The sequence below is a fragment of the Oculina patagonica genome, chromosome 9, assembly GCF_052425735.1.
Source record: "Oculina patagonica isolate OP01 chromosome 9, crgOcupat, whole genome shotgun sequence".
Taxonomy (NCBI): domain Eukaryota; kingdom Metazoa; phylum Cnidaria; class Anthozoa; order Scleractinia; family Oculinidae; genus Oculina; species Oculina patagonica.
The window spans coordinates 12,661,855-12,798,343 of NC_135766.1; the positions used below are offsets into that span (position 1 = coordinate 12,661,855).

At 39.1% G+C, this 136,489-nt stretch overlaps 6 protein-coding genes and 1 long non-coding RNA gene across 11 annotated transcripts; 4 read left to right on the top strand and 3 right to left on the bottom strand.

The window, feature by feature from the left end:
• Positions 1-23,460: 23,460 nt before the first annotated feature.
• LOC144666199 (uncharacterized) lies at positions 23,461-60,816 on the bottom strand. Of its 5 annotated transcripts, none has more exons than XM_078527575.1 (9): positions 49,278-49,401; positions 49,027-49,087; positions 48,510-48,573; positions 43,166-43,233; positions 39,496-39,562; positions 39,088-39,139; positions 33,795-38,182; positions 30,654-30,702; positions 23,461-25,476 (listed from the first exon to the last, which is right to left on the bottom strand). In XM_078527575.1, exons 7-9 carry the CDS (start codon positions 38,141-38,143, stop codon positions 24,793-24,795), a joined length of 5,082 nt encoding a protein of 1,693 aa, XP_078383701.1. In that variant the 5' UTR covers positions 38,144-38,182; positions 39,088-39,139; positions 39,496-39,562; positions 43,166-43,233; positions 48,510-48,573; positions 49,027-49,087; positions 49,278-49,401; the 3' UTR covers positions 23,461-24,792. The 5 variants fall into 5 exon arrangements, with proteins under 5 accessions (XP_078383701.1, XP_078383702.1, XP_078383703.1 ...); XM_078527576.1 differs by having other exon boundaries at positions 39,083-39,139; XM_078527577.1 differs by lacking the exon at positions 39,088-39,139.
• On the bottom strand, positions 60,686-72,044 carry LOC144666214 (uncharacterized). Its single transcript, XM_078527607.1, has 5 exons — positions 71,951-72,044; positions 68,772-68,829; positions 66,166-66,226; positions 65,607-65,658; positions 60,686-65,140 (listed from the first exon to the last, which is right to left on the bottom strand). The coding sequence occupies exon 5, from the start codon at positions 65,099-65,101 to the stop codon at positions 60,686-60,688; it is 4,416 nt and encodes a 1,471-aa protein (XP_078383733.1). The 5' UTR covers positions 65,102-65,140; positions 65,607-65,658; positions 66,166-66,226; positions 68,772-68,829; positions 71,951-72,044.
• Positions 72,045-78,039: 5,995 nt separating this feature from the next.
• On the top strand, positions 78,040-82,974 carry LOC144666193 (putative N-acetyltransferase camello). Its single transcript, XM_078527555.1, has 2 exons — positions 78,040-78,321; positions 81,067-82,974. Exon 2 carries the CDS (start codon positions 81,070-81,072, stop codon positions 81,784-81,786), a length of 717 nt encoding a protein of 238 aa, XP_078383681.1. The 5' UTR covers positions 78,040-78,321; positions 81,067-81,069; the 3' UTR covers positions 81,787-82,974.
• A 1,335-nt stretch (positions 82,975-84,309) lies between these two features.
• On the top strand, positions 84,310-87,937 carry LOC144666269 (putative N-acetyltransferase family 8 member 5). The gene is made up of 2 exons (XM_078527684.1): positions 84,310-84,537; positions 86,812-87,937. The coding sequence occupies exon 2, from the start codon at positions 86,822-86,824 to the stop codon at positions 87,524-87,526; it is 705 nt and encodes a 234-aa protein (XP_078383810.1). The 5' UTR covers positions 84,310-84,537; positions 86,812-86,821; the 3' UTR covers positions 87,527-87,937.
• A 6,304-nt stretch (positions 87,938-94,241) lies between these two features.
• On the top strand, positions 94,242-96,407 carry LOC144666561 (holothin acyltransferase-like). The gene has a single exon (XM_078527977.1). It carries the CDS (start codon positions 94,319-94,321, stop codon positions 95,354-95,356), a length of 1,038 nt encoding a protein of 345 aa, XP_078384103.1. The 5' UTR covers positions 94,242-94,318; the 3' UTR covers positions 95,357-96,407.
• A 33,587-nt stretch (positions 96,408-129,994) lies between these two features.
• On the top strand, positions 129,995-130,999 carry LOC144665497 (uncharacterized). The gene is made up of 2 exons (XR_013572968.1): positions 129,995-130,129; positions 130,926-130,999. It is a non-coding gene; the product is annotated as an uncharacterized LOC144665497 (long non-coding RNA).
• Positions 131,000-132,405: 1,406 nt separating this feature from the next.
• On the bottom strand, positions 132,406-133,514 carry LOC144666295 (melatonin receptor type 1B-like). Its single transcript, XM_078527700.1, has one exon. It carries the CDS (start codon positions 133,480-133,482, stop codon positions 132,406-132,408), a length of 1,077 nt encoding a protein of 358 aa, XP_078383826.1. The 5' UTR covers positions 133,483-133,514.
• Positions 133,515-136,489: the final 2,975 nt, after the last annotated feature.

The window sequence follows — 136,489 nt, forward strand, 5'->3', positions numbered from 1 at the left end:
TTAACCATTGCTATTGGTTGGTGGAGTGCAGATAATTTTTCAGAGTTGTATTTTGCAACTTCTTCATTGCTATAATAAAGTCTTATTACATTGCTAAATTCAGCAATGTTGTTCGCCATTGATGATTGTCGAGTTAAGAGAAGTCTCCAGTCATTTTCATTGCAGTCTCCTGTGCGTAATCGGTTTAGTAAATCTCTAAATATAGTTTGTGTTGGGGCTGAGCCTTGTACTCTCTGGTTTAAAGTCAGTTTGACAACAGTTTTAAACATGAAATAAGCCAAATGGCCTTGTTCTTGTAAAGCATTAGAAGGGTTTGAGTGGTAAAGAGGCTTATCTGCCACAGGTGGTAATTGGGCAGGATCACCGACTAGTATAATTGATTTACTACCAAACAGTTGATCAGTTAATCCAGTAACTTGCCGGCATCGTTTGTCAACCCAGGCAAACATTTTTTGGCCAAGCATAGAGTATTCATGAATTAAAATATAACTGATTTCTTTAAGGGCGTTTTGTAGTCTTACAAGGCTTTGTCCAGTCAAGTCTTTGTTGCCTTTTGGACCAACAGGAAGTTTCAACAGTGAGTGGATAGTGCATCCACGTATGCTATATGCAGCCTTGTCAGTTGTGGCAGTCACAGCACAGGAGTGTTGAAGTAGGTTTTTAACAGCATTAATAAGATAGCTTTTTCCTGTACCACCACCACCTATAATTATAAGCAATAATGGATCCTTTGGATAGGGCTGTTCGGAATGTACCTTAATTATATCGTAGGCACGTTTCTGCATCTCACTAAAAGTAGTGAGATCAATATTTTGTTGTCGCACAGTTCTTGGAGTTAATGCTTCCTTATTGGTTTTTAACCATGAAGACATTTCTCTTATTTGACTCTCTTGATATTTAAGTCTGTCATTTTGCCAGTTATAACCCGAGTTAACAATTTGTTGTGATTGTTCAGCTGTAACAAATGATCCAGGAACAAGATCTGCTAAAAGCATCCACTCTTCACGTTGAGGAAGTTCTTGTGCTGTTTGTTCGGTATCTGTGTCATTTTCATTGTAATTCTGAACAGTGTCTAATCTCTCATGCCAGTCAGGGACATGTTCTTTAGCATATGGTGTTTCTAGAAATTCTTTCCATTTAGTGATATAGATTTCATCAGAACTTGGTTGATTGTCCCAAGCATTGTCTTGTGTTGTCTGCCAGGGTTTATATCTAAGTAACTGGTATTTGCAGTAAAGGGGAAAATTTGGCCCTTTGTTATTTGAAGAATAAACTGGAAAAACTCTAGGAACAGCATTTTGTGCCTGAGCTGTTAGTTTACTGTTAACAAGTTTGTACTTTGTAGCAAAAGTAATAAAATTTAAAGTCATTATATCTGGAATACTGTCAGCATATATAGTACGGTTAGCATAAACATCCAGTAGGGAACTGTTTGTTGCGACATCCTCATTAGCAGAATTTGCTTTGATTTTGCGAGAACCATCTAAGCTAATTGGTATGACATTAAATGAGGAGCTGACCAGTTTTAGTGATAACAAATGATGCATAGTCTCTTGAGCAGAAAAGTCCCTCTGACCAAGTGACTTCATTATAACTTTTTTAATAAGTTTTGTGGGACTGCTATTACTATTACAGTTACGAACAATGGAGTTGAATGCAGTCTTCAAAACGGTGGATCGTGGCTCTCCTTTTGATGCATATTTTGTAAGGTATTCAAGACATGCATGATAGTCAATGACTACCTGAATGTCACAGTTAGCCCTCCAACCTTGCAGTTGTACACGCTGGTGATTATTAAGTCTGGGGTCATTTCTCTTGGTTATAACCTTGACTTTGTATTGGCAGTTTTTATCTTTTGAATGAATGGGTTCAAATTCAAGCTTTGTATTCATGGAAGGTTCAAATGGAAAGTTAAATCTACATTTTAGGTCCGATTCACTTTGCCTTTTTCTAAGACAGTAATTTGAACTACAGTGAGTGTGTCTTTGGACGGTATTCAGTAAGTCAACATAATCACTATCAGAGTCTTGAATGTCCTTGTGATGTCTCTGACAAGGATGAACTGATGGTTTTATCCAAGTACCATTATCTGGTGGGTCTGGGTTGTATGTAGACAACAACCAGTCTACATATTGGCAAACTAACTGTGAAGCTTTTTTACCATCAAGTATTTGTTGATTGAGTTCTGGCAAATCTGCGGGGTCTGCATTATTAAGTGCGATCTCAGCTAAATAGCCTTCGAGTGCTTTTTCTGATAGTTTGCATAGCCCTGGGTCATTTTTTAATTTAGCAACACCATGACAGTGAATACTTCCTCTAGCTTGGTATTCAAATCTGTACCAGTGCCACTCAGCTTCTAATGAGTTATACAACCAGTGCTTAATAAAATTCTCTAAGCGCTGGGTGAAAAACCAATCAGTAATGTGAGGATTGTTTATGACATTCTGACGTCTGTTCTCAGCTGTGTTATTGCTATCACTAGAAAAAAGTGCATGTAACTCAGGCCAATGCATATCAGCTGATGAAAAGGTGAAAAAAAATGTTGGAGGCCCTACATGATTAATAATTGCCTTTAAATCTTCCCTAGCTTTGAACCAGTAAGCATTTGATCCAGATATGTTGGCAAGATATCGTGATATTTTAGAAAGAAATACATGTGCACTATTATTGGCCACCATCTGCTGAAGCTCTTCTGTTGTGAGATGTGCTTCTCCTGGATTCTGTTTAAGGAATATTCCTGTTTGCTGTAAAATGCGTTTTCTCTCAATCATATTAAAAGCCCAATAAGCAAATCTAGGGTGTGAGGCAAAGCGATAGATCCAGCGACCATCTTTCTTTTCTGCGTATTTTAAAAGATGTTTAATTCTTTCAATAAGTTGCACCTCTTGGTAAAGAGATGGGTTTGTAGGGTCACCTTTACCATCCGGAAATAATGTTGGGAAAGCCAATGTTGCTAGAAAAGGAGTGGTGTACTCATTTATTGGCTCACTATCTACTGTTGGCCAAGGCATAGCTTCACTATAACGTTTAGAAGACAATTGCTGCTGAATAGCCTGAATTTCTTGCTGTTCACATTGGGGAATGGGAAGAAAGCTATTCATTTCAGTTTGTTCATTATAAACAATGTCCTCTGCATTTTGAGGGCCCAAATCAGCTTCTAAATTATGACTATCAGCATCTTCTCTTTCAACTGATATAAGATCATGTGGAATGCCATGCACAGGCAAACAGTTCAAGGAATACTGATTAAGTTCAACATCTTTATAATGCGGATTGTTATTAATTAGCCACAGCAATGCATCGGCTACCTTTTGTCGTCTAACTGATACATCTTTAAAGTTGTTGTCTTTTCCTTTCATCTTAACAACTATAACTGATAAATCTTTTGCATATCTTGGCAAAGAAAGAGCTAGTTCTTCTACATGTTGGGGCAAATTAATGCAGTGGCCTGAGTAGCCTCTTTGTCCACCAGGTTTTATATACACTGTCATTATAGGAAGTGCACGTGCAATGAGCATTTCTTCTACTTGGGTAAGTCCTTGTAGTTCACAAGGAACTTGAGAAGGAATCATGTTGTTTTCATTGGAAAACTTTTGTGGTCGTTTCTTATCACGGATACATCTCAAACAACGAAACTCAGAAGTTCTGTCTGTATCTGAGCTAGATCTTAAAGGCCATCCTTCCAGGCAAACTATGCACTGTTTAATTGAATACTTATTAGACTCATGAAATAAATCAATATTTTTTAGTACCTGTTTTTGTTCAATAATTGGTAAATCAAAATTGTTCTGGATGGTATTGTGATGTTGTGTAGATTTATGCTTTTTGCAGTAAGCATTTCTCCTTTTTTCAAGCCTCTCCGTTTTTTCATCAATGCTTTCTTCAGCCTTTCGCTTGGCATCATTATTTCTTAGTTTTGCTAGCCTTTTGTGTCTATCCTGATCTGTTTCTTCAGCCCTTCGCTTGGCATCATTGTGTCTTACTTTTGCTAGTCTTTTGTGTCTATCTTGATCTGTTTCTTCAGCCCTTCGCTTAGCATTATTTTGACGTAAATTGGTCAATCTTTTTTGCCTTGCATCATTTGTCTGTGTAGATCTACGATTTCTTCTTTCCTTAAGTTGTTCTGTCTTTTGGTCTTCAGACTGTGATAACTTGCTCTTTAAGTATGCTAACCTATTCTTGTTTAGACCATTAATATTTTTGTACGGCACAGTTGAAACATAGTGTAACTCATTGATATATCCGATGAATATTACCCTAGGCCGTTGGTCGTGAGATACGGGAGTAATAATTGTTCCTTCAGGTTTATTAATATCTGACTCAGTGATATGAATCACACAGTTATTAGCATTAGCCACTGCCTGGATAATTATATTATCACACCATGTGCCTGGGTTTGACATTTGCTGCACATAGTTTGCCCAACTATTGTTAGAAATGCTTTCAACATAAAATTCTGGATGTTTATTTAAATGGGTTATTCCGGACATCCGGATTTCAAAGTGCAAATGTGCAGTTCCATAGAGTTGATGTGAAACTGATTTAAAAAAACAGTCACCACTCCCACCAACATCATGTGGCATTAAGCTGATGTGTGAAAGCCTATCAGTTAGAATAGTCCATGGCAAGTTGCCACTAACATTGTTTGAGTCATCAGGAAGTACACCTCCTTTTAAAGTTGAGCTAGTTGCTGAAGACTAAAAGAACTCTGACATTGTTGCTGACATAAGGGGATATGTTTGATTGCAAATGTAACACTTGCACCTTGTTTTGTTTTTTGGTTTCTTCAAAAAAAAACACATATTTACCAAAATAGTGTTCATTGTTATACCACAGGTTCCAATATTTGTAATTGTTGCACAAAAAACTAATACACGAGGTGTTTGGAACACTTTTCCTAAGTAAATTTTGAACTCTACGTCTAGATCTTTCTTTGTAAAAGTTTAAGAACTTTACGAACAGGAATTGAAGATGGTTCTTGATCTCTTTTTCGTTTCGGATTTGTTTTTATTGCAGATTGAACTTTTTCAAAATGTTTTACCGCCATATCACTGTTCTCAATGCACCCTGGCCATGCAAAGATGCAATTTGTATTACCACAATCAAGGGGGATAATTTATCGAGGCCTTACAGGAAGGTTGTGTACGACTTTCAGTACTGAATTTTACATTCATTTGATTGCCTGACTTGAAGACTGCTCCGATTTTGTTAGGTATAAACTTATCGGCTTTTGTAGATGACAACTGACCATCACAGATTGGTTGGAGTCTGTTATCACCAGATGACAGGATTAAGTGACCAAAATGGCAACTTGATAACTTTGTTTTACAACCACAAATCATGGCCATTTGCCGAGCTACACAAGTTTTCTGACCACAAATCATGGTCATATTTTGCCGAGCTTCACAACTCGATAAGTCAGTTTTCTGACCACAAATCATGGCCACATTTTGCCGAGCTACACAACTCGGTGAGGTAGTTTTCTGACCACAAATCATGGCCACATTTTGCCGAGCTTCACAACTCGGTAAGGTAGTTTTCTGACCACAAATCATGGCCATATTTTGCCGAGCTACATAACTCGGTGGGTTAAGGTTGTACATTTTTCGCTGAGAAATCAAGGCCACCGAAGTGAAACTACACAGTTCGTCTTTTAATTTATTCGGCATGAAGTAGCATTGGTTTGTCGTCAAAAAGAAACGGGTAAACAACACGCCGCCGAAGTGCACCTCTGTGCTCGCACCAAAAGTCGTACACACTTCGTGAAGACATCGATAAATCTTAGCTGCATGGTTTTTTAAAGCCATTTATTCTAACTTCAGACTACAAAGACACGACTTACCTGCTAACAGTCCTCAATTTAAACAATCAGGTCGACAAATCTCCAAACAGCGAAACAGCAAACCTCCAAACAGCGAAACAACCTGCACAAACCTCCAAACAGCGAAACATGGCACGGAGTTGACGTCATTCGCCCCAGAAAAATTTTCTGGGGCGGCCAAATTGATGACCATACAAAGATAGCCCAAAAAACTCGACTACAAACGGATTAGGACAGCGTTCTCCTTCGTCGAACGCAACAATTATTGGATTCGGTTTTCGCATGATAGCGATAATTATCAAGGCCTCAGTTTCTGTTATCCGCCTCAGCCTTCGGCTTCGGCAGATAACAGAAACTTTGGCCTTGATAATTATCGCTATCATGCTCAACCTCATCCAATAATTGTTAATTTTTATTCAACAGATGCGCGCGCTGCCCATATATGGTCAAAATGTTAACGATATCTGCCATCCGTACATAACAGATATCCTGCGATATTCGTAGGTTGCGAAGCTTCGTCCGAAATCTTGTAAAGCGCTGCATAGTACAATATTCTCACTACCTACAATACACATGAATATAACAATGAGATCACACAGCGGTCAAACGCAGCGCGCGTGCGCAGTTTCTGTGCAATTGCCGCCAAAATCTCCATACAAAGTCTTAAATTTTCCGCAAACTTTCGCTTTAAAGCCAAAAGTTAACGCCGTCCCTGGAAAGTTAAGGTTTATACGCCGCTTATGGATTGGAAATTTCATAATTCATCTTCACTGAGTGTCCCAGCTTGAACTGTTCTTTCACCGTACTATTTCTTTAACAATTTCTTACAAAAGTTTGCCCGCTTTCAAGTCGAAAGTTCGAGGCGGCCAAGACCGGATGTGACGTCAACTTTTGCGTTTGACCGCTGTGTGCAATGAGATATGGAAGGGTGAAAATCACACAGCGGTCAAACGCAGCGCGCGTGCGCAGTTACTGTGCAATTCCCGCCAAACTTATCCATACAAAGTCTTAAATTTTCCGAAAACTTTCGCTTTAAACCCAAAAGTTAACGCCGTTCCTGGAAAGTTAAGGTTTATACGCCGCTTATGGATTGGAAATTTGATAATTCATCTCCACTGAGTGTCCCAGCTTGAACTGTTCTTTCACCGTACCATTTCTTTAACAATTTCCTACAAAAGTTTGCACACTTTCGAGTCAAATTCTTAGAAAAGTTCGAAGCCGCGAAAACCGGACGTGACGTCAATTTTTGCGTTTGACCGCTGTGAAGGTGAAAATGGTCCCTGTCCACAGGAGTGGACAGCGGTATACTCACATGCATTGAAGGTAGTGCACCGCGTCATGGCCAGGGGCGTGGGTGGGTGGGTCGCTGTCTTTACTCTGAGATGTTGTTTGACAAATGTACACAATACAAAGAAAGGCGGTAATATATACAACGCTAAGGATTGTGGGATATCTATTGTTATGGAAATATTCTTGTTTTATTTCCGGTACTGAGAATAGTACAATATTCTCACTACCTACAATACACATGAATATAACAATGAGATATGGAAGGGTGAAAATGGTCCCCAAATCCACCAGCTTGACCGCTAAACAGTCATAACTCCAAAGAAGACCGGCCTAAATCCAGTCTATTCTCCCATTCTCCAAAGAAAAAGGTTAACGTGGAAAGGCTGGAGTAAAACGCCTAATGCTTTCGCACTGTTAATAAAAAGCACCAATATCCTGAGCAACAGGGAGCTGTCATTCCTCCATTAAGTAGCCACATATCCATGGTTACCCAATAGGAGACCCTGGAATGCAAAACTTGAAAGCATGGTGTCGGATAAAAAGTACATGAGCAAACTAGGAGGTAGCATCCTTCGCTTCCTCTACAATAGAAAAAATAAATGGGAGGAAATGAAACACACCGAAAAAAAAAAAGAAAAAGTAAAGAAGGAAAGAAGAAACCACGGATACTATGGCCACAAATCATGGTCATATTTTGCCGAGCTTCACAACTCGATAAGTCAGTTTTCTGACCACAAATCATGGCCACATTTTGCCGAGCTACACAACTCGGTGAGGTAGTTTTCTGACCACAAATCATGGCCACATTTTGCCGAGCTTCACAACTCGGTAAGGTAGTTTTCTGACCACAAATCATGGCCATATTTTGCCGAGCTACATAACTCGGTGGGTTAAGGTTGTACATTTTTCGCTGAGAAATCAAGGCCACCGAAGTGAAACTACACAGTTCGTCTTTTAATTTATTCGGCATGAAGTAGCATTGGTTTGTCGTCAAAAAGAAACGGGTAAACAACACGCCGCCGAAGTGCACCTCTGTGCTCGCACCAAAAGTCGTACACACTTCGTGAAGACATCGATAAATCTTAGCTGCATGGTTTTTTAAAGCCATTTATTCTAACTTCAGACTACAAAGACACGACTTACCTGCTAACAGTCCTCAATTTAAACAATCAGGTCGACAAATCTCCAAACAGCGAAACAGCAAACCTCCAAACAGCGAAACAACCTGCACAAACCTCCAAACAGCGAAACATGGCACGGAGTTGACGTCATTCGCCCCAGAAAAATTTTCTGGGGCGGCCAAATTGATGACCATACAAAGATAGCCCAAAAAACTCGACTACAAACGGATTAGGACAGCGTTCTCCTTCGTCGAACGCAACAATTATTGGATTCGGTTTTCGCATGATAGCGATAATTATCAAGGCCTCAGTTTCTGTTATCCGCCTCAGCCTTCGGCTTCGGCAGATAACAGAAACTTTGGCCTTGATAATTATCGCTATCATGCTCAACCTCATCCAATAATTGTTAATTTTTATTCAACAGATGCGCGCGCTGCCCATATATGGTCAAAATGTTAACGATATCTGCCATCCGTACATAACAGATATCCTGCGATATTCGTAGGTTGCGAAGCTTCGTCCGAAATCTTGTAAAGCGCTGCATAGTACAATATTCTCACTACCTACAATACACATGAATATAACAATGAGATCACACAGCGGTCAAACGCAGCGCGCGTGCGCAGTTTCTGTGCAATTGCCGCCAAAATCTCCATACAAAGTCTTAAATTTTCCGCAAACTTTCGCTTTAAAGCCAAAAGTTAACGCCGTCCCTGGAAAGTTAAGGTTTATACGCCGCTTATGGATTGGAAATTTCATAATTCATCTTCACTGAGTGTCCCAGCTTGAACTGTTCTTTCACCGTACTATTTCTTTAACAATTTCTTACAAAAGTTTGCCCGCTTTCAAGTCGAAAGTTCGAGGCGGCCAAGACCGGATGTGACGTCAACTTTTGCGTTTGACCGCTGTGTGCAATGAGATATGGAAGGGTGAAAATCACACAGCGGTCAAACGCAGCGCGCGTGCGCAGTTACTGTGCAATTCCCGCCAAACTTATCCATACAAAGTCTTAAATTTTCCGAAAACTTTCGCTTTAAACCCAAAAGTTAACGCCGTTCCTGGAAAGTTAAGGTTTATACGCCGCTTATGGATTGGAAATTTGGTAATTCATCTCCACTGAGTGTCCCAGCTTGAACTGTTCTTTCACCGTACCATTTCTTTAACAATTTCCTACAAAAGTTTGCACACTTTCGAGTCAAATTCTTAGAAAAGTTCGAAGCCGCGAAAACCGGACGTGACGTCAATTTTTGCGTTTGACCGCTGTGAAGGTGAAAATGGTCCCTGTCCACAGGAGTGGACAGCGGTATACTCACATGCATTGAAGGTAGTGCACCGCGTCATGGCCAGGGGCGTGGGTGGGTGGGTCGCTGTCTTTACTCTGAGATGTTGTTTGACAAATGTACACAATACAAAGAAAGGCGGTAATATATACAACGCTAAGGATTGTGGGATATCTATTGTTATGGAAATATTCTTGTTTTATTTCCGGTACTGAGAATAGTACAATATTCTCACTACCTACAATACACATGAATATAACAATGAGATATGGAAGGGTGAAAATGGTCCCCAAATCCACCAGCTTGACCGCTAAACAGTCATAACTCCAAAGAAGACCGGCCTAAATCCAGTCTATTCTCCCATTCTCCAAAGAAAAAGGTTAACGTGGAAAGGCTGGAGTAAAACGCCTAATGCTTTCGCACTGTTAATAAAAAGCACCAATATCCTGAGCAACAGGGAGCTGTCATTCCTCCATTAAGTAGCCACATATCCATGGTTACCCAATAGGAGACCCTGGAATGCAAAACTTGAAAGCATGGTGTCGGATAAAAAGTACATGAGCAAACTAGGAGGTAGCATCCTTCGCTTCCTCTACAATAGAAAAAATAAATGGGAGGAAATGAAACACACCGAAAAAAAAAAGAAAAAGTAAAGAAGGAAAGAAGAAACCACGGATACTATGGCCACAAATCATGGTCATATTTTGCCGAGCTTCACAACTCGATAAGTCAGTTTTCTGACCACAAATCATGGCCACATTTTGCCGAGCTACACAACTCGGTGAGGTAGTTTTCTGACCACAAATCATGGCCACATTTTGCCGAGCTTCACAACTCGGTAAGGTAGTTTTCTGACCACAAATCATGGCCATATTTTGCCGAGCTACATAACTCGGTGGGTTAAGGTTGTACATTTTTCGCTGAGAAATCAAGGCCACCGAAGTGAAACTACACAGTTCGTCTTTTAATTTATTCGGCATGAAGTAGCATTGGTTTGTCGTCAAAAAGAAACGGGTAAACAACACGCCGCCGAAGTGCACCTCTGTGCTCGCACCAAAAGTCGTACACACTTCGTGAAGACATCGATAAATCTTAGCTGCATGGTTTTTTAAAGCCATTTATTCTAACTTCAGACTACAAAGACACGACTTACCTGCTAACAGTCCTCAATTTAAACAATCAGGTCGACAAATCTCCAAACAGCGAAACAGCAAACCTCCAAACAGCGAAACAACCTGCACAAACCTCCAAACAGCGAAACATGGCACGGAGTTGACGTCATTCGCCCCAGAAAAATTTTCTGGGGCGGCCAAATTGATGACCATACAAAGATAGCCCAAAAAACTCGACTACAAACGGATTAGGACAGCGTTCTCCTTCGTCGAACGCAACAATTATTGGATTCGGTTTTCGCATGATAGCGATAATTATCAAGGCCTCAGTTTCTGTTATCCGCCTCAGCCTTCGGCTTCGGCAGATAACAGAAACTTTGGCCTTGATAATTATCGCTATCATGCTCAACCTCATCCAATAATTGTTAATTTTTATTCAACAGATGCGCGCGCTGCCCATATATGGTCAAAATGTTAACGATATCTGCCATCCGTACATAACAGATATCCTGCGATATTCGTAGGTTGCGAAGCTTCGTCCGAAATCTTGTAAAGCGCTGCATAGTACAATATTCTCACTACCTACAATACACATGAATATAACAATGAGATCACACAGCGGTCAAACGCAGCGCGCGTGCGCAGTTTCTGTGCAATTGCCGCCAAAATCTCCATACAAAGTCTTAAATTTTCCGCAAACTTTCGCTTTAAAGCCAAAAGTTAACGCCGTCCCTGGAAAGTTAAGGTTTATACGCCGCTTATGGATTGGAAATTTCATAATTCATCTTCACTGAGTGTCCCAGCTTGAACTGTTCTTTCACCGTACTATTTCTTTAACAATTTCTTACAAAAGTTTGCCCGCTTTCAAGTCGAAAGTTCGAGGCGGCCAAGACCGGATGTGACGTCAACTTTTGCGTTTGACCGCTGTGTGCAATGAGATATGGAAGGGTGAAAATCACACAGCGGTCAAACGCAGCGCGCGTGCGCAGTTACTGTGCAATTCCCGCCAAACTTATCCATACAAAGTCTTAAATTTTCCGAAAACTTTCGCTTTAAACCCAAAAGTTAACGCCGTTCCTGGAAAGTTAAGGTTTATACGCCGCTTATGGATTGGAAATTTGATAATTCATCTCCACTGAGTGTCCCAGCTTGAACTGTTCTTTCACCGTACCATTTCTTTAACAATTTCCTACAAAAGTTTGCACACTTTCGAGTCAAATTCTTAGAAAAGTTCGAAGCCGCGAAAACCGGACGTGACGTCAATTTTTGCGTTTGACCGCTGTGAAGGTGAAAATGGTCCCTGTCCACAGGAGTGGACAGCGGTATACTCACATGCATTGAAGGTAGTGCACCGCGTCATGGCCAGGGGCGTGGGTGGGTGGGTCGCTGTCTTTACTCTGAGATGTTGTTTGACAAATGTACACAATACAAAGAAAGGCGGTAATATATACAACGCTAAGGATTGTGGGATATCTATTGTTATGGAAATATTCTTGTTTTATTTCCGGTACTGAGAATAGTACAATATTCTCACTACCTACAATACACATGAATATAACAATGAGATATGGAAGGGTGAAAATGGTCCCCAAATCCACCAGCTTGACCGCTAAACAGTCATAACTCCAAAGAAGACCGGCCTAAATCCAGTCTATTCTCCCATTCTCCAAAGAAAAAGGTTAACGTGGAAAGGCTGGAGTAAAACGCCTAATGCTTTCGCACTGTTAATAAAAAGCACCAATATCCTGAGCAACAGGGAGCTGTCATTCCTCCATTAAGTAGCCACATATCCATGGTTACCCAATAGGAGACCCTGGAATGCAAAACTTGAAAGCATGGTGTCGGATAAAAAGTACATGAGCAAACTAGGAGGTAGCATCCTTCGCTTCCTCTACAATAGAAAAAATAAATGGGAGGAAATGAAACACACCGAAAAAAAAAAAGAAAAAGTAAAGAAGGAAAGAAGAAACCACGGATACTATGGCCACCAGAAAAGGAGGAATGACAGCCTGACCCAGATAAACCGGGAGGAGAATTTTACCCCTGTTTCAAGCCACATTCAACCTAAACTGGTACCAAAAGAAAAAACGACAAATAGAAAGGAAGACAAAAAACAAAGTAGCCCGAAAAGCGCAGAACTGTTGCTGCAACGCGAGATCATTGCGGCCTGTAAAGCTAGACCCACGGAATTGGTCTTACTTTTCCCTTTAAATTTTTTAAATTTTTTTATAAAACGCTTCAACGCCCAAATTAGCCTGGCCATGTAAAGAAAGAAAAACAAAAACATCCAGTCGCCATTGACAAACGCCAGTTATCGGCGTGTAAATATATTCAAAGTACAGCCCCAAATGGCTAAAAGACACAAAAGGCTTCTAATTCGAGGTGCTACAAATTAAGAATACACCGCCGGAGCGGAAAACGCAAAGAAAAACGTTGACTTTTAAAAACAACGCCATACGTGTATCTAAATATTGAAGCGACCAAAATTACCATTCAACATTGGCGGCAGAAAGAACCGACTAATACACATATTAAACATTTGAAAGGACCTTGCGAAAAAACTTTCGCCCAAGAGCATATAATACATTATGCTAGTTACAAAATCCCTCACGCATATATCCTTCCATTTACAAAACAGAAGAGCGGTAAAAGCCGTCCACACAGATATTCTTCCATTTTAAAAACTGAAGTACCACTCACGCGCATATTTTGTCATTTCCAGTGCTGTGGCCGAGCCACTAACGCACATATTCTTCCATTTCCATAACTCTTGTGCGGTGGCTGAACCACTCACACACATATTCTTCCATTTTCATAACTCTTGTGCGGTGGCCGAGCCACTCACGCACATATTCTTCCATTTTCATAACTCTTGTGCGGTGGCTGAACCACTCACACACATATTCTTCCATTTTCATAACTCTTGTGCGGTGGCCGAGCCACTCACGCACATATTCTTCCATTTTCATAATTCTTGTGCGGTGGCCGAACCACTCACGCACATATTCTTCCATTTTCATAACTCTTGTGCGGTGGCCGAGCCACTCACGCACATATTCTTCCATTTTCATAACTGTTGTGCGGTGGCCGAACCACTCACGCACTTCAGTCACAAGCACCAAGCCTATCTCAGTGCACATGTAAAACCATGCATGAAATACAAAACCGGAACGAATGACTGAACAACAACTCAAGAAAGTAAGACAAATTACCTCAAGAAATGGAGCAACGTGTGCAGCGCCAGGATTTTCTATGGGTGGAGCTTTAATCAGCGGCTGGAAAGTCTGGCACATTCTGCAAAAGCTTTTCTCTTCGAACTTCGGTTAGACGCACATGTATGAGTGCTGAATAAGCGGCGGAGGCAATGACGCGTGCACAACGGAGCCAAAATATCGCTGTCTTTACTCTGAGATGTTGTTTGACAAATGTACACAATACAAAGAAAGGCGGTAATATATACAACGCTAAGGATTGTGGGATATCTATTGTTATGGAAATATTCTTGTTTTATTTCCGGTACTGAGAATAGTTACAGTTTTTCTATGTGCAAAATGTGTTTCGTTGACAATTTGTTGAATAATAAAACAATTATCCTGCTCAATCTTGCGGAATATCGTCTGATTTTAGCCATCTCGGCCTACGGCCTCGTCGGCTAAGTCAGGCGATATTCCGCGCGGTTTCGCAGGATAACTGTTGAACTATCCACCTCCGAGCAAAGCGCGCGAGAAAATTGTAATCTTTGAAGCGGAAAAAGAAATAAACGCGAATTTCAAAATCTCGCGTTAATTTAAGTCGCGTTAATTTCAAATACCTTAATTTACAAAAGCGTTAATTAACAAATAAAGAAGCCTAAGCCATGTTTTATACTGTCATAAAACACGACGGGCATTTGAGAACACGAGGGAAATGTAGAAAACATGAGCCGCAGGCGAATGTTTTCTACATTTCTCGAGTGTTCTCAAATGCCCGGAGTGTTTTATGACAGTATAAAACATGGCTTAGGCTTCTTTCTTTGCTTTATGATATAGATTTTAGACACCGCGAGTGAAAAGTTTAATTAAAAATATGTACAACAAGAGCGAGTAAACAAAGATGAAAAGCAGAAAATAGTTTACGGGAAGACCAGAAAACTGACACAATTTCATTCAGTATTCGACGTAAAATAAGGCTAAGCATTTCAGGTAAGTTTGTTACCTTTTAATCTTGATCTTGTCTTTTTGAACTTCGATAAACTTCACCGACTGCACCGAGTGCAATTTCGTCTCAGCATAATATAGTAGTCTCGATGACATCCGTCCCTTGCTTCGTTCAACTTGAACAAGGCGTATAATTTCCAGAAAAGCTATTGCTTCGGATATTCCCGTAAACCTTAATTGTTGTCATAATCAAGTTCCAGCATGAATAGACGATTTAAGAGGAGATTGTCGAAGAAAATCTTCAAAAGAAAACTCTCTCGCTCGCTTTCCTTGCGAGTTTCATTCAACTCAAGCAGTGGACACCGCGCCACAATTTTTCCCGCCTCACTTCGTTTACATCAAAATGAAATGTCCAGTGGATTTATACTTAAAAAGGAATTTAATAAAACAATTATTCCATTCGCCCTTGTTGGATATGAATGGTTATAGCCAACGAACAGTCAACGACGCGCGAAGCACTCGAGGTAAGCTGACGAAAAACAATAAAACATGATTTTTCTATGTTTTATTTAACAATTAGAATATAGCCGCTGTATACGCGCGATGGAATTCTAGCGGGCATTATTTTTAATAGAACATAGCTGAAAACTATAGAAGCCCGGTACCCCGGATGTGCGAATTGTTTGTCGAATTTCGCGCGACTTCGTCGACTTCGCCTCTATTCTCTTGTTTTGTTGTCTAAATGATGCTTTAAAGCAGCAAGTTTTTATCAGAAACGTTTTACCTGCTTAAATGGAAATGAGACAGTGCCAAAGGAAGCGACAGATGAAGAAAGAATCGTTGAAATTTGTTGTTTTTCTTTGGAGTTGTGTACGCCACCATTTTGCCGTGAACTGCCCGAAATTGATTGGAAATTATTTAGCAAAACAAGCCGGACTCTCGAAACGCTTTGAGGTAAGAAACGTTTTTTAGCTACAATCTGAAGACAGAACACTCCACTTTTGTTCTTTTTAAATCGAAATAAGAGGCGAATTTGAAAAACTTGCTGCGAAACGAACGCATGAAAATTTTTCATTTGAATGAAATTGAAGTAGGCTTAACCAAACTTGAATGCGTAAATATTTCAACTAGATTTGTCGGCTTTGTGAGAATCTTTTGGAATTTGGAGAAAGGACTATATAAATAGGAAATATGAATGAAATGGTATCTTGGTTTATTTATAAAGAAGCCGCCAATGAAAAGAATAAACAAAACTTTCACTTTTACCAATGTTGCGTGCGTTTGTAAATGCCGTGAGCGGCCGCGAGTCTTGTAAGTTCTGTGCTCTTTTTAATGCTATATTCTAAACCCACTAGAAGATGGTTTTCCTATGTCCTATAAGAAAATAATGCACTTTTGAGGTCTAGAAAAGCAGCTGAATGCCCTCGCCTGACGGCTCGGGCATCCACTAGCAGCTTTTTTAGACCTCAAGCGTGCATTATTTTCTTATAGAACATGGAAAACCATCTTCTAGTAGGTAAATAGATTTCATTTTGCCGTGCGTCTGTTCAGTATTAGTATAAATCTACTAGCGTTCTATCACGAATGCTGTTCTCTGATTGGCTACGCTACTCACCTTCTATTCTGTTGTAGAAGGTGAGTAGCGAAACAGCGTGCGGTTGTCAACAGAATGGTCGCCGCTTTTTCGCTTTTAAATTGACCGTAAAGAAGGACTTGGATTATTTACTATTCCGGGCGATGTTGGAGAAGATAAAGACTGTACCGAAATATGTAATGAAGATTTTACACGGTAAGAAAAGCAATTAATATTCATTTACGCTCTTAAAAGCGGGCGAATCTATAATTTCATAACATTCAGAGATGCGTTTCACCGAGACATTTTGTGGAAATAAAGTTTAAAATGTCTTTGCGAACTAACACAGTTTCATCGTTCCATCAAGGAGCAGTAAAAGAAAGGCTTAACAGATTCGACCTGCAAGTTTTTTTATGCATCAATAAGACTTTAATAAAACAACAAAATTGAATGCGAATTCAAGGTTGCGGGCGAATCGTTCAACTTTTCATAAATTTCTTATCGTTCAAGTTTCCTACATATAAAACAACTTGACTTCCAAAGGGCCTTTGTAAGTCAGTCTTTCTTTAAATTGTCATTTCACAATGAAAATCCGGCTTTTAGTTCAATTTCGAGCAAACGACGGTTTAAATAAATCGTGAATGAAATGCAAAGGCGCCGCGACAGAAGCTAAACAGTGCAATGTGGTTTCTTCCTTGCGAACAACTCGCTTAACCTTTTTTTGATCTTTTACGTTTTCGAATTTTAAAAAAAACTTGACTTCCAAGGGCCCTTGTACGCCAGTACATCTTTCAATCGTCATTTTACAATAAAAAACTTGGCTTTTCCTTCCGTTTCGGGCATATAACGGTTTCAATAAATCGTGAATGAAATGCAAACGCGCACACAGAAGCCAATGCAATGTGGTGAAGTTGTCAATTATCCGCGTGTTGTGTTACTTATTTATTTACTTATTTACTTATTTACTTATTTACTTATTTACGAGAACCTGTCTTGTTGTTAAGTTTTGAACGTCTAGTAGATTTATACTAAAACAATTAGATTATTCGCTCTCGATTTCTATGTGTGATAGTTGATTCGGGCTTCGCCCTCATCAACTATCACACGGTATTCATAGAAATCTCGAGCTCATAATCTAATTGTTAAATAGATCACAGATGACGTCAAAATGTGGTATGAACAGAAAAGTGGCCCACGAGGCGCTAGCCGAGTGGGTCACTGATGTTCATACCACATTTTGACGTCTTCTGTGATCTATTACTGAACAGACGCACGGCAAAATGAAATCTATTTGTTTTATATAATAACACGACTTCACCACACTTCTGTGTGAGCAATGCTGCCGTACCGATGAGCTAAGTTGTTTTGATTTCACTATTAAGTTTTCGTTAACACGAAGCATTGTTAATCCGATTGAATAAACAGAAAAATGGTCAATTGAAAGTCAATGAAAAAACTAACCTTTATTCCGATTTGGAAAGTTGTTCAAATCTGTAAGCATTAACCGAAGCGTTCAACCACAATTCCTTTGTTTTCCGTGGCGTCGTCCAACTGTACAACATCGGTCAAACTTTCTTGCAGATTTCGGATAATTTCTCAAATAATTAACTGTCTTCTTCAAGCTTGTTTCGCCCAGTTAAATGCTTCGAAAGGTGAACGATGCTTGGCGTATTGTTTCTCACTGAAGATTTGTAATTAAGCTGAACTTTTTTGCTTTGTTGTGGCCCCGCAAGTTTGAAAAAACTTTGCCGACAACTCTGATTTGGACTATGAACTCTGATCACGCGCGCGAGTCACACCACCGCGTGACGTCATCCATGTGTCTGTACTCTGATAGATCATAAGTAAGAACCAATCAAAATGCGCGTAGAATTCAGGTTATTATATAATTAACAAATAGATTTCATTTTGCCGTGCGTCTGTTCAGTAATAGATCACAGATGACGTCAAAATGTGGTATGAACAAAGAAGTGGCCCACGAGGCGCTAGCCGAGTGGGTCACTGATGTTCATACCACATTTTGACGTCTTCTGTGATCTATTACTGAACAGACGCACGGCAAAATGAAATCTATTTGTTTTATATAATAACACAAGACTTCACCACACTTCTGTGTGAGCAATGCTGCCGTACCGATGAGCTAAGTTGTTTTGATTTCACTATTAAGTTTTCGTTAACACGAAGCATTGTTAATCCGATTAAATAAACAGAAAAATGGTCAATTGAAAGTCAATGAAAAAACTAACCTTTATTCCGATTTGGAAAGTTGTTCAAATCTGTAAGCATTAACCGAAGCGTTCAACCACAATTCCTTTGTTTTCCGTGGCGTCGTCCAACTGTACAACATCGGTCAAATTTTCATACAGATTTCGGATAATTTCTCAAATAATTAACTGTCTTCTTCAAGCTTGTTTCGCCCAGTTAAATGCTTCGAAAGGTGAACGATGCTTGGCGTATTGTTTCTCACTGAAGATTTGTAATTAAGCTGAACTTTTTTGCTTTGTTGTGGCCCCGCAAGTTTGAAAAAACTTTGCCGACAACTCTGATTTGGACTATGAACTCTGATCACGCGCGCGAGTCACACCACCGCGTGACGTCATCCATGTGTCTGTACTCTGATAGATAATAAGTAAGAACCAATCAAAATGCGCGTAGAATTCAGGTTATTATATAAACTCTGATAAAACATAGGTTTTTAGCCAATCAGAGCGCGCGTAGACTCCTATCTATATTATAATTTCGTATAATAAGGTAGTAAAAAATCATTCTTTCGGGCTATATTATCTCACTGTTTTAGTATATAAAGTGGTGTCGGTGGCCACCAATTCACCTCCTCTTCGGTGAATAGTTAACTATAGAGAGTAACCACCGGGGATATAACGGGTTTCGACATACCGGGGTTCGCAGGTTATCAGCCTTGATAGGTTTAAAAATTGATATCTAAAGAAATGTCACATAAAAATCAATATAAAGAAGACTAAAATCACTGTTTTTTACAAAAGTGGCAAAATAATTCATCAAATTTAGTAAACAGCGTGTCAACACAAATAACGAATTCTTACATCTATTTTGGGATAGCTTTTACTGCTTCGGGCTCCTTTCTATTGGTCCAAGGCCTGGCAAAACGAGGAAACATGTATCCGGAGACATGTTTCCATAATTGTTTTCTCCTCTTGCCATTGTTTAATGCCGCGCGGAGAGACGGAATGTTTCTGCAGTATATATAATAATAAGGAAAGCCTCGAGCCATGCGGCCCATACTGCCGGAGCATATCCCGGTTTCAATACCATCAAGCGGCTAGGAATATTTCTATTCCCCCCTGGATGGGGATGCTAGTCCATCGCAGGGTACCACCGAGCATGATTTCGCCAGCACCTGGGTGGAGAGAGGCACTGTAAAAGTTGAGTGTCTTGCCCAAGAACACAACACAGCGACCCCGGCCAGGGCTCGAACCTGGACCGTTCGATCCGGAGTCCGGCGCGCTTACCATTAGGCCTTCTGCTGTGTAGCAGAAGCAAATTTTGCTTCTTGGAAGCAAAAATTGACGCTGGAAACAATACTTATGTAATGTTTCTGTAAACATGTTTCCTCGTTTTGCCAGACCTTTAAGCTACAAGGTCTTTGCATAGCTTTTTATCGGAGATATTAAAACATCTACAATAGCGCTTCTGTTAAACAATCTTCGAGCTTTTTTTTATTCTCTCAGAAAACTCAAAAGCCATTTTTGACACTATAGGTTCTAGGAATATCAAGAAGTGTTCAATCACAATAAGAAACCAAATAAAGAGCGCACGGGTGCCTAACTGGCGATCCTTTTTATTGGGCATTCAGGGTTCGCCAAATTTAGGATATTCCGGATCATAGGCGTTCAGTTATATTTAAAAGGTAATTGGATTCCCAGCCGTTTACACACGTCGATAATCCGGAAACACCCTTAAATAACGTACAACTCTTTGGGTTTGGGCCTTCGGAAACGTATGGAAATTCTTAGAAAGTTAGCGATTAGTGAGGTTATACTACACACTAAGTAAAGATGGGAAACGGTGAATACACAAATAAGATTAAGTTTATTTCGCTTGGATGGCTACCAAAGTCTACCTGAGACAATTTAGCTGATTTAAATTTTAACTTGTTTCGTTTTTTACACTTTAAAAAAAAGTGTTCGCAATACTTGCACAATAAATCTAAAATACACACTCGCTTCTTCAGCAAGAAAATCACATATATTACGATACAATGATATTGACTACAGAAAGAAAATACTTCATGTAAACTAAAAAATCCGTAACTGATTCCTTATCTTAGCGTTACTTTATTCAGTCTTTCTTTGTTACAAAAAAATCTAACTACCAATACTACTTAATTTTTACATGACTCGATATTTCTTATCTATTTTATCAGCCGTTACTTACGGTTGAGTTGTTATAGCTCCCTTCGGAAAACGATTTAAAAAATCGCAAAAACTGCATCACACAAATAATTCGCATGATATACGCTATATTGAAATATTCATAAAAAAAAAACACGCTTAATTGAGATAAAAAATCTACCTTTTCTAACGAAGTGTTGCAAGATATGAACTATTTTTACACAAAAAATAAACGGGCTCTGTACTGTTACCCATTTAGCAAATGTGACTGTTCGTTTTGTTAGTAATTTGTTATTCACTTTTCAAGCCTACAAACAGAACAAATTGTTCTAAGAAAAAAACACACAACATGTCCAAGCCGATAGTGTATGATGTTGTTAAAGTTAACTCAATTCTTGGACCCTACTCTAATTTAACTAAAACTTCATAGCTGAAAAAAGAAACAAATTATTAGAAAAATAACAAAAAAATCAATGAAACATACCCTAATTGGTATAGTTTGTAAGGAAAACTAAATGATCCCACACGGAAATTAATCTTCCGTTAAAGGAGAAGTTCACTCCAGAATGGCCATTTATTTTCTTTACGCCAATAAAAAGTTTATACAAAGATATGTTATTCACCAAAATTTCAGCCTCCAACGTGCGCGATAACCCTACGAAATCTTTCTTTGAAGTAGCCCAAAACTTGACAACTGAACGCCGCCATCTTGGAGCTGGTAATGTAGGCGTGACGTCAAAGAGCTCAGCCTGAAGTTTGGCGGGGAAATTTAAATACTCGAAACTCCTTATTTCTTTGTATTGGCTTTTGTTTGTCAAAATGCCTATTTGTGCAGCACCATTTTGCTTACACAGAGCTTCCAACTTTCACCGTCTTTCGATATTTAAAAGAACAATTGCTCAAAAGCGGACAAAACTATTTGTGTGTTCCGAAAACTATGTGAAAGACTGCTTCAAAGTAGATCAGAGATGCAGTCTCCTGCGTGGAAATACCCACAAAAGATAGAAAAAGCCAGACGCAATATAAACCATTTTTTAAGAAATCTTCTTCTGTAACTCCCTTCAAACGACATGCAAGCGAAAGGAGGCGGAAGAATAAGGAAAGAATGGAGGTTAGCCATTTTGCTTACTGTGTTTTCTCAAATCAAACACCTCCAGCGTTTATTTAAAACTTGGCGGGGTCCGGTGTTTATTAACGAAGTGCAATTTTGTTATTTTTTTTCAGTCTCGAGAACCACGATTTTTCTCGCCGTCCCGGCCGACAAACTGCTCTTGGGTCTCCGAGGATGATTTTTACCAAAGTAACAGTATTCATACGGCACGTGCATGTTGCAAACAAGATTTGTTACAAACCGAACTGCAGAACATAAACAACCAATGAGTCCATAAACGGCAATGTCGCCAACGTCCTCCGCAGTTATAAACGTTCACTCTTATTAAACAACAGTGCGTCAGTCATGACAACACGAACGCGCATATTTCTGTTTCATTTTGCTTACAGCATCCATCCTAGTTATTTTACGCCGGACTTTCCTTGAACATTATAAAAAAATTACCAAAGAAGCAAACCGTACCAGTTTGTCGTAGCAGTGGGGCGCGGGTCACCGATTAAACTCCGGCTTCGTATTAATAAACGTCGGGTCAAAAATGCTAACTTTTAAATAAACACCGGGGACGTTTGATCGAGGTCCCGGCGTTTATTTGCGGTCGAGCAAACAAGTAAATATATTCTCTTAAATAGCACCGTGCTATTTAAGAGAATATATTTACTTGTTTGCTCGACCGCAAATAAACGCCGGGACCTCGATCAAACGTCCCCGGTGTTTATTTAAAAGTTAGCATTTTTGACCCGACGTTTATTAATACGAAGCCGGAGTTTAATCGGTGACCCGCGTTTACTCGAGCAAATACGGCGACGGCAAATAATTACAGCATGAACAAAAATTGACTTAAATTGGCAACAACACTTCTCAGAATAGAAATAACAAAACAGGCTAAGTTGTTAAAAATTTTGGATGCAATGACTGGGTTGTACATGTAAATAAATAAAGAATGAGAAAAAGACAGAGAAAAAGATGCAAACAAGTAATAAGTTAAGTTAAAATTTTGCTTGATCTAAAATGAAATAATTGAAACATTTCTAGCTCAGTCAGTCAACTACAAAAATGACATAAAGTTCACTTTGGGAGTTGCGATCTTATATTTGATCAAGAAGAGTTTCTCTGGTTGATTAAAAGTCCTCCGTGAAATCAACTAAAAAGTGAAATAACATAAACACATCGTTGGTTGGTATTGCGTCTGGCTATTTCTTTTTTTGTGCGTGGGTATTTTCACGTAGGAGACTGTATCTGTGATCTTCTTCAAAGCAGTCTCCCGTATAGCTTTCGAAACGCACAAATATTTGTGTTCGCTTTGGCAGTAATTTTTCGTCGCTACCCATTCTTATTGAGTAATTTTTCTTTTAGATATTGAAAGACGGCGAAATGATTTTTGTATCTCAATTGTATTTTGACAAACAAACGCCACTACAAAGAAACAAGGAGTTTCGACTATTTCAATTTTCCCGCTAAACTTCAGGCTGAGCTCTTTGACGTCACGCATACATTACCAGGCTCCAATATGGCGGCGTTCAGTTGTCGAGTTTTGGGCTACTTCAAAGAAAGATTTCGTAGGGTTATAGCGCACGTTGGAGGCTGAAATTTTGGTGAATAACATATCTTTGTATAAACTTTTTATTGGCGTAAAGAAAATAAATGGCCATTCTGGAGTGAACTTCTCCTTTAAACGACTTCAAGCAATTACTTTCTCGGATATAAACCTGATTGAAGAATAGTTGACCCATGAAAAACATAAACCATGAACGACGCGACCCATAAGTTTACTGGGAAATCGGAAAAATAACCGTCGTCTGTGACAGAATAAACATGATAATGAGAAGACAGGTTGCATAAATAATGCTTATAAAGCTCTCAGAAAGAAAGAAAATATCTTGATTATATTGATTACCAAGCTTACCAAGGCTGTCTACACAGAATACCATTGGGTCATATTGTTATGGTTTCTTTTTGTCACTGGGTCAACGTTTCTTCAATTAGGTGTATACAGCAAATTGACTCCAAACGATTTTGAAGATATTGCAAGAAATCTGAAGTTTACTGCGTCGCGCTTTTTTCCACGAGAAATTTTACACGAAATGCTGTTGCTATGTGAATATAAAATTCCTTAAAAGATTAGTTCATTGCACAGTACAAAAAGATTAAAGCTGATTTCCAGTCCATACTGCGCAGACTCGGGGTTTGTTTTCGTTTTTGTTTTGAATTCGTTGAAACGTTACACTTCGGTGACAGCATATATGAAGTTTTTTAGTCCGCCATCACAGTTCGTTACGTTCAAGAATTTCCGATGAGCTGAAACGTCGGTTTGAAATAGCGTCAAGGTTCCTCCCCCCCTCGGACATGGTAAAAAAGAATAACCTGGAACAATATTAATATTTATAAAAAAAGAAACTAAAAATTCTTAACCGTTAAATTGTACAATGGTCAGAATTCAAAGTTAAAATGCAAAATGATTAACTGGGGAGCGCCGCTTTTGGGCTTGCCTAAATCTATATATTATTTGTTCTGCAAGGATATCTGGCGTTAATTATGAAGAAAAAGGTGAGTTTGTCGCGGAATTTTTAGTTTTGTTTGTAAACATATTTCCTTCGTGTGGGCTCACATAAACATTGCAGCCGAGATTGCGCAGAACGGACTGGAATTCATCTTTAAGTTTTGTCGATTGGATGACGACAAAATAAAGTCTTTTTGTTAAACTTTGAATCTTGTTTCAACCCTGGTCTTCTTAGAAAAAAACGGCGTCTTACACAGTAAAGAATGCAGCTCAATGCAAAATGAATCCATATTTACATGGTAAAAATTAATTGAAAAAAACCCGTTGGATATTTATTTTGTTCAAAAACCATGGTTAGTTAGCCTCCAGGAAACGGCACAGTTTGCTGAGTTCTAACCTGGTATACGTCTACCGTGCTTCTTGATGATCGATCTCCACTGAATTTCCCATAACAATTTTTCTGAGTTTCTATAACAACTTTCTACAAAAGTTTGCAGCACAATTTCGAGTCACGATTGACCGCTGTGAAGCAAACGGGATTTCCCGAAGGCTCATAAGTAGCATCACCACCACAAGCACCATCATAATTATCAACATCATCATCAACGTCGTTGTCATCGTCATCACCATCATCCAAATCATCATCGTCATCACCATCATCACCATGATCATGATCATTTTCGTAACCATCATCATTATCAACATCATCATCATCATCGTCGTCGTCGTCATCATCATCATCACTAAGATGGAACAAGGCATGGGCTCGGGCTCGAGCACCATCACCATCATCGTCATCTTCATCATCACTAAGATGGAACAAGGCATGGGCTCGGGCCTGAGCTCGAGCACCATCATCATCATCATCATCATCATCATCATCATCATCGTCGTTGTTGTCATCGTCATCAACATCAAAATCATTACCATCACCATTACCATCATCATGATCATAATTGTCATCATCATCGTCGTCGTTGTTGTCTTCATCGTCATCATCATCATCACTAGAATAAAACAAGCCATAGGCTCGGGCTCGCTCTTGGGCTTGGGCTCGGGCTCGGGCTAGGGCTCGGGCTCGCTCTTGGGCTCGGGCTCCGGCTAGGGCTCGGGCTAGGACTGGGTCTCGGTATCTTCTTCTTTTCCTCGCTACACAGGAACACACCTGATTAACAAGACACGCATCAAATACATTGCAGCACACTTTCGAGTCACGATTGACCGCTGTGAAGCAAACGGGATTTCCCGAAGGCTCATAAGTAGCATCACCACCACAAGCACCATCATCATTATCAACATCATCATCAACGTCGTTGTCATCGTCATCACCATCATCCAAATCATCATCGTCATCACCATCATCACCATGATCATGATCATTTTCGTAACCATCATCATTATCAACATCATCATCATCATCGTCGTCGTCGTCATCATCATCATCACTAAGATGGAACAAGGCATGGGCTCGGGCTCGAGCACCATCACCATCATCGTCATCTTCATCATCACTAAGATGGAACAAGGCATGGGCTCGGGCCTGAGCTCGAGCACCATCATCATCATCATCATCATCATCATCATCATCGTCGTCGTTGTTGTCATCGTCATCAACATCAAAATCATTACCATCACCATTACCATCATCATGATCATAATTGTCATCATCATCGTCGTCGTTGTTGTCTTCATCGTCATCATCATCATCACTAGAATAAAACAAGCCATAGGCTCGGGCTCGCTCTTGGGCTTGGGCTCGGGCTCGGGCTAGGGCTCGGGCTCCGGCTAGGGCTCGGGCTCGAGCTCGGGCTAGGACTGGGTCTCGGTATCTTCTTCTTTCCATCGCTACACAGGAACACATCTGATTAACAAGACACGCATCAAATACATTACACGAGGAAGTCATCAAAATGGTGTAAAATAATAAAAATCTCACAACTTGCCAGCCAACCATCGCGGCTTTAGCCAGCGGGTTCATCATATGCACATATGCATATGTGCATATACCGCATATGTGCATATACTGCATATACCGAACGCCAGCGGTAAAAAAAATAATACATGCCACCGGGCACTATGTATTATGGCATGATTAATGCATTTTTAAATTTGAGTGCCTTTATACAGATATTGGATATTTTCTCACAATTCTAGTTCTAAAGATTCTGAGGTTGCTTTTAGATTAAGGTGTGCTGAATCTTATAAATATGCAAAACAGAAAATGTTCATGTTTATCCAAGTTACCCTTGACGATGCTCCTCAACAATAGCTCTTGTTTTGTGAAGTATATTCTATCACATGTTGTTCTTGTAATCACAGCATACAATATCAGCGGCTCTCCTGCTTGTGTATAAAATCGTTTTCAAAAACCATTTGTCGTAATCTGTTTCACCGTAAAACCCGTTCGTCTCATCGTACGGTAAGCTTTGATTTTTTTCTTTGCAAAACTTTTTTTGCAGGTCGGTGATACGAGTGTATTTTGGTGTAAGTGTAAACGGCATAGTAGCCTTATGCTCAACACCACTAAGAGGAGCAAAGAGGATGAGTGAGTAAACGGCATAGCGACGTCCAGCCGATTGCAAATACTGTGTTGACGTGTGCAAAATAATAGTTGTGTTTCAACACCTTGTATAACTGCCAAATACGGCAACAACACCGGCAAGTAACTTTATAGACGCACGCCTTCAAGTTGTAAACCTTTACTTTAGACCAAGAGAAAAATTACGGATGCATTACAAGACAAATCGATGGTTCAGCGTGGTTAAAACTGAAACAGAATACGAGTAACAGAAATTACATTATAAACTAAACTGAAAACAACACAAACTGAAACCTAAACAAGACGCCTAAAGCTTAAAGCTTAAAACCGGGCGGTCAATGTTTAACTATTTGATTTGGCAAGTGCAGCATAAACTTTTAAATATCATTTAACTGAGTAACACATATGTCTGTGGTTTGTTTTTCCATGCTAAGACAAATTCCTGCTTAGGCTTTTTAATCTTTATTTTGTTCTAAATATTGAGTAACATTGGTATTTTTAGATTTTCGTTTTTACCTTAGTATAATGGAAGATTATCTGAATAGCGCTATATTATTATTATTATTATTATTATTATTATTATTATTATTGTTGTTGTTATTTTTACTTTTCCTTGCTATTCACCTTCGAATCTCTCCCCTTCTATCCCCCCCCCCCATCCGCTGCAGTCTTTGACTCTACTCGTTCCTGTGACACACTAACCGAGGTTTCCTAAGTTATGCAGTTTCCGTGAGTTGTAGGTAGTGTGTCAAAATGTCCTTCATCGCATTAGCTGCTTTTATTAACATGCCTTGATAAATGACTGATCAGGTTGAAAACGTTTGGTGCGTTCCTAATCTTGAACAAGTGAACTCAAATCAGTCAAATGCCATTTTTATTTATCTCCGACCGAAACAAACAAACAATTTAAAGGAATTCGTTAAAAACATAGAAGCGATAAAGGTTTTTTTTTTATTTAAAAAAAATGTATCACACCAAAACTTGACAAAATGGAAAGGGATTTGAAAAAATTAGAAAGCTTTTAAGCTTTCAAACACGCGAGATCCTCAAGTCAAACCGATTTTTCGATCGAAAAACCTGCCTACATGCTGTATTTGCATTTTGGTACGCAGTCACGCAAACGCCAGTTCTTGCTTGCGTGATTCATTGCAGGTAATTTCTCCATCGCGGTTCCGACGGAAACTCAAAACCCTTGAATGAAAAACAAAAAAACATTTTTTTTCCGCTAAAAAGAACTAGCGTAGCAACCAGAAAATTACAATATTGGCTCCTGGTCGAATAAAACGAGTCACATAAATATCAAGAAAAAATAATTCGAAACACAATTTCAAAAGAAAATGCATTAGATCACGCGTATCAGATAACGCCACACGGTGTACCCTAAATCTAATAGGTGCTGTTCGTTTTCAAACATCAAGAATGAAAAAAATATATTCAAAACAAAATTACAAAAGAAAATATTTTGCGTATCAGATAACAGATGCTGTTCGTTTTAAAATCCTAACAATACCAACTAAATGTTAAAAAACCGATTCAAGATGAGGGCAAGAAACATATGCATTTCAATGGCATTACAATTTTGAATACTTAAGGCTGGTTCTCATATGATCGCCCCGATCGTCTCTGTCGCTTCTGTCGTTTGCAAAGTCTGACGTGATTGGAGCAAGCGAACTTTTTGAAGCGACAGAAGCGACAGAGACGATCGGGACGATCATATGAGAACCAGGCTTTAAAAGCCGTGAAACTTGCATGCCGTGATAAAGTTGAATTAAATATCCGCGCCAAAAGGCAAGTTTTCATTTTGCCGGCAATTATTTCACTCGATGGCTAAAACCGATCCTTTAAAAAATTCTATTCAAGTGTAGAAATAATTATATTATTACTTTACTTTCCATTTTGTTTTCTGGACTCTTAAGTAAAGTTTTTACATCCACAACCAAAATTAGGTTATTTGGTGTGCAAACATTCAATTCGTATGTGACACACGACTTTGTCGGCCCAACTGTACACGGATGAAAATGGAAAAAATGGACAAAATTCTTGCCAAATGGAAAACATCTTCAAAGTGAAGTCTGGCCCAAAAAGCCGTTTCAAAAAGCAGAAGTTTGCTACAAGAACATTGCGTGACTGACGTAATGTTTTTCATTTACAAAAAGTTGCTTGGGCCTGTCAAATTGAATCACGGGTAAGTTTAGTCGAACGCTTGAATAACACAAAAAGATATATTTCACGCTTAACAGAAATCAGGGCATAAGATAAAATTTTAAACAGGAGAGTGATCTAAAAGCTCCTGCTAAGTAAACATCAAAAGTGCGTGATTTGAATCCTGGCCAAGAAAGCGGCCGAGTGAACTACTTAGACAAACAAGGTAAATATGTGTATCAAAAACATCACACGGATAAATAGATGTTGTTCGTTTAAAACCAAACTAAACGCGAAGTGAAAGAAACATGAAAAAGTTTCAGATGAATTTTTATTCAAGATGGTGTCAAGAAACATTTTGAAAGCCATAAAGATTTAGAAAATTTCAAAACCGTGAAATTTTGCATGCCGTGGCAAAATTTAATTATGTAATTACCCGCACCAAGACTTCATTTTGGAGATAATTTGTTTTACTTACTTTGGCTTTACGGATTCTTTCAAAAATTCCATCACAGTTCGTAAAAGTACTACACATGACCATTTTGTTTTCTGAAGTCTTGAGAAGTGTGAGAGAAGAAGAAGAATATTTTGCTGTGCAAACATTCAATCGTCTTTGATACGCGACCTTGCCGGCTCAACTGTGCACACATGAAAATGAACACAATTCTTGAAAGCATCTTCAAAGAATTCCGGTTCAAAAATACTTTAGCTTCCAGCTGTTTTTGTAAAAACAGTTATGCGTGAAGCTCCCTGCAAACACATTTCGTGACTGACGTTACCGTATTCAATTAAAAAAAATTGGGCCTATCAAAACAATCACCGGTTTCGGACTCCAGTACTCCCTTGAGTCAAACGCTTGAATAACACAAAAATATATATTTCACGTTTAACAGAAATCAGGGTATTAGTTAATTTTAAATTGGGAAGTGATTTAATGGCTCTTGCCGAGTAAATATCAAAGGTGCGTGAAATGAATCCTGGCCAAGGAAGCGGCCGAGCAGGTCTGGAACGATTTACCGACACGAAAAAAGTCCGGGCGATTTATGAACCGGGCCGGCCCAGTCTCCGCCCGGTTAATAAACAAACTACAGAAACGTACATTTGTTACGGTGCCGGGGAAACAACAATAACTGAAAATAACACTGAACTCCTTTGGCAAACTGCGAACGCGATCAATACTAGCTTCACTGACGATATATTACGTTTTAAACTTTTAAACGGATACAATAACTGACTCACTAAGCGAGGAAAACATAACATAAGTGCTGACATGCCAGCATACCACATGCAAACGAAACACAATAAAATTAACTACAATGAAATATACAAAGAGATATACAAGAGGCGTTAATGATCCTACACCTTGTGTTATGGAATCCGAGTGTTTCGTCCCCTGTACAGTCGTGACGGTCGCTTAATGTGAAAACACCGCTGATTGAAACATAAATTTACTACTTTGCAGGTCATGAAATACAGTTTTCGATCCCAGGCCTTCAGCCGTTTCCCCCCACCACACCTACAGATTGACTGCTTTGCAAGTTGTGAGATCGTAGTTTCTCGGTCGCAGATTAAACCGCGAGGCTTTTTCTCTTCCAATTTTCCCACAGCCCCTGTATAAACCGGTATCAACAATCACAAAACTTTACTCGGGAATAACAAACCTCTTCGTTTTCATCTTGTACTTTCTGGTGATCTCCGGTGTTGAGCGCCCTGTAAAACAGATAACAAAGTTGTTAAAGAAGAAAGTTTTTTCTATGTACACCGCCTGCTACTTCTGGAATTATCTTACACTCTGTCCTATGATTATATTGTTGCTTAATAATTGACCTGAAGTACTGATTTGGTAACACGGGTGACAAACGCTAATAATAAATACAATCCACAAACAAATTAAAAGGTGGTGGACGACACAGAGAGGAACTTACAAACAGGCCAAGAGAATACGTTCTGACCAGAGTTAGTAGAACGTTAGATACACCAAAATATATATTACAGTATTATTCGTTTGATTCTGGGTTTGAAGAATAAGCACTTCAAAACCAGTTGCTGAGGCAACTGTAATAAAAACAAGATTGACTCGCACAAGTACTACTGAGACCTCAATATATATATGTTATTTGCCGGCCGGGAGGTCCGTATTGGGAAAAACTATGCCCGAGGTCTTGAGTACTGCCCGAGGCCGCAGGCCGTGCTCAAGACCGAGGGTACAGTTTTTCCCAATACGGACCGACCTAGGCCGGCAAAAAACGTTTTTATTTTTTTCCTACTTCAATTTGTTTGGAAAAGAAACCGAGAAAAAATGCGTCGCAAAATCTTTGTTTGTATACGCGCGGATTTGATTTTAATGTTGGGTCCGACTCGATCGACGAGCAAGGAGTGAATAATTCTGTTTGCTATTTATTTCGGAATAAAATAGCTTCGTTTAAAATTAACCACTCAAGAACAGTTCAGCATATTTAATTTACACTGCTTATTATCAAGAAAAGCAGAAAAATCATAAATATAGCACACATAAGGCACAAAACTTAACACATTTAAATCGATTTCGGCTTCCCGAACAATTGCCGATAAATGTTTTGAAAAGTCTTGAAAGAAACTTTACTCGTAGGGTGTGTTGAATCCGATTTCTCTTGACTCAAAAATACTCTTTGACTGAAAAGCAGTTTTATAAGCTATATATTCACACAAGTATTGAACAAATAAATAATCTCTGCAATGATTCCTAGCAAAATTTTATTCTGATAAACAGTGCCAAACTGAATAAAATGCGTAGTGTCTACGTACGGCACAATTTTGTGATAACTAATTTATCCGTTTTTAATAAAAGAATCTCATTTCCATGAATGATGGCAAATAGTGCTCTGTTTTTAGCGAAAAGTGACGGATAAACAAGGCAGTTTAACTCTTAGAGGAAGTCTAAAAACCGGTGAAGTTTACCGCAATGGCGTGAAAATCATAGCGAAATGCATGCACAAACAACGGCAAACTACGAACGGTAAACTACAACTCAATTTTGTTGAGAAATAAATAAATAAATACTCGCCTTTCGAAGAACTTTGAGGCCTTTAATTCCACTGCTTTTTAGTCCTTTCAAATTTACAACGGCTGGTGAACAGCTATTTCGATTTTGGAAAGCAAAACTTTCATGTGTTCGTTCGACTCGCGCTGCAAACTGAATTCGCGCGGGGATGCATCCCGTTCCGTTGACCGCGGTCAAGATTGGATAATTCCGCCCGCTCCCGGAACCAATCAGATTGCAGGATTCGGTTCATCTTGCCCGCTCGCGCGCTGAGAAAAAAAATAAATGACATTATTAAATTTTCAGCCACGGATATTGCATTTCTAGCATTCTGATTGGTTCACTCAATCCCGGTTGTCAGCTCGTATACCTTAGTTTGACCTTATTTGGAAAATGATTGCGTTACTTTTGCCAAGCTAAAATTTTTCTACGGGAAGCGACAGTTCCATCGGAAAAAGCTGAAAAACAGCAAATTTGGCGAACTTTACGAACAAGAAATAATCAGCGGTGCCTCCCACAACCACAGAAATGCCATAGTAAAATTAACTACGCAAAACAAAAGGATTGATGCGAAAAGTTTAATTAATAATACTTGTAAACACACAACAAGAGCGAGTCAATAGAAAAGCAGCAAATAATTTACGAAAGAACGGCAAACTGACACAGTTTCATTCAGTGTACGTCATAAAACTAGGCTCAGCACTTCCGTAAAGTTTGTTACCTTTCAATCTTGGTTTTGTCCTTTTATACTTCAACAAACCTGTTCCACTTTAAGCTGAATTTCGCTTCAAATAATATAGCAGTCTTGATGACAGCCGTGGAGCCGTAAAGAAGTACAATGTAAACACTTGCTTCGTTCGACTTACACAAGACTTGTAGTTTCCAGAAAAGCTTTTGCTTCGGATCTTCTCGTAAATCTTAACTGTTGTCACAATTTCCAGGATATTTAGACGACTTTAGAGGGGATTGTTCGAGGAAAATGTTGGAAAGAAAACTCTCTGGCTCGCTTTCCTCGTATGTTTCATTCAACTCAAGAAGTGAACACCGCGCCAGAAATTTTCGCGCCTCCTCATACTATCACTTCGTTTACATCAAAATGAAATGTCCAGTCGATTTAAACTTGAGAAGAATTTAATAAAACAATTATTCCATTCGCCCTTGTTGGATACGAGTCGTTATAGCCAACTCGGCGCTTCGCGCCTCGTTGGCTATTTACCACCTCGTATCCAACGCGGGCTCATGGAATAATTGTTAAATACACGTGACTTTCAGCCGATGTTATATCACACATATCAAGAGTTAATGTCAAACGCCAACATAAGTTGTATGTGGCCTACATCTTTTGTAACAAACAGAACAGAAAAAATATCAGACAAGCGCTTTTTCATGTGTATTTTTTTAACTGCTATTCTTTGAAATCTCGCGGGTCTTTTGGTGTTGCGCTCAAATATTCCAAAGACAGTAAACAATATTCGACTAAAACACAATTGCTAACCAACAATTGTTTTCCACACCACCAGGTAATACCCAAAATTACACACAACATTCTACTTCGATCAACTATACAGTAATAAAACACTACAGGTTTCATAGACGTTGTATTGGTATCCACCAAGAAAATGTATCGCGAACTTTAGACAGGCATGTAACGTGTGTTTTTAACAGGAGCTTGAAGTAAAACTAAAATAATCCTAGTTAGTGAAATATGTCAGATTCAATGAAAAATGTGTTCTTAAATGTTACATTCGACTTAGGAAATTTCTACTGTTTGTTAATAACTGACCTTTTGCTCTTCCTGCTGTCTTTATCTTGTGGCAACCGCACCTGGATAAGTTTGAGTCCGTGTTTAGAGTCACTTTGGCCAATGGCGAGGAGACGCTTACAAGGACAGGCTGCTAAACAATTCACTTCATTTTCCAGATCGATTACACTCAGTAGGTCACCAGACTTGACGTTAAACAGCTGAAGATAATAACCTTCAACGGTAGCCTTGGAGCTGATAACACATTCCTCGTCACTGACAAATGAACAATCATGAATCCAAAAGAACTTACGTAAAACGTGCAGCGTTTTACCTGAAAGTGCCTCAAGTACGTACACGCAGTCACGTGACCAAATTACAACAAACTGTTCGTAAAGAGAAAAAAACCCAAGTGGAATGCACGAGAAATGGAGATTCTTTTTCCAAAGTGTAGTTTTGCCATCCCACAACTTAAGTGAGCCGTCGAAGTCGTACGTCAACAGCTGACATTTACTGTTGCATGTAACCAAACCGGATCCATTTCCTCTTATTCGGAATGTTGACAGAATCTCTCCGCTAGTAGAATCCAAAATGGTCACTTTGTTATTTGCTTCACACGCCACTCGTTTTCCCGATATGGGGATAATCTTTGTGATTCCGAACAAGTTGGTCCAACTTCGGACGCACTTAGATAATTCAAAATTCCACAGCTCAAGAGAACCACTTTCTGTTGTTAATAAAACACCTTCTTCCACAGCTACAAGATTGAGGTTGTATGTTTGACTGCTTTTCTGTCTTATGAGCTTCATACTTGAAACATCCCAAGCGCTTACTGTTGGTCTGAACGCATCATCGACAACATAAACAGTCTCGCCACCCAAAGAAAGTACAATGTCTTTGATACTAGTAAGTGTAGTTTCTCTGTCAGTTTTCCGTAGCTCGTCAAGGTTCAACATGACTATGAAACTACCTTTAACCCTTAATAAAGTTTGCTCATTTAACACAAAATCAAATGTCTGATCACCATAGGAAATAGGATCTCCTAACAAAAATCCAGCCTCGGTATGCGATTCACATTTCCAGGGCACATAGGATTCACAGTCGTTTAATGTACAGCTGGGAGGTTCCGCCATATTGATTTTTAAACAAAAGATTCTTCGATTTCCTAAAAGCAAAAAACCCGTACTTTCGTTGTGCATGCAAAAAAGAGACCGACAGTCAGGTGAAAACTTTATCATTCCACATACTTCTGGGATGACCGTTTCTGTCAGTGTTGTAAAACCATCCATCGCATCAACGATAGAAATGGAACCCGTGGAATGAGAAATTGCCAGCAGCCTTCCATCTCGTGACCACGCAAACGACAAAACAACTTCATTTCTTGTGGTACGAGTAATCTCTGAACCATTCTTCAGACTCCACATAATAATGCATTTAGCATCGTCAGGGCAATCAGTAAGCATCTTGGTCTTGTCTCCTGAAATTGAGCAGACTGTGAACCTGCAGTTGCTTTCAGGAAAAAGTTGTTTCAGTTCTCCGTCAAATGTATAGACATGGCTAAGGACTCCTGGTAAGACAACGTCTGCAGTAGGATGAAAAACGACTGAGCGGTAAAATGACAAGACAGGTGAGAATGGCGAAATTCTAGGTACTCCTATGATCAATATATCCTGAGAGAAATGTTTCATTACCACAACAGGACGTGTCCATACTAGCTTGCCAGTATGGAGTGACCACAACTGAATCGTTCCGTCGTCACATTCACACACCATGTAGTCTAACTGCGGTGAAACATCAAAATAAGCCACTGCAGACGAACATTGAAAACGGGCTAGAACGCTTCCCTGCTGCATCTGCTTGTGCAAGAACTCCATATATGGTATTTCAGGATATTTGTTCTGCAACAGGTTTGATGCCACAGAGGATAGTACTGTTCCTCCCTCATTCAGCACGGTTTGGAAAAACACGTGAGGATGATTTGTAATTGTATTGAAGTACTTTCTAAGCAGGATAGTTAAGGTGTTCAACAAAGCTTTACTATCTTCAGACAATGATTGAGAAATTTCGTGGCTTTGAAGCCATAAAATGTCTTCAGCTGCTAATGAATCGTTTATACATAGCTTAGCATACAAAAGCTCTAAATCTACCACGTATGTTTGTACACATTCCTCCAGGCTTCGTGATCTCATATTCTTGTCTAACAGTAACATGTGCCGTACACCATGATGCAGTGCATACTTCTCATTGGAGCCGAACTGTGTGTGAGGAACACCTTTCTGTTTCATATCATCAAGTTCATCAGAACAGAGGCTTGCAAGAATACGATGGCCTTCTTTCTCATCCACGGTAAAGTCGTGCTCTCCATAACACGATGTGTCCGTCAACCAATCATAAACAGACTTGTGAAAGACGTGTAGACAGTCATCACGAATGGGAAGAAGAGAGGACACACTTCCGATAGCTTTAAGTACTTTACGCCTTGCAACTGGTGAGCTTGCACTAGGAATCAAAATTTGAGAAGCGAGGTCAATTGGCAAGGGCTCCCGTGATGCAGTAACAGTACAAAGCAAACTCAGAAAATTTTCTTCCTTCACACCAAGCTCCTTCATAAGTTCATTCTCTAGTCGTTTAAAATAGGAACAGTACACTGAAGAAATTGCTAAAGGTGAGCTGCCACCAAGATCTCCTTGGTCCAGAATTGATACATTCTCCTCAATATACGAAACAAGGAAGTACGCGTACAACATGAGTCCTTCAGACTTTTCTACAAGCTTTTCCACAATGGCACCTTTATTTCCTGGTTTCATTAGTTTTTGCGTCCTATTTTTAAGGAACCGCTTGATGTCTTGCACATTCTCTTCTTCATTTGGTTCGAGCACAAATGGATTCAACTGTTTTAATGCCTCTACAATGTTTCTCTCTGGTCGGGTCGTACATAGAAATCGAATCCAACATGGAAGCTTGCAGAAGTGGTTAGCAATAACATCGAGCAGCTCATTCCGTTCTTGGTAGTCACTCTCATCAAGGCCATCTATCACCATGAGCATGTTCCTTCCCGGGTCAGCTACAGTGCTCAGAGGTTCTTTAAACAGCAGAGAAAACAGTTCCTCCACACCCATGTTGTTGAGATCTTTACCCAGATTTCTTGGCAGCTGTTTCACAAGAGCTTGTTTGTACTCTGGCAGGGCATGAAACAAATGACAGGCTAAGGACTGAAGCATCAGCTGAGGATTTCGGTAACGTGAGTTATTATGCTGACAAAAGTGGCTTCCTGACAGTCTACCAGTTTCTTGCATTCTTTTGCAAACGACGGCAGAAATCACTGATTTTCCCATTCCAGCATTTGCAGTGATCACCACCACGCGGTTTTGAGAGTTTCTGTCATCTAACCAGTTTTGAACTTTGTTAAACACCCACTCACGTGTGCCTTCTTGAAATCGTCCCGCGTGATACTCAATGTCTCCTTTGAACTCTGACTTAGCAAGGTTCTTTAGGACTTCTTCTTCCCTGTCTACATATCTTTGTTCTTTAAAGCTATCAACTGTTTGCTTTACCGCCTGCAAGGTTTCGAAATGCTTTTCTTGGGTCTTCACCACACCTTCGAAAATTCCCTGTGTTTTGGTTTGGGTCTGACGTACTCCCTTGAGAGTTTCTTGTATGTCGGTCTCAGTCTGATGTACTTCATCCAGTTTTGCCTTGCTATCTTTAATGGTTTTGCGATCTTCTAACTGGGTCTGAAGCACTTTGCCAACGTCTTGCTGTGTTTCAGTCTGACACTGACGCAGTTCCTTCAGCCGTGATTTGATATCCTCTTCGCTATCAGCCCAGTCAATTAACACGTCAAGATAATCTTCCTCCCCACAATGCTCTGCCTTCAATCTATCAATTTCTGCCTGATTCAAACCAAGAGCAACAAGAACAGCACTTATTTCCTGCCACAGAGAAGTGAAACTTGGTGTATCAACACCAGTGGTCGACACATGACCATACAACTCATTGCGGAAAAACTTAATGCGAGCAAGGTTTGCCTCAGGAGATGTGTCACTTTGGGGCGGCTTAGAGTGCCATCCTGAGGGAGGAGGGGATAGTCCACAAATGTTGGTGAGGAGGAGGAACAGAAGAGTGATGTCAAATGTGTTAGAGTCTGGTGCAGCTCCACCAGGTGGGAACAGTTGGTCCCACTGAGCTGTACGCAAGACTCTTTTTCTTAAGAGATTGTTCAGAGTTAGATAGTTTGCATTGAGATCAGCAGACAGGTTTGCAGGAGGATGATAACTATCGAAAACATTTCTTAGAACCGTTGTTCCGCCATCAATAAGAAGTCTGCTGAGCTTGGCTCCATTTGTTTTCTCTACAGAGCTGGCCAGGGGTGAAGGTGCAGCAGCTGCCATCTTAATCCAGTGCAGAAAGGTTCAGTCCTCCAACTGTACCTAAGTGTAGGAAGAAAATGATATTTTGTTTCCTTTTCACATTCATTGATGAATATAACCGAATTAAAGTAATTGTACTTTTGATGCAGGAAGTATGTCCTACAATAACTGCTGATTTAGCAAGACAGACCCAGGGTCCAATATCTTTATTATTCAATGATAAAAGTTTGTATATGTAATTTTGAGGTTGTCATGTAAGCTTGGGAGCAAAGCAGGTATTATTAATAATAATAATTTAATAATTTATCACCGGGCTCAAAATTACCATCTTTATTATTTACTACACACTTGATGAATTCGACATTGCTGATCCTAAGCAGTATACAGGACGCGTGTCAACCTAGTATATGGCCCAGCTCACCACGAGTCTCTCTAAGTTCAGTTGGTTAGAGCGTCCAACCGGTATCTGGAAGGCCATGAGTTTGATTCTCGTCGGGGACTCGGAATATTTCTTTGTCCAAATTATTGCCCGTGTCATTGTTGAAAAATACATATTTTTTAAAGCAAGTTTTCATTTCAATTTTAAATCCTGAGTAAACGGTTAACATGTCATTTCTCTTCCAGACTCTCACATGGAGTCTCAGCATATGTACTCAGGCATTTATTTTCTTTTCATGTTTGTAGGCAATCTACTCGTCACAGAGATGTAAGTTCTCTATTGATATCAGGGTTCTCATTAGAAGGCGGGTCCTGGGTACCATTACCAGGATACATAAGAGTCAGTACCCGGCAAACTTGAACATAAGGAAATTTGCTTCACTGTGTTCTGTTTTGCCTGCCTACTCCCTCTTTGGTGCCTTTCTACTTACAAACTTAATAAAATCCCTGGATTACTTGGCAGCATGCAAACCTACATGTATGTTAATTATCATCTTATTCTACACACAAAGTTATAAATACCTTACCACTGTTCCCCAGGAAACCAAGTTATCAGGTCGTCACTGTTCTTTTCTGCATCTGGAAACATTTAAGATGTAATGATGAATGTGCCATACAATTAAAAAACTTATTTGTAGCCCCAGACAAAATTTTGGCTTGCTGATTGGCTTGGCTTGTTCATGTTGCCTTTTATTCCCTTACTTCTATATCTCCCTTAAAATACATCTGTAGGTACTTTTATTCTTGCACTGTGGAATGTGCTGACTGGCTATAATGATCTATTTTTAGACAGCATCTACATGTACAGGTACAGTTTGAAGTTTTTATCATTTTTTTAACAAATAATAATAATTATTGGAAAATCACTGACATAGTAGAAATTTATTTGCTAGTTTAATAATTGTATTTTGAAAAGTGTTGTGGCTAGAACTTACCTGAGATCTTGCTGACTTGGATTTTAAACATGTGCCAAAGCAGTTTGACTCATTTCTGAATTAGTTTCTACAAAATTAATACAAAATGTGCATCACATCAGGTTACAGACTGATTAACTTAAAGCTATTTGTTATACAGTCAAACCTACATTGATGGATACCTTCTGTATGTGGACACCTCTGGTTAGCAGACACTTTGCCATGGTCTCAGCCACATACAAACTACAACAGGTACATGTATATTCCAGCTAGCGGTTATCATAGCCTTAGGTATACTGTACCCCAGGTTATACTCTGGGATATTGAAGCATGCGGTACATAGGGCATTCACCATACTATACAACCCTGATGACTTGTAAGTGTTAACTATATCTTGAAATAAACACTTTTCATAGACCCTTTGCATAAATGGAATCTACATTTGAAGAACAATACATATAACAATACATAAGCCTCACGTTTGCATAAAAAATCTTTTTTTCTAAAAACAAGGCTAAGGATGAATGTAGTATTGTTATTCAAGCTCAGGCGCCATGCAATTATGCAAAGTGTCTATTATTTTCCACCAGGGTACAAATTTCTTGCAGGTTAAGTATACCCAGGTATACAGTCTATTTCCTATTTCCATTTAAGACTTTTCATACATTCAGGAATACCATAGCAGAGTAAATCAATATCCAAACCACTCATTTTTCAGGTGGTTGACTGGCCCCTTCATCAAGTGATGGTGATCAGAGCTATTGCCAAACCCTATTACATTCCTTGTCTGAAGTAGTGCAAAAATTGAGAACCAGCCATCACCTTCTTCAAGTAACTTAGCAGCCTGGCACTGTATGTCTGACGTCAAAGAGCTCAACCTGAAGTTTTGCAGGAAGTATAAACATTGTTTAAATACTTGACACTCCTTGTTAATTTTGTATTTGCTTGTTTTCCAAAATCTCTCTGTGCAGCACCATTTTGCACGCACTTAGCTCCAAGTCAGAAAGTAAAAGTTGAGCTCTTTGACATCACACATACATTGCCAGGCTGCTAACTAACTCCAAGATGACCTCGGCCAGGATTTAATAGAGTTTAAATACTCATTGGAAGATGAACGTTTGGTGGTAACATATCTTTGAATTACTTTTTTGTTGGGATAAAAAAATGCCATTTTAAAAATTATGAACTTCCCCTTTCAAAATTCAAGGGTCTGAGAAATTGAAAGGTCTATTAATCCTCTGGAGGTGGGCTTATTTGTTTTTGAGAGCTTTTGAAAAAAGGAGATGTGGTGTGTCAATAAGAAAACAAGCTTGAAAATATCTTTGTTCTTGTTCAAATTATTGTCGTGATTAACCATGTAGGGAGGGGGGCTAAACAGAGAGGGGAGTTTTGAACTTCCAGAGGGGAGCTTATGAGATGGGGGCCCTTAAAGAGGGGGGTCTTTATTGAGAGGAGGGGGCTTAATAGAAGGGGGTCATTAGAAAACAAACTTCCAGAGGGGGCTTATTAAAAAAGGGAACCTTAAAGAGGGGGCTTTATAGAGAGGAGGGGCCTTAATAGGGGTCATTAGAAAACTTGAACTTCCAGAGGGGAGCTTATGACATGGGGCCCTTAAAGGGGGGCTCATTAGAGGACGTTCTTATAGAGAGGATGGGGCCTTAATAGAGGGGGGTCATTACAAAACTTGAACTTCCAGAGAAATCTTAGAGGGGGTCCCTTAAAGAGGGGGGCTTTATAGAGAGGAGAGGGTTTAATAGAGGGGGGTCATTACAAAACTTGAACTTCCAGAGGGGGCTTATTAGAAGGGACCCTTAAAGAGGGGGGCTTTATAGAGAGGAGAGGGCTCAATAGAGAGGGGGGGGGGGGTGGCATTAGAAAACTTGAACTTCCAGAGGGGGCTTATTAGAGGTGACCCTTAAAGAGGGGGCTTTATAGAGAGGAGGGGGCTTATTAGAGGGGGCTCTTATAGAGAGGAGGGGTCTTCTTAAAAAACTTGAACTTCCAGATGGGGGCCTATTAGAGAAGAAGCCCTCAAAGAAGGGGGTCTTTATAGACAGGATGGGGGCTTGGAGGAGGTCATTACAAAACTAACAGAGGGGGACTTATTAGACGGGGACCTTACAGAGGGGGAAGGGCTAATAAAGAGGAGGGTAGCCTTAATACAAAGGGGGTCATTAAAACAAATTGAACTTCAAGAGAGTGGGACTTATTAGAGGGGGGCCCTTAAAGAGGGGGGTTAATAGAGAGGGGGTTGGCTTAATAGAGAGGGGGTCATTTAAAAATAATGATTTCCAGAAGGGGGGCCTTAAAGGGGGGGGGGGCTCTTTAAAGAGAGGATGGGGGCTTTATAGAGGGGGGCTTATTAGAAGGGGGCCTTAAAGGGAGGGGGACTAATAGCAAGAGGGGTTGAATTAAGAGAGGGGGTCATAAAAAGTTGAACTTCAAGAGGGGGGCCCTTAAAGAGGGGGGCTTTATAGTGAGGGGGTTAAAAAAAATTTAAAAATTGAACTTCCAGAGGAAGGCTTATGAGAAAAGGACCCTTGAAGAGGTGGGAAGGGGGTCAATAAAAAAATTGAACATCCAGCGAGATTATCAGAGGAGGCCCTAAAAGAGGGGGGCTTATTAGTGAAGGACCCTTTAAAGAGGGGGCTTATTAGTGAAGGAATGTAAAAGAGGGGGGCTTATTAGATAGGATGGAGGGGCTTAATAGAGAGGGGGTCATTTAAAACAAATGAACTTCCAGAGGGATTATTAGAGGAGCCCTTAAAGAGGGGGGTGTTATAGAGAGGGGTGGACTTGATAGAGAGGGGATCTTCCAGAGGGGGACCGTTAAAGAGGGGGGCTTAATGTACTTCCTGTGATAGGGGGTTATAAGAGGGGCTTTTAAAGTGGGGGACTTTAAAAAGTATACGGTAACACAACTTATTCCCAGCACATTCTTATTCTAGCATGTTCAATGACTTTGTCCACCAGATGGCAAAAAAAAAATTATAGCAACATTCACAATAAGCAGATTGAATGCTTGCTCCTCCAGTCTGATGAGCAAGTATAAATCCTGGCATGGCTTGATGTAAACTGACAAATATGTAAATTTCAAGACTTGAGGAATTTTGCCTAATGTGATAATTGTCCCAGAAAATATCCAAATCCACTCCACAGAAGGTCACTGAAAAATTCGAAGGGGTGGAGGGTCTCAAAGGAACAAAGTTTCTACAGGGGTGGGGAAGTTCAGACCAATTAGTGGGGGAGGTGTTTATTTAAAAAATGGACGTGACATAGAATCTTGTCCTGTTGATTGACATATTTGTGTCTTCTGGCACTTCACAGCCTTCACAAAGTTCACTGCCTTAAAATTCACAAATTGCAAGAATTCTGGATAGAGATCGGAATGATGGGTAGTGAGCAGTGAAATAAAATCACTTCGAACCAAAGAACATCACTGTTGATAAAAATAACTTTCAAATGCGGTTCTAGAGTTGCTTTGTAAGTGTTTTTTTTACTACGGAATTCCCAGAATATAGTGGCACATTGGGACTGCGGCACTTATTGGGGGTGGCATTTATCAACTGTTTTGTCACAAAATGGGACGCTTAAACGAGGGGCCACTTATGCAGGGGCCGCACTTATTTAAGTAAATACAGTAGTTTAATTCATTATATCATTAGGTTTTAAAAAAATGTTCACAATGTACCTGTTATTAAAAGAACGTTACACAAGACATTCGTCACATCCTGATCCTCAGGTTCAACAACTTGGCACCTGTACAGATGATTGCAACACTCAGAATTAAATGTGTATAAAGGGTCAACCTCTGCTCTTAGGGCAAGTTGACATTGAGTTGTTTAAATAATGCCTATATTAACTAGTGAGTAACGATACGTTAAGTGTAGTGCGACCATGTGTATTTTGTATAGAATTATCTTTTAAAAATGTTGTGAAATAAAAGAAACTACAGGAATGTGAATTCTAGAAATGAGTTATGTTTAATGTGAATTATTGTTTTTCAATCCGGTCAGTGTAAAATGCAGACTGCAGACCAGGGGTAAAAATTATACAGACCGAGGGTAAAGTAACGAAATATGAGTCACAAAGCCATTTTTCCCTGCCGGCTAGCTGCTCCAAATTTCAAAGAAATGTACGCCAGACAACGCTTTGCATGAGCTATCATGAAAATTAAGTGGTGATAAATGTCATACAAAATAGATAATTTGATCGAAAGCTATCAAAATTAATTAACTTTTTGATACGTTTAAAAACCCGATTTAACTCATTTAACTGGACGGTTTAAGGATAATTTAGAAAAATAATTCTCTTTTATACCATGCCGACACAGCAAGGTCGCGTTCAGCGATCAAATTACTCCACCGCAACAGCTCTTTCAAGTGTTTTTAACTGGCGCAGATTAAACGCTTCCGCAGTAAAGTTATAAATAATGACTTTGCTTCACTAACCGTTGTAATAAATTAAAATACTATATAAAAAAATAAAAGGTACAACACTTTTATGTTTATAGCGAGCGGTTAACTTGCTTGCTTGCATTGCGAATTGCAGACGATCGAGGATTTCGTGACACGTCCGGCTGCCACACAAGGAGGGATAAACAAATTAGTTTGTGTGCGTAAAAAAATAATTTCCGAAAGGGCACAGCCTGAAACAGCTGAAAGGGCTGTTAACCGTTCAGTTTCATCCAGTTTACTGGTGATGAAGACTTGAAGTCTCACAAGGTCAAGTCCGTATTAAAAGTAAAAAATTGAACACATTTTGTGTCGGCATATAAACATTTTAATACCGCCAGTCCATTCACGTGTTTGCTCATGCGAAACGTAATCTGACATACATTTTTTTGAACTTTGGAGTCGGCGGAAGGCTTTGTGACTCGTATTTCATTACTTTACCGTCTGTCTGCATTTTTCTCCCGGTCTGCAGTCTTTATTTTACCCTCAATCGGCATTTTAGTCTTTGTTTTACACTAACCGCTCAGAAAACTCATGAACGATGTGAAAACATGTTGACATCGTCGGGCACGTACGAACACGCCAAATAAGGAATATGGAATTATTGAACGCATGTTTCGCTGCACCAAATATGGATTAATTTAATTAAAATCATACGCACAGGAACATTTGTTCACGTGCTAAATGCCAAATATAGCTCGAGAACAATACAAGCGCCCGCGAATTTTAGGAGTATATAACGCAATTGCTAGTCAGCGTCAAAGAAATCTTTCCTCACCAACATTAGAGTTGCTCCGGATCCAGCGAACTGCGCTGGTGCTTGTTCGCTGTCGCAACTACTTAAATTAATGTCCATGTTGCATGATTGCGTATAATTAAACAAATAGAAAACACGCACAAGTTAACGTGTAATGTGGGGGGACTTCCGTGTGGTTGGCGTGACAAGCAACTTGAAGTTGAATGACTTTTTAATGGTCTTATTTATCCCAAGCACCACACGCCAAGATCAAGTGAAAAAAAGTATTTAATTACAACCATACTGTGAAGGGAAAAGATTATAGCTTTTAAGTTTCTCACATGGTGCCATTTTATAATTTACAGTCAAAGTACTGATCAGCACATGCCGCCTAGAATTCCGAAATAGTTTTGATCTGTCAAAAATTAACCAATCAAATTGGTTAATTTTTGACAGATTCACATGTTCACGGTTGGATGATATACAAATTCATATTTAAAATAAATTTGAATGTTTGAAAGGAATAATGCCATTCGTTCGCCGTTAATCAAAACTATTCTGGCATTCTAGGCGGCACAAGCTGAGTATTTTGACTGTAATATATATGAATGACATCAATGTGTTGGGCACCAAATTGTTTCACACAAAGAACCTCTGCTTTCAAATAATAGCGGCAACGCACTGATGGCAAAACATCCAAAAGTACAAAAGTACAAAAACTGACAAATCATTGAAGGCCTGGTATTCAAATGAAACAAAATAAAAATACCGGTATAAAAAAATAAAACAAATCCACAACTTTTAACCAAAATGGTTTAATAGGCTGTGGTAAACTTATCTTGGCATAAACTGTTTTATAGTCGAGGTTCCCTTAAAATAATTTATGTATTAAATGCAAGTTATGCAACCCTTAAAAGTGCATAGAATATCCCACAAGTCACTTGAGTTTTCTCGGTTTAGTCATACAAGCCTTAATCATATTTAGGAGAGTGTGTACGTATACTGAGAAAATACAAGTGACAGCTAAGTGGGATATTCCATATTATTACAGTAAGGGCACTCGAACCATGAACGCCATGGCTTTATTTTCGCTTTATTTGTACTTTATTTTCGCTTTATTTGTACTTTATTTTCACTTATTTTGTAGTAATTGTTTACATTTTTCAAGAACTAGCCAATCACAGCTGCAAGTCAAAGAAACAGTCGAGACATTTTTTCAACATTATTTTCAAACTGGCGCGTGTTTTTACACAACGGCGGTACATTAATCCAGAATTTTCCGCGGTATGCTTCTTACAATATACAGCGGGATATTCAACCAGTGAAACTATCATAATGGCGGTTTCTGACGGAAATATTTCTTCCTTATTCAATAATTGCAAGGACAAGAAACAAATGAAAAGCAAGCTATTTAATATTTATTTCGACGGTAAACGTCAAACAACATTTCGTACACAACGTAACCGTACGATTAGATTTATACTGTTTAAATCTGCTTTGTAATGGAAATCATCAGAGAGATGAGTTATACATATCACTCAGTACAGTTTAGTACTTAAAGTATGAGTCTGGCAAATCATATGCCGGCTTCCAATATAATACTCACGCGTTTTCGGCTTACAGCCTGTAGACGGAAAGAAGGCTTCGATGTCTTTGGATTTCACCCGGGGATTTCACATAGGCTACAGCGAACATGGCCTAAGCCGGCCTCTAGTACTTCCGAATTATGTCGAGAGACGTTCCAGTTTAAGACCTAAAGATCGATACTTAAACCATAAGTGAACCTCTGAAGGTTTCAGTTCGGAAGAGTCTCGATGTAGCCATCTTCATTTAACAGCAACAGTCGTGTTTTCCCACGATGGGGCTATAAATAGCTTGCGTGCAAGAGATTCATGTGGAGATAAGCTGTCAATCATACGGAAAAACCGTTGTTCGACTCGCGGCTGTGATTGGTTAGTTCTGGAAAAATGTCAAACATAACTACAAAATAAGTGAAAATAAAGTACAAATAAAGTGAAAATAAAGCCGTGGCTTTCATGGTTCGAGTGTCCGCACTGTAAAAGCTAGCAATGGTATATTGCAATTCCTGAGTTTTGATTGTTTGACAGACAATGGTATATGAGCTCATATACCATTGACCACAAAAATGGTAGCTGATACGCGTCAACGAAAACAACTGGGGAGCTCAATTATTGCAATTCTTAGGGTGTTTTTAATAAAATAATTATTCCACTCGCACTTGTTGGATATGAGATCGTTATAGCCAACTGGGCGCTACGCACCTTAATTGCTGGATATCTAAAATCTTATATCCAACACGCGCTTGTAAGTAATTGTTAAATATACAATAGCTTTCCAGTATTCTGATTGGCTGTATTTTCTATGGCAATTGGTATAAATAATAACAGTTAATGTCTGAAAAAATGAACAGTTGGCTGAGAAGGAAAGCTACGAGGGTAGCCATTAAATTTTGAGGAAAATCTCCAATTGTATTTATTTTTACAACACTCTTTGCTGCCGGTAACTAGGAAACAACTCTACAGTGATATATTCATGGCGTAACTGCAAGTATTTCTGTTGAGGCTTGTATCAAGCTCTGGCTGAGCTCTACATCATGTTTGATTCCCTGGGGCGGATCCAGGGGTGGTTCGGGTGGTTTGGTCGAACCCCCTAGACTGAAAAAAAAAAAACACTTTAACACGTGCGGTTTCTGACGAAAAACCATAAGTGAGCGAAACAAAATGCCAGTCTAAAATTCGTTTTATATAAGCGCTTCCTTTTTTATTTGTCTACTTGGTAAAATAACAGGGTCGTTATTCACTCTCCTAGCGCCCAAAGTGGTCGTTTTCGGAAATGACTTAATTAGGGTCCCGCTCTTTCCGAACATCCACCTGTTGTTGCAAATTTCATGTACAATTCCAGTAACAGCTGATAACGAGCGCTCAAACAGCACTTTAAAACTAGTCAAGCTAGGGCTACACGCGGACCACGATGACAACCGAGAGACTCTCTGGCCTGACTTTAATGAGTATTCATTATGAAATTAAGCCTGTCGATTACGATGCTAATTAGTTCAGAAATTAGCCGAACACAACAACCTCGTAGAATGTTACTCGTTGATGCCATTTTTGAGGAATCTTAAGCGTGACTTTTAAGAACACATTAAATAGCGAAGACAAATATATTACTGACAGTGATTTTAGTTTCATTTTCTAGGAGTCAGTTGATCTCGATTATTGTAACGTAGTCCTTGTTTAATAAAATACCTTTAAAAAGAGATGGTTTGTTAAGGTAAAAACCGTCCACAATAATCCCTCAAAACGCTGGAAATCGCATTTCCGAGGACTATTAAATTTAAAAATTTCCCGGGGATGCATGCCCCGGCCCCCCTAGATGGGACCGCCTTCGGCGGCCCATTTGTCACTTATGTCCAGAATTGAACGCAGGTATGGTTTAATGAGTCACTTCATGTTTGACTGTGTTATTTGACAATTCCATATTACTTCATATTTGACAGATTTTGGTGTATTTTGGTGAACTTTTATTAATGAGGACACTTTGTGATGCCAGTGTTATGAGGAACGTGCATCTCATTTGCGTTCAATCCTGGACATATCTGCCATTTGTTAGAACCCCCTTTTCGAAATCCTGGATCCGCCCCAGATTCCACACTGGTTTAACTTAAGTTTAACAATTGTTTGATGTGCTATACAAGTAAAAAGAAATTCAACCTGATAAAGCAACTTCATGCGGCTCAATAATTAATTGCCCACGTCTGATCATGAATAAAGTCAGATTGTTTTAGTTGATAATCATGCCACAATAAGTTAACTAAAAATTCTTACCAGCAATTCAAAAGAAGTGCTTGGAAATCACATTATGAGTTTTGAATTCCACAGCTTCAGGGACCTGCATAATTAACATATTTATGTATTTTACAATTTTATAATAAATATACTGATTATCAAATTGAAACAAATCGATATATTTTTTAAATTCTTAAGCTTCGGAGTTATTGCACAAACAGAAGAATTATATCCCAGCTTACAAGTTTGAAGACAAATGAAAACTATAAAATACTATTCGTCCCCCTCATCCCTCCCCCCCCCCCCCCGCCTCCTTTCCCCCAATCAAGAATCTCGGCTGTATACCGTGACACTACAGACGATGTAAATCATGATAGGAAAGACGACTGCAACAAAAGAAAAGGACGAACAGAAAAAGCTATCAGGATCCTGAATAATCCTTGACTATAATCACTAAAACGGACGGGAAACGGATCATTTAGGTATAAAGAACCGGGGGACGCAGTTTCAGAAAATTCAACTCAAGCTTAATTCCTACATTTTCTAAAGTACTCACCTGAAATAGGAATAAATCGGTGAGAAATCACATCTTGACTTTGAATCCCACGGCTTGGGGCCTGTATAGATGACAAAAACGTTCGTAAATGACAAAAGTTCCGTTCAAAATATGAAATGCACAACTGATCGATGAATGCGAAATGAAAGCGGAAGTGATTTCACCGCAGTAACAGATCAATGAGTCATTAAAATGTAAAATTATGCATTCCTGCTGTTAGAAAGAGTACAATTGATTGTTTGTGAACTAACCTTGCTGAAAAAAGGCTGGATTTTCCTCACATTTTACCGAGGAGATCTAAGAGAAATGCTTCCGCACAGCTACAGTCACACCTCAAAGAAACCCGAGCTCAATGAGATCTGGAACAGTCCCAAAAATGTCCCAGAAGCCCCAGCGCATACAATTTGCTGGAACGGCTCTTTATCAGGACTTGGGAACTGTGAACTGTAGACTTGGGAACTGTGGTCAAATGAACATGCAGTGCGGCCTGATTTTATAAAGTCTGGAACAGCATCAATTGTGGCTATCAGTTGTACTGTAAGATGTTTAGGTGGAGTCTAGTGGGCACTCCATCCCGTGAAGGAATAAGTAAAAATAAGGTAGGTTGGGAGCCACCCACGGGATAACCCGCGAAAGCAGACGGATTTCAGGTTGTACATGTTGGCACTGCCCGCAATGGCTCAAAATTAAGAATCCTCCCCATCCCCTTGTCGCCTGGCCTTTGGTAAGCTACTTTATGTAAACCTGACATTTCGGGTCGTTGCATAAGAGATGTTCAAATACAACTGAAAGCAAGGGAGCGAGGACGAATATGCTGCCGGTATACGTAGGAGCTGGCGACAGCTCTAATCAGCCAAAAATAAAAATACAAAGACAAGAACTGCAAGGCTGATACTACGTAGAAATGAAAACAACTTAACGAGACAACGACATGATAGAGTCCAAACTGAAAGTTAAAAATGAAAACTCTGGACAGCTGTTTCGATCGGGTCTGGTCAGCAGAGTGTATGTCGAACAGAACTCTGCTGACGAGACCCAATCAGGTCGAAACAGCTGTCCAGAGTTTGCATTTTTAACTTTCAGTGTGAACTCTATCATGTCGTTGTCCCGTTCTACGTAGTATCAGCTTTGCAGTTCTTGTCTTTGTATCTAATAGGACAAGGCAGTGTTTTGTATGGTTCTTTCAAAGTCTGTCCGAAATTAATAGCACCACTACTACTTCCCACGGCAGAATTTAGAAATAGATGTTATGCTATTTTAGTTCGAATTCGTTTTTTATATCGTAAAACGTTCGCTAAGGACAACAAATGTCTTGAAACAAATCATGATTTGTAGCTTCATTGGCCAAATGCAGTGAAATGTCTGCTGAAATGTTGTTTTTGTTGCTGTTGAATAACCAAGTTATTTCGTTATCAGAAAGCTCAAAGAGATTGCGTGACACAGCTGCGCGTTTAAGTTAAGAGCGGGCTTTGCTTTATAAGGGGCGTGCAGTCCATTATTACGTCATGAATGCAAAAGTTCGACACAGAGCCAGATAGGGTTTACAACGAATAAGCTGCGTTGAAATTTAGACCGCTGATTTTTTATAAAACCAAACCAAACACTGCATCAAGAGTGACTCGCTACGGCTACTATTCAGAAAAGGAAAAATTTTACTGTTCTTTTTTTGTGCAAGTCACTTGCATGTTGTTTTTGCATTTTTGCGTATAAAATTTGCCATAATCTCTTGCTGTTTCTGCTAGCTTCTTCACTGGACATGTTACGAATTTTCTTTTCAACAGATATCAGCTGTTACCAAAGAGAATTTATTTCAAGGAGATCAAACAGAAAACTGCACCAAGTCAGGTACGTAATAGAAAAGAGATAGCAGAGTTTGTTTACCAGGTCGCCGGGATTTCCATTCAGTTGAGAGACTTACATTTTTCGGTACCGGAGAAAGGGAAGATTTTTTGCAGCTACCTTTTCGTTTTTTGCTGAAGTCACGTGTCATTCATTACTCCTCAGTACCACCCTGTTAACATTTCAGTGCGGATCGTGGAGTCACCAAAACACCTAACCTCTGAGACCTCAGCCTAATCTCCTCCCGGCCACTCTTCGTACTTCGTACATGCTATAAGCTCATTTATTCTCGCATGGGATAGATAGAGGGCAAAAAGTGTTCTCAAACTCGTTAATAATTCATGACGTTATAAGCCAACCAGAGCGCCCCATTCGGGTCAGGTGGATGAGTTGGAAACTCAATGAAACACCAGTTGAAAATCACTAGTGTTTCATCACGTTTTCATCACTAGTGTTTCATCACGTTTTCATCACTAGTGAAAAAATTGTTCTTAATCTGCATATTCATATATTACTCAAACACAGCTTTACATGAATCATTAATTTTTAATAAACAATGACCAGGAAAAACATTTCAAATTACAAACTGACAAGCCTAAGTCATTTGAAATTAAAGTTTACAGTACATTTCTTAAAGTCGCCAAAACAGACTGGCATAGTATCCATATCCACATTCTGAGAAACTTTTTCTACCTTCCGTGACACGGACTCACTGCTGGAATCGACACTAATTGTCGCACTTACTGTGCAATGCATACTCTTTAAAAACTCCACCAACCTCGAGTATTGGAACATTGACACTTCGCACTCGTTGCCAATCCTCAAAAATCCCTATTGCCCACTTATTTTTATATCTGGTAGACTTCGGTACTGCTCTCTCTACGCAAAGTTCTTCTTCCTCGATTGTTTTCGGGGAGCGAAACCTTCCTTCGGCCATGGCAAAAACAATATGTAAATCCCTTCAAGTTCACAACGCTTTTAGAATACAAATTTGGTGCAACGCGAAACTATTGGATAATTAAAAACAAAAGCTCACAAATACAATGAATGCCGACTGAATACAACAAATCACACATACAAGGCATTTTAAAGAAAAATGGGAAAAAATACGACACTGCATAATTTTGTATTGTTTCTTTAGAGAAGTCATTTCAAAAACTCGTGCATCGTGTTTCATCACGATTTCCAAACACTCGAAAACAGATGAAAGCACTCGGCCGAAGAGGCCTCGTGCTTTCATCTGTTTTCTCGTGTTTGGAAATCGTGATGAAACACTCGCACTCGTTTTTGAAATAGTACTTAAACAGCAAGTTTGGAGTCCATCAATTCATTTGCCGAAGCATTTGTTTGAGTTCAACTAAAAGAGTTGTAGTAATGGCCCATCAAAGTATACGAGCTGGAAAATGCTGGATTAAAAAATAGGGTGTGAGGTGGTTGGTTACGGTTAAAAGTCTTCCAGTATTATGGTTATTGTTTTCGTTTGTAACTCGGTATATCTTTCGTTTTAATCGCGAGCTAAATTTTAATCCGTGTTTAAAAACACCTTCAGTGTTCAATGTGTTCTAGCTTTTGTTTGTTTTTGTTTTACAACCTCCGGGTTCGAACGCCCTGGCCGAGGTTATTGCGTTGTACGTATTTGGAACAAAATCTTTGCTTTCATATTGTCTCTCTCAGCCAAGATGTATAAAATGGGTAACTGCGAATTTAATGGGTATCGCTGCGATTGACTAGCAGCCAAGAACTTAAACAATTAGGCATTTTTCAGGCGTTCTTTTCGCTACTACTTTATTTGTAAGTTGGGTGCATAACTGTGATGACCTTTCGTGTATTAAATCTTTTTTTCCCTCAGTTTAAATGTATCATGATGATATACTGAGAAATTATTCCATGAGCCGAGTTGGCTATAACTATCTCATATCCAACAAGCGCGAATGGAATACATGTTTTATTAAAAACTCCCAAACAATTGCAATATCTGAGCTCCCCAGTTGTTTTCGTTGACATGTATCGGCTATCATATTTATGGCGGCAAAATATATGAAAAGAAAATTAAATGGAAATAAATTGGCTAAGGTGTCGGTCAGCCATAGTTGACGGTATACCACAGGCATACCAAGTAAAGATGGCAACAGTGAGAAGAACTAAGATCAAGTTTATATTACTTGGATGACAATCAGTCTACCTGAGACAACTTAGCTGAGTTAAATTTTATTTTTAAATTTTAACTCCTTTCGTTTTTTTAAGTGTTCTCATCACTACCACAATAAACTAAATTACAGACTCTAATTATCGGAGACATCAGCAGAAAGTCAAATATCTTACAATAAAATGTAAACTGAAAAATCCGTAACAGATTACTTATCTTAGCGTTTCTATTTTCAATTTATCTTTCTTAGTACAAAAACGTTACTGCCAATACTTCTTTTAAACGTATTTAATGCTTTACTTTACTCAATACTGATAGCGCATTGCCGTTTTGGTAGACGTTTTATATCAAATGCGATGTTTAAAATGCATTCAATACATCGATATTCTCATGATATACGATACGCTAGATTAAATATTTACACAAAACCTTGCTAAGTTAAGCTAAAATGTTAAAATATTTACTATAATAATGTACTGCAAATTTTGAATTATTTTTTTTTACAAAAAAAAAACTGGCTCTTGACTGCTATCTCTAAAACAATTTAAAAACAAAAACTATACTACTTTATTTTGTGTTCCCTTTTTGAAGCCTCAAAACATGGGAACATTGTTCTGAGTCGTGAACAAAACTTGTTTAAGCGTATGTTGTTGTTCGAGTTATACTCGGCACTGAATATTTACAAATAATCTCTGGACTCTAGCCTTATTTAACTGACCCCGGTACATTCATTTTTGAAAAAAAAAATTCAAGCTAGCTACCTAATATTCTCAAATTTACACATTATAAAATATTTAGCACATACACTTACACTTACACCGAAAAACCCAGTGAATTGCTGCGACAATCAATCTTCGAAAACCAAATTCAAGAAATGACTTTCTTGGATACAATTTTAAGTCAAAAAAGATAAGTTCCAACACATTGTGCTTGCAACTTTTTTTTCTAATTTATTCTGAAGTTATTTTGAAAAACGTCTCAAAGCAAATTATTATTCATTCAAAATACTTCTTCATTTCTGATTGGTTTACAATCCCTGGCTAATTCAAGCTAACCGGCCAGCACAGACCAAATTTTAAAAGAAGACGTTTCTATTATTGGACGATTGACGTCACGTAACAGCGGCTTTGATAGTTCAGAGCTGGAAAGCGCGAAAATGGTCGCCAGGTTTGAAAATAACGACGAAAATTTTCCAAATTATTAGATGATAAAGATAGCGAAACACAAAAAGAGCTTCAGACTTCAGAGGGAAGTCACTGGATTTTTAAAGTTTATCTACAGACGGAAAACATCCAAAATACAGCATAAACGGAGGAATTGGTCACGGTTTTGCGAAAAATCTACGCCAAAATGAGAACCATTTAATATATGCATTTTTTTAGAACTCCTGGAAATATTTTGAATGAATAATTATTATAAAACAATTATTGAATTCAGCTTTCGTATGAAATGACGAATAAATTATTATTATGCAGATCTCGGACGGTAATAATTGCTAAATATTTGCTGTTTCACGAAAATGAAGTTATTTGTACAACACCAGTATATTCTATTTTGTCGTTAGTCTGTTCAGTTCCAAGGCACATTTACGTTCCAAAAAAAAGGGGGCGCGGAAAAGTCTGGACACGACCAAAAGTACATCAGCAAAAGAATTATGAGCTTCTGACACGACTTGATTTCAACTTCCGGTGCTCGTGCTACCGTCCTCTTGTTTTGCGTCGCAACAAGAACGCGACAGGATTGTAGACTGTGTACACGAGCAGCTTTCAGTATGGCTCGGTTTCTTTGCTCATCTACTGTCTCATGGTCAACATTTTTGTTGTTAGGCCATCCCCCTTTTTTCGTCTATCGTCGTATGTGTTTTCTGATTTTGAGTCGGTCGGTCGAAATAAAAAAACAAAAAAAAAGTGGATAAGGAGTCTGAAACTAGGAGGCCCGGTACCTCAGCATAAAATCCGTGGAGCCTGGAAACAAATCACGGTCACAGCCTGCGAGAGTCCGATGAAGGAAAGAAAAATCGACGTCGTGGTTAAACTCAAACGAGAACAGCGTAAAAAGGATGAACCATCATTTAAAATAATGGGTCATTGCCTTCATTACCTTCTGTATAATTTTTGTTGAAAAAAGGGGATGGCCTTACTTCGTTTAGACGTCATCTGAGCATCTAGAACTGAACAGACGCACGGCAAACTTGAGTCTATTTTGTTTTGAGACAGCAGAGCTCTTGCTACAAAAGATCAGCGTCTTACATTGTAAAGAATTCTGCAATATAAATCGCTAACATTGTTTATAACAAAAGAAAAACCCCCGTAAGACATTTCTCCTGTGTAAGAACAAGGCAAGTCAGCCCTCCAGGACACAACGCGGCTTGCTACTTTGATCGAGAAGCGTGAGGTTCGCGCGTGTTACTCGCTCGTTACACGCATTCACCGCTAGGACCGCAAACAGCATTCCCTGCAGGCTCATAAGTCGAGTCATGTATCAGTCGTTATCACACCACGCTTCACCAGACAGGAACACACCTGACAAAAGATACACACATCAAACGCATTACACAAGGATCGAAATAGTATAAAGATATCTCACAACTTGCAAAGTAACAACCGTGGCTTCAGCAATCACCGGCGCACGCGCACAATCAAACCGGAACCAGGATTTTCTGATTCCGGTTTTAGATAACCCCAGAGTCGTTGAGTTTTCCGACCGCTGGTCAAGGGGAACGCAGGCTCTGGCGACGAGATTGAAATCGGCCCAGAAACCTCACCGGAAACAAAGAAAACAAACGAATGAAGTGAGGTAAGTTGTTTTTTTTTCCAAAACTTGCACGTATTTTTAAGTTTTAGAATTCAATCGTTTCTTCTCATTCAAATCCTTATATTTCGACTGTTATGTAACTCGATAAGTAACATGGTTGGACGCTCATCGAAGTAAGGCTACCTGCGTTTGTACATTGTTAATTCACAAAGCGCCGACATTTAAGATAGGGTGAAGCTAGCCTGTTGGCTGGCAGGACCGCAATCGCACTCGTATGTTTAAAATGTGCAATAGAAAAGCAATTCAGGCCGAAGCACTTTCAAAATGAAATAGAAGACAATTTCTCTTGTCATAAAATCGAAGCTCATCGAGCAACTAAAAACTAGGGAGCTTTCTAAAGTAGACCGCAAATTCGTTTATTTAACAATGACTGAAAATTGCAGCAATTTTCTGATATGAAATGTTAGAATATAGGTGATGTCGAAATGTGCATAAAATTACAAGTAAGTGAGAGCAGAGAGCATTTTGGAGGGTCTTTATCCGAAAAATTTCCCTTGGGGAGAATATCACCTGCAGCTGGCCCCACTGGAAGCGGTCAGATTTGCCAAGCCTACAGCTGGTAAAAAAGTTGGCTACGCCCCTCAAAGAAGCGTGTCTTAAGCTACTACATGTGATTTTGTCCCTATTACATGTCCTCGCTACACTTCTTCGCCACCTGTCCCCTAGTATGAATAGAATGTAATTTTTGTCGCTGCTACAAGTCGCTGCGACAAGTCAAAGTCTTTGCAACACGACCCCTCGCATACAGGCACCTTTAACGCTGAACAAAAGGTTTAATTAGCAGCACAGCAACTTCCACAAGCATTAAATATGGTTATTGTGGTACAGTTTCAAGCCGTTCTCTTCAAAACTAAAACGTGAATTGACCAAAATCAGGTTCTTGAATTGAGAACCACAAAGAGGAAATATTTTTTTTTAATCGAAGTTGTCTTTGGTTTATGTTTTTTGAAGTCAGTTCCATTCCATTATATTTTTGCAATCACAATATGCCTTGTGAATACACTCTTTTTGTTATGTTGTTAAAACGTTTTCAAAGACCACGTGCTGTGTCGTGCTAAATCTGGCGATCTCATCGTACGGTAAACCTTGCAGTTTTTTTTGTTCAGATTTTCTTTCAGTCTGTGATATGCGACTTCCAGTAAACCTTAAGATGAGACCTCGAAGCGAAGCAGGGGGATTGTAAACATTTTTCTGATGTGTACGACTCAAATTCAAGGGTTGTGTTTCAACACCTTGTGTTATGGCATTCGAGTGTTTCGCTCCCTTTACAGTCGTCACGGTGGCCCATTGTGGGAACGCCGCTGATTAAAATATAAACTGACTGCTTTGCAAGTTGTGAGATCAAAGTTTCTCACTTCCAGGCCTTGAAGCTTTCTTTCCTCAGACTACTCTCCCCATCCCTCCCCTCCCCCCGTACCATGTATATTTTAACCGGTATCAATGATCACAAAACTTTGTTTGGGAATAACAAACCTCTTTGTCTCCAACTTGTACTTTCTTGTGATCTCCGGTGTTTAGCGCACTGTATAAAAGATAACAAAGTTAAGGTGGTACATATGGCTGAAGCGCAAAAAAAAAAAATTCTCGCAGTTTGGCTTATATTGTAGCTTTTGTGAGGTTATGTTGTTATTTTCGGAGTAGAGGCTCGCTGTCCGCTTTTTTTTAGAGAAAGTGAAGATTGAAATTCGTTGTTAGGTCCGCCATTTTGAGCCGCCATTTTGAAATTTTGCGTGTTTACTCGCTTCCGGTCTCGCGAACTGCAGGATGCCATCGAAGCTACAGCAAAGCAACAGGCATTAAAGGCACATTAAAATCTAAAACAACCAGCTATAACAACAGCGAATTCCAATATATTCTCTCATAATACTTTAATATCTCAAAGGTGAAGCTAAATGTCTAAACAACCCGTGCCGGGACATGGACACAATCACACAACGAAAAGCGTACCGCGATCAGCAAATAAAAGCTGACAAGTCAATTGAGAAATGTAAGTTTAGACCAGTTTATCTTGCAACTACTTACATGACCATTTCGGCGAAACTAATTCCACCTTTATAAGAGTATTTTCATACGTATTAACCGCCCGATCAATCTGGTTTCATTATGAATATCCCCGGCCGATCCACAACTGAATGTCTTTGTTGGAAAATAAACTTGCGATGTTTTCTCGACATGGGCTTTTAAGCTATAATCGAACGTCGATTAGGCCACAACAGCAAAGAATAAACTTCACGTATTACACGAAAAAACGGTTCCGAAACATCTTTGAACTCATTCCAGCGAATGAAGCATTCGAACCAGCCAGAATACTTTTCATCTTGTCGCGATCGTTCGTACGAAAATTATACGGACGTCCAACTCCTTTTGTGCGTGCTATAAACACAAGAGAACGCCACTGTTGTCGCAGGATATTTCGCTTATCCTTCACAGTCTATTTCCACCGAAAAAATTACAAGTCTAAGATTATAAGCTGTATAACAGCAGAACTTGAATCTCCACGGCGTAGCGTCTAAATACCCTTGCGTGTACACTCGATATGTTTACTCGAACACGCGCGATGCTATGCGTAATGGCAAGTGCGCATTGTTACCGCTGACAAAAGGATCGCAGTGCCATTGTTTATGGCGGTTGCTAGGGTCTCTCCTTTTGTTTCTTTTGTTTTTTACCCTTTGCCTCTGTCAAAAGAGTCACGTGCGAACATCATAGAAAATGAGTTTCACCAACAGGTCCATTTCATGCATACTCATTATCGCATGTAGACTCGAAGGGAGACAGGGTGGTATGAAGAGTGCCCGACTGAGAGCAGTCCGACAACCATGGCCCCGGGTTGTTTTGGGCCGACCCAAGTGCCCCCCATGCAGGCGCGCGAACTCCCCAGGAGGGAGGGAGGAGAAACCAGTCCCAGCCTAGGCTCAGCCCGGGAGATACGTTTTTCCTTCCGCAAAGCGCAGGCCCCGCCAGACCCCCACACCCAATGCGAGGGACGAAGTCCACCCAAAAGGAACGCAGACAGCGACCACACGACCGCCGAACACCAAAGAGACCGACGACGAGGAACAAAGACCCAAAAGGGACAGGACGCGCGACGGCATACTGTGAATGTTTCCATATGGAAAGTGTTGACATATTTACGCCAAGCACCACTAGCTGAAAGCCGGCTCGCCGACCTACTAGACGAAGAGAAAAGTGGCCATTTTCTTGTTCGAGAAAATGACCATACCATGATACGCTTTAAATGTTAGACTTTCGACGCAAAAAACTAACTTACCTATTCCCGACCTATCCAAATCTATATTAAGCAGAGAAAAGGCCAGCGAAGTTGTGCAACGATGATCAAACTCACCCGAAAAACCGCTCGCATCACAACAATCTTCCGCCATGTTGGAAATTGATCAAAATAATGCATTGCGGTCTAGTGCGCACACCACCTGGTTTCTTTCGAGGACACGTAGCACGCTCGAAATACGTCATTTTCTTCGTTTCTTCCACGTAATACGTGTCCCAGAAGCCAATGCAGCATGGACAACCGAAAACAAACATGGCGGACAAGAATTGTGCAAACGAAGCCACAAAAACAGGTAAAATTCGACGGATTCTCAGCATGTGTGAGACGAAAATAGAAATATTTTCCATGCGTTTTATTGAATTCTTGTGAAATTTGGCAGAGTTAATACACACAAATAAGGCTAAGTTCCCTGACTTAGTCTGACTTAGCCGACATTTTTCGTTGCATCCGATCGATATTATGCCCGATTATGGTATGCCACGTGACTGGTTTAGAGATGGTCGATTATTTTCCGTAGGAATAACAACTGGATGTCGGCTAAGTCACAGAAGAATTAATGAAGATGAAGTATTCAACATGACACGAGCATGGGACAAAGAACAATTCTGAGTCCCCGACGGGAATCGAACCCATGGCCTCCCAGATACCGGTTGGGCGCTCTAACCAACTGAGCTACGCCGAGACTCGTTGTGAGCTGGGCCATTTTACTAGGTTGATAAGTGACACGCGTCCTGCATACTGCTAAGATCAGCAATGTCGAATTCATCAAGTTTGTAGTAAATAATAAAGGTGGTAAATTTTAAGCTCGGTAATAAATAATGAAGATGAAGTATTCAACATGACACGAGCATGGGACAAAGAAAAATTCTGAGTCCCCGACGGGAATCGAACCCATGGCCTCCCAGATACCGGTTGGGCGCTCTGAATTGTTTTTATACAGGCATTTGATGGTAAAAAGAAGAAAGCTATTCAAAGAAAAGAGATGGAGAAAATAAAGTAATTATTATTTTGAGTGACATTTTAAGGTGTCAATTTTCACACCTTTATGACCGGAAATCGAAAATTTTGAATTCAAATTTGGATTCTACGGTTAAAATTACTATAGAATAGTGAATTTAGGGATTTCAACAAAGTTAATAAAATATCTTAAAATGGGCTCTTTTTAGTTTCTATGTACGCCGCATGTTACTTCTGAATTACCCTACACTCCATCCTATGATTATTGCTTAACAATTAATTTAACACTAATTTAAATAACAGGGGAGACAAACGTTCTCAAATCCAAAGAAAATGAGGGATTAGTGAAAAGGTGGTTCGCTCAATTTCAAGCAAGTTAAAGGGGGAGAGTCATCATATTTATGATTCAAATATTTAACATTTTCAATAACACAAGTACTTCGTCGCAAAAAACTCTACATGATACTACTGAGGCCTTTATATTTAGTAGTTGTAGCATAAAAGAGCTAGCTGCAGTGTCTCTGACTCTAGCTAATTCAATGTATCAGATTCAGTAAAGAGTGTGTTCAAAAACGTTGTACTTGACTAATGAAATGTCTTATTTGATTGTTAACAACTCACCTTTTGCTCTTCCTGCTGTCTTTATCTTGTGGCAACCGCACCTTGATAAGTTTGAATCCGTGTTTAGAGTCACTTTGGCCAATGGCGAGGAGACATCTACGAGGACAGGCTGCTAAACAATTCGCTTTAACAGAAAGGTTGACTACACTCAACAAGTCACCAGACTTGACGTTAAAAAGTCCAAGACAATAATCTCCTGAGATGATCCTGTAGCTGATAACACATTCCTCTTCACTGATAAATTTACAGGCAAAATACAAATAGCTTTTGCATAAAATGTGTAGTGTTTCCCCTGAAATTGCATCAAGGACGTGCACTTCTCTGGGGAAAATCCAAGCCTCCACAGAGTAAATTACGACAAAGTGTTCGGAAATAGAGGTCATCCCCCCTGGAAACTTAAAAGGACTCTTTTTTCTCCAGAGCGTTGTTTTACCATCCGACATCTGAAGTGACTCGGAGCTGTAGGTTAACAGCTTACATTTATTGTTACATGTAACAAAACATTCATTATGACTTATTCGGAAGGTCGACACAATCTCTCCGCTAGTAGTATCCAAGATGATCACTTTGTTCTCTTTCTCACACGCCACTCGTTCTTCTGATATGGGGATCATCTTTGAGATTTCGTTGATATTGGTCCAATTTCGGATGCACTGCGACAATTCAAAACTCCACAGCTCAAGATTACCACTGCTTGTTGTCAATAAAACACCTTCCTTCACAGCTACAACAAGATTGCGGTTGTCTGTTTCACTAGTTTTCTGTGCTATGAGCTTCATACTTGAAACATCCCAAGCGCTTACTGCTGGTCCGGCCACATCGCCGACAACATAAACAGTCTCGCCACACAAAGAAAATACAATGTCACTGATTCTGGTAAGTGTAGCCTCTCTGTCAATTTCACGCAGTTCACTAACATTCAACATGTCTATGAACCTACCATAAGAATTACCCCTCAATATAGTATGCTTATTTAACACGAAATCAAATGCCGAATCACCAGACGAAATAGGATCTCCTAACAAAAATCCAGGCTCACTGTGTGATTCAAATTCCCAGGGCACGTAGAATTTACAATCATACAACGTACAGCTGGGAAGTTCCGCCATATTAATATTCAAATGAAAAATGTTTTGCTCTCCCAAATGAGCTTGTTTATTCACACAAAAAAGAGACCGACAGTCAGGTGAGAACTTTATCATTCCACATGGTTCTGGGATGGCCGATTCTGCTAGCGTTTTAAAACCATCCATCGCATCAACGATAGAAATGGAACCCGTGGAATGAGAAATTGCCAGCAGTTTTCCATCTCGTGACCACGCAAATGACAAAACAGCTTCATTTCTTCTCGTACGAGTAATCTCTGAGCCATCCTTCAGACTCCACATAATAATGCATGTAGCATCGCCAGGGCAATCAGTGAGCATCTTGGTCTTGTCTCCTGAAATTGAGCAAACTGTGAATCTACAGTTGCTTTCTGGAAAAAGTGGTTTTAGATCTCCATCAAAGGTATAGGCATGGCTAAGGACTCCAGGTAAGACAACGTCTGCAGTAGGATGAAAAACAACTGAGCGGTAAAATGACCAGACACGTGATGAGGATTGTAATTTTCTAAGTGCGCCATACTGTGTGAAGCAACGTTTCTTTACAATCACCGGACGTTCCCATACTAGCTTGCCAGTAAGGAGTGACCACAGCTGAATCGTTCCGTCTTTACATTCACACACCATGTAGTCTAACTGCAGTGAAACATCCAAACAGGCCATTTGAGACGAACATTGAAAACGGGCTAGAACAGCTCCCTGCTCCGTCTGCTTGTGTACCAATTCCATATATGGTATTTCAGGATATTTGTTCTGCAACAGGTTCGATGCTACAGACGATAGTACTGTTCCTCCATTATTCAGCAAGGTTTCGAAAAATACATGAGGATGATTTGTAATTACGTTGAAGTACTTTCTCAACAGGGAAGTTAAGGTGTTCAACAAAGCTTTGCTACCTTCAGACAGTACTTGAGAAATTTCACGGCTTTGAAGCCATAAAATGTCTTTAGCTGCTAATGAATCGTTAATACAGAGTTTAGCATACAAAAGCTCTAAATCAATCACGTATGTTTGTACACATTCTTCCAGGCTCTGTGATCTCATATTCTCGTCTAACAGTAACATGTGTCGTGCACCATGATGTAGCGCATACTTCTTAGTGGAGCTAAACTGTATGTCAAGTACACCTTTCTGTTTCAGATCATCAAGTTCATCCTTACAAAGGCGTGCAAGTATGCGGTGGCCTTCTTTCTCGTCAACGGTGAAGTCATGCTCTCCATAACACGTTGTGTCTGTCAACCAATCATTAACAGACTTGTGAAAGACGTGTAGAGAGCCATCACGAATGGGAAGAAGAGAGGAGACACTGCCAATAGCTTTTAGTACTTTACGCCTTGCAACTGGCGACTTAGCACTAGGTACCAAAACTTTAGAAACAAAGCCAACTGGCAAGGGCTCCCGTGAGGCAGTAACAGCACAAAGCAAATTAAGAAAATTTTCTTCCTCGACGGCAAGCTCCTTCACAAGTTCATTCTCTAGTCGTTTAAAATAGGAATAGTAGACTGAAGAAATGGCTAATGGTAAGCTGCCATCACGATCCCCTTGGTCCAGAACTGACAGATTCTCTTTGATAAATGAAACAAGGAAGCAAGCATACAACATGAGTCCTTCAGACTTTTCTACAAGCTTTTCTACAATGGTGTCTTTTTTTCCTTCTCTAATTAGATATTGCGTACTCTTTTCAAGGAATAGCTTGATGTCTTGCTCGTTTTCTTCTTCATTTGGTTCCAGCTGAAATGGTTTCAATTGTTTTAATGCCTCTGCAATGTTTCTTTCTGGTCGGGTCGTACATAGAAATCGAATCCAATGTGGAAGCTTGCAAAAGTGGTTAGCAATTACATCTAGCAGTTTATTCCGTTCTTGGTACTCACTCTCATCGACGCCATCTATCACCATGAGCATGTTTCTTCCAGGGTCAGCTACCGTGCTTAGAGGTTCTCTAAACAGCAGTGCAAACAGCTCCTCCACACCCATGTTGTTGAGATCTTTACCAAGATTTCTTGACAGCTGTTCCACAAGAGCTTGTTTGTACTCTGGCAGGGCATGGCACAAGTGACAGGCCAAGGACTGAAGCATCAGTTGAGGATTTCGGTAACGTGCGTTATTATGCTGACAAAAGTGGCTTCCTGACAGTCTACCAGCTTCTTGCATTCTTTTGCAAATTACGGCAGCAATAACTGACTTCCCCATTCCAGCATTTGCACTAATCACCATCACACGGTTTTGAGAGGTTCTGTCATCTAACCAGTTTTGAACTTTGTTAAAAACCCACTCACGTGTGCCTTCTTGAAATCGTCCCACGTGGTAATCAATATCTCCTTTGAACTCTGTCTTAGCAAGGTTCCGTAGGACTTCTTCTTCCCTGTCGTCATCACTTTTCCCTTTCAAGCTATCAACTGTCAGCTTTACCGCCTGCAGAGTTTCGAAATGCTCTTCTTGGGTCTTCACCACACCCTCGACAATTTTTTGTGTTTTGGTCTGGGACTGATGTACTTCTTCCAGCTTTGCCTGGTTAGCCTGAAGGGTTTTTCGTGCTTCTTGCTGGGTCTGATGTGCTTGCTCAACAGATTCTTGTATGTTGGTCTGGGTCTGATGTACTTCATCTAGTTTTGACTTGCTATCCTCAAGGGTTTTGCGATCTGCCAGCTGGGTCTGAAGTACTTTCCCAACATCTTGTTGTGTTTCGGTCTGACACTGAAGCAGTTCCTTCAGCTGTGATTTGATATCCTCTTCACTATCAGCCCAGTCAAGTAACACGTCAAGATAATATTTCTCCCCACAATGCTCTGCCTTCAATCTATCAATTTCTGCCTGATTCAAACCAAGAGCAACAAGAACAGCACTAATTTCCTGCCACAGAGAAGTGAAAATTGGTGTATCAACACCAGTAGTAGTTACATGGCCATACAAATCATTGCGGAAAAACTTAATGCGAGCAAGGTTTGCCTCACGAGAGGTATCACTTGGGGGTGGTTGATTGTGCCAGCCGAAGAGGGGAGGGGATAGTCCACAAATGTTGGCAAGAAGGAGGAAAAGAAGAGTTATGTCAAATGTGTTAGAGTCTGGTGCAGCTCCATCTGGTGGGAACAGTTGGTCCCACTGAGCCCTACGCAAGACTCTTTTCTTTAAGAGATTGTCAAGAGTTGCATAGTTTGCATTGAGATTAGCAGCCAGGTTTGCAGGAGGATGATAACTATCAAAAACATTTTTTAGAACCGTTGTTCCACCATCAATAAGAAGTCTGCTGAGCTTGGCTCCATTTGTTTTCTCTACAGAGCTGGCCAGGAGTGAAGGTGCAGCAGCTGCCATCTTAATCCAATGTAGAAAGGTTCAGTCCTCTAACTGTACCTTTGTGAAGGAACAAAATTATATTTTGTTTTCTTTTTACAATTTATTGTTGAATATAAAGAAATTAAGATAGCTATACTTCTGATAGACGATCCACCTTAAAGCACTGAAATAAGGTGAAGTGACGATAATTCCTATCTCAGCAAGACAGACCTAGAGTTTAATATCCTTACTAATTAAGAAATGGCTGCACATTAAGGTAGTCCTGCAAGTTTGGGAACACAGCAAGTAAGTTTTCATTTCCATTAGAAATCATGATAGTCTGTTTATTCAAAGAGTAATTTATCCTCTGGTCTCTCGCATGGAGTGTCTGCACTTGTGCTCAGGCATCACTTTTCTTGTCATAATTCTGCATGCTACTGACCACAGAGAAGTTAGTTTTGTATTGAGGACTTGATGACATACAGAACTAAATGTTTGTTAACAATCATTTTAATTTATTCTACATACAAAGTTGAAACCTTACCACTGTTTCCCAGAAAGCCAAATTATCAACTCTTTACTGTTCCATTTTGCATCTGGTGAGATTAAAAAGATGTTTACTAAATTTCATATGAGTTAATTACGGTACAATGAATGTACCGTACAACTATGAGGAAAATTTCACTCCCCTACCGCAAAACTATGCCTTTTCATAAGGTCTGAATTACCACGATTGAGTTATGAAAGGGAGAATATTAAGTTTTAGATGCAGCGTATTTTCAAAGATTATTACAATGCCCACTGCCAAAGTGGTCAGCAATTATAGCAAAATTAATTCTAAAGATGTGCTCAACTTGCTTAGCTTGGCTTTTTCTTACTGTATTTATTCCATTTGCACTTCAAATTTTCTAGTACAGCTGTTTGTGTTATTTGTAATTTCTGTACGGTGGATGTGCTGACTTGCTTAGATCTATATTTAGACAACATGCATCTAGAATGAAGTCTTGATTTTATAGGTTATTTGTTCTAAAAACATGGAAAATCACTGCCATGGTAATAATGCTGGTATGAGTGTTCGTAAGTCTTCAGTGCCCATAACTTACCTGAGATCTTGCTAACTTGTATTTTTAACATCTGTGAAAGCAGCTTGGCTCATTTACGATTCTAAAAATACAAAAGGTACTTCATATAAGGTTACAGTCTGATCCCCAATGTTTTAAATATACAGGACTTGGAGTGTTTTTTTTTCAAATGAGGGAGATTTCCATTCAGCAAATGCCGCCATGTTCACTAGCCTGGATGGCAAAGGTGGCATGGCTTAGTAGCCAAGCCTTGAGATGCTATATTCACTGCCTAGTGCGGTGAATTTAGTGTCATAAACCGAGCTTCTTGACCAATCAGAGTGACCCATTCTTGAATTCACCTCTGGAAATTATACTAATTTTGGAGATATTAAGTTTATGGCAGAAAGAGCCTGAAGCCAAGAATGTTGCCATGGTTACAACATAATATGAGCCATCCTGTATCTTCTGTGATGTAAATTTCAGGTGCCAAGATTGAAGAACACCGCTCTAATATTTCTAGAGATACATGCACTCTTACTCTTTATCTTTTTGCTGACCAATAATTTATGATCACTTGCACACCTCATTTGCCTTATACAAACACTAATATCTCTAAAGCGAAAAAAAAGATATTTCAAAAAGGAAAGTGCCATTATATTCTTCTTTATTTTGAAAAGCCTTCAGTTAACAGTCAAAACAAGGGTGAATTAATGAATTCATTACCGGTAAATGATGGAATTTTGATTTCATTCTTTGCTTCAATATTCTATTCTTGAATATTCGAATATTAAATGAATGTTTAATGGGCAGTTCCAGAAAATATCCATACACCACGACGGACGGCTTTTTGGAATTCCGAGGGCAAGGGGGGGGGGGGGGTTCTTTGAACTGGAATTCCGAGGGCATGGGGGGATACTTACGATTGGAATTCCAAAGGCATGGGGGAGTTCCAGATCTTGGATTTCCAGAGGAGACAGACAAAAGTGTGTTCCTTCAAATGCTAATTTTGTCGATTACTCATTTGTAAATAAAGCACGAACTGACGACCACGTCGCAGAAGCAGGATACAAGAAGATACAAGACAAGTATCGATCGATCAGGCGTGTGTTTGCGTTCATTTACAAAAGAAAACCAATAAAATGTGGGTTGTACATCAAGCTCCAGAGGCTTTAACGTTGATGAATGTCTTCATTCACTCTTTTTTCTTGTCAAAGCGGATCCACAACATATTCAGCACATTCAGTGGAGCGCGAAACTATTTTGCCACGCTTCGAGACGCCATTTTGAAGCACGTGGGATTGGGAGCGACTGCTGACCCCGAACGCTCAAATTCGAGATGGCGGATATGTCAGTGCACTCGATCGTATTATCTTCCGAAAGTACACACGTACATAACACGATATTGTTATTTTAATGTTCTGTACCAGTTTGGGGCAATGTAAAGTTAATGTAGGTTGTATCTGTTGAACAAGAGTAAGGAGAAAACTCTTATTTTTTTTTTTTTACATTTTCATCCCAGCCTCTGTTACAGATCGAGTCATTTGAAATAATTTGATGTAAAATACGCCAAATTGGGCATATTTGCGAACCCTGCCGGGAATTGTAAAGGACTTAAAGAAAAAAGAAAAAAATCCGAACGGGAGGGGGGGTTAAGGATTATGGAATTCCGAGGGCATGGGGGGGTAACGCATTTTGGAATTTCCGAAGGCAAGGGGGGGTTAAAATATTGAAGCCGTCCGTCGTGGTGTATGGATATTTTCTGGAATTGCCCAATCAGCGGATTGATTCAAAACTAGAATGTTGATTTCATAATTCCTGCTTCAGAACTTAAAAAGGGTCCCTTATTTGCATACAATGAGTCAACAAGCAAGTGCACCAAAATGACTTGCCTCTCTCCAAGGTTTTATCATATAGGGTTGAATAAAGGCAAGCAAAGAACAAAATGATGAGAAAACACGTCACGCGTGACATTTGACGATTGCCAAAATTATGCTAATTCTGGCCAACGTCCCATGTGCATGTCGCATGAGGCCAGATAACAATCCAATCAACATTCAAGTTTTGAAATGAGTGATGAACACAAATCAGAGAAAAGAAAGAAGAAATGAAATAATCTATTAATGACATCATTATTAATCACCGTTGATAGGAATGCTTGAGCTGTTTACTGTAAAACAAGCAGCGATTTATTATTTTTTACTTCAATTTGCCTAATATTTTAAATTGCTCAATAAATACCGGTATCCATATCCAAATCCTACAGAAAATCACTGGAGGGGTGGGGGATATCAAAAGAATGAAGCTAAACTGGAATTTTCTGGAGGGGTGGGAAGGTTGAAACCAAAAAGCCTTCCACTGGGGAGGAATGGATAAAATTATTCTCTGCAATATTGTTCATCACAAATACCAAAGAAATTAAATTTCATTATTGTGGTAACTAAAGTAGACTGTTAATGTTTTCATCCATCCCCAACTCCAACAGCAATGTGCGGTGACTCAAGAGCCTTATATAAACCACAGTAAGTTGACTCCCTGCTTGGGTACATGAGTTCATAGAATAATGGAATGTCGGTGAAACCCGGAAAACCACAGAAGATTCCCAAGATACCCCAGAACACTGAAAAATGATACAAATATAAATGTACCTGTTATTAAAAGAACCTATAACTCACATCCTTATCCTCAGTTTCAACAGCTTGGGACCTGTACAGAATGATTACAACACTCAGGATTAGCAGATGCCATTAAATTAAATAATTAATTAAATGTTTTTATAATAGTTGATTTATTTATCAATTAGTGCCGGCTACAACACAATTTTTTTTAAGTTCCTGCACAGAGGACACAAACGCTGTATTAGTTATTCATAATTTTAAAATAAAAATGTTCTTATTTACCTGCGTTCCTATGTTTTTTTTTTACCACTTTTGGGGACGATTTGAATCAGAGCGAAGGCGGTTTATGTGGCAAGTTTTAACAGTAATCGATCTATCGCAATGTCAATGCGATGCGCCTCAAGTTTCAGTTGTTATTAACTTTTAAAGTTACTAACACAATTAGATCTGAAAAGCCTTGAGACGAGTCTCAAAATCTGAGACGAGAACCAGGGTAAGACATTGTAAAATATTAAAATGTGATCTCTGGTTAAAAATATGATTAAAAAACGAGCTTTCGACTACCAGTCTGTAGTCTTAATTTGACAAGTAATTCATTACTTGTCAAAGACTACAGACTGGTAGTCGAAAGCTCGTTTTTACCGAATGGTAACGAAGGTGTAGTGATCATTTTCGAAGTCACGTGTTTCCCTCACGGATCACTCACTCACTAGATCACTCCATTCTGATATTAAACCGCAATTAACTTATGCATTTAACAGTAAACGTGCTGACAGAAAGGTTCTTTAAAACGCCATTCAGCACATGTCAATCAAAACCAAATTATTCTCCAACCTTGTTCCCAGGGTCTCCCTCTTCCAGGGAACAAGGTTGAATTTTTACAAAACAAATCGAAAGAGGATCAGTTACACATATCCCCTGATCCGGTGATAAAAGATAATAGAATTCGCCGTACCAAGCCTCAGAGCATACGCTATCAATGACCCATTCAGGTAAGAAAACATGCAAAGGCAAATGAAGTGAGATTGTGACATTACTGATGGCAGCTATAAGCTACACGCAGTTACGCTCGCCATCTGACGTGTTTAAGTAAATACGACATTCATGGCATGTTTTTGTTCGCGTCACGTCATCTCGTGTCAACGTCACCCGTTTTTCATCTTTTTGAGTCGAGCAGAAACGCACATCTTTCTCTCAAATTTTATTCGCTGCTCAAAATAACGCTATACGTGCTGACAGAAAGGTAACATATTCACAAAACAAATTAACTTAATGCTAAAAAGTTGAATATTTTTTGTGGTGAAAAAATAGAATTCGTGCTACGAAACCTGAAAGCACGCACCATCAATGTCGCAGCTTCCATGAAAAATAAAACATTCAAACGCAAACAAAGTGAGATTGTTTAACATTATTGGACGCTTATTTGAAAAAAAAAGCTACCAATAACCCATTGACGCAAGAAAACATTAAAAGGCAAATTAAGTGAGATTGTGATATTATTGATAGCAGCCATAAGCTATATGCAGTTACGCTTAAATTATTATAAATTTTTATTACGCTTGCCACGTGACATGTTTTAGTTAACACGACATCCACAGCAGCACGTTTTTGTTTCGTGTCATGACATCTTGTGTCACGTTAGTAATGAACGTTAGTAATAAAGTGAGATTGCGTTATACCATTGGACGCTAATTTGGATAATTTGGAAAAAATGCGAAGGTCGGCACTTCATCGAATTACCATGAGGTTGCTCGAAGAGCCTTTGATTTAATCATATTTTTAACCAGAGATCACATTTTAATATTTTACAACACCATTAGGGTCGCGCAGGACCCTAGCAATCATTATGCATGTATTTATTGAAAGAGTATGCACGAACTGCGATGACTGAAGCCGACAACAAACAAAATATTCATGAGAATGTTTTTCTTAAAGTTCTTTGTACAAGTAAAAGGACAATCATAATGTAATTCCATATCCCCGATAAATTTTACAGGAATCAATGTCCAAAATGAAGCGAGTTAAAGCTTCCTACAAGATAGCACCCCGTCAAGGAATTTGGCTAATGAATTTATTAATGAGCAAGGGTCCTGTGCGACCTCAACTATTAACTCTCCTCGCGGGGAGTTTCGTGTTTCAATTTTTTTACCCGGTCAATACAAAATGCAGACTGCAGACTGGGTACAAAATGCAGACTGGCATTTGAAACTGTTTTACTCGTCTGATACGTTACGTGATAACATTTCATTTTACAGTCAACTCTCGTTATAGCGGACACGCTCGGGGTGTCGTTTAATGTCTCTTATAGTGAGAGTCCGTAATAGCAGGAGTCATTTCCAGTCAAACCTCTTTTTCCGGAGATCTGAATTTGTCCGAAATAGTGAGTGTCTGTAATAGCGGGGTGCCCGCAAGAGAGCTGACTGTATAACTTAACAGCTGTCACGCAATCCCTTTTTGATGTCATATTCCACGAAAACTCGAAGGGAATGATCTTGCTCCATTGCTTGAAATATACTTTTTTAATGCGCAACATAAAATAACAACACTCGTTACAAAATGATACCGAGAAACCAGCAGACACATGACCTTCATTGCATGTGGTCGCTTTCTTTGTCTCGTCACCGGTTCGTCTGCATTTTGTACTGACCGATTTCCATTTGTGATTCCGTGACTGACCGTTTGTTTACATTTGTTGTGGTTTTATCGCATCGGATCATGATGACCACACAATGAAATCATTCACCCTTTAAATGAACATTGTTTTGGCCTCAGTCTGCATTTCATTTTGAAAACGAATATTTTGGTCTTAAGCTTGTCAAATGTCAGTCTGCATTTTGTACCAAGTCTGCAGTCTGGAATTTGTACCTAGCCGGCATTTTGTACCCAGTCTGCAGTCTGCAATCTGCAGTCTGCATTAATTTTGTACTGACTGATTCTTCACCTTGTTTTTCAAAGAAATGTTTGATTCCTCGCATGAACAAAATAATATTTCACGTATGATTCCACACATAACATTTGATTCTTTAAATATGCTGCATTCACACGCTTGATTCTTCAGCTGATTTCTGTGGAATCATGCACGTTTGATTCAACGGTCGATATTGAAACAGTTGTAAAATCAATTGTGGAATAGATCGATTTATTCATCAGGAAAATTACCTGTGTATCCTGCTGTTAGAAGGAGTAAAATTGATTGTTTGTGAACTAACCTTGCTGTAAAATAGCTGGATTTCCCTCGACTTTTATCGAAGATGTCGAAGTGAATGCTTCGACACAGCTACAGTGAGCCCACCTCGAAGTGGCTGTTGGTAAAACCCGTGACGGTCAAAAATCCGTGACGGTCAAATTTGGTAAAACACGTGACGGCTATGTGCGTGATGGATCCGTCACATACAGTAAACACCCGCGTGTAAGAACCTAGTGGTTTAAGAACCTGCTGGCAGAAATTTGCCATTTTAATACCCCAAAATATAAGAACCTGTTTAGCCAAGCAAATTTCAGCAGGTTCTTATATGTGGGTTATAGAAAATTTTTATGAACATTTTTAACAGAACATCCCAAACTGTATTTACAAATAAAGAAAAGACAGATTCACATAGACTGTAATTGTCTTCTTTGGACCTTGCATGAGGCCTGAAGCAATACAGTTATGAATAAATGCTGTATAATGAAGGACCAAACCCATTTTTTTTCTTCTCGTACAATCAAAAACTATGGCTCCTCCTTAGAAATTAAGAACCTTATTAAGAACCTACTTAGCCTAAATTACCAATATTAAACTACCCCCAAATACAAGAACCTATTTTGCCAAACTTAGAAAATTGTAGGTTCTTACACGCGGGTGTTTACTGTATCCGTGACAGATAGATCCTTAAAGATATAAGACAAATCTTAGCCTGCGTAGCTGGCGGTATCGTTGGGTATTATAAAAGCGTATTAAAGCGCCCACCACCAAGCGGCGAAGCCGCGACAAAAAATAAAAGAGGAGTAATAACCCCCCGGGGGGGGGACTCCTTTATGAAACGGACGGGGATGCTCGTCGGATTTTAAAAAGAACCCCTAAAAGAGACCAATCTGGGTGTGGCTCAAGCTTTTCTTGAGCCCTAAAAGATACCAGAAAACTAAGAATAGAATTTATATTTGTATATTTCTTCGTTTGTAACCCTAAAAGAGACCATTATGACCCATTATGCCTAAAAATATTGGCATTTTGCCCGGAAAACCCTAAGCGAGACCAAATATCCGAAATTTACAACCCTAAGCGAGACGACGAGCATCCCCGTCACTTAGTGAAATCCGTGACGACTTGAAGTTCCGTGCGGGTTTTAGCAGAGTCTTAAGACGTATTATAAATACTCATAGACTCATCTAAGAAATAATCTGAGCTGAATTCATCTCCCAATTGCAAAACACGGAGTCAGGACTTGGGAACTGTGGAGTGATGTACATAAAGTAGAACCCCGGTAACTCGAACTCACTTGATCAAAATTTCGGTCAAATTTACCCCGATAACTCGAATTCTGGTTCTTGCAACTCGCCACGGTTGTCCATTGATTAGAGCAACGAGCAGATCACGTATTTACATGTAACAGCCATTCGCCACTCTTATCAAAAGTATATATGATCGTACGCGTGTTAGAGTTTCTGAGGAGATAAGTTCAATTTGCACTGTACTGAAGTGCTGAAAATCAGAAAACTATCAATTATTAACTTGGCAAATTAAATATTCAATCGACCCCGATAACTCGAAACCCCGCTAACTCGAACTGTTTTTCGTTTCCCTTCAGAGTGCGAGTAACAGGGGTTCTACTATACAGTGCAGTTTGAAACAGCATCAATAATTGTACTGTTAGATGTCATGGTGGTGTATGGCGGGTACTCCATGCATCCCGTGGAGGGAAGAGAGGATGGGTGTGGGGGAGGGGGAGGGGGGAAGAGGAGTTGAGAGCCAGATAACCTGCGATCGCTGACGGATTTCTGGTTTACTATAAGAAGATTCAGAGAATGTCCAAAATGCAACCTTTGTGATAGCATAGTAACTATGGTGATAGTAACTGTTCTTAATAGTTCTCAGACGAATTAGAAATTTCCTATCATACTGTTTATTTTTTTTTCGGATCAACGACTCTAAAAAATGGACTCGAGGGTGGAGGGGACTCCTAGAATTCCTGCTTATCGGGTAGTAAATTTAATGCTCCGAAAATTACCGCACTCCTTTTTTTTTCGGATTGAGCAACCTTTTGCTATCAGAGGGTTGCAGCTTTCGGAGAAAGGAGGGGGGGGGGGGGGAGGGAAGTCGCTACTGTGGGATACCCAAAACCCCAAAACGTGGGCATGTGTAGGCTGATCCAACGTAGTCGAGAATCACATGAGGCACCTCGCAACTTGCAAATCAGTGACGCAGGTTGAAGACATTTGCAAGTTTTAGAGGGCGTGCCACACGCACGTTGGCAATATTGTTGCAAATTATGGCAAATAAATTCTTATATTGGAAACACTTGCGAGCGAACTAAGGGCTCCGATCGGCTCATTTTACCAAAATTGCGTTGTTGCAATACCGTAGAATTCCGGTTATAAGCCCTGGGCTTATACAACTTCGTAACGGTTTTTGGGTGGGGTTATAAGGGGGGGGGGTTTTTTTGGGGAGGGGGAAAAAGGGGAAAGAAAAAAAATTTTTTAAACGACCCGGGGGGGTGTATGAAATAATTTTTTTTTTTAAAAAAAAAAAAAAAAAAAAAATTTTTTTTTTTTATTTTTTTTCCGTGGGGGGGGGGGTGGGGGGGGGGTTTTTTTTTTTTTTTTTTTTTTTTTTTTGTCTTTCGCGGGGGGGGGGGGGGGGGGGGGGGAAAAAAAATTATGTGTTGTCTTGCAACGTTGTAAAAATGAGTAGAGGACATGTAAAGGATAGTTCTACTTTTCTTGCAACTTCAATAGCAACCCAACATTGCATTTTGTACAATTAGGATACACAAAAAAACTAATGTTTGAAGCTTGCTACCTGACATTTCTGTAAACACGACGGTTAGAACATGAAGTAATTTACCCTGAGATCTGGGAACACGCTTTAACTTCTCTTATTATTTTATTATTTAAATAGCAAGCTCTGAAAGATCTGAAGAACAAAATCTTAATGACGCGGGATAACTATTTGATTCCCCTAAAATATAAGTGGGGCTTAAGGAGGCTCACAACGGGTTCTAGCACTTTCTTGCTCTTTGAGAGATCAGTAGTACTGCAAATCTTTATTAGATGCTGCTACAATAATGATATCAAACAAATGTCCAATCCGTGCTTACTGAACAAGTTGGAGTCATTTTCATGACGTCACTGATAACCATAGCAACGATATGACCTGTTAAAAATACGCTTAATGTTCCCTTTAGGCGCTTATAACTCAAAAGCTTAAAGGCAAAACTTTTTGCAAAGTTAAAAAAACTCTCCAGAGCGGTTTCAGAGCCACCATAAATTTCCGAAAATTTATATCTTTACATGCTGATCATTACTCGGTAATAAAATATGAAAAGTGCTGTAAACCGTTGTGAGCCTCCTTAATTAAAGGAACTGTCGGCACAGATTTTAAGCTAAAGCCTATTAAATTTAGACATAAAAAAATGGCCATTTATTGAGTAAAATATAAAAATAATAAAACAACTCTGAGACAGAGAGGAACATTTCAGTAGCACAGCAAATGTAAACGAAAGTACGGATTGACAAAAAGTGAAAAAAATAACAGATTGCGATATGGGTTTTTGAAAAACAGCTTTTTATTATTTGATAATATTTGAGATATATTTGTTTGTACGCGAAGCTACGGCACAGAAGTAATTTCTTCGGTAGTATCGTTTTGGCAAAACTTAATAACACAGATTAAACTTAACCGTGGCAGATAGTAGATACAAATTAAAGATTCAGTATGACGCCATTTTGCTGGAACAAAAGCTCAATGTATCCCCTTAAGAAGGCGTCTCCTTAATAGAGGTATCCCAAAGCTGCAAAAACATGATTCTTCTAAGAAATAAGGATCAAAAATGTAGAACAGTAAAAAAATGGAAAACGTACCAAAAGAAAAATGTTTGACTTAGCCAAGTTCAAGGGAAGTATAACCGAACCATTTATCAAAACATGCATTAGGAGGGTCCTTCGTGACCATGTACACGTGTTTAAACGAGGTTCTCTTCCCAAGCCTTTCGCCCAGTTGAGTGGCCTTCTCTGTGGGAGTGTCTATAGAGATCACTAAAGGAGATCCCTCTTGAGAAATAAACTCTTCAAACACTGCTTTTAACAGCTTCTCTGCAATCGGCTCGGAATATGCAAAGAGCGGTCCTATCTTGTAACCTTCTTCTTTGACAAACATTTGTCGCGCAACCGTATAACCAACAATAGAATTTTCACTGTTAATGGCCACACGAGCGTGACTGCCTTTCGCTCTAAGCCATTTCGACAAGAACGCGTGGCGTTCAAAGCCAAATACAGTGGTATCGTATCTGTAAAGCGCTTCCAGATAGTTTACTCGCGGTTGATTTTACTTATTTTCGTATAAAATAGTGTGTGTTTTTCTTTCTTAAGTTCGTTCCTCACTGTAGCTTGCAATAGTTGAAATTTAATTTTCAGTCATTTTACTATAACCAAACTCCTATCCCTATAAGACGGACACCTCTCTAAGACAGACAACGGGCACTTTGAAATCATTAACAGACACTTGAGATTTTTTTTATCATCACGGTTTTATTTGTGGAGATAATACTTATTCCAAACTTCGTATCGCCCTAAAGCAAAGTTAGTCAGCGCCCAAAGGATACGTGTATACCAAGCTACTAACCAAAAACAGTGACGTTTTAACGAATTACTTCTCTGCTTACCGTGTATGGACAATATAAGAGGTCGTTTTCTACTTACAGTATTACAGTTTGTAAAAGCTCTCAATTTTTGCTTCAACAAGCAGTGTTGCCGTTTAGCAAAGGTTTGTTGCATTGTGCAAAGGTTTAGCTTTATTATCTAAGAATTACTGGTGTCATTACGTTACCTCGACTTCCTACAGAGCGGACACCTCTCTAAGACAGACAGTTGCGGCCGGTCCCGAAGGTGTCCGTCTTAGAGAAAGTTGACTGTATTCAGATTTTTCTTCATCGTTTATGCTGCAGCTAATATTTAGCTTGTGTCAGTACTTATACTTTAACACTTCAGTTTCGCTTATATTCTTATATTTAATTTACTCGATTGCTGACGGTTCTCTTCGCGTACCCAAGGCTAAAATTTGCGTAAGAACGAAATCTATTTTTCCATTTTCTCTTCAGGGCAAATATACTGTATGCACTAAGTGAATAATCATCCTTTATACAAATCTAACTTGGAACCAACACTGTCATCAAGTGAACATGCACATATCGTTTGGAAGGGAATTTACCGAAGGACCACTATGTTTTAAAAATTTTAAAACTAAGAACATGTTTTAAAAACATTTTCTGGCTCAAGTTGTCGAAAAAATAAGAAAAGAACGCTCAGCTGTCAACCTCGACTAAAAATTTGAGTGTACACTTGGAGGCTCTCAGCCTGCGAATACAGCCCTCTCTCTTCGCTCCCGGCCAGTTTGGCGTTTCGTGTTGGGTTTTGGAGGGACCGGGGGGGGGGGGGTACTCCCAAAGGAGGAGTGGCCGCCAAGCTCAAACCCTGACCCATTAAGGAAAAGAAAGCGAAAATTGATACCCTTTTGAAGGCCCAAAACCGAAAAAAGACACCCTATCAAGGGAAGGAGAGCGTTCCGTGACGGCAACCGCGCACGGCAAGACACAATCTTAATCGCTTACTTACCTGACAATTCTTTGAACCTTTTTTCGTTAGCTGGGCGTATTAGCAGAAGACCCATCTAAGGATCGCACGGAACACATTGCCAAAAGGAGCAAAATGATACCCTATTTAAGGACCGAGAACCTCAAAAACCATACCCACGGGCGGCACATACCAATAGGCCACATATATATGAGTGTACCCCACCCCCCCCCCCCCCGGGTGGAGGGAAGAGAGGCGGCCCTATTCGCACACAAAAATTTTCAGCCGAGATTGAGCGTTCTTAGTTTTTCGACAAACATGTTTTTTCTAAAACATGTTCTTAGTTTGAAACGCTGTTTGCACTCATAACGCGGTCCTTCCCCATCTTGGAGGGTGAAAACACCCTATCTACAGACTACCACGTTTTTGCCTCGCGCGGGCCCTCGCGCGCAGTTTCCGACGGTTGACGCGACACGCAGTTTCATTGTCTTCTTTGAGCCCACGCTGTCTCGTCTGCGGTTTATCAAAAAGTAAACACAATATCCTGCCGGGCGAGCAGAAGATTTATTTTGTCCGCCTACTCTGCTGAAGACCTTTTGAGAAAACGGAAACTGCAACTTATCAGCCTGGTTTTCATCTTAGCTTTGCGTCAAGCTTTAAAAAGCTTTGTCTCGAAATTGGTTGTCTGCAGTCGAAGTGTTTTGCGTACGTTGCCAGGGTGGTGAGAACCTTCGATGCTCGCGGACTGTACTGTCAACGTTGCGGAACGGAGGCGATCATAATTTTGACGCTTCGATATTTCTTCATTTGAACAGTGAGTACAATCTTCCTCGCTTTTAATTTTGCTATGTAGATTCTAAAATTCCTCTGAAGGGAATTTTCGAGAGAAAAGAGAAGGAGAGTCGTCCATCTTGTTGATAGACGATTCGTTCGCCATTGAACTGTACAAATTGCGCAATTCAAAGTACACACAAACATGTACATTGAACGGCCTTTTATTTTTTGATAGATCGAGTTGTTAGTTTCGAATCGCAAAATCATTTTGCTTTTGTTGCACTTCAACCGTTGCCGATAAGTGGAGAAACGGCCACTTATAGATGCAAACGAAATACAGCCATAAACAATTTGCTTCGCATTGTCGTGTGGGAAGCAAGCTAGCCTTGAACAGATCCCGTGATTTTTGCGTGTGCGATTAAGCTTTTTACTCCTTATCTTATTTTTCGACAGTGACTTAAATCTTTCCGTTTTGTAAGGTTGGTGCTTTAACGTTAAGTTTAATAAGAACAAAACCGCATGCAGGCCTCGTTTTTCAAGACAAAAGGCAAAACAAGAAGTCATTGTTATGTGTGCATTAATTAGACAAGGTCAGACACGATTAGCATCAGTGAAGAGTTTTAGCGTGTTTGTGCCTATATTTAGCGGATTTCCACGTCATTTGAACCTATTTAGGATGTGATGCTATCAGAGTTTCCTTACACAATTGGAGTTTCCTTACACAAAATACATTTTTAAAATTCCATGTAAAGATATGATTGTGTTTCAAGCTGAAAATTGAAAACAATATGCTAGCAGTATTTAATGAATGACCGCCCTTTCAACTGCGGAAATGTTAAACAAAACCTTTTGTCCTGTTTCTTTCACTGTTATCAATGGTGTCTAGAAAGCATGTGTTGTCTCTGGCCATGGGTGTCACTAGTAAGAGTGGGCAGGGGCATGTGGATAGAGGGATATTTTATTGTTGTCTTGCATTAGGGAACAACTGTGATCACGCAGGCTTTTGTAGGAAAAATAAAAAGAGTTTTGACATATATATATATCCCGGTAGAAAATCAAAAATGAAGATCAGATATGATCTGGCATGATTCCATAGCACATACATGCATGGAATGTTTATCCATGGATGAAATTTCACTTCATACAGCTAAAGACAGGAACAAATTTCGCCACAGGAATAGAACAGATATTTTAAACTGATCAGTTACAGGCAAATGCTGATGACACGGTAGCTTAAGGATCTTTTTACCCAACATGGAATAAAATCACTCCTAAAAATATAGCATATTAGGCTGTTTTATGTGGCTTCCTATTGCACCAATCTGACTTCCAGGGTTGTCAAAGTGAGTTTTTGAGTAGCAGGCCATTCCATCCAAATAGTAGGGGGCTACTCGAAACACTCAGAACTTTGAGGTATATAACACACCCTCAGAAATGACCTACTAATATTCAGAGTAGCTGGTGCAGTATTCGGAATAGCTGGTGAAATGCGCCGGTTGCCGGCTTATTTTGACAACCCTCAGTGACTTCACACACTTGCAATGTCCTTATTGGTAGTATATCTTTTGAAACTAACTTGCACTGAGGTTTAATAACTATATATAAAGAGATTTCTGGAAAGTGTTGTGATTTATTTAACTTTCTAATAATAACAGTGATTGATTTGAGTGTCTATTTTTTTTTATGTATGTCACATTATAAGCTTGGCTAATTGGAGTAAACACGTACAATGGCATCTCCTCTGATCTTCATTCATAGCTTTAGTGTTCAGAATTTCTGAGCGATTTTTTGTCGAAGCAAGAGTATTACTACTCATCTTGATTTGGAAATCTAATTTACATTTACTTTCTACCGCTATACATGTGAAACCGGTCGTCTAAGACCTCGTCAGTTGTTCGCCATACAAAATTGAATATAAACATAATTATGTCATGGAACAACTGACGAGGGGGGAAATCGCATATGTAAATTGTGTAGAAAGTAATGTATTAGATTTCCAAATCAAGATGGTGTTCAGAATTATATTCTATTTATCCTTTATTAATCCATGATCAGCTTAGTCAAGAGTTCAAATTATCCTGTATTTTTAACCTTGAGTCAGTCTGACTTGGAATTTATTACAAGTTGATTGTGTTGTTCACTAATTTGAGCTTAAAATACTCTTTGCTTGAATTTTTTACTAAAAACTCAGTGTAGTATTTCCACTGGTTGCCAAGAACAGTAACATGCTGAAAATTAACTTTCTCCTCAATCCTGCCAAATATAAACCCCAGAAAAATAAGCCCCCTTTTCACCCCCACCCCCACCCACCCCCCCCCCAAAAAAAAAAAAAAAAAAAAAAACTTCCACTGCACCTTTAAACCCTGGACAAAACTTTGATTGAACCACAGCTCATATTAATTGATATTTGTATAGACAAAATACATTTTTGAAAATTTGCGAGCCCTTTATTCTAAAGGTTGTTTTTTTTTTTAGGTTCTTCAAGCATGCTCAGAAACCTGTAATTGTGAAAATAAGCCTACCTGCTGAAAGAGATGTTGAAAAAATATATAAATATATAGCAAAGACTGTACTCATTTTGGACAGAAAAAGGCTAAAAGGCCATCATGGGTTAGCCATAGGGGGGAGGGGGGCTGGGCCTTTTTTGGATTTGAGTGATACAGCATTACATTAGTCAACTAATTATGGTTGGTCAGACGCATGTTGTATTCCACAGAGAGAAATTAACCACTAACTTGTGTTGCACTTTACCAAAATAACACAGTTTTGATGCCTCTCTCAACAGAATATGTTTACTGTCAATGACAGTAAAGGTTCAGTCCAAGCTGTGATGTATAAGCCAAGCAGGGAAGGGGTGCAAATTCGCTCCTACCGCGATTCAGATTATGTGGAATGCCGAGAGATATTTACTGAAGGCATGCAGCAACTCATTAGCCTCGTCACTCGTGTCGTCTTTCCAAAATTCTTGTGGTACACTGCTCTGGCTACAATCTTTGCTATTGCCGCATCTGTTAAGTGGTCTGTTTGGATCTTTATTGCCAGTGTTTTCATGTCTGTAGTTCTGTTGGCCCTTTTGTATGTTAATATCTACATTGAATGCTGGAACTTCATTAATGACTGCCTTAAAACAGATTTACTGGACATTGATAAGTCATACATGTCGAACAAAGGTTGTCACATGTGGGTGGCTGAGTGGAATGGTAAAGTCGTCGGAATGGTTGGACTCATTCATCATGAAAACCACAAGCCCGGTGTGGCAGAGTTACAGAGAATGTCTGTGTCGACAACTTGTCGCAAAATGGGAATTGCTAGGAAACTCCTCAGTGAGCTGCTTGAGCATGCCAGAGAAGAGGGACTCAAGAAAATAGTTTTGACAACCACCAGTGCGCAAGGCCCAGCCATTGGGCTGTATAAGAAGCATGGCTTCAAACTTGTGGACGTATTCCCATACCCTCAGAAGATTCTCCAAGATCTTGAATTCTGGTCATTTGACCTTCAGCTCTAGATATGATATTGTGCAGTTCCAGAAAATGTCCATACCCACCCCGGCCCATGGAAGGTCACATTTGGAAATACCTTTTGAGGGGGTGGGGGAATCTCAAAAGCCAATATTTTTAAAGGAAACTATGGGGCTAAACTGGAATTCCCAGAGGGTTGGGGGAATTCAAACCGTAAAACCTTCCATGGAAGGGGTATGGATTTCTTGATCTTCCTTAGATTTGTACTGATCGTTCAGTGAAACAATTGCACTTGTAGCCTCTTATTTTTGGAACTCCTGCTTTCTCTAGTGAATTTTTGTTTCTTTTGGAGGGGTATCAAATGGTCTTTGCGAGCATTTGCGAGCATGCGAGCACAGCGTTTTTCTTTGCGAGCACGAGCATTGACAAACATTAGCCTTGCGAGCAACGAGCACTTTTCAAAAACCTACCTCTACTAAAAACCGAGCATGCGAGCACTTGTAAAAATGTGCGAGCACGAGCAAACGGGCACCCACTAAAATTTTGCGAGCATTGCGATCGAGCACTGCAACATTTTTACGGACCATTCTTGACTCCTTTTTGGGTCATCCACAAACATACATGATACATCAACGCACTATTTTAAAGGTCGAAATAAAGGCAGCACCAGCCTGACGGACCTTGATGTTAAAGGGACTGTACATGTCACAAGAAGTCTTCCAAGTTTTTGTGTTAACTATGCTATCTAGAACGGTGAGGGTGCACTCACTGTTCATTAAAATAGCCCTTGAACCATGAAAGAAAGGCATAAAACTGTTCTCCAAGATGTGGAAAAAAAAACAGAATCAATGGTTTTTATGTGATCTTTGCTCAATTTATACTGTCAACCTTAAAAAGGTCAGCTCCACTTTTTCAAGTTTTTGGTACTTCATTGCTAGTATCTGCCTGTACCCACAGCAATTTTTAACAATTTTGATGACTAGTACAGTGTGTTTAAGCAAGATCAGGCCACTATTAGTAGATTTCCAATTGATATAACACCTGAATTGGATTTTCAAGAAGCACTTAATCTTGGTGACCCTGCCCCTTTAATAATTACAAATCAGAAAAAAATTAATAAATGTAAAAATTCTATGTACATACTGTATAAAAAGAGAACATTATGCTAAATATATTAACTACAAATTATATCAATTACATTTACATCTGACAAATTGTGATTCCAATGTATTGCCTGACCAGCTGTCTGGCAAGTTTATTGTGTTGATATGGGGGGGGGGGGGGGGGGAGGGGAGTCTGAACCTTCTGCCTCCTGTATACCTTTTATCTGGCTTCCTGTACCTTTTACTGTAACTCTGCTTCTTGTCCCTTTTATAATGGTGCCCTCCTCTTTGTCCCATATCAATACATATCTATTGTGAAATAAAACGAAATGTTGCACAATTTTACTTGTTTTCTCCTGTTACCATGACCTTGGGAATGTCGCTTAGGGACGGACCATTATTTTTTTGGAGGGGGGGGGGGATGAAAAATATTGAAAAAAATTGTTTGCAGAGCCTGGAAAGACAAAATAAATTGTTTGCAAACACGATATGTATAACAAAAAATAGTAAGAATTTCGAAAAAAAATGTTTGCAAAGGTGCATAAACTAAAAAAAAAAGGTTTGCAGAGGAAAATTTTTCATCCCCCCCCCCTCCAAGAAAATAATGGTCCGTCCCTTACTGCTCTCTTCTTCTGCCTCCTGCACTTTCTTCACACTTTTTTCCTGGTCTCCCTCCCCCTTTCCCCACCACTGATATGGTAAAATCTCTTGTGGGGGATCTGCATAATTTTCACTTGACTGACTTGATTGTCAACTGATATTCGGAATTCATTAAAGACCCATTTTCACCCAAAATGCATTGGGCCCCATGAGATTTGTTCTATCGTCTTTTCCCAAACTTTATCATTTTATAGCATTCTTGTAGTATTTTGTATAACTTTATATAGGCTGTAAAAGTATATATTTGTAATTTTTACCATTTGAAGTGCAAGAGCTTTTACCATGCACATCTGTCATCAGTAAAGGCAGAACGCCTTAGAGAATCTGTGTTAAGTCTCCGGAGAGAGAGGAAGGCTCGTTTGTCAGGCAATTGACTATTACAATTGACACAGATTGCTTGTTATTTCAGTGTTGGGGTGACTCAAAACCGCCAGCTATACACAGGCTAATGGTCTACAAATTCTGGCTTAATAAATTATAATTAAAAGGCACGTACTGCCGGATTAGCTACGCAGACGCTCTTTGCGCTCATCGCGTGTTCCCATTACCATACCCTCTTCACCCTCCAGGGAGGAGCCTCCACGATCGAGGAATCCTATATCTACCTTTATAATAGGCTCCGTTTTTCTAGCCGCTTTTCATAAAAAGTACCAAGTTTTTCACGGTTTCGCGCGCTTTCCCGCGCGCTTTCCGACCGGCGACGTGCATGCCCACTTTAAATTGAGCCCACGCTGTCTCGTCTGCGGTTTATCAAAGTAAACACAATATCCAGGAGCCGGGCACAAGTATTCAATTTATCCGCTTACTTTGAAGTCTTTTTACTGAAAACGGAAACTGCGAATTTATAAGGCTGGTTGATCTCAGCTCTGTGTCAAGCTTAAAATAGCTTTTTCTCAAAGTTGGTTCTGCACAGCAGTCTTACATCGCCAGGGAAGTGAAAACCTTCGATGCTCGCGCCGGAAAGACGCTGCGGGGCAGTTTGAACTTCACAGGTCATTAGACGCTCTGATATTTCTTCACTTCAACACTTGCACAGTGAGTACGCTATCTTCGTTGCTAATAATCTTGCTTATTTGGCTCTGAAATGATTTGAAGAGTGTTTCAAGAAGTGGAAAGTCCGTGTTGTTGATAGCTAGACGACTCGCTAAAGACGGTCTCAATGGGGTGGTGGCTTTTACAGTTAACGGTTAAAATTTTGGCTTTTTTACGGCTAACGGTTAATTTATTTCCATAACGGTTAACAGAAGTAAAAAGTTAATTTTCATTGTTTTAAAAAATAAAAAATTAATTTCCATTATTGAAAAACATATTTTAGGTCTCAAGGCCATTCTGGGACGATGAAATGAACTAGTTTGGTTTATTTATAATTACTGACCAATTTTTTACGGTTAACATATGTTACGGCTAACGGTTAAAATTTTCCAATTTTTATGCCTAACGGCTAAATTTTTGGCCCTTTTACGGCTAACGGTTAACCCCATTGAGACCCTCGCTAAACTGTACAAATTCAAGGTACATGTACATGCATTAACATTTGCCCGGGGGGGACTCCTATATGAAACGGACGGGGATGCTCGTCGGAAATTTTGAAAAGAACCCCTAAAAGAGACCAATCTGGGTGTAGCTCAAGCTTTTCTTGACCCCTAAGAGATACCAGAAAACCAGGGCTGTCATTAAGGGCCGTAACCCGTAACACCTGTTACGGCTGAGCTCACATAATGTTACGGGTGAAAATGTTGATTGGTGTTACATTACACTTGCATACAGAATGAAATGCTACGGGTGATAACTTCAATGCTACGGCTGCATAAAAACTTAATGACAGCCCTGAAAACTAAGAATAACTAAGACTAAGAATAGAATTTATGTGCGAGACCAAAAATCCGAAATTTACACCCCTAAGCGAGACAACGAGCATCCCCATCACTTTCATATGCGAGTTCCCCCCCCCCCCCCCCCCCCGGGCGAATTTGTACATTGCACCGTAATTCCCGGCGTATCCAATCGAACAAAATCAAACCAAAAATCAATCGAGCACCAATAGTTCGATTGGGTTTGGTAATCGAACAAAATCGAACATTTGTTTTGCTGTGAGTTCGATTTTCGAATCAAGCGAACACAATCAAACTTCTGTATAGGCTCTCTCAGAAAATGAATCCATGAACCTGAAAGTCACGTTGAGCAAATTATTATAAAAGGTAAAGTCTGCGTTCAAGTCAAGTGGCCCATACTGCTGGGTTTTATCCTAATTTCTATAGCATTAAGCGACTAGGAGTATTTCTAGCCCCCTCCCTTCCCCCCTGGATGGGATGCTCCACCCAGGGGAGGAGCATCCCATCTTGTGTAAGAAAGTGTCTTACACAAGAACAGAACTCAATTAACCCAGCCAGGGCTCGAACCTAGACCACTTCATCCGGATTTTCAGTTCACTAACGGTTAGGTTAGCTGCACCTCTGATGTTTAGATAACCCATGGCTTATTTTCAACATTTTACGGAATAGCTGTCAACTTAACTGAGGCCATGCACTTCAATCATGCATCAGTGACAAAATCAGGTGTTCAGCAAACAAGAGTGGGGAGAGTTGGGTCATGTATTCACTACAGCAACTTACTGTATGTGATTAAAGGAGATATATCTCACGGTATTTTAAATCATTTTTTGATTATTTTCAAACTGAAGGAAACCTCAAGTTAATTGTTTTCTAATGTCGAAAAACACCAACAGAGTAATGAGAAACCAAAAATAATCAAGGATAGTTTCGACTGACGAAGATTAAGACGGACTAGAAACAACAAACGTGAAAAAACTTGCCAATTTTTTCAAGTTGCTTTGTCTGTGATGTAGCTGACCTTTAAGGCTGGGGGTGCATGTGTTATTCCACAGAGACAAGTTAGGGCCTCTCTTTCCATGAGAGTTTTCGTCCCGGGATGAATTCATCTCGGTGTCTGGTCATTTGCTTGTTGCTGTATACATGATGATACATGATTTCGTCCCGGGATGAACTCATCCCAGGACGATTTCATCCCTGTCCTTAGCACTGGGATGATGTTTACGCCATGTAAACAGTCTTTCCGGGATGAAATATAATGTAATGTAAGACCGGGCGAGATGAATTCAACTCGGGCGGGACGACTTACGTCCCAGCATCCTGGGATGAACACGCTCATGTAAAATGAATTTTTTTTCATCCTGGGACAAAATTCATCCCGGTATGAAACTCATCTCAGCTCTCATGTAAAGAGGTCCTTAGCCGCTAACCAGTGCTATACTTTACAAAATTAACACAGTTTTGTTGCCTCTCCCAATAGAATAACAATTATGTTCAATGCCAGTGACAGTAAAGGTGCAGTCCAAGCTGTAATTCATAAGCCAAGCAAGGAAGAGGTGCAAATCCGTTCCTATCGTGATTCAGATTATGTGGAATGCCGAGAGATATTTGCAGAAGGCATGCAGCAACTCGTCAACCCCATTACCCATGTGATCTTTCCTAAATTACTGTGGTACATTGCTATGGCAACCATTTTTGCCATTGTGGCATCTGTTAAGTGGTCTGAGTGGATCTTTATTGCCAGTATTTTCATGTCTGTAGTTCTGTTGGCCTTTTTGTATGTCAGAATCTACATTGGGTGCTGGAAGTTCATTAATGACTGCCATAAAACAGATTTGCTGGACATAGATAAGTCATACATGTCCAAGAAAGGTTGTCATATGTGGGTGGCTGAGTGGAATGGTAGAGTCGTTGGAATGGTTGGACTCATTCGCCATGAAAACCATGAGCCAGGCATGGCAGAGCTACAGAGAATGTCTGTGACAACAACTTGTCGTAAAATGGGAGTTGCGTGGAAACTTCTCAAGGAACTTGTCAAGTATGCCAGAGAAGAGAGACTTGAGAAAATAGTCTTGAAAACCAGCACTGCACAAAGCCCAGCCATTGGGCTGTACAAGAAGTTTGGCTTCAAACTTGTTGATGTACAGAAGATGTTTCAGGATTTGAAAGGCTTGACATTTGAACTTCAGCTCTAGATTTGGGGGGTACTCCCTTTAATGGCCTATACGGGGAGGGTCCGCCCGAAAGGGGTACCTTTTTCAGGCTTCAGGTATATAAAAGGGTAGGGATTTCACAAGTTTAGGTGTACAAAAGGGTATGGAAATCTGTCCTTTAGGTTTTTTGAAAGAGATTTAAATTATAATATTTCGAACAGATGCAATTTATGGCTGTATTATTTCAATTTATTAAGCGCTACTTGAAAATGACAAGAAAATGTCATGTTTTAAGTCTGTACCATGACGTTCAGGTATATCAAAGGAGTAGTACCTTTTTCATTAAAAGGTATACGAAAGGGGTACAATTTTTGGCAAAATGGTATATAGAAGGGTAAGGGGTAAGAGCTCGGGGCGGAGCCTTCCCGTACAAAACTTTTTTGGGTACCCCCCCCCCCCCGGATTTGAACTGGTTGAGGGCTGGCAGTTTTCACAGCTTCACTGGAATCCCAATTTCTTGATTTCCCTCTGATTTGGACTTCATCAGTTTAACAATGAATTTAAACTTTTTAGGGACCGTTCATTTTTTATGGGGTAGGGGGGGGGGGGGCTGGTGGGATTTGATAGATAGTCACTGTTATATATAATGGCCCCCCTTTTTCAACGAAAATTTTTACCTGGCCCCCCCTCGAAATCCAAATTTTTTTCGGTGACCCCCCCCCCCCCAAAAAAAAAAAAAAAACAATACTCAAGTGAAATTAAAATATATTGAGCCTTGTGACTAAAGAATGTATCAGTGTACAAAAATCACATCCCCAAATAGCTGGCATTACCTCAACTGTTTATTGTGGATGCCATCTGTTAGTATGGGTTGTCTGCATTTGTAACCAATAAGCTTTTGGGTTAAGTTAATGATGTTTGGTACATAACAAAGTAGGGGGGTCCGGGGGTATGCTCCCGTGGGAAAATTTGAATTTTCAGAACCTCAGGAATGTTATTTTGGGCATTCTGGCAAGCTTTTTTACTCTTACAGAAGCCTCTTTACAACACTTAAAAGTATAATTATTTCTAGTGACCCCCCTTACAGTCCATATTTTTTTGGCTGACCCCCCTTTGAAGCCAATATTTTTGGGATGGCCCCCCCTCAAATCCCACCAGCCCCCCTATCTCATAAAAAATGAACCGTCCCTTAGAGCCCGGGTTTTTTAAAATTCCTGCTTTCTGTCATCAATTTTTGTTTCTCTTCACTTGGAGATATGAAATTGCTATTCCACTGTATTGCCCAGCCAGCCGGCTGGCAAAGTTATTGTGTTGATCTGGAAAAACCTCTTGTGGGAAATCCACATCTGACTTGACTTACTTCACTGCCCCGTGATTGCCAAAAATTTTGAAAGGAACTTATTAATTTGGCAGGCAATTGACTAAATGACACAAATTCTTTTTTACTCCTAGGGTATATATACAAATTCTGGCCAAAACAAAATTCAAAGGCACTGACTGAGAAATTCTTAAACTCTAAAAGCAGTTCCAAGCTACAAAGTAAACGGTGCCTGGAATAAAGCCCCAAGTGACTTCTGATAAATAGCTAGATTCTCCTTTCAATTTTCCCTCTGTATGCTTGTAAATCAAAGGGAGAATTTCATATTATATCAAGAGTCACCTCACCGTTCATGTGCCTTATTCATGTACCCCTTTAATTTAAATCTGTAAAAATGCATGAGGATCACCCCTGTCATTTCTTTATGGGAGCCCCCATCCCACCCCTTTGCACCCCACACCTAATCATTCCCAGTCCTCAATAGATCTGGGAACGAGATGACCCCACACCCAGGGGGTGAGAGGGGGGTATTCCACTGTGTTCAATATATTTGACCAGTTCCGGATCTCCCTAGGTGCAAAGTTCTGTGGGAAAAAAAAATATATATATATATATTTTAACTTTAACAGAAGTCAAAAACCAACTTCGTCCAGGCTGGCTTAATTATCAATATGCTGATATTATGTAAAAATTAGTTAAGTTCGAACAACAAAATTCTTCCCTTTGATGGCAATAAGCACTTATAATTAGTAAAGTTGTATATAAAAACCTCAGTTGTTATAAGCTGGGAATAATAGATAGAAGAATAATATTCTACAGATAGAATAATAGATAGAAGAATAATATTCTATGACAAATTTATCTGTATCACTGCAATGTACATGTTGATTCTTTTAAAACCATTAATTTTGGTTGCCTGAGAAATGTATTAGCATAACCATGTTGTCTAGGGGACTAAGGTTTTAGAACCAAAGATGGACTAGATTATGCGATAAGATAACTACTGATATTACTCATCCCCTTCACGAACTGCTTCCACCCCAGAGATCAAGGCGCCTTAGGAAAAGGGGACATCCATATATTCTGCCACGTGTCAGAACTGAACATCACAAACGCTGTTTTGTGAACAGATGCCATTTCAATTTTATCTAATTGTTTTTCAAACTTTTGTAATAGTTTGTAGTTTTTATAGTAGTAAAGTTATATGAAGTTGTAAGTCCAAACGTATGATTCTGGGCGTGTTAATCCTTTGCATTTATTCATACTAAAGAATTCTAAATGTATAATAACAATAATTATTACTGAAAAATGGAGTGATTTTCACTTATGTCAACGTCATCATTTGCATATAATTTTTACAATTTTACTGAACTTAGTGATTGTGCCACTTCCTCGACCACTCTGAAGTAAAACCAAAACCAATTATGGCACACGTTTTCCCGCACTTTGACCCGGCTTCATGCGTTTACTCTGAGTTTTGATTGGTTCACCGGATTCTCTGTGGCTTTTTTGATTGGTCAGGGTGATAGAGCAGTTTTCAATTGAGTGTCGTAAAACCAAAACCAAAGTTATTACTCTGGCCAATCACAAAACACAGACAATCCAGTGAACCAATCAAAACTCGAAGCAAATACAAGTAGCTGACGCGAAGCGCGGGAAAACGTGCGCGAGCGAGTAACGATTGGTTTTGGTTTTAGTTCTGATTGGTCGAGAAAGTAGCGCGAGATTTTTAAACCAATCACTGAGTGTAGTAATGCAAAACCAAAGCAAACACAAATTACTTTCGACACTCAAGTGAAAACCGCTCTAAATACTTTGGTTTTGGTTTTGGACACTCGATTGAAAATCGCCAAATCATCGTCATCATCATCTTTGGTGAATGTACCATAACATAATGTCTTGATGCAGAGATCAGTAGCTAATGTACATAATTGATAATTAATTTTATGATAAATAATGGCTATAAACGTGCATTGGTTATTTCATTTCTAAGAAATGTTTCAATTATACAAGAGTTCATTAAACAAGAATGCTTGAGAAAATTCCTAGAGAGTTGCCTCAGGGAGGATGTTAACAGCTAGAAACAAACCATGCATTCTTAGCCCTTCTAAATTATGCCAAACAGCCGTCAAATCGAATGCGTCTCTCTGGCTATCAAAGTCTTAAAACTAATTTTCACGAGGTCTATGGCGGCTGAGGAAATCCGAACATTTTTCGGGCGCCATTTCTCAGTTCCAGACCTCTTATCAACTGATCGCGTATTTAAAATTCAAAACGGCTGCTACACAAAAACAAAAAGCAAAATTAATTACGTACAATGTTATAATTAATTATTCCAGGAGCGCGCGTTGGATATAACTATCTCATACAGTAAAAACCCGCGTATAAGAACCTGCTTTTTTAGAGTTTGGCAAAACAGGTTCTTATATTTTGGGGTACTTACTGGCATTTTTTTAGCTTCCCTGTGCAATTCTTGATCTCTAAAGACATCCTTTTTGATAAAATACAGTTATTGTATTATAAATAAAATAGTTTAACCCCACATATAAGAACCTTTTGGGGTATTAAGGAAGCAAATTTCTGCCAGGAGGTTCTTAATTTCTAGGTTCTTATACGCGGGTTTTTACTGTATCTAACAAACGCGAGTGGAACTGTTTTATTAATAATACACAATTAATCAACGAGCGCGTGTTGGATATGAAATGGTAGATAGTCATAGAGCATGAAAGAGGCGCGCAGCGCCGAATGAGTTCGCTCATTAGCCAACTCGGCAGCGCGAGCGGTGGTTGTTGGGAAGGGATATCTCCCTTCGCACCGCTTTCCTCGATACTACTAGCATTTCACCCAGCGATCGCGAGCGACTGGGACGAGGCAGGTAATAGATATTATTAAAAACTAGCAATGGTATATTGCAATTCCTCCGTTTAGATAAGTTGACAGCCAATGGTATAAATTATGAGCTCATATACCATAGACCACAAATATGGTAGCCGATACGCGTCAACGAAAACAGCTGAGGAGCTAAAATATTGCAATTGTTTGGGCGTTTTTAATAAAACAATTATTTCACTTGTTGGATATGAGTTCGTTATATTAGCCAACTCTTTGACTATCTACCATGTCATATCCAACGCGCGCTCGTTAAATAATTGTTAGGGCCTGTTCACAAGCAGGGAGGGTAACCGTAGTGCTAGGGTTACCCTCCCACATTTCTTCTTTTTTTCATCGACATGTTTACAAGGCATTCCGTTATTTTATAGTTCTAAGTGCATCTGTTGTGTAAATAATTTCTAGTGTTGCCATCTTTGACTTAACTACGTCAAAACGAAAAGCTCAAAAAGCGGAATTCGAGCGGCGTGCGCCAAAAAAAAAATCAACCTTTTAATCGATAGATACTTTCATTTTCTCGCAAATAGATAATCGTTAACAAAAGTGATCTATTAGGAAAAGGTAGGGGTCACCGACCGTTTAAGAAAGCAAACTGCAAGCGAAGTTAACACAACGGCTATCCACCCTACCTGTGCTTAGATAGTTTCCTCAGCGCGCGCGCTCGATGCATGTACGTGACGTTGCGACATGCGTAGGGCTTTCCACAAGTTGTTTGGCAACTTTTTGGCAACTTTTTTCCCTTCGAGCAACTTTTTTCCTCTCGAGCAACTTGTTGCATTTTGAGCAATTTCCAGACCGAAGATCTCCGAAGATTATCCTAGTGCTCTTCAAAGGCAATACGAACGTTTACGGAGATTTACGAAGTTTGCCGAACATTTCGAGGAACATCAGAAGACGTTTCAACTTTCGGCTCATTCTGCATTAAAACATTTCAAAACTCGTCATCAAACATTACGTCCTCAATATCTTCACGATTTTTCTCAGTAAAAGAAATCCTTGTTATTTAACAAATTTTCCCCTCAGTATATGTTATTTAGATACTTCTTTGGCTGGAAAATTGCATAAAACTGCTTAGAAATTTTTTCTTCAAAGAAAAATAGGCATATATTTAGAGAAATTCTCTTTGTTAGAAGCAGCGTTTTGGGGTTTTTTGGAGCAACTTTCGAGCAACTTTTATTATCAGAAGCAACTTTTTGGGATTTTTGGAGCAACTTTTGAGCAATCTTTTGAGAAATTATGGGCAACTTTTTGGGAAATCTCGAGCAACTTGTGGAAAGCTCTAGACATGCGCCGTAAGGATGCGCACAAACAATTAGCGCGAAAGTATCTTAATGGAGGACGACTTTCTTATTTTAGATAGATAGATAGATAGATAGATAGATAGATAGATAGATAGATAGATAGATAGATAGATAGATAGATAGAAAGATAGTTTATTCATATTTTTACATGAAAGTCTAAAACTGAATTGCGTAACAATTTACAAAGAGATCAATTATTAAAAATACAACTATTAAAATCTATTATAATTATATTTAAAATTTGCCATAGAAGGATAAAAGCTATGTTTAATACGATTGGTTCGAGCCTTATATGCTTGAAAATGACGTTGACTTCTTAAGTTGTGACCGTCCACGCACTCGTGCAGGTTCCCACGCGGATATCCAGGTGATAGCAAAGGTGATAGCCATCTATTTTAATATAACAGTAGAAGAATCCCGATTTCTCAAATCTCCCGGGGAAACGAAAATTGCTTCGAGAAATGGGAGGTTGGAGACTCAATTGGGGTAAATTTCAGTCGCTGGTGCATTGTGGGAGATTGAAGGAAAGACATCAAGGAATTCATTTTATTAATATTGTTTGTGATTCTGAGAAACTAGAAGTAGTTTAATAATCCAAGGGGAATGAAAATTGGCTCGAGGTATCGGGAGTTTCGAGAAACCGACTGTTCGAAAATTTGGAATTCTACGGTATGCATGTAAATTTCAGCTCTAGGCTATGTAATATTCGCTTTAGTTTACATTGTTTACTCTAGATAATGGCGTCATGACAACACTGAATCGTTGAGCAAATCTTTCCTTAATTTTCGCATGTCTTTGCTTTAGCAAATCTCTTTTGATTTAAAATTATGCTTCAGATCCTTTGATTAATTATTACATTACGAGTTACTTTTAAACTTGTATCGATCTTGCCAAACTTTTTCAAGCGGACTCAACTTACTAAGTTCCCTTAGAGTTGCAGTTTGCCTCAGGGGAGGGTAATTAAAAGCAAGAAGCGAACCGCGTATCATCTTATGATCAGTACTTAGAAATCACGACAAAAAAAGAACAGCCATCAAATCGAACTGTATCTCGTCTTTGACTCAACTGTAGTCTGGAACAAATAATTTACGGTGTCTGGCACGGCCGAAAATCCGAACATTTAAAAGTGCGTCATTTCCAAAGGTTTTTAGTTCTAGCTGACGACGTATAAAAAATTCAAGATAGACACCACAAGATAACAAAAGGAAACTAGTCAAAACAAAACACAACAACGGAGAACATTTTAATAGATTCACATTATCCATCTCCGGTTTAATGCGAGAGCTCCCTGTGTTGTGTTGAGTTGTGCACTTTCTCGAAGAGTAAATGTCATTTTTCGCTTCTTTTCGCGGCTTTGCTGCCTGCCGATCGATCCGTCGTGGTTTCAGATTCACTTATGGGCGTCACACACAAGAAAAAGAAAGAGTTTTCACGAAGTCTGCCAAACCCTATACGAGCGTATCGGCTATGGAAGAGTTCAAAATTCGCCTTATCAAGACAGAAGAGGAGTTCGAAAGCGTCATAATAAACGCGATGGTCAAGGAAGGCTGGCGGCCGGGTCTGAAAGATGCCGAATGCTTTCTGGCCTGTGATCCAATTTCGGCGTTCGTTGGCGAGCTGAACGGGAAACCTATATGTTGTATAACCGTGACTAAATACGGTAACAGCCTTGCTTTCGGTGGTTGCTTTTACGTGAGTAAGGAATACAGAGGAAAAGGGTATGGAAGGAAAATTTATGACGCCGCTTATGCAAGTGCTAAGTCGTCTCGCAGCATTGGAACATCGGGGTTGCTCGAGTTGGAAGAACTGTACAAACGTAAAGGGTTTCACAGTCTGTTTTATGGCGCACACCTCCTCTTTCACCTTCCAACTGCTTTATCCTGCTTATCTAAAGCATTGGAGAGATCTCCCGTAAAAATCAAATGCATCGAAGATGTGAATCTGGAAGCGCTCCTCGCATACGACACCAAAGTATTTGGCTTCAAACGTCACGCGTTCTTGTCAAAATGGTTTCGCGTGACAGGCAGTCACGCACGTGTGGCCATCAACAGTGAAGGTTCTATCGTGGGATACACGGTTGCCCGACCAACGTTTGTCAAAGAAGAAGGTTACAAGATTGGGCCGCTCTTTGCAGATTCCGAGCCAATTGCAGAGAAGTTGTTGAAAGCAGTGTTTGAAGAGCTTCTTCAACAAGGGGGACCTCCGCCAGTGGTCTCTATCGACACCCCTACAGAGAGGGCCACCGAATTGGGAGAAAGGCTGCAAGGAAAGAAGTTGTTTGAACACGTGTACATGGTCACGAATGACCCCCCTGATGCATGCTTTGATAAGTGGTTTGGACACACCACAACTCAGCTTAGTTAAGTCAAACTTATCTCTATCTAGAGTCTAAGAAGACTGACTTTTTAAAGAAGCTATGTCACGGAGATTTCGCAGATTTTTGGTCTAAACTGTTCTGAAATTAGTGGTAGCAGGCAACTTTACCCATGACAACATTATCTTCAAATATCAAGAAAATATGCCTCATAAGCTACAATCATTCCTTTTTCTCTAAGTGGAAAGCAAAAGAAAATTAACGAGGAAAATTCTCTTTTGTTCGCTTCCTTTCCGCTCGTTTTTTTTTTCTATCAAGAATCCGCTGCCATCAGTTTTATGAGGCATAACCAAATTTTTAGAGCATTTAAAGTTCGCGCCATAGATATAAGCTGAATTAACTCCAACAATTGTAGTCTGCGAGTTCGGGTCTTCTAAGGTATGAATAAAAAGTTAAGCGAGGTTTCATGTTCAAACCCTTGGTTCACGTCTTCACAAGTATCAATAAAAAGTTAAACGATTCGTTTTCAAAGCGTGGGTTCGGGTCTTCACAAGAATCCATAATAAGTTAAGCAAGGTTTCATGTTCAAAACGTTGTTCAATTTCGCGTCCTCACAAATATGAATAATAAGTTAAGCAAGGATAAAAAGGTAGGTGCGAACTCGGTTGGGAGCGAAACCTTCATCATCCATATTGACAAATATAACTCTTAAAAGATTACAAAATTATTTCAGTGTTTCTGAAATATGTTAGCGTACTAACTTTATACGTTAGCGAAACGACCTACAGCTCATTAGCGAATCGAATCCACTCGCAGGCGAAACGACCGCAATTCGATTTAGGTATTGGCCCCTGCTCTACTGAGGTTGTTGCTATTTTCAAAGGTTTTGACTCTAAGTAAGAGTACCAGCTCGCTTGCGGCTGGGAGTTTGAATCATGTAATTGTAAAATTAAAAAGGGAAAAACACTCCGATGATACAAAGAACAAAATGAACACCTTTGTTTGAAGCCGCAAGTAAAAATTGATTGAAATATATATTGAGTGGCAAACTCTTGCGTCCTACACACATGTTCTGCTTACGAAGTTAAGGGACCTGGTGTTAGTGACAGAGTAATTAAGGGCGCTAAAAAAACTTTCCATTTTTCCAGATTGGCTAAACACTGTTTAACCGAAATTCGGTGTTATTTTTGTGTCAAAATATCGACAAACTGGGGACGAAAACATTTTATCTTCATGCCGGAACTCATATTTTGTCCCGACTCATGATTATTCCATGAGCGCGCAGCTCAACTGTGAATTAAAACAAGAAACTGAAACTCATCTATTAAAACAAAGCCTTGAAAGGCAAAATAATTGCACATTTTTAGCATGCATTATTTTTTTTTTGAAACACGCCAGTCTTTTCAAACACTGTCACATCATCCAGATGCAATTATTTTCATGTTAAAACGCACGGTAAGTTACTCCGAAGGAATGCTTTTTCTTAAATTTATAAGCATTCTCGGAGAATCCAATATTATGTAAAGTATAAACATAAAACAAAAGAGTTTCATAACAGTTTCTTTCAGTCCTACCATCTCGACCAATTTTCCTCAGTAATCCCGTCATAACCATTGATTTCATTAAAATATCGGCTAATATAATAATTATCCCGATCTTAGATCTTTTCTTGCACCTCTTTCTGTAAGCAAAGTAGAAGCTCCATAAAACGGCGCTCTTTTGAAAAAAACTTAATACAAGTCCATCAGTCCTGACTTCATACGCACAGGGATGTTTCAGGATTTTCACGGCGCGCGGTACTCGATCTCATTTTCTTCGCGGTAATGTAGTTTTGTCTTTAGAACCTTTGTTGACACGGTTATCATATTATTGTAACCGTTAAGTATATATATATATGCCTTATGCCCTCTCTCCGGAGCGGCCTTCTCCCACTGTTTTCCTTTCATATGCAAGAACTCTCTTCTTGGTATAATTTCGGCAAACAGTCTAAATCAGGCTCCGCCACTCCTGTCTACAGTTGATGGGAGACTGCCATCCGTTAACGACATCTCTACGTTTTAAGCGCGTTTTTACAAGCTAAAGTGTCCTTGTAACGGAGCTTCGGTCGACCAACTGTACGAGAACCACAAGCAAGTTCACCATACATCAGTTGTTTGGGTGCTGATTTCAGTTATACTGTGACCATACTTGCTGTCTCAGTAGAAATATATGGGTTTGTAACTGAATGAGAATATTTTAGGACCTAAAATTCCGAATGATTCAGATGATTGTAAATAAGATAGTTAATATTGCTTGCGAAGCATTTTAATTGTTGTGTGAGCGATCGATGGATAATTTAGAGTACGCTGGGCGGCAAGAGGTTTTCTTTGTTAAAATTGGCAACAACTGCGTAGCATCTTGTACGAGATGAAATGTTATTGATGCTAAAAGTTTCGGTACAATTTTACCGGCGTTTCGGCAATACTGCCTTCATCAGGGTGAGCAAAACCTGATGAAGGCAGTATTGCCGAAACGTTGGTAAAATTGTACCGAAACTTTTAGCGTCAATAGCACTTTTAATTATGTTATTCCAAGAGGTTTTCTTTCTTCTTTCGAAGTTCTCTTTATCGCGGCTCTGTTGGCCTGCTCTGGGACCAGGGTAAATTGAGAACTATTTCTTGGCATTTCGTTTTCTGTTTTCATCCTTCATAATGACTTGAAAAGTTTCCACTAGTAAGCAGCAAGGATTCTCATACCATGAGCTTGGGAAAACTGTAATAAATGCTTCTAATATCACCGGCCGGCCTGTAATCTAGTCTGAGTACCTAAAACAGGCTACTCTCTTTCTTACTCGATGATGTTGAAGCCAGGAGGATTTAAAACGTTGTAAAAACAATTTCTTGTCAAAATTGAAATGGGAATATAAGTGGGCGAGGACTAAGTCTGCGAATAAAAGTCTGCTAAGCCGTGGTTGCTTAAACTCCCCATTTCCCGAACAGCGGTTCCTTATCATGGATTCCGCTGTATTTTTTTAACTACCACATAGAAACAGGTGATCCAAAGGACTTTTTTATCATTTTTAGTTTCCACATATCCGCCTTGACGGTAAAAGATTAAAAGTATAAACCGGTAAAGTATAATCCTAATATTTCTGAACATAAACGGAAGTTGTATATTAATTCGTGAATGAAAAGAAAAATTATTTTAACTTCGCATGTTAACGCAATTAGATTTCCGCTAAACATATTTCCCGCAAGTCAGGTTTGTTTAAATCTGACAACGGGTGATCCAAATGTGTTTAACAACTAACTAGTCGAATTTCTTGATCCACTCTTTAGGAAGGCTTTAGTAAAACTCGACTTATAGGATTATTCATAACGATAATAAACTGCGTACGTAGCGCCTTGAAGTAAACATATTAGAGCAGAGGAATATAATACTCAGGGCTCCCTAAGATATCGTTATTATCAGGTTCCGCCTCTTATCTCAAACGAAGATTTGTATCGATCTGTATCGATATATAAACAGTTTTGCCGAACAAGAACGAGCAACATTTTAAGATTCTTCTAGTTAGGGTTTTATTAGAATTTTGTTAATTTGATTTTCACATGAAAACCAGTGTCTCGCCGCACACTTTTCGATCAAAAGTATTATCAACTTGCCTTAACCCTAAAGAACTTCGCGCTTTCAGTAAAAATGTAAAAGACAAAAAACATATCAAAGAAAGGCGGCGATATAGGAAAATGAAATAGAAAAGAGATAGATCGAAAATTTATATCAAAGTGTGTTTCAGTAAAATCAATAGAAACAATAACACGTCACGTGTTATTGTTAATAATAGCTATTTTAACAACTCTTTTGAAAAAATGTTTCAAAAGGTTTCCGAAATTTACACGTTAATTATTTTAGCGTGGAAAGTATTTTCATACTAAGTAGGGTTTTCCGATTTAGCGGAAAATTCACTTAAATGGAACACATTTTTCCGCCTATTGAAAATCTTATTAAATTCACTTAGTTAACCCATTAAAAGTACATTAATCTGCTGGCTTGTTTTCTCTGTTTTACTATCCCTAAGGAAAGTGGGATTCTACGGTAGTCTAAAATGTCAAAAGCTATCCCAGAAGAAAATGATGTTGCCGTCAAGTTTGGGATTGGGTTCAACAGTTTTTTCGGGACCAAACCGAAAATTTCCCTTCATCGGATTGACATAAAAGTTACACCAGTTATTGCTCTAGAATTTCGTAATAACGGTAAACAGAAAACTCGAAATCAGGAAATCTTAAATTTTGCCAATAAAATATGTAAGAATTAAAAAAAAATATTTTTCTATTTCGAATAAAATGCACAAAAATACCACTCGCGGCCACATTTCTCAACAGCCTGCACAATCATCATATCTTCAATAGGTGTGTATCGATGATTTGACATTTTACGCTTTGGTAGCTTTTTCTTCCGCGTGTGTTGTCCACTGCTCGAGGGCAGTGTTATATCAACATGCAGTGCAGCTCTCAAAAAAGTATTGCTCTCATTAAATGACAGTCCACATGACATTGCCACAGTTTCGAAAGAAAGAAGAATTAGTTCTGAAACAAAAAACAAGATACGTGTGATGTTCAACTGTTGAACGCTCCTAAGGTGTGACAAAAAAGGTGATATGTGATGTTTACCCGTGGAATTTTTATGTGCAAATGAAAAGAAAACAATAGAACAAAAAGATACCGACTCATTTTCAACTCCCGTCTTTCTATTTATTTTGTGGCAAAAAGCAGGTTGCAAAACCTTAGAGAAGTGTGAAGTTCCACAAATGGCAACTGTTTGGATGTAAAATAAGTTGTGAAAAAGTTATGCTGCGAAAACTTTCATGTTCGTTCATGTTTGGGGTTTACTCTGGTGTAAGAACTTGTAAAATGTTTCTTTGTTTTGGGGGCTATTGTTTTCCTGCTTTTTATTGTTTCGAGGTTCTTTGTTGCCTTGGTCGTTCTTTGTTTTACGTTACTTGTGAGTTTCGCAGGTTTCACAGGCTTTTACGCATGCGATAAAAAAGCCGCCTCCTTTCAGTAACTATTTTTTTTTACACCATGGATACTTTGCCACCTAAAAACATTTTTCTTCAGTTGTCTCAGAAAATATACTGCTGTTTTCCGGAATATATTTTTCTGGGAAAACTGTGATACGTAAACGTTGTATCTTGATTTTCAAGCAGTTTAAAAAGAATATGGTTTGCATTCCACCACGAGACATTGTATTTACTGCAAGGATTGCTAATTTAATCTACTCGTAAACAATGAATAACAACTGAAATTTCATTGTACAAATTGAAACAAACGGTACTTTGCATCTAATAAGCTATAACAGGCGGAAATAGTCGTTCCATTTCCGTTTAATCGGAAAACCCTATTAGAGTTTTCCGATTTAGCGGAAAATTCACTTAAATGGAACATATTTTTCCGCCTATTGAAAATCTTATTAAATTCACTTAGTTAACCCATTAAAAGTTCATTAATCTGCTTGCTTGTTTTTACTCACCACATCGATATTACCGTAATAACGGTAAACAGAAAACTCGAAATCAGGGAATCTTAAATTTTGCGTGATCCACGTTTCATTATAGAGAGCTATTACCAATTCAGTAAAATGTGGTGCATTGCCAATAAAATATGTAAGAATTTTCTTTTTAAAAAAATACTTTTTTATTTCGAATAAAATGCACAAAAATATTTCCAACTGTTAACCTGGTCAAGCTACGCCACCCGCGGCCACATTTCTCAACAGCCTGCACAATCATCATATTTTCAATAGGTGTGTATCGATGATTTGACATTTTACGCTTTGGTAACTTTTTTCTTCTGCGCGTGTTGTCCACTGCTCGAGGGCATTGTGATATCACCATGCAGTGCAGCTCTCAAAAAGAGTATTGCTCTCGCCTAATGACATATCTGAAGGCAGTCAGTCCACATGACATGGGCACAGTTTCGAACGGGCACAGTTTTGAGCGGAGCGGGACGGCTGTACACAGGCTAGTGTGATGTTCGCATGTTGTACGTTCCTTTTGTAACAAAAAAGGTGATATGTGATGTTTCCCCGTGGAATTATGTGCAAATGAAAAGAAAACAATAGAACAAAAAGATACCGCCTCATTTTTCAACTCCCATCTTTCTATTTATTTGGTAGATGGTGGCAATAAGCAAAGTTGCAAAACCGTAGAGAAGTGTGAAGTTCCACAAATGGCAACTGTTTGGATGGAAAATAAGTTGTGCAAAAGTTATGCTGCGAAAACTTTCATGTTCGTTAACGTTTCGGGTTTACTCTGGTGTAAGAACTTGTAAAATTTTTCTTTGTTTTGGGGCTATTGTTTTCCTGCTTTTTATTGTTTCGAGGTTCTTTGTTGCCTTGGTCGTTCTTTGTTTTACGTTACTTGTGAGTTTCACAGGTTTCACAGGCTTTTACGTATGCGATAAAAAAGCCGCCTCCTTTCAGTAACTATTTTTTTACACCATGGATACTTTGCACCTAAAAACATTTTTCTTCAGTTGTCTCAGAAAATATACTGCTGTTTTCAATATATTTTTCTGGGAAAACTGTGATACGTAAACATTGTATCTTGATTTTCAAGCAGTTTAAAAAGAATATAGTTTGTATTCCACCACGAGACATTGTATTTACTGCAAGGATTGCTAATTTAATCTGCTCGTAAACAATGAATAATAACTGAAATTTCATTGTGCAAATTGAAACAAACCGCACTTTGCATCTAATTAGCTATAACAGGCGGAAAAAGTCGTTCCATTTCCGTTTAATCGGAAAACTCTAGTAGTTATGAGTACGGTACTCGTAACTACTTAGTATGAAAATACTTCCCACGTTAAAATAATTAACGTGTAAATTTCGGAAACCTTTTGAAACATTTTTTTCAAAAGAGTTGTTAAAAAAGCTATTAATATAATGTTCCGAATATTGATAAGTGTTTTTCAGTTTTTAATAAAGACTTGGTCACGACGCTAGTGAAGCTTCGAAAGGCAAAATAATAAAAATTTTTCGCATGCATTATTTCTGTGGAACACGTCGGTATTCTCAAACACTGCCGCATCATCCAGTTGCAATTATTTTCATGTCAAAACGCACGTTTAGCTACTCCAAAGGAATGCGCATTTCTCAAATTTATAGGCGTTTTTGGAGTTCCGGACACGCTGATATAAAAAGAACAACTTATGTTTGTCAATAAAAAAAATTAACGTCATGATAATTCTGCCAAGCACATCGTTCACTAATAAGCAGATGTGTCTTTTGCTGAATCAAATGGTTTTGCATCTGACAAATCCAATGCACTCATCCCCAATGTTCTGAGTCTTTGTTACATTTGAGCTTACGAACAAAGGTTCTTTTATCGAATAAGTAAAGATATGAAAAAGAATTGGATAGGACGAGAGAATGGAACAACCGTTTAACTTAACATCAGCTAAAAGCGTAAGTAAGTTATATATATACTTGGCCTGGGGGGAGATTTAAAATAAAAGCAAGCCAGACAGTCGTGTTTTTATTTTAATTTGTAGTCAGTGTAACGACCTTAACACGTAGGAATGCATTTAGCTGATGCATGCAATGTCATCCATATATGCAAAATACACGCCTACCTAATTGCATAAATTATAGCTAAGGTCTGAAGAGTTTAAAACAGAGCTGCAACTCTCGCTATTCTTAGTCAGTACTTGAAGAAAGTATTTTGTTGCGCTGTGTTCCAAGTTCCAAGAAAAAGGTAGGAATATCGATCAAACTTTTTAAACAACCTTGCACCTTTATTAATCGGGCGTGGCCGATTTATAGTTTACCCTTTGGTCGTCCTAGACGATAGTCTCCTGTCGGCTAAAAATGACGGGGATAGCCTGGGCCAATCGGTTTCATTTCAGTTTTGACAGTAAATCGTTGTAGGAACACTTGGTCGACTTTTGGGCTAATCTGCAATCTGGTTCTCTTCTTTGCTTCGGCGGGGGGACAGAGAAAAGAGCTTAAGGGGTAAAGTACTAATAATCACCATTGTGAAACTGTAGTTGCTTTGACAAGTTGAAGCTATTTTTGTAAATAAAAGGGGTAACGTCATTCATGTCACGCAATGTTTTTGTGGCAAACTTTGAAACTAGACGCTTTGCTGGTTTCTACAAATAGCAGTGTGATCTGGCGGTACATTTTTTTGAGGCGAACTCCACTTTACAACTACTTTTTATATATTTAGCTCATTTCCGCACAGTTGGGCGTCAAAGTCGCCTGTCACAAAGACACAAAGAGTAGAATGTTTGCACAACTTGGTTTGGATATATTTTAGATTTGACTAGTGACGTTAGTAACACACTTCTCAAGACGTCAGCAAAACATTGGCAATGTACAGTATTGGTGTGAACTTGAATGGAACTTTTTACGAGATCAGTAAAGCTATCTATCGAATGAAAAGATGACTTGAAAATGAAAACTTCGAATAATTATAATTAAATACCAATTGAATTTTAGATGAGAAATTCCGGAAGTGACATCTGTGTTCAAAATAGGAATTTTTGTACAACTTAAAGTTCCGAAAAAAAAGACCACATGTTTTGTAAAAATCACAGACAAACATGATCAGGAAAACAAAACAGGCCAATGGGTTTTATTCACGAAAATACAACTTTCTTAAGATAGAGTTTGTAAACAAGACAATGGAATCGAATTACATTTCACAAGAAATTTGCATACATTTGAACTTGCAAAAAAGAAGTATCTCTGCCGAGACATAATAGCGAGACCTAACATTAATAATTATTGTATTCTGATCTGATTGTTATATTTTATGCATTAACTATTTGAAAGTGGTTCTCATCGATGAAAACAAAACGGTTTTTCATTCACTGCTTGAAGTATTTATAGACGTGAAAACATTCGCTTAATCAAATTACATTCTGCACGAAATATTTTGTATCCATTTGTCCCGAAACTTTGAGGAAATTGAAATCTTTGTGGACAGTACTGCATAAAAGCAGTTCATAGAATTGAATAAAAAGATAAGAACCATGTTGATAAAGGAAATTTTAAAACTTTATTTTGGCTCATTTTGACGAAATTCAGGATTTTCAAAGACTGCCAGTAAACGGCTCTATCTTGTCTGTCTCTAACGATTTTGCTACGGTTTCGAACGAGCTAATTTTTCAACATGATATCATGGTAGCGGGCAGAAGTCGGTTCGTTCTGAATTTTTCAATACGGTATACAAGTTACAGGTCAATATACAGACCCTCTGTACAGTAAAAAACGTTTTGGGAACAAACCATTGTGAACTTATTTCCTATGTTGATCAGTAAAAATCCTTAGTACGACATGGGTTTTTTTATCAAGTTCGTTAGTACGTTAATACTGCAAGGTGTATAACCTCAGAGAATTATTCTCAAGTGTGTTTTGTTTTATTAGCGGTTTATACTCGAAGGTCTTGGTATGGGAGATCAAAATTAAGGCAAATTTCTGTTATTATCTGATTGCTTGGCACAGATTAGTACGATACTGAATTGGTTAGGAAATGTAACCAAACATTAAATTGAATGAGAGTAGAAAGGGAGGGACAGGTGGGGGTGAAAGGCTAAGGAGATGGAAAGGGAGGGATAATTAAAATCCATGCTTGGTTATATCACGCAACCTTTGACTTCTGTTGTTTTCTCACAAGAACAAAACTTAAGGTGGCGTTCTACCTGAATTTGAATGGAACTTTAATAAGAGATTTAAAGAAGGGATTGAGGAAAAGAATGGAAACACCTCCAAACAGTTGACCCCCTCGCAAGAGCACTCCGGGTTGTCAGGAGACTGTTTGGTGTCCGTCCACCAATTTTTAACTTCAAATTCAAATTTTAAAATCACATTAAATCATCTGTACAGGCCCGCAAATGATCCCGACCCGCAAATGATCCCGGGATCCATATCTTTATTAATAATACAACAATTAGAAAAACAATTAACGCGAGAGAATGTACCGTATTTGAACGATTTACTAAAGTAAATTCAAAACCACAACTGTATCAATATAGCTGATAAATATGCTCCGATTAGTAGCCTAAAACGTGACATAAAGTTTAACAATCCAACCAACAGAAATATGAACTCTCTCCAATCAAGGGATGATTTATTTGCTGCGAAATGCTTTAAGCTTGAAAATGAACGATTTATTCCATAAAACGTAAAACGCAACGTGTTCCACAATATTCATCTGCTCTTCGCCGAGCACACGTTTTCAACAACATATCATAAACTCATAACTAGGACTTAGTCCCCACGCGGTAAATACAAAATGCGCCTTGCACAAAATTAACATAACATTTCAGTTCGGAACATCCTCCCGCCCGATGCAGGGAGTGCATCAATACATGTAACTGTCAGCAAAGTTCAATAGATTCAACTAAAATGTTCAACAAGGTCTCATAAAGTTCAATTAAGTTCAGCAACACCATTCTCAACATACTTGTTAATCGCTTCTCTGTATGACACAGCTTTCATTGGCTCATGAAGCAGCTTCTTTTCTAGATTGTACAACCTTCTTTCCGCTTGCCGGTAATTATCTTTCAATGAAACACGATCTTCCTTCCATGGTAAGGATACTTCATAGCGACCATCGTTGTACGTAAGTGTCTCTTTAAACTTCTTTAAAACCACATCTTCAGCATGAGTAGTAGAAATTGAACTTTCAGCAGGTCTAACACCAATGGACTCCAAATCCCAGAACTTTTGAAGTGTTTCATTCAATTGTTCCTCAACACTAATTTGAACATTTATAGACACAGTGCATTCTTGGTCATGACCACCTGTTGGTCCACAGAAGACCCAACCCAAAGTTGTGCGAACTGCAACTGGCTCACTGGAACCCCCTCTTACAATGTCTCTTGTCACAAAGGAATAATAGAAATCCAAGCCAATAAGCACATCAATCTCCTGTTCCTCTCTAGGGAATTCTTCAGGAAATACTATGTTTCGAAGGTGAGACCATCTTGATGGATGAATATCCACAGCTTCAGCTGGCCGGCATATTACTGGTGTAGTAAGTGCCTCAATACATTGAGGCTGTCCTGATTTGTCAATAGGTGCCACAGTTAACGCAATTCTCTTCCGCAAAGTGCTCTTGGTGGCCTCTCCACCAAATCCAGAAACAGCAATTTTAACACTCTTTCCATCAAGACCAAGCTCATCAATTACACTCTGCCGAACAAATGATGTCTGAGAACCAGGATCAAAGAAACATCTCACAACTTTTGAACAACCATTTGATCCACACAAAATAGCTGGCACGGTCTGCAGAATCACCTTTCCACCTGAGCTCACTGCAACAGAATTTGCCACAACTGGGGACGACACAGCAGGACCTGACGACGAGGGTGGTAATTCTGGGGGTGATTCCACTTTGACTTCTTCCAAGGGAGGACGAGCTGAATCCTGATGCAGGAGACTGTGATGTCTGCCTTGGCAATGCTTGCATGGAGGTTTCTGGCACACTTCAGCTCTATGACCAGATTCAAGGCATCGGAAACACAGGCCTTTAGACGTTGCTTTTCTGAATCTTTCTTTCACAGGTAATGACAGAAAAGTGACACATGACTTCAAACCATGGTTTTTGTAGCAAATGACACACTTGCTCTCTTGCGTTGCCGCACACAATGCAAAGGTGGATGATTTTTGTGACCGGTAAAACTTGAAACGGCCTTCACGATTTCCAGGATTCTCCTTTGACGAAGCTTTCGAATCAAGAGAAGAAGGCTGTGAAGACTCTTTAGCTCTTATCAATTGTTCCAAGAAAGCAAACAGTGTTTTCACTTCCACACAGTCCTGTTTAGCTTTCTCCTCATCAAGCTCTAATTCCCATTTTTCCACAACTTCTTTTGGCAGCTTGTCAACTATTAGAGGCACAAGAACTGGAGCCAAAATTTCAGAATTAAACTTTTCACCCATGGACTCAACAGAGCGAACGTGACCTATCACTTCATCGTAGAATTTACGCAGGGAGGTTGCATCATCAGAGGTCAAACGTGGCAAATGAATCAAGGATCTTACATGTGCATCAAGTATTAACCTTGCATGCCCAAATCTTTCTTTAAGGATTTCCAAAACTGGCTTGTAATTCGCTTGTACCACTGCAAAACCTTTCACCGCTTCAGCAGCCGAACCCTTTAGCGATCTCATCAAATACTCTAATTTTTGGACATCTGCCAACGACGGATTGTCAACTACCGAAACTTTTATCGACTGAAAATAGGGTTGCCAGTTCAAAACATTTCCGTCAAAGGTTGGTAGATTGATCTTGGGTAGCTTAACTTGTACTTGAGAGGACGACTGGGATGCGGGTGGATTGCTTCCTAACAATTGCACTTCGGGAACATGTTTACTCGCCAAATAACTTGTCATTTTCGCCATGCTTTCAATTACACGCGCTTCGTAGTCATTATGACTCGCACATTCCGTATCAATCTCTTCATCCTCTAACATTGTGCACATCGTGGCTTGCACTTCCTGCAAGTCATTCCACTTACTAGCGACGTTATCTTTCAACACTTGAACTCGTGCATTATTATCTTGTTGTGACAACGCTTCGTCGATTAACTTCAACGTGTCTGTGACAGATTTTCTCAGGAATTTTCTCTTTTTCTTGATAGCTTCTAATTCTTTCGACATTTTGAAACACCATAAATTTCACTGACTTCAAATAATCGCAACAACACAGTTTCTTCACAGAAGTTCCACTCGATCAAGGAGCTGATGCTATACACGTGTTTTGGCGCCAAATCGCCGATATGCGAAAACCAACTTCTTCGCAGCAATAAACGAATCCAACACTCCTTTTGCTCGACCAATCGTCGATACTGTTTCTCCAAATCCAATCTCCAACTCGAAGGACCATGAAAATGAACGATTTATTCCATAAAACGTAAAACGCAACGTGTTCCACAATATTCATCTGCTCTTCGCCGAGCACACGTTTTCAACAATATATCATAAACTCATAACTAGGACTTAGTCCCCACGCGGTAAATACAAAATGCGCCTTGCACAAAATTAACATAACATTTCAGTTCGGAACAAAGCTGATAGCCATTCACACGCAGTCACGCAGCGTTCATAGCGACATTATAAATGTCTAGACGTAAAGTCTGGAAGAAAGTTGAGTTTTGTTGCTGATTTCTATCATATCGATCTCCGACTCTTGTTATCGAGCTACTCTCTTTCGAAATCTGTGGTTATTTTTTTCTTTGAATGTCTTCATCAAGTCACTAAAATAAATTCTGACACAGGCAACTAAAAATTCTCTCAAAAACTGACTTTATTTTCGCGTAGCTTTCAGTACAGATTAATTGACAGTAAGAAATTTGCACGTGCAAAAGTTGACAGCTCTATGCGTGCGATATGAAAATAAATTTACCCAGAGACGCTGTAACCGTTTACTGTATTTCATTTTATTTTTGCAAGAACGAATTGTGAAGGAAAATGTGTTTTCAAATAACGGTTTCAAAATCTGTCATAAACTCCAAAATTCGCACGTAGAAATTTTGTGCGCTTCCAAGGAAAAGGAGGCTCGTGTCTACCAAGGCAGCATTGTACAGGAAGTGGCTAATTAGACAGCAGAGGCGTCTTCGAAGATTCATGTTTATTTTTTAGGTGCGTTTTCTAAATGAAAAACTCAGATACCGTATTTACTCGAATAAGCGCCGCGCTTATTAAATTTTTCGCGTCTCAAGTGCGGCGCTTATTCGAGGGCGGCGCTTATTTACAATTTGGATGCCACAAAGTATCTTATCTTTTACAGTTATTGAAAAGAGGGTCTTTTGATTGTCAGTATGTGTCTCTTGCTGAGACAGAAGTGGCGCTAGCTGTCCTGGCAAAGGTTGGCGGCCTTCGCAACATTTACAGAACTACGTATTGTTAGAGTGTTGAATAGAAAAACTAATGGGAGAGCGAAAAAACAATCACTCATAAATGCAAAATATCGCTTTTGATGCAAAGAAATGTTCAATCTTGTCTTAGAGTTGCTTTGTAGTGCCGTTTTAAGTTAAACGAAATTTTTCAAATAAGCGCCGCATCGAGACTGCGGCGCTTATTCGGGGGCGGCGCTTATTTACTTTTTTGACCTAAATGCGGCGCTTATTCGAGGGCGGCGCTTATTCGGGGGCGGTGCTTATTCGAGTAAATACGGTAATCACATGTAAATTTTGTTATTTCGCGCGTTATTTTCACCGCTTTTAATCGTTGCGTTTTATTATGCCTGAGGCACTTGGTCTTTTATAAAAATACATCCATAGACGATTCATAAAGTCCACGCCATTCCAAGTATTCTGTTGTATCATTTACACAAATCATTTCCGGTACTCGGATCATTTGCGGTCCAATTTGGGATCATTTGCGGGCCTGTACTCTTATTTCACCCTAAAAACAGCTTCAACGCAAGCAAAAGCACAAGCGCATTGCTTTTTGATACTTGTGCTTGTGCTTGCAGCAAGCACAAGGGTCTAATTTTGTCCTTTTGCGTGATTGCGCTTGTGCTTGCGTCGCTAGTGAAAACCAGGCTTAACGGTTGCTATGCCATGGGCATTAGTACCACGGAAGTGCTAAAACAAGGGGATATACCTTATTCTTACTAATTTTCGCGTGTACTTAATTTCGCGAAAATTCGAGAGCCGAATTTCGCGAGTATTAATTTTCGCGATTGCAAGAAAAATTAGAGCAAAAGTGTGTCAAATTTCGCGATTTTGTCAGTGTTTTATTGACCAAGGAACTACTAAGAAACTACTGGGAATATATATTAAGGTCTGGCTCAATAGAACTACAAGGAACTTGCAAATGGAAACTTTGGTGACTGTACTAAAGAGCACGGTTTTGGCCGATTGGCAAGCTCGAAAGAGTATTCAGAGGAAGGGTGCTTGTCGAGAACAAGACCGAAAGATACTTTCAATGACAGAAACTTGAAGTTCTAAACATTTAAGTTTTTATTTTATTTACTTTTACTTAATAATTTGGTATTAATTTTCGCGTGTGTATTAAATTTTGTGAAATGTTTTCTTCGCGCTTATTAAATTTCGCGATTATTTCAGTTGAAATCGCGAAAATCGCGAAAATCGCGAAAATTAGTACTCGCGAAAATTAGTAAGAATAAGGTAGCCAAGTCGCTTCGTCTAAGGAAGATCGAAGCGAGCCTGCTTTAGCAGGGAAGTATTGCTCAAGCAGTGTGAGAGGACAGGTTATACAGTAGACGTGGAATACTAAGATCTACTGATTTGCACCAAAATATACAGAATTTTATCCCGTTCCATATTTTTTCTCCTTGTAGCATCAGAAACACTACGGCTTAAAACCTCGATAAACAAGTTTAGGACTTATTTTCTTTCTGCTGAAAAAATAGTCAAATAAAGCTGAACTGAAGATTTTGAACCAGTTTGTTTTTGTTAGGATTTCAGCAAAGCAGTTATATTTTGCGGGAAGGGGGGGGGGTGATTTTTTAGCGGCAATGTATAGCTGGAAGAATGGTTTATTAATTTATGATAACAAAATATTTCCAAGATCCCAACAGTTTTATGGAAAAATGTTTATCCTGGAAACGCAAGAAGGATGTGAATTCTTTTCTTAAGCAAGCCAGAAAAAACTTTTATTATGGCGACAAAGACGTCAGTGAATTCGTTTAATATTCATGTGTTTAATCACTTACGTCGAAAGAAGGACATTGTCAGTGGTTTAAAACGACTAACACTTAGCAGTTCCCCTACACACTGTAGTTGCTGGTTTGTGAAGCGAGGTGAAGGAGCCAATCCAGCTAAAAAATATTCCTCTTAAATGTTAAGCAGTTATATTTTCTGGGGGCAAATTTTGTAAGCGGCAATGTATAGCTGGAAGAATGGTTTATTGATCTATGATAACAACATATTTCCAAGATACCTTTAGTTTCAAAAAAAATGTTCATCCTGGAAACGCAAGCAAGATGTGAATTATTTTCTTAAGAACGCCAGAAATAACTTTTATTATGACATGTATTATGGCGACAATTAATCATCAATTAATCAGGATCCGCCACTGGTTAGAGACTGAAACCCTTAGTTTTTTGAGCTCTTCCAGGAGCCAAAACTGCCAAAATGCAGTTTGACAAGATTTATGCCGTTTCAGAAAATTCACTTTTTAAATGTCAAAAGGGCCCGTCTATTTGAGGAAATAAGTTCCTATATTCTCTGTCAGTAACACTCCTTGAAAGAAACCACAAGGTCCGCAACCTCTTTATAGCAGTTTTCGCGCGTTCACTTCCGGGGCGCGCGCTTGTATTCCTATTTCCGGTCCGCTGTGTCTCACTTCTATATGAACTGCAAACCGAGGAACTCTAAAGATGGGGCTCCCTTTCCTGAAAAATTAACTTGTGTAATTGCAAAGTTATATATTTTCTTGCCTGAAAACCATTTCATTTTCATTTCCAAATATACAACAAACCCAAATATTTTTAAACGAAAATGTCCATCCGAAAATACCACCCCCTTCTCCCACCATATACAAGATCTTCCGAAAACTGCAGTCCATGAGAAAACATAAGCCCAGGGCTTATTTCGAATTTTACTGTATGTCAAAGATAAGCTCATAGCCAGGACCTGTGCATGTCTTTGTAATTTTAAAAGCCAGCCAAATTTTCCCGTCATAAATATTCTTTTGTCCAGGTCTCAAATTTTCATTTCTCCCGCTTACGCGCTTGCATTGGGTTAAGAATCTGTCTACCGTGGGGTGGGGAGCCCATACCTGACAAAAGCGCCAAAACAAGGGCAACAGGGTCAGTTTTTAGAAAAACTCAGGATTAAAAAAGGCAGGAAAGATCGAATGTTGGTTTAACGACTGCAGGACTCGCTTTGGGTTTCTTATCGTTATATTTAGAAAGTTTTACAATGTCGTATTTTTGCATGCACCAAAACAATTTCAGACACAGTATTGCATCTTAATACTGTAGAATGCTGATTTCTCGAGCCTCCGAGGAAAACGCGTGAATCGGGAAATCGGGGGTACAACTACATTGAAGTACTATCCAAGGGGACACAAAACTGTTTCGAGAAATCGGGAGTTTCGAGAAACAAAGGGCTCGAAAAATCGGGATATATTCTACTGCATATGACAAACTCAAATATTTTTTATAAAATTTAAGGTAAATCTCCATACGAAAATATGAAAATCCCTCCCCCCCCCCTCCTCCCCCGTATATAAGTCCTTCCCGAAAACAGCCCACGGAAAGGGACGTTGAATAAATATAAGCCCAGGGTTGATTTGCGAATTTTACGATACTTCAAAGATTAAGTCACTGCCCGGATCTGTGCACGTCTTTGTTATTTTAAAAAAACAACCAACTTTCCTGTAGTAGATATTTATTTAGCCCAGGTCTCAGATTTTTACTTCATAATCTGTCTACGGTGGGGTGGTGGGTGAGTACATAACTGAAGTTAGTGCCAAAACAGGGCAAAATCTTTCCGAGAAAAATCGAGATTCAAGAGGCGAATTTCCCGGAAAGATCTAAGTGACCCTGCATTATATGCCATGCGCATTAGTACCACGGAAGTGCTAAAACGACGGGATATTTTATGTAAACTAAAACAATACCCTGCTAGTCCTGCTAGCCAAGTCACTTCGTCTAAGGAAGATCGAAGCGAGCCTTCTTTAGCAGGGTAGTTGAAACTATTCTGGGAAAGTCTCATGGAAGTATTGCTCAAGCAGTGTGAGAGGACAGGTTACACAACAGACATGGAATGCTAAGATCTACTGATTCGCACCAAAATATGCAGAATTTCTCCCGTTCTGTATTTTCGCTCTTTTTAGCATCAGAAACACTACGGGAGTCTACGGCTTAAACCTCGAAAATCTAAAAAAAATGTTCATCCTGGAAACGCAAACAGGATGTGAATTCTTTTCTAAAGAACGCCAGAAATAACTTTTATTATGGCGACAAAGACGTCAGTGAATTCGTTTAATATTCACGTGTTAAAGCTTTGTGTTTAAGGGTTGTGAAGCGAGGTGAAGGAGCCGATCCAGCTAAAAAATATTCCTCTTAAATGCTAAGCAGTTATATTTTCTGAGGGCAAATTTTGTAAGCGGCAATCTATAGCTGGGAGAATGGTTTATTGATCTATCATAACAAAGTATTTCCAAGATACCTTCAGTTTCATGAAAAAATGTTCATCCTGGAAACGCAAACAGGATATGAAAATTCTTTTCTTAAGAACGCCAGAAATAACTTTTATTATGACATGTATTATATGCGACAATTAATCATTAATTAATCATTAAACACGTACGTCGAAAGAAGGTCATTGCCAGTGTCGACCAGTGGGTTTAAAACGACTAACACTTAGCAGTTCTTCTACACACTGGAGTTTCTGAAGCGAGGTGTAGGAGCTGATCCAGGCATAACAAGCTAAGCAAGGTAGGTAACCAGACTTTAAGAACCTTCTACTCTACAGGGATCTTAAATTCCACAGTACAACTCTTTAGCTGTTAACCGTCACTTTTTTTTAAAGAACGTCGCGTTTTTCCTTCGCACATTTGATTCGATTAAATCAAAAAAGTATCAGCATCGTGATTCTTCAGAAAATCCATCTTTCTGTTTAGCTGATCATTTTTTTTTTCAATTTGTGCTTTGGTGCAGTGTTTCATTCACATCTTTGAAACTGTTTTAGTTTTTACTCTTTGCCTCAATGACTTTTATGGGGTTGTTTAGTTCTTGTCCTACTTCTTCATTGCCGTTGTCTTTCGAGCACACCAAGTTGTTTTAATCAGTTCGATCAGTGTTAAAATGATTGAAAATCTCTCACAGCAAATAGAAGTCTAAATTTAATACAAGGTTTAAATAAGCTGCACTTGTGTAACGATTTACCTTTAATACTGTTCTTCGGTAAAAGACAAAGTAGACTTGATTTTTCAATTGTTAAGAAACTTAATGTGTTCGTAGCTAAGCATGACAATTAATAAGAACAGAATTATTAATAATGTTTAACAACACCAATAGCGCATGGTCAAAGATGGGTACATGATAAGCACGCATAATAAAATCAAAAGTGAGCATTAGATAAAAACAAGATAACGGATAAAAATGACCATCAAACAAAAGTAAGGCTACTGTTTTGGTCCATAATTCCTTTATACTGCTATCAGTTTTTGTGGAGGGTTTCTTATTTTTCGTAAGAGGTTGCGGGAGCTGTGCAGGCCCGCAAATGATCCCGGCCCGCAAATGATCCCGGGACCGCAAATGATCCCAAATTGGACCGCAAATGATCCCAGTACCGGAAATGATTTGTGTAAATGATACAACAGAATACTTGGAATGGCGTGGACTTTATGAATCGTCTATGGATGTATTTTTATAAAAGACCAAGTGCCTCAGGCATAATAAAACGCAACGATTAAAAGCGGTGAAATTAACGCGCGAAATAACAAAATTTACATGTGACTATCTAAGTTTTTCATTTAGAAAACGCACCTAAAAAATAAACATGAATCTTCGAAGACGCCTCTGCTGTCTGATTAGCCACTTCCTGTACAATGCTGCCTTGGTGACACGAGCCTCCTTTTCCTTGGAAGCGCACAAAATTTCTACGTGCGAATTTTGGAGTTTATGACAGATTTTTCCGTTATTTGAAAACATATTTTCCTTCACAATTCGTTCTTGCAAAAATAAAATGAAATACAGTAAACGGTTACAGCGTCTCTGGGTAAATTTATTTTCATACCGCACGCATATATAGAGTGAATTCGTGTAACCCGTTTTTTATATGTTAATGAGTCGTATAATATTCTAATGTTTGTGTACAATAAAACAGTACACGAGTGGTCAGGAAACCTCAAAGAAATCACTTTAATAGTTATACAGAAAACAAGTATAAATAGGAAGTATCTTTTTTCAAGCATGCACTTCAAGAACATGTTCAACCTAAATCGAAAAATTAGCGGACTGGTTCAAAATACGCAGGATTTAGTCATTTCACGTTGTTGTTTTTCAGAAGACGGGAAAAAAGTTTGCCACGAGTAATAGAACACGTGCACAGCTATTTTCCTGCTCATTAAACCTTTTGTTTGCTAAACAAAAGTTGTTTGTCATCGTGATTTGCTAAAGCTCCCCATTGCACGCGCAGAATTGTGTTACAGTCAAGTTTAATTTGTTTTTCTTTACGCGATGTTGAATATAAAATGTTTATCTAAAATCACGAGACAATTCAAGGCATGATAAATTTTAAGCCCCGTTATCTGTTTGGTTTTTACACATTGGTAAATGCTTGAATTTTAACCTGACTTCCACATGCAAATACTTACGATTTGTCCGCAATTTTCTGTTTTCCTGTACGGCTCATTAAAATATTACACGGCGCATTAGCATATAAAAACGGGTTACACGAATTCACTCTATAGAGCTGTCAACTTTTGCACGTGCAAATTTCTTACTGTCAATTAATCTGTACTGAAAGCTACGCGAAAATAAAGTCAGTTTTTGAGAGAATTTTTAGTTGCCTGTGTCAGAATTTATTTCAGTGACTTGATGAAGACATTCAAAGAAAAAAATAACCACAGATTTCGAAAGAGAGTAGCTCGATAACAAGAGTCGGAGATCGATGTGATAGAAATCAGCAACAAAACTCATGAAAACTCAACTTTCTTCCAGACTTTACGTCTAGACATTTATAATGTCGCTATGAACGCTGCGTGACTGCGTGTTAATGGCTATCAGCTTAAAGCATTTCGCCGCAAATAAATCATCCCTTGATTGGAGAGAGTTCAAGTTTCTGTTGGTTGGATTGTTAAACTTTATGTCACTTTTTAGGTTACTTATCGGAGCATATTTATCAGCTATATTGATACAGTTGTGGTTTTGAATTTACTTTAGTAAATCGTTCAAATACGGTACATTCTCTCGCGTTAATTGTTTTTCTAATTGTTGTATTATTAATAAAGATATGGATCCCGGGATCATTTGCGGGTCGGGATCATTTGCGGGCCTGTACAGATGATTTAATGTGATTTTAAAATTTGAATTTGAAGTTAAAAATTGGTGGACGGACACCAAACAGTCTCCTGACAACCCGGAGTGCTCTTGCGAGGGGGTCAACTGTTTGGAGGTGTTTCCATTCTTTTCTTCAATCCCTTCTTTAAATCTCTTAAAGATGATTTCCAGTCCGTACTGCGCAATCTCCGCCTGCAATGTTTGTGAGTCTCACAAACAGAAGAATGTTTACAAGCAAAAATAAAAATCCCGGGACAAAACTTACCTTTTTCTTCATTATTAACGCCAGATATCCTTGCAAAACAAAAATAACGAGTAAAAGAAGCTCGACGGTATTTCAAACGGACGTTTTAGCTCATCGTGAATTCTTGAACGAAACGATCCGTAATGGCGAACTAAAAAACTTCATGTATGCTATCACCGAAGTGTAACGTTTCAACGAATTCAAAACAAAAATGAAAACAAACCCTGAGTCTGCGCAGTACGGACTGGAAATCATCTTTAAAGTTCCATTCAAATTCAGGTAGAACGCCACCTTAAGTTTTGTTCTTGTGAGAAAACAACAGAAGTCAAAGGTTGCGTGATATAACCAAGCATGGATTTTAATTATCCCTCCCTTTCCATCTCCTTAGCCTTTCACCCCCACCTGTCCCTCCCTTTCTACTCTCATTCAATTTAATGTTTGGTTACATTTCCTAACCAATTCAGTATCGTACTAATCTATGCCAAGCAATCAAATAATAACAGAAATTTGCCTTAATTTTGATCTCCCATACCAAGACCTTCGAGTATAAACCGCTAATAAAACAAAACACACTTGAGAATAATTCTCTGAGGTTATACACCTTGCAGTATTAACGTACTAACGAACTTGATAAAAAAACCCATGTCGTACTAATGATTTTTACTGATCAACATAGGAAATAAGTTCACAATGGTTTGTTCCCAAAACGTTTTTTACTGTACAGAGGGTCTGTATATTGACCTGTAACTTGTATACCGTAAATCGTCCAAAAAATAACAAAATACTGCAAAACAAATATATATGGGATAAGTAAAGCTTTTTTGGATTCCTTGAAACGCGGCTGAAATGGTTTTCAGTGTTTTCCAGCCCTTATACTTTGGGTCAGTACTACTATTCTTCACCAGTTGCTATTACAGTAATGGTATGAAACAAATACCTTATCATTGGTCAATAAGTTGTGATCATTTTCTTGACAATAGTAGTTACCTGATTAGGAGTTGTATACTGTTCCATTAAAGTGTAAGGGCTGGAAAATACTGAAATGCGTCAGCCACCTAAAGCGTTGGAAAAATTGGTCTTCAGGTAAAAACCCCGCCTTTATTAAGTATTGCGAAAAGGCTGCACTTTGCTAAGTGTTACAAATTTATATTTTCTAGACGTCTAGTTCAATCGTTTATTTGTATTGTGCGAAATATATTTTTTTATAAATTGAGACCATTATGTCATTAAGTATTAATGCAATCTTGAAAACATTCCAGATTTTCATTATTAAATAGAAACACGAAAAATTCAAATTTGGGAAAACAAGCCTTTCAAAATGACGTTGCCATGGTGATTTCAAGTTACTGGCACAATAACTAATCCTACCAAATTATTGCGAGATAATTTTAGATAAACCCGCAAAGTTTGGCAGCGTTTGGTTGAATTTTGAAAAAGTTATAAGCGTCCAAAGTCAGCGCGGGCCTCAAAAGCCCTCCCCCCCCGGCCTGAATCGGTTTAAGTGACTGTTTTTCTAGTGATTTTTACTGTACTGTACCCTGCCTTTCAAGTCAAAAACAGACAGCTCATTATTAAGCGCCCGATTTTAAGCTTCTCAAGCTTCTCAAGCTTCTTGTTTCTAATGTAACAAAGCGAGGAGTTCATTTTGGGCGTGTTGTTAAGTGCCGCTTCGCAATTGAAGTTTAAGAGTGACTCGACTTGTTTTCTTAGCTCAAAGCGTGGTTTCGGGTGTTCCCCTCTGGGTCCTCACAAGAATCAATAAAACGTTAAGCGAGGTTTCATGTTCAAAGCGTTGTTTCGCGTCTTCACAAGCATGAATAGGTTACCGGTCGTTTCGCCTACAAGTGAATTCGCTAACGACCAGTTCGCTTACGTCTTTGGTCGATTCGCCAACGTCTGAAGTCGGTTCGCTAACGAACTATAGGTCGTTTCGCTATCGTACTATAAAGATTCATATTTTGAAATGTAAAGATAGAACATAACAATGCCAAATCAATCCGCATAAATGATTCCTTTCCTACGTGGATTTTGACGGTGTAGCTACGGTGTCATCAAACTTAAACAAAACTAAACGTGTCTCCACGTTTATCCAGTTTGATAAAATACCTAGGCCTAGGAAACCTAGGAGCGAAAGAACTTCGACCATACGTTGATCAAAAGTACGACCTGTAGAATATTTCTTGTTCTTTGAGCGTGAGCAAAGGGTCACTTCGTTAGCGATTTTTGAACGCCAAAAAGGTGGGTACAAACTCGGTTGGGAGCGAAACCTTTATCATCCAAATTGACAAATATAACTCTTAAAAGATGGCAATTTTTTTTCAGTGTTTCTATTTTCACTAAAAGAGACGTTAGCGTACTAACTTTATACGTTAGCGAAACGACCTACAGCTCGTTTGCGAATCCAATCCACTCGCAGGCGAAACGACCGCAATTCGATTTAGGTATTGGCCCCTGCTCTACTGAGGTTGTTGCTATTTTTAAAGGTTTTGACTCTAGATAAGAGTACCAGCTCGCTTGCGGCTGGGAGTTTGAATCATATAATTCTAAATTTAAAAAGGGAAAACACTCCGGTGATACAAAGAACAAAATGAACACCTTTGTTTGAAGCCGCAAGTAAAAATTGATTCAAATATATATTGAGTGGCAAACTCTTGCGTCCTACACACATGTTCTGCTTACAAAGTCAAGGGACCTGGTGTAAGTGACGGAGTAATTAAGGGCGCTAAAATAACCTTTCCATTTTTCCAGATTGGCTAAACACTGTTTAACCGAAATTCGGTGTTATTTTTGTGTCAAAATATCGACAAACTGGGGACGGAAAACATTTTATCTTCATGCCGGAACTCATATTTTGTCCCGACTCATGATTATTCCATGAGCGCGCAGCTCAACTGTGAATTAAAACAAGAAACTGAAACTCATCTATTAAAACAAAGCCTTGAAAGGCAAAATAATTGCACATTTTTAGCATGCATTATTTTTTTTTTGAAACACGCCAGTCTTTTCAAACACTGTCACATCATCCAGATGCAATTATTTTCATGTTAAAACGCACGGTAAGTTACTCCGAAGGAATGCTTTTTCTTAAATTTATAAGCGTTCTCGGAGAATCGAATATTATGTAAAGTATAAACATAAAACAAAAGAGTTTCATAACAGTTTCTTTCAGTCCTACCATCTCGACCAATTTTCCTCAGTAATCCCGTCATAACCATTGATTTTATTAAAATATTGGCTGATATAATAATTATCCCGATCTTAGATCTTTTCTTGCACCTCTTTCTGTAAGCAAAGTAGAAGCTCCATAGGGCGGCCCTCTTTTGAAAGAAACTTAATACAAGTCCATCAGTCCTGACTTCATACGCACAGGAGATGTTTCAGGATTTTCACGGCGCGCGGCACTCGATCTCCTTTTCTTCGCGGTAATGTAGTTTTGTCTTTCGAACCTTTGTTGAAACGGTTATCATATTATTGTAACCGTTAAGTGAATTCAGTTATGTACATATATATGCCTTATGCCCTCTCTCCGGAGCGGCCTTCTCCCACTGTTCTCCTTTCATATGCAAGAACTCTCTTCTTGGTATAATTTCGGCAAACAGTCTAAATCAGGCTCCGCCACTCCTGTCTACAGTTGATGGGAGACTGCCATCCGTTAACGACATCTCCACGTTTTTAGCGCGTTTTTACAAGCTAAAGTGTCCTTGTAACGGAGCTTCGGTCGACCAACTGGACGAGAACCACATGCACAAGCAAGTTCACCATACATCAGTTGTTTGGGTGCTGATTTCAGTTATACTGTGACCATACTTGCTGTCTCAGTAGAAATATATGGGTTTGTAACTGAATGAGAATATTTTAGGAGCTAAAAATACGAATGATTCAGATGATTGTAAATAAGATAGTTAATATTGCTTGTGAAGCATTTTAATTGTTGTGTGAGCGATCGCTGGATAATTTAGAGTACGCTGCGGGGGCTCTCTCCTCCGCAGAGGCCTCTTTTGTGGGGGAAGGCGAAAAAACACGGGGGGAGGAAGGCGAATTCTCTCCAGGCTCCGCGCGCTTACTTTTCACCTCTCCCCGTTCCTCTCCTTAATTCCTCTCCCTATTTCTATTTCCCAGCCCGAAACACGAAAGAGACCTCTGCGGAGGAGAGAGCTGCGGGGGCGGCAAGAGGTTTTCTTTGTTAAAATTGGCAACAACTGCGTAGCGTCTTGTACGAGATGAAATAACATAATTAAAAGTGTTATTGACGCTAAAAGTTTCGGTACAATTTTACCGACGTTTTGGCAATAATGCCTTCATCAGGGTGAGCAAAACCTGATGAAGGCAGTATTCCGAAACGTCGGTAATTTTTTTTTTTTTTTTTTTTTTTTTTTTTGTTATCGTTTATCGCGGCTCTGTTGGACTGCTCTGGGACTAGGGTAAATTGAGAACTATTTCTTGGCATTTCGTTTTCTGTTTTCATCCTTCTTTTTTTTATATTTTTTTTGTGATAATGACTTGAAAAGTTTCCACTAGTAAGCAGCAAGGATTCTCATACCATGAGCTTGGGAAAACTGTAATAAATGCTTCTAATATCATCGGCCGGTCTGTAATCTAGTCTGAGTACCTAAAACAGGCTACTCTCTTTCTTACTCGATGATGTTGAAGCCAGGAGGATTTAAAACGTTGTAAAAACAATTTCTTGTCAAAATTGAAATGGGAATATAAGTGGGCGAGGACTAAGTCTGCGAATAAAAGTCTGCTAAGCCGTGGTTGCTTAAACTCCCCATTTCCCGAACAGCGGTTCCTTATCGATTCCTCGCTGTATTCTTTTAACTACCACATAGAAACAGGTGATCCAAAGGACTTTTTTATCATTTCCAGTTTCCACATATCCGCCTTGACGGTAAAAGATTAAAAGTATAAACCCCGGGTAGAGTCATAATCCTAATATTTTTGAACATAAACGGAAGTTGTATATTAATTCGTGAGAGAAAAGAAAAATTATTTTAACTTCGCATGTTAACGCAATTAGATTTCCGCTAAACATATTTCCCGCAAGTGGTGCAACGGGTGATCCAAATGTGTTTAACAACTAACTAGTCGAATTTCTTGATCCACTCTTTAGGAAGGCTTTAGTCGACTTATAGGATTATTCATAACGATAATAAACTGCGTATGTAGCGCCTTGAAGTAAACATATTAGAGCAGAGGAATATAATACTCAGGGCTCCCTAAGATATCGTTATTATCAGGTTCCGCCTCTTATCTCAAACGAAGATTTGTATCGATCTGTATCGATATATAAACAGTTTTGCTGAACAAGAACGAGCAACATTTTAAGATTCTACTAGTTTAGGTTTTATTAGAATTTTGTTAATTTGATTTTCACATGAAAACCAGTGTCTCGCCGCACACTTTTCGATCAAAAGTATTATCAACTAGCTTAACCCTAAAGAACTTCGCGCTTTCAGTAAAAATGTAAAAAACAAAAACATATCAAAGAAAGGCGGCGGTATAGGAAAATAAAATAGAAAAGAGATAGATCGAAAATTTATATCAAAGTGTGTTTCAGTAAAATCAATAGAAACAATAACACGCCAGGTGTTATTGTTAATAATAGCTATTTTAACAACTCTTTCGAAAAAATGTTTCAAAAGGTTTCCGAAATTTACACGTTAATTATTTTAGCGTGGAAAGTATTTTCATACTAAGAAGTTATGAGTACGGTACTCGTAATTACTTAATATAAAAATACTTTCCACGCTAAAATAATTAACGTGTAAATTTCGGAAACCTTTTGAAACATTTTTTTCAAAAGAGTTGTTAAAAAAGCTATTAATATAATGTTCCGAATATTGATAAGTGTTTTTCAGTTTTTAATAAAGACTTGGTCACGACGCTAGTGAAGCTTCGAAAGGCAAAATAATAAAAATTTTTCGCATGCATTATTTCTGTGGAACACGCCGGTATTCTCAAACACTGTCACATCATCCAGTTGCAATTATTTGTTTAAGCTACTCCGAAGGAATGCACATTTCTCAAATTTATAGGCGTTTTTTGGAGAACCGAACATCGCTGATATAAAAAGAACAACTTATGTTTGTCAACAAAAAAAATTAACGTCATGATAATTCTGCCAAGCACATCGTTCACTAATAAGCAGATGTGTCTTCTGCTGAATCAAATGGTTTTGCATCTGACAAATCCAATGCACTCATCCCCAATGTACTGAGTCTTTGTTACTTTTGAGCTTACAAACGAAGGTTCTTCTATCAAATAAGTAAAGATATGAAAAAGAATTGGATAGGACGAGAGAATGGAACAACCGTTTAACTTAACATCAGCTAAAAGCATAAGTAAGTTATATATACTTGGCCTGGGAGAGATTTAAAATAAAAGCAAGCCAGACAGTCGTGTTTTTATTTTAATTTGTAGTCAGTGTAACGACCTTAACACGTAGGAATGCAATTAGCTGATGCATGCGATGTCATCCATATATGCAAAATACACGCCCACCTAATTGCATAAATTATAGCTAAGGTCTGAAGAGTTTAAAACAGAGCTGCAACTTTCGCTATTCTTAGTCAGTACTTGAAGAAAGTATTTTGTTGCGCTGTGTTCCAAGTTCCAAGAAAGAGGTAGGAATATCGATCAAACTTTTTAAACAATCTTGCACCTTTATTTCTAATGTAACAACGCGAGGAGTTCATTTTGGGCGTGTTGTTAAGTGCCGCTTCGCAATTGAAGTTTAAGAGTGACTCGACTTGTTTTCTTAGCTCAAAGCGTGGGTTCGGGTGTTCCCCCCTCTAGGTCCTCACAAGAATCAATAAAACGTTAAGCGAGGTTTCATGTTCAAAGCGTTGTTTCGCGTCTTCACAAGCATGAAAAGGTAACCGGTCGTTTCGCCTACAAGTGGATTGGCTAACGACCAGTTCGCTTACGTCTTTGGTCGATTCGCCAACGTCTGAAGTCGGTTCGCTAACGAACTATAGGTCGTTTCGCTATCGTACTATAAAGATTGATTTTGAAATGTAAAGATAGAACATAACAATGCCAAATCAATCCGCATAAATGATCGCTTTCCTACGTGGATTTTGACGGTGTAGCTACGGTGTTATCAAACTTAAACAAAACTAAACGTGTCTCCACGTTTATCCAGTTGATAAAATACCTAGGCCTAGGAAACCTAGGAGCGAAAGAACTTCGACCATACGTTGATCAAAAGTACGACCTAGAATATTTCTTGTTCTTTGAGCGTGAGCAAAGGGTCACTTCGTTAGCGATTTTTGAACGCCAAAAAGGTGGCTGCAAACTCGGTTGGGAGCGAAACCTTTATAATCCAAATTGACAAATATAACTCTTAAAAGATTGCAAAATTTTTTCAGTGTTTCTATTTTCACTAAAAGAGACGTTAGCGTACTAACTTTATACGTTAGCGAAACGACCTACAGGTCGTTTGCGAATCCACTCGTAGGCGAAACGACCGCAATTTGATTTAGGTATTGGCCCCCTTTACTGAGGTTGTTGCTATTTTCAAAGGTTTTGACCAGGAGGGGGGGGGGGGGGGGGGGAGAAACGAGGTCTGGGACCGAGTAGCGATGCTCTCACAACTTGCAAAGCGATCAATTTACGATGTAGTCAGCGGTTTTTGGACGATGATGCAACAGGCAATCTTTTTCCGCGAAATGGAAGCTGCTATGCCGTGGAATCACTTATTATAAAGGGGTTCTAAAAGCAGCGTGTTTATCCGAAAATTTCGTCATCGTCGTGTAGTTTCAAGAACGCAGAATTTTGTGATGCCTTGCTACTTTTCAGTGCTGAAATGCAAATGTTTGTACCACGATTTTCAACTGGCCCACATGGGGATTGTAAATTAAGTAAAACAAAGAAAGACCAAGTCAACAAACAACCTCGAAACAATAGAGCAAGAACAATAGCTCCGACCAGCGCGGGAATATTCGATCGCCACGTTTTCATTATCATTCCCGTGATGGTTTTATTTCATAACAAACACCACATATTGACAAAAAGAAACTTTCCGGAGAAATTTTCGCTGCTTTAAAGACAAAACTTAGCAAGTTTTTTTTATTACTACATATATAAACAAATCAAACTCTCTCACTGGTCCCATGTTGTTATTGTTTTGGCAAGTTCACAAAGAAAGGAGCTGCTCATGCGCCTTAGAGACATCCGCTGACTACCGCCCCGATGATTGCTTTGCAAGTTGTGAGAGCATCGCTCAGATTTCATATAAGAGAATGTATGGGAAGTTGCTTCCCCCCCCCCCCCCCCCCCCCACCCTGGTTTTGACTCTAAATAAGAGTACCAGCTCGCTTGCGGCTGGGAGTTTGAATCATGTAATTGCAAAATTAAAAAGGGAAAAACACTCTGGTGATACAAAGAACAAAATCAACACCTTTGTTTGAAGCCGCAAGTAAAAATTGATTGAAATATATATTGAGTGGCAAACTCTTGCGTCCTACACACATGTTCTGCTTACGAAGTTAAGGGACCTGGTGTTAGTGACAGAGTATTAAAGGGCGCTAAAATAACTTTCTAGGGGGGCGGGGGAGGCCGGGAATAGGCCGGAGATTTGACAGCGATTTCTGTCCTTGGTGGGGAGTTTTGACTGTTTTAGTGGACTTTTCAACATAATTTTATTGACGTTTAGTGACTTATTTGACCACAGGTAACCAAAGCGTACTATGAGAGTTTGTATGGATGTACTAAGAAGGCTTGTATGGATTTGAAATAAAGTCGAGAAAAATATCCCTTTTTACCGGTGAAAAGTTATGATGAAACTTTAAACCTTACCTGGTGTCACGTTTTTGTATTTCTAGTGCTTTAGAAAGTCGTACGCGCGATTTTCGTCTTAACCGTCTGTTGCGTACTAAAAGAAAGACAAGGTAGGAAAGCAAATTCGAAAGGCGAACGCAGGCCTCTTCAAAAAACTCGCTAAAGAAGCTCAAAACCAGACGTAGCTTGATCTTTTTACTTCACGATCCAAGAGCGATAAATATTCCATCTTTCTGTGTAATTGAATTGCATTCAAGTCGAAGTTTGGAGCTAAGAACTTCATTTGAATTCACAACTTCGGCACAAATCGGTTGCCATTACGGCCGTGAAATTCAAATGCGAGCACCTAGCTAACGGTCGGGCCTAGGGCGAGTACAAAATCCACCCCATCCGGGGGAGACAGAGGAGACCTCTTGTAAGCACCAACTTATGCTCACTACAACCACTATAAGTTAATTTTTGTAACGGCGGGTAAACCCAAACGTCAGCAACCCACCGTTCCTAACGTTACAAAAATTAACTTATAGTGGCTATAGTGAGCATCAGATGGTGCTTACAAGGGGTCTCCTCTGTCTCCCCCGGATGGGGTGGATTTTGTACTCGCCCTAGGCCCGACCGTTAGCTAGGTGCTCGCATTTGAATTTCACGGCCGTAATGGCGACCGATTTGTGCCGAAGTTGTGAATTCAAATGAAGTTCTTAGCTCCAAACTTCGACTTGAATGCAATTCAATTACACAGAAAGATGGAATATTTATCGCTCTTGGATCGTGAAGTAAAAAGATCAAGCTACGTCTGGTTTTGAGCTTCTTTAGCGAGTTTTTTGAAGAGGCCTGCGTTCGCCTTTCGAATTTGCTTTCCTACCTTGTCTTTCTTTTAGTACGCAACAGACGGTTAAGACGAAAATCGCGCGTACGACTTTCTAAAGCACTAGAAATACAAAAACGTGACACCAGGTAAGGTTTAAAGTTTCATCATAACTTTTCACAGGTAAAAAGGGATATTTTTCTCGACTTTATTTCAAATCCATACAAGCCTTCTTAGTACATCCATACAAACTCTCATAGTACGCTTTGGTTACCTGTGATTTGACTAACTAAAAATGTCCTGCAGTGGAGCTTAGTCCAAATGCCCCTCCTTAGCCCGGCCTCGCCCCCCCCCCCCCCCCCCCCCACCACCACCACCAGCTTAACATTGATACTGGTGCACAATCTTGCCTCTTATTAGTGTCTCGACTAGGGTTCGCTCCATAAAGGAAAGTTAAAGCTTTGGAGCTTAAATTGGCTTTAAAACTGCTACAAGATCTTCAAAAGTAACAACACGGTAAAGGTCAAACCCTATCTGCTGGCATGGCCTCCACTTCGATCTCTTTCCTACCAAACTGTCACAGAGGTCATTTTCCGAAGACAAATTTAAAAACGTGTCCGTACAACAGTAGAAAAATCATTCGCCAGAAACGAAGCATGCACACATCCAAACTGACTACTTCTAAAAACCTTGTAGTTACAATTGCCTTCAGCTATGCCCATATTTGGTCAACAGTCTAACAGCCTTTGACATATTTGGTCATCGTACGTAACAATCGCATTTGTCAGAGGCACCCAACAGACCGTTTCGGTGAATATCTGTTCGGAAGACCTATAATCGGCTGCGATTTTATTGGAATAAAGTGTGATAAAAAACTAAGGATTTCTACAGCTAAAACTCACACTTTCGTGACATGAGGAAAGTACGGCCTACTGTTTTCGGAGAGAGAAAAATGTCGTTTTGGGCATGAAAAAAATGCTAGCTACGATTTTCGATAACGCAACAGCGGCTCGTAAATTCGGGTAATAATATTTCGTTCCCTAAAATTTTCTGAAGTTAGAAAGTTCAGCTGGTGTATCCGAAAAAATACACTTTTCTTAGCGCTTTAAAAATAAGGCTTTTAAACACACAAAAGGACATTAATAACGTAAAAAACGGTGTTTCGACACCTATAGTAGAATTTTCCCGTTGCCTGGGTACCCCTGACTTATGAGCTATTTTGTTTTGGTGATCCCTGGGAATGAACCAACTTCAGTCTTCTTATTGTGAGAGCGAAAACAGACATTTTACAATGCTCATATGTATACATTGTAATGTCCCAAATAAATGAAAGTAACCAAAATTACTATCGAATCAGGGCAGTGCTTGTTGGGAGACTACAAGGCTGTCAAAGTGTCTGAATCCTCTTTCTCCATACAAATTTCATGAAAACTTTCAAAATTACCTAGAAAACATCAGTCCTATGCAGTTGGTAGAGCTTTATAATGTAATCAGTAGTGTTTCTTCTTTGCACGTTGTAGATTCTTCTGGTTCGCATAAAGTCATGAAGACTACCTGCGTGGTTATCGTTTTGGCACTTATGATTTTATCAGTGACGTCACGTTCCACTTATGAAGGTCAGTAAAAAGTGCCTCGGCAGCGACCGGAAAACTACTTTTACCTTACTCTCCATGGGGGGGGTGGGGGGTGGGGGTACTCTGGCTTGTAAATGACGGGGATGATCGAAGGTTTTTTTTTGGTTTGAAATGTTCGATTCCGGGATTTTTTTTGGGTGCCTTAATTAAATAGGGGATTTTTTTGGGTATTAAAAACTAACTAAAGTGTCTTGGCGCGGCCTTGGCGTATTTATGGTATGATGAATAAATAAACACGAGCGTTCAATTTTTTATGACTTTCTTTGTGTTATATTATTGCCCCTCCTGGCAATTTAGGGATAATTTGACAAGGGATTTTTTTTGGGTGTTATTTTTGGTCCGGGGATTTTTTTGGGTAATGTTGGAAGACTTCAGGATTTTTTGGGTCCTGAGTTTTGCCTCCATTCGATCTTCCCCGTCATTTACAAGCCGGAGTACCCCCCCCCCCCCCCTGGGCCTTACTCAGTCATTTTTTCGACATAAGACATTAGGCGGCATAAGACATTAACGCATTGTATTATTACTGTGTGTTTATAATGTTAGTCCTTGAATTTTCAGTCACTGTAAGTTCGAGCCATAAAAAACTTTGTTTTTTTGTTTTTGTTTTTGTTTTTAATCCACGGTAAAAATCGTATCACGAAGGATCACCTAAGATTTCGTGGGCAAATAATGTTTCTCGTAAATTATGGTTTAAATAGCCGTTTGCGATGCACTTTTATTAAGGGGACATTATACCTGAATTTAAATGAAACTTCAAGAGGTTTAAAGAAGGGATTGAAAAAAAATTTGAAACACCACCAGACTGTTGGCCCCACGCAAGAGCACTCCGTCTACCAATTTTTAACTAGAAAATTCTTACCTTAAAATCACATTAAATCTCCAATATTTTTTATTTCTCTAAATTTGACTTATCCCTTGCAAAAAAAACTATCTTCTCCCAACATTCCCATAAATCACCCAAAAATTTACAAAACCCCTTTTAACATAGATATGGGATGATGAAAGCGTTTTGGATTCCTTGAAACGCGAACGAGATATTCCCGTTAAACCCATGTTAAGCTGTGAAAACAACGACCATGCCCCCCCCCCCCCCCCCTTAATTTTAAACCAGAAATCGAAAGAACGAACGAATGCCAGGCACTATAAAAGAATAAAAGAAGTACAGTTAAATACCGATTTATCGAACCCCTGCGAGGGAAACGAAAATTGCTTCGACAATCGGGGGTAAAATTACAGAGAAGTACTATCCAAGGGAAACGAAAATTAGTCCTAAAAGTCGGGAGTTTCGAGAAACCAAGGACTCGAGAAATCGGATTTAAGATTTGTGAGCGATTTTTTGATAATGCTTTGTTATACACGTTACCTAGATAACTACGCGCGCTTTTTTACACTGATGTGATAATTTAATCCTTGTTTTGTTTGCCAAACTTTTTCGTTTTCGTTTTGTTGTCGTTTTGAGAAACAGGAAATGAGTTTCAAGAAACCAAGGGCTCGAGAAATCCGTCGGGACACTACAGTAATTCTCAAGAGTGACATCAAATGGTCTGAATTGAGACAGCGTTGTCGGTAGCGAAGTCGAAATACCTGAGACAAATCAGTTTTATTGAATAATTATGTCGGTTAGCTAAATTTTCCGCGCTAAATCGAATCATTACGGTAGACATGAAGCAAAAAAGTGCCGCCTTCGAATTAGCGCCGCACTTAAGGCGCGAAAAATCTAATTAGCGCCGCGGTACTTATTCGGGTCTGAAACACAGTAAACATGCTATCTACCTTATTGTTACTTATTTTCGCGGGCACTTAATTTCGCGAAAATGGAACGGCCATATTTCGCGGGACTTAAATTTCGCGATTTGGTAAAAAAAAAAAGATTACGGGAACTTAATTTCGCGAAAAGTGTCAAAATACTGGTCTGCATTAACAAACAGTAAGTCTCAAAATTGGTCCAACTGATTTTAATTTTCCACTGCAACAGTTTCCAATGACATTGAACAAAACCATATAACAAAACAAAAATTTAATAACAGTTTGACATGTTCCTTTGCAACAAAGTAAAGCTAGTTTGATGACTGTACCAAGGTAATTAAGTAGTAAACTGACGGCAACGTTGAATATTCATAACGAATTATATAGAAGGGTATTAAATTTCGCGTCGTTATTTTTCGCGAGAACCTTTTTTCGTGGGTCTTAAATTTCGCGATTTTTTGAAAATCGCGAAAATTAAGTCCCGCGAAAATAAGTAACAATAAGGTATCTGCATTCACAGGACACCGCAATTTTCAGAAGCGCATTGGTTGTATGTTTACGTGTGAAGAAGGACCATTTTGTTCCTCTGGCCTCTCCCCCACAGGCGATCCCTGCCCCGAATTAGGAGACGTTTGTTGTCAAATGGTAAGTTGAATATTTAATCTAGTTCCAGATCTCTTGTTGACCACGCTGTTGAGATCAGGGAAAGAGATTACTGAATAGAAGCATTGGAAAAATAACCATTGACGCCTGGAGATTTTCGGGAAAGAGCGTATTTTTGGACAGTTTTGGCATTTTCTGGTCATATATGAGCTAAATCTGCTACAAACTACTTGAAACGGCATTTGCAACATGAAAGTATGCCTTTTCTTCCACTAGCATCGCATTTTACGGCTTAATGTTCGGGCATGTGTACAAATCAGTGCCCACCACTTTAGGCTTTTCGTTTTTCGATTTTGTTTTCTTGCTTTTCCTTTTTCTCCTTTACTTACCTTTTTGCTGCTGTTGATGGCCTTCCACTGAGCTTGCTATCAGTTCAAGAATTCCTAAGAAAGCATGCTCTATACAGGACTCAGAAATTCTTGCCATTGAGTAGCCAAGGATGGTTGAGGCAAATTTTCCTCCGTTTTTCGCTCAAATTTCTGAGGATTTTCGTGTGTATGTCAAGCCCAATTAACCTAGTGGCTGTGAACTGGGTATTATTAGAAAGATTTTTTTCCTCCTGAAGAGATTAAGTATAAGTGATGCCTTTTTTGGTCAAAAATGACGACATCAGATGTGGAACAAGGGGAAAACCGTCGTCACGGCCGGTTTTTTCCGGCACAGGCGCCAATCTTTCAATGTCTGCAATGTGCCAGAAAATGTCATGTGGTTATAATATATGAAGAAATGACTTACTAAATTTTTCTAACTGTTTTTTATTATTATTTTGTTCTTGCAGTGAGAAGCCGTTCCTAAATGATTTGCAGTTTTTTCTCTTGTAACGCTAAATCAAATAAAACCTCTGTAAACTGATGTTTTAGGCTAGTTGCTTCTCTGTCTCGTCTAACAGCTTAACCCTTTTCCAACATTTTGATTGTCCTGAAAAAAGAGATACAAAACACCAATATACGGCAGTACCTCAATTTCGGAAAAATCGACTCCCTAAAAGATTGAAATGTGATTTTCCTCTATCGGTGAACTCGCTGTGTTGTCAGTGATTTTTTACAATCACAGTAAATCTTCTCAAAACCAACGCCTAAACAACGTCGGCCAAACGTAGTTTCCAATCTTCCATGTGACAGAAGCCTTGAATGTGACAAACTGTTGAGATTGACTTATGTTTCGCATTCTAATCAATCTTGAAGAACAGATTTTCAACTTCCAGTGTTTCGACAAACTGTTGTGATTGACACATTTTTCGCATTCTGATCGTTCTTGGTGGAAGAACAAAATTTTCAGCTTCCGCTTTGCAACTAGGCTTTTATAAACGTGGCGCGTACGCGTAATACGCAATCCGCTGGTCACTGTCAAGATTAGGGTTGCGGGCCTCTCTTGGGCCCGCAAAAAATAAAAGCTCCGTTTGTGGGTCCAGTTCTCGGTCACAAAAAAGCTTTTGCGTTATCCTCTGTATAAAAAGGTTCAATTAATTTTCAAAGACATAAAATCACTCTATAAACTTATTTATGTTATGTCGATCCCTTAAGAGGCTTTGTTTTAATTTGGAAAAGAAGGTTTTTAACGCTCCTACTTGCTCTCCTTTAAATGCAGGTTCTGCCAAAACCCGGAATTGCATTGTGTGACCATTGCTTTTAGATGGTTTATTTTGCAGTGAAAATGTCTTGAAAGAGTTAGTTGTTGTAGAAGTGGTAGATAAGACAAAAGTCAGCTAAGAACTTAGAGATTCAATTGATCTTTATTTTTAAAACATTTCCTTGTTTCATCTGGCTACAGCAGATGAAATTATATTAAAAACCGAAGCGATAAGCTGGTTTGCGAGCAGGGTGGCCGAGAACTGGCAAATACGCAAAAGTCGCACGAAAAACTTTCGAAGAAAATAAAGGGCAAACAATTCAGCGGTTCAACGAAACGTTAACTTAAGCAAAAAGCTGAATTATTCTACGTTTCACATGCCAAAAATTAGCTTGTTTGGTAGGGGATTTCGGTTAAAACAAACAAGTTTTTGAAAAAACAAATTCACTTACCTTCGCGCAAACTCGACGTGTAAGCGTTCTATAGCGAGTTAAATGATTAAACTCAAGATACTTAGAGCACAAGAATCAGTCTATCGTTTAAAGCAAATAACTTTTTTTTATTCATTTGGGGCGTGAAAAAACGCGTTAAACACAAAGTGGCCGAGAATAGGACCCAGCCGAGAACTGGGCCCCATACTGTTATGCAAAATTAGTTACATGCACATTAAATGACTCAGCTTTTGACTCTTAAGCCAAGATGAAAGTGTCTACCTTTAAGGTGCTCTCTTCGATATTTTTTATTCTAAGCTCCTGGTTTCCGCGTTGCTGACCCGGATTTCTTTGATTTTCATTGGCAGAAACATCTTCCGAAACTCCCGTACATCGACTTGATTTAATACAGAACATGCCACTCAAGATAGCCTTGTACTCTCGCCTGAACTGCCTATTCGTTATCCCATATATGAAGGGGTTAATGGTGCTACTCAGGTAAACCAAGAACCCGTATGTAAGGTACGCCTGTCGCGGCAAAGTGGGCTCCCCGCGCGCGGCGTCGAAGTAATCGATGATACAAACTGGAAGCCAACAACATGCAAAGCCCACCATTACTGATGCTAAAGTCTTGGTCACTTTTGCTTCTTCCACGTTAGCTCTGAGCAGCTGGACTTTATTTTCGTGTGAGAAAACTCTGTTTGATCGCGATACTGTGTAGAAAACCTTGGCGTAGCAGATTGTGATAATAATTAAGGGAGTTGCGATGTAAACACACTCAATAAAGACGGTGTAGGCAATATTGGTGTAGAATGTGTACAGACACATTGCCTTACCGGGCTGGAACTCAAATCCGCCATGTCCGAAGAAAAACGGAGGCACAGATCCGATCAAAGCTACACACCACACCGCAGCAATGTACATCAAAGTTCGTTGTTTTTTAAACAACACGATGTACTTGTCTGGTTTCACAACGCAAAAATATCGACTGACTGCAATTATCTCCATGGTGTGAAGAGAAGCCAGTCCAAACGTAAACACTCCAAATCCGTGAAACCGACAAAATCTTGCACCAAAAACCCACTGTCCGCGAATAAGAGTAGCAACTGAAAAAGGCATACACCAGGTGGACATTAGAATATCGCTGACAGCCAGCGCTACAACAAACATGTTGGAAAGTGTACGAAGCCTCTGGTTTCTGTACACGGCGTAACAAACGGAGAGATTTCCAACGAACGCCGAGACATTAATGATCGCAAACAGAACTGTTTCAGTCCAAACTAGTTTGTCTTTTCTTGTAGCAAGCTGAAGAGACAGCGATTCCACTGAAGCCATGACTCTGGGCGATAATACTAAATGTGATTACATTAAGATGACAGCAACTGTACTAGCGAAATGGATATGAAACACCTTGCAGCGGTTTTTAATCTTAGAGTGAAATAAAATTGCCTTATATGAAAAGTCCATTATATCCTCTGAAATAACAGCCATTTCCAAGATAACTTCCTAAAGTAATTTTACGTTATATCTTTTGTATAAATTCACCAGTTGGATTAACTGTTGTAATTGTAATTGTAAATGTAAATGTCATTTATTTGCCCACGTTATACAGAAGAGCTCAAGAGCTCGTTAAGACGTGTACGTGCAACTAAGATCAAATTGGATCTTGTTGATTGAGTTATTCATGTATTTCTCGACAAATTGCTTATTGCAGCTGCCTTCTCGCTGCGTAATATTGACACTGCTTAAGATACTAACACAAAGAAGAACAAAGTGATTTCAAAGTGCATCTTTTTATATTGTCAGAAAGCAGAGATGCCTTTTTGTTTTTGTACTTATAGCCTTCTATTTAAAGCACTCTTTTTAAAGTGGTTAGTATACACCTGATTGTAGAATCGTTAATAGTGAACCATGGACGAAGGGACCCAAAATTTACTAGGAAATCGGAAAACTAATCGTCGTCTGTGACAGAATAAACATTATTATAAGACAGGTTGCATAAATTAATGCTCTTGAGGCTCCCAAAGAAAGAAAATATTTTGTTTATCATGCAATACTGAAAAGGAATATTACTAAGCTTACCAAGGCTGTCTACCCAGTATACCATTGGGTCATATCGTTCAGGGTTTATGCTTTTCACATGACAAAGTTTCTTACAAAAAATCGCTTACATAACCATTACTAGACTTTCTCAAAGTCCTTTTATTTTTTTTCTGGTTGGGGTTAAGCTCGCTTCGTGCTCTTTAGAGACTACCTACGAAATTAAACGGCTCGCTTCGCTCGCTTTAGAGACTTATGAGAAGACGACTTAGATTAAGTCTAAACCATTTTAAATTATTTATTTTTTGGTGCAATTATTGCTAGGTACCTAAATGTTTTACTACTTTGACAATTAGAAAGCAACTGGGATCAAACAAACTCATTGTTCGCATACTGTTTTAACACCCTTTCGGTGTAATGATGAAAAAGTACTTAAAAGAACTGCTGAAAAAAGTCTTTTTTTTATTTCTTTCCATATTTTTTGTCATTTAAAAACAAATTCTGAAATGTATTTTAGCAGTATACGTAATTGAATTTCCCAGTCTTTTTCTAACACATTTTTATTTCACCCGCAATCTATATATCTCAGTTAACGACAGAACGATATGTTATGATATTATTATTATAATATGTTCACAGTCTTGATAACTTATTATTTTTTAATCATGTTTCTTGGTGCGTGCGTGTATGATTTGTTTTATGTATTCATAATTTCATATTTCGCCATCTCATTGGAAAATTAATAGAACTCTCAATTGATCTGACACATGGCTTTACCCAACTCACCTAATGTTCCCACAGCTTATCCGCAAAACTACGTGATCAATCTACGAAGCCAAGGTCTCGATTGTTAACTTTATACAAGTTGGGTAATACTTACTGAAGATATTTTTTTTTATCTTAACCTTACAAATTCACCTGATTTTAAACTCAAGCAAAACTTCAAAAAGCACAGAGAAATTTACGTATAACATCAAGTTCGAAATGAAACAGTTCAACAGTTTGCAAACGCCGGCAGTTGTTTTGTTTGGCTGCCCCGGGCTGGCAATTCCAGTTCGCCATCGATCAGAATTAACAAATATCTCTTATTCAGATCCAGATACATTTCAAACCTGCAGCCATACAATATCTTTTCATAATTAAGTGTTGCATTGCTACAACGAGATGCATGACACCTCCGTTTCTCGGGCTAGCTTCGAACTATTGTGTTTGAAGAATAACATTCGCAAGAAATTGTAATTTTGTCTGCTATTCGCAAACTATTACCTACATTTTCAGAAAATCATGCAATGAGAGAAATCTTAACTTGGTTGAATTTATGACAAAACTAAATTATAGGTCACGGATAGAAGTTCTCGATTAACTACGTTATTATCTCAAATAATCTCTGTTATTGTCTTAAATAATCTTGTACTTAGGCTCTTAGATTTCAACTTATCCTTTTATCTTCTACTCAGTATTATGTACTTAGAAATGAAATATGAAAAAAATATCTCAGACAATCCTCAGGGACATAATTATCATTTGCAGTATATCTATAAGAATATTTTTTTTTCCGGCCCAGACTGAATATTCGTATTTTTCTGCCGATTTTAGGCTAAAAATATTTTTGTGAATATTCTTAGTTGTTTCCGTTTTAGAAATTACAAGTGCCTTGTGCGCATAATTTAAGAGGCTTTATGTTTAATGATGAAAATCCACTTTAATAATATACTACTGTTCGAAAACTTTTCTGTATTCCAATTTGTTATTTTCTTATTTAAAAAAAAAAGAAATCTTGAATACATTTTATTCCAGCACATTTAAATTTCAACCGCAATTAATCTTAGTCACTGATATGCTGACATTAGTTAGCCACAAAGAGACCTTATGCTTGATATTTTTTTCATCAAGTATCTTAGTGCGTGTATTATGTGTTTCATACATCATAACTTCACATTCCACCATTTCATGAATAAAATAAATAGAACTTCTAATGGCCGATTCCCTCTATAGCGCGCGTCTGCAGGGAATCACGGTAGTTGTATTCATCAAATTATAGTCCATTTCGCAGATACGGCAGCCATATTGATTTTGCCCCCAGGGCATCCTATGATGCTTATTGATATGATTTATTCTTTTATTGAGATAATTCTGCAATTACCATCATAAAAACTCTATTAAATATTATAGGATGCCCTGGAGGCAGAATCAATATGGCTGACGGTATCTGCGAAATGGACTATGTACGAGACTTAGCAACGATGCACATTGATGAGTCTCGCGTATGGTTTGATGATTGCAACTACCGTGATTCCCTGCA

Bases quoted from the DNA above. Each gene is read 5' to 3' on its own strand.
- LOC144666199 (XM_078527579.1), bottom strand. From the start codon at position 38,143: ATGGCAGCTGCTGCACCTTCACCCCTGGCCAGCTCTGTAGAGAAAACA. The intron at 30,703-33,794 runs GTCAGTTATTAA...TCTGTTTTACAG, and splicing joins GACAGCAGGAAGAGCAAAAG to GGCGCTCAACACCGGAGATC. The intron at 25,477-30,653 runs GTTTGTTATTCC...CTTGTTAATCAG, and splicing joins TACAAGATGAAAACGAAGAG to GTGTGTTCCTGTGTAGCGAG.
- LOC144666214 (XM_078527607.1), bottom strand. From the start codon at position 65,101: ATGGCAGCTGCTGCACCTTCACTCCTGGCCAGCTCTGTAGAGAAAACA.
- LOC144666193 (XM_078527555.1), top strand. From the start codon at position 81,070: ATGTTTACTGTCAATGACAGTAAAGGTTCAGTCCAAGCTGTGATGTAT.
- LOC144666269 (XM_078527684.1), top strand. From the start codon at position 86,822: ATGTTCAATGCCAGTGACAGTAAAGGTGCAGTCCAAGCTGTAATTCAT.
- LOC144666561 (XM_078527977.1), top strand. From the start codon at position 94,319: ATGTCATTTTTCGCTTCTTTTCGCGGCTTTGCTGCCTGCCGATCGATC.
- LOC144666295 (XM_078527700.1), bottom strand. From the start codon at position 133,482: ATGGCTTCAGTGGAATCGCTGTCTCTTCAGCTTGCTACAAGAAAAGAC.